The sequence below is a fragment of the Saccopteryx bilineata genome, chromosome 1 (assembly GCF_036850765.1).
Source record: "Saccopteryx bilineata isolate mSacBil1 chromosome 1, mSacBil1_pri_phased_curated, whole genome shotgun sequence".
NCBI classification, from domain to species: Eukaryota; Metazoa; Chordata; class Mammalia; order Chiroptera; family Emballonuridae; genus Saccopteryx; species Saccopteryx bilineata.
This window is the reverse complement of record NC_089490.1, coordinates 186333302-186477480: the sequence shown is the minus strand read 5'-3', so window position 1 is coordinate 186477480 and position 144179 is coordinate 186333302. Positions and strand designations below refer to the sequence as shown.

General features: G+C 38.0%; 1 protein-coding gene across 1 annotated transcript; it reads right to left on the bottom strand.

Moving 5' to 3' along the window:
- Positions 1-23473: 23473 nt before the first annotated feature.
- Positions 23474-140078, bottom strand: TTC29 (tetratricopeptide repeat domain 29). The gene is made up of 10 exons (XM_066253457.1): positions 139999-140078; positions 133519-133616; positions 131574-131657; positions 108525-108748; positions 103094-103279; positions 84665-84877; positions 81225-81310; positions 40285-40376; positions 31349-31472; positions 23474-23989 (listed from the first exon to the last, which is right to left on the bottom strand). The coding sequence occupies exons 2-10, from the start codon at positions 133608-133610 to the stop codon at positions 23732-23734; spliced, it is 1359 nt and encodes a 452-aa protein (XP_066109554.1). The 5' UTR covers positions 133611-133616; positions 139999-140078; the 3' UTR covers positions 23474-23731.
- Positions 140079-144179: the final 4101 nt, after the last annotated feature.

Below are 144179 nucleotides of genomic sequence, written 5' to 3'. Positions count from 1 at the left end.
TATAATGTCATGTGTAGCAGGAGAGAAAGATGAAAAGTGTTTTCTGCTTAATGGGTTGGTATTAAGTAGGTGGGAACAGCTTCTAATTAGCCAACAATTGCTGTGTTTCCCAGTTTCCCTCCTTCCCCTCCTCCTGTCGGTCACCAGCTGCCAATCTGCCCCCATTTTTTTTTTATTTGGAGTTCATTGCTCACTGCAGTGAAAGCCTTTGTTTAAGAAAGAGGGCTCCCAGGGTCTCAGCTGCCTGGGTACAGCTTGCTGCCTACGATGAGGAGCAACTGTCAGTTTATTTTATCTCAACCTTTTCATCATTCTGCTGAAACTGATCGACTGAAACCACCTGAGAGACCTGAGGATTCTGTACCTGCAAGTCATTAGCTAGGACTGCATTCTCTCACCACATAGCAAGTCAACGGAGCACTTCCTGAAATGCCGTCCACTTTAACCCCATGTCTCCGCACCAATGCGTAAGAATTCTGTCCCCTTTTGTTGTTGAAGCTGAGTCGATGGGAGATGATTCCTTTGATGTGCATACATAGAAGTCAGGATATTTTGCTTTGGCTATGGGGTAAGGTTCACATCCCTGTGACAGGTTTTGCTATGGTGATAGCACTGATGTGGGGGACATTGTTCCATCCACAACAAAAGTGAATGTGGAATTGGAAAACATTTTACAAAGTGACTTTATAACATCAGGTCTTAAGCCCCGTTCTTTACACACATCAAATGTGCCAGACTGAAGCCTGATTTTGTATGCATATGATCAATAATAGAGCTGCTTAGAGGGTTCCCTATTTCTTTTCAAAACTGAGTACAGAAAAATTTCCCCCACACTTAAATGACACTCTGAAAACCTCTTTTAGAGAAACAATCTAATCTGGTATATCTAGAATGCATCAACACAGAATGATGTGATTAGAAAATCCGAAGACAATGTTTAGGGAAAATCAGTGATGTGCAAACCTATTGAAATACGATGCTATCATACATCACTTACAATTGTGGAGTTGTGACTATGTGATATTTAACTATGTTTCAACGTGAGTAGTAGTCTTGGTGGGGAAGTGACATTTTGGAACCATTTAGAAGGAGAAAGGAAAGGTAACCGAGCAGATACAAACAATATTTTTGACAAATGATGTGAAGAAACAAACAAGAGTTGGGATTAGGGAGAAAGAGTTCAAGGACTTTGACTTGATTTAAAAACAGGTATCTAAAGGAGGTGAAAGGAACAGAGGTACTAATGTGAACTGCCTTCCATATTCCACATGTGAATTTATACTGTCAATAAGAAATGCTATCTGAAGACCCATTAGATGGGTTTACACCATCTTAGTGAAATATATAATTTATATATTGATAAATACATAATATGTAAATAGACATATATAACAGAAATCTAAAATATGTAGGTATCTAATATATCAATATATAATATATATAATAAAAAAATCTGACCTTGCTTTATTACCTTAGAATATTGAAAAACTTAAAATTTGTTCTCACACATAAGAACCAGCTGGTGAGCTTGTTAAGAGCAAATGCTGGAGATTCTGACTCCATCAGTCTATGGTGATATATCTATTTAACCTCTCTGACCACCACCAATCAGGTCATTGTAATGTAGGTGGTCCTTGAGCAGTACCCCCGAGAAACTGCCTAAAGCTTATTGTGAAGTTTAGTTTTCCACAGGATATCTTAAAATACTTGTATCCTGATAGAAATGAGACAGTATATCTTGAGTCACCAGTGAACAATTCTAATTTCAACTTTCTCCTCATAAGGATCTTATAATTGTTTTAAAATCATTTTTAAAAAATGAAACAGATAAGACCATAATAGACACATACCAGGGTGTTTCACATGTGTTAAGTACTGTTTCCTCAGACCCTTGATCCTTAATCTGTGACCCAGAATTATGTATTCTGCGTCACAAGGTAGAATAGACTTCCTACTGTAGGTTTAATCAGAGCCCATTTACTTTACAACCTGTTCTTCACCCAGCAGCCAAAATGATCTTTCTAAAAAGTCAGAGTCCTGTACTCAAATCTCAATGGCAATTTCCCATCACAACTGGAATATGATCCAGAGTCATCACTATGGCCAGAAGGCCCTAAATGAACAGGCTGAGGCTGAAACCTCAATTCTTCCCTCTTCCCTCACTCTGTTTGCTCCTACCATCTTGGTCTTCTTCTTGCTACTCCAACAAGCTCCACCCTTCTAGATATTCACACAGCTTGTCTGCTCATTTCAATCAGGTTTCTATGCAAACCATGCCTTTTTTTTTCTGGCTTCTCTGAAGCTCCTGTTTAACAGAGCCCTCCCTGAGTGCAATCACTTTTTGGCTTCTTCTCCCTGCTTTATCTTCATAGCACTTAGCACTCTTTCTAGTGGTTGCCTGCCAGCATCTCATTCTCCATGTCCACGCTTCAGAAATTGTAATTCATGTAAGGTACTGAAGCCAGATAATCTCCCAGCTTCCCTTGTGGCTCCGCAGAGTCACGTGAGCCAGGCCCCACCAATCACTGGCATGCACGCCAAACTTTGCATCCAGAGCTGTGAATCGTTAAGCAGGGCTGTGCAGAATCCAACCTGGTGAGGCACAGCAGCAGGCAGGGTTCTATATTGCATAGCTTCCTTAGTAGTTCTCATGACTAGAAATTAACCTGCCAACGTGTGTATGCTGTTTAATTTTTTACTGGCCATATTTTGCTGTTGTATAAACATGTGTTTAGTGTATACAAACCTGAAAGACTTGTCATATATATTGTTATTCAAAGAACAGGGTACTTAATTCTTTTCTATCCCTGCTAACAGGTTTGTGTAAATATTTACATGAATCTAAAAACAGTTATTGAATTACATTTTATGAATCTAGATTATTGCATCTATAGGCATTTAATATTAGCTTTTAGTATATGGCTTGATATTTCTGTTTTATTTCAAATGGATATGCTTTAAAAGAATCAAGAAGAGATCCTGAAGAAAGAGCAATGGATTGGTTTTGCTCTACTTATCTTTTACAAATTATATTTTTCTTGGCATGCACTGAGAAAGCTACCCAGTAGAAAGCTGATTTTTTTAAAAGGAAAACTCCTATGTTAGATATAGAAAGTGACAGTATTATGCATAATTATCTATGCAATTACACTTGCACATGCTTGAAAAATTTTAGCCGGGAATGCTTAATAACATTTGCATGGTTAAATGAGACAGCAGAAACAACTGGAAAGGCCTCAGGGCATGGTCATCTATTTAAGCATCCACTTGGATTTTCAACATAATTAGTCATATAATTCTGTGCCTAAACTGAGTAGATTCATGTAAGTAATTATAAATTATTAAAAAGCCATATGTGTATTTGTTGGATATTTCCTACCAATAAAATTTCTAAGGAATATTCTATATTCATATTTCATCATATAAATCTTCAGGTAAGATTATAATGGAAAGCCCTGTATGATGGTGAATGAACAAGTGAGTCCATTCAGATGAGGGACAGTTAATATAACTATTTGTATATCTATAGTTTTAGGAAGAATTCCTATGATCAAATCATGATATCAGTCTGTTCATCTGTCCCCACTAAGATTTTTATGAAAAATGTTTCATTTGCTTATGCTATATTCAATACAATGAGCGTTTACATTTATTAATTTTGGTTTTAATTTTAATTAATATCTAAAGGTTAGATACAATAGCTTTCTCCTGTGTAGTTTCCTTTTCACACTTCTATTAGCGGTTGTTGGTAAAAATGTGGGCTAAATTAATCTGAACAGTAAAAATATTACCCTCAAAATATTATGATGGTCATTTGGACCCAAATTCTCCTGGTATTTCTCACCCATTATCTTCTTGACTATTGATTTTGAAGCTTCATTTCATTTATTATTTCATTTTATTTCTCCACTGTTATTTTAACAGTTAAGTTAAAAACATATGGAGACTCAAGAAAAACTATGTATTCCTTCCCAGGAGTTTATCTAGTGAGCAAGACTAGAAGACCTTTGAAAGTGTTGAACTAAAATTCCTTTGGTAAAGAACAAAATACATATTATTAGTTGTATTTTGAAAAATACAATTTATTAGTTGATACAATGAAATGTATCATCTTAATTCAGAAAAATCAGACTTAACTCACTAAAGGTTAAAAATTTTGTGTGCCTGATTCCATGTCAGAAGTCAGTAAACGCAATCCCTTATAGGCAGAGCACTTAATGAGCTAACTTTAGTTTTCCCTGTTGGTTTGACAAAGTCCAACTTTGTTTACCTCAAGGGCATGATAGAAAAACATCTATTTGCTCAGATTTTTTGATTGAAGATCAGAATGACATGAAAGGATGAAAAAAACCTGAGTACTTTGTAGTGTTAAAGGATTTGGGGATGATGAATACCGTCGGTGCTTTCCATAGTTATTTCATTGCAAGAGTCGTTCAAGGATTCAGAAAGTAAATGTATTCCGGTGCATTCACAGTATTTCACGGATCTACTTCTGGAAGGTCAAGACACTGGTCAAACGGATAGGCATCAAAATTAAAAAATATTCTAGCATTCCTTCTACTTAGATAGACTCTTGCTCAGTATTTTTCATATGGATACATTGTACCATCCCCCCTACTTCTAGTTGCTGGATATATATTTTACTTCTCATCACCCATAAAAAGTAAAATATATATCCATCAACTGTTAGCCAAGTCTGTCATCATAATAAAGCATTATAAATAATTTCTAAAAGAATATTCATCATAGAAAATATTTATTTTTCTATTAATTATGCTAAATAACCTAGACTGCAAAAACATGCACTCTTGTCTGGGAATTAAAAGACACAGAGTAAAAGAATATAAAAAAAAGTGAATTCTGGGACCATGGATATAATTTTTGATTGATATTGTGGTTAAAACTATAAAAATTTACAATGATGAAAACTTCAAGTGAGAGGTAATTAGAAAGAAAAACTCCCACACAATACCCCAAATCAGGGAAACTTTGGAAAGACTTAGAAGCCAAGAAAAATTGTTTCTTAATTATGATCATGTTTTAAATACAGTATTAATATCACTTCTTTTTTAGAAGAAGTCACATGTATCAAGAATCACTACAAAAAAAAACAACAAAAAAGAACCACTACAATTGCCCTAATAGAACCTTATCAAAAAAGGATTAAATATATACACACAGGAGGAAACTTTTTGCCCCCAAATTGAGGGGCAAAATGGTAAAAAGTGTTTTAGTTAAACTGGCACAGTATTTAGAATCTATGACCAGAACTAAGATGACGCAGTTAGAAGCAGAGGTCAGACCCCTCACTGGGAATGAAATTAATACAAACAGGTGACAATGGGTTCTGCCAGAACTTCACACCCTAGCCTTCTACTGTAATCATGCCAGCATTTACTCTGGTTTTGCTGTGGCTGAACCAACCATCCAACTTTTCAATCAAGCCATTACAGACAAAATTGAAATTAAACCAGATCAGAGAAACTCAGCTACATTTTTTCTTAGAGGTGGTGAGTTCAGTGTATATTGGAAGGTTAAAACTGGTAACACCATCAGCTACCAAGAACTGTGAGCAGAATCTAAAGAAGTATAGTTTTTGTTTGTGCAATCAAGAATTCTCTTTTATTGAACCAAGGCAGCAGATAGAGAAGGAGACTCTCAGAAGGGGGAAAAAAAAGAAAGATCTTTCAACCTGAGGGATCTAGAGCTACATTATTATTTCCCGATGAAGTGAGCATTAGTTTGCTGAAGAAATACTTGATTCCTAAGTAAGCAAACTTGTCACTCATGTTGTAGAAAATATACAGAAATGTGTAAACTGAATCTGAATGAGGACATTTGAAATTCCGGCTCAAATTCTGCTTTTTATTTAAAAATTAGGCTGTATTACTATTGATTTGTCTTTTTCAGCATGTTTCATCTTTAAAATTATTTTTTTACCAGCTGCAGAGGACACCAAATTCTCTAAGCTTTTTACTGAAATTTATTAGAAGTATACTTTGATAACCTGTCGATTTAAATTAGATTAGCAAAAAAGAGATATATCTTTTTTAAGCTGTTTGACAGTAGTAGAGCTGAATGTTTCACCTTCATTTTCTCTTAGCAAACTTGTTTATTGTGACAAGGAATGGAAGGAGAAAACAAAGGCTCTCTGCCTCTAAAAATCCACAGGTAGACTCACAACGTATAAACACACAAGTTGTAAGTTGTCGTACAGAGAAAGGGCTGTCCCAGTTTCCCACTGCAGTTCCCACTGCTGCTATCTAGGGAGCCGTCCCGAAGGATCCTGACACCCGTGGGGTCAGGGCAGCTTAAATGAAACCGTGGTAACAAACAACTACAAACATCTCGGTGGTTTGCCACAGTAAAGGGCTATTGTGTGCTCACAGAAATTCTGCTGCAGATACGAATAGCTTTCCAGGACAAGTGTTCTACAGATGCAGCTTTGGTGATCCAGGTTGCTTTGGTCCGGTGGCCCCAGGTTCATAGGCTTCTCCTGTGATCACTGCAGCCGGGCAAGAATCAGCCGCAGGGTCTCAGGTAGACTCCCCTCTGCTTAAGCCTGGAAGTAACTCTTGCCACTAGGACTGGTCACAGAGCCCTGCCTAGTAGTCAAGGACTGAGAAGAGCCATCTTCCATGTGGCCAGAGAAGTAAAAGATGAGATGCTGGTAAGCTCTTGTAAACTGTACCCCCTTAAGCAATGGTTACTGAGCCCTCTAAAAATTATATGTAATACTTGAATGTTTTTCTGATGAGAGAGGGAGGGACCTTACTTACATCCCTCTCTTCAGGTGAGAGTAATGTCATCTAAAAATGCTAATGAGTTGTTTTTATTTCCCCAAACAAGGTATAGATTTATATAGAAGAAAGAAAAACTTTGACATTCAGGAACAGCTTAGAGAAGTTACATTTTAGGGTAGATTCTCAAACTTTAGAAGATCCACGTGTTGGTCTCACCATTCATACTTATCTTCCTCCACACTGCCTGTATCATGTCAGTTGCATACTATATCGCAACTGTCCTTAGTTTGGGCAATAGGTAGTCTTCAAACATTAAAATATATCCTAATTTCCCTAAATTAAAGCACTTTTAGTCATTCACAGTATAGTGTGAATCAATTCAGTTAGACGGATTTCTTCCTGACACTGGTCAAAATTTCCATCCTCTGAAGGACAGGTGTCCTAATTAGGGAAAGAGTTGTACATTGTGGGAAGGGTAAGTAGATTTAGAACATGGGGCATCTTTAAAATTCAGAGAAAATGTCAGATTCTGAGATACTCCTAATGCTCGACAAAGAAATTAATAGATATTTACCAAGAAGTCCACAGTTTGGGTATTCTTTGAGCACGATCACGTGCTGGGCATTGTGCTAGGTGCTGGGGCGCCACCTGCCACCATGGTTACTACTCCATGCTAGATAATGTGACAGCACTGTGTGGCATTTTACTGTTACTGTACTCTTAGTTGTCAGTGCTTTTACCTGAGTTTTACTGAAGAAACAACAACAATAAAAAATACCAGTTAAAAGTGACTTAAGAAATAGGAAAATTGAGTGACGTCACAGAAATGGCGCCGTGAGCAGCGCGTCCGACAGATCTCCCCAAAATCACAACAAATTTATCAACTAGAAACAGAAAAATTTATCCTCGGAGCATTCTGGAGTTCCACACAAACTGAAAGCAAAAGGACTGTTATCACTTGAATCTGAGAGACGAGGGTGTATTCAAGCTGCGGAGGGAGTGCGCCTGTGGTGAGTCAGCCCACACTCGGGAGCGGTGAGCAGCTGCCGGAGCAAGCCGGGTCGGTTGCAGAGTGAGCACCGCTAACGTTCCCAGTGGCCCGCGCACTGCTAGTGAGAGTCCCCAGCCACCGGTGACCGGAGCACCCCATTCACGCGCGTGCCCTGGGCATTCCACGCGCCCAGAGCGCCCTACTGGCCCGCACACCCAGGGTGCCCCATTATCCTGTGCCCGGTGCGCCCCAGCCGCCAGCGGCGGGGCAAGCGGGAAAGGCGCCAGGGCGGTCTTCCCTACTTGGGAGATTCTCTCCATGGGCGGGGCACCTCACCCAGCCATTCAAGCTAACAATCAAGCTTTGGGGGAGGGGCGCGCAGGCAGCCTGAAATACCTTCGGGAGCACAGCTGCGGACCCAATCACTGAAATTAGCTTAACCCATGAAATCTGCGCACCCATGGGTTCTAATTGATAAGATCTCTCTCAGTTCAGCGATCCAAGACAAGAGGCGTGATATTTTTTAGTGCCTCTCACTAAAGGGGCGGGGGCAACTTCTGATTGATAGAGCCTCCATATTCAGGGATAAATGCTAACAAGAGGGACTTGGCAGATAATAAGATCTACACTACACTAGTCGCAAGCAGAGACTAGTGCCTCTTCTTCCCAGCCAAACAGGCTACAAAGTGTGGAAAGCCTGGGTTGAGTGGTTCAACTGAATGCTAGGCGCTGAACAGTCACCTTGACAACAATTGACTCCCACCCCCGCCTGATTACACTGGAGGCTCTGACTGCCAGAGCCTTTCCCAAAGCCTTGCGCTGAGTGGGGATAGAGTGGGGATTTCCCAGCTCTTTGAGCCTCTTACTCCCCAGGCAGAAGCAGTTGCAGCCTTATAGCTGGATCACCAGGCTGCTAATTCAGGAAGGGGGACTAGGAGAGAGAATCCAGGAAAGCAAACTCTCTCATCGTTGGACCCTGCAAACGCCAACAAGCCTTGACTACCAGCAAGACTAAAGCCAATTATATGATATTACCATAGAATCCCATCAACTGCAAATCCCTACCTAAGTGTGACACAGGGGCAGAGCCTGGGGTACAGAGTCACCGACCAGGAAGAGGGAGAGAAAAGAAAAAGGAAGAAGTTAACCTCTTAAAATCAAGAAAAATCCACAGACTTTACAACTTGTTCCACTAATTTTTTTGTTGTTGTTGTTTGTTTCTTCTATCTTATTGCCTTTATTATTATTATTTCTATTTCCTACACCTCGGTCCTTCTATTCTCTGCCCATCTTATGCTTCCCTTTTCTTGAACTACACTACCCATGAGTGTTACATTTTATTTCTCTTCTTCATCCTCACCCTCCTTTAAGGTTATACTCCAAAACACTTAACTCTCACTCTCTCCTCTTTTGTTTTTTTTTGTTTTGCTTTATTTTGTTTTTTTCTCTTCCTTTTTTTTCCTTCCTTCGTTTTTCTCTTTTTCTTATTTTTACCTTTCTATTCATTTTTTCTTTTCTCGTTTTACTTTTCCTCCCATTTAATCCTCAATCACGAACAAATTAGTTAATTTGGGACTCAAGGGTTTTTTTTTTGTTTTATTTTTCTTTTTCGCTTTTGTTTTTGTTTTTTTGTTTCTTTGTTTATTTTTGTGGCATTTTGGGTACTTTTTACGTTGCTTTTTAACTCACTAGCATTCCTCCCAACCCAAGGTCTCCATTGTATTTAGTCTTCGCTCCACTTAATACAACAGATTTTTACTTATTATTTTTATTTTTTTCTCCTTTATTATTCTTTTTTTTTTCCTCCTTTTTTCTGGTTCCCTCTTATCCCTCTCATTAAATCTCTTAGTTGACCATCACTTACAAGAAAATCATCTTATGCTTGTCTAAGATTTTCTTCCTTATTTTTTTTTTTGCATTTAGTAGGTCCCTACTCCCTTTTTTTGCTCCTTGAACTCTTCACCCCAAATCAAGCCCTCCATTATAGGCAGTTTTTGTTCCATTTAGCATAATATAATTCACAGGTCATCACGATATTTCCCTGAGGAGGGGAGAAGAGGGAAAGAGAAGAAAGAAAAAAGGGGGAAATAATAAATTATTACTTTTTTTTTTTGTGGGGTGTTTTACCTTTTTTTTTTTTTTTTTTACTTTTTACTCTTTATTAATTCTAATTAGTGCTATCAACAAGACCACCCTCAGATGCCAATAAGAAAGAGGAAATCGAATATTATGGATACAAAAGAAAGAGAGGTAATACAAATAGATGTGGAAAAATCTATGGAGAAAAGACTTAACATATTGGAAGCCTTGGAGCTAAATGACAGAGAATTTAAACTAGAAATCTTAAAAATACTCAGAGATATACAAGAAAACACAGAAAGGCAATTTAGGGAGATCAGAAAACAACTCAATGAACACAAAGAATATATTACCAAAGAAATTGAAACTATAAAAAAAAATCAAACAGAAATGAAAAACTCAATTTACAACCTGAAAAATGAGGTAACAAGCTTAGCTAACAGAACAGCCCAGATTGAAGATAGGATTAGTGAAATAGAAGACAAACAACTTGAGGGACAACAGAGAGAAGAAGAAAGAGACTCAAAAATAATAAAAAACGAGAAAGCCCTACAGGAATTGTCTGACTCCATCAGAAAGAATAACATAAGAATAATAGGTATATCAGAGGGAGAAGAGAAAGAAAATGGAATGGAGAATATACTCAAACAAATAATAGACGAGAACTTCCCAAGCCTGTGGAAAGAACTAAAGCCTCAAATTCAAGAAGCAAACAGAACACCGAGTTTTCTTAACCCCAACAAACCCACTCCAAGGCACATCATAATAAAGATGACACAAACCAATGACAAAGAAAAAATTCTCAAGGCAGCCAGGGAAAAGAAGAGTACAACATATAAAGGAAGGCCTATTAGATTATCATCAGATTTCTCAGCAGAAACTCTACAAGCTAGAAGAGAGTGGACCCCAATATTTAAAGCCCTGAAAGAGAGGAACTTTCAGCCAAGAATACTATACCCATCAAAGCTATCCTTCAAGTACGAAGGAGATATAAAAACATTCACAAATACAGAAAAGATGAGAGAATTTATCATCAGAAAACCCCCACTCCAGGAAATACTAAAGGGGGTTTTCCAACCAGATTCAAAGAACAAAAGAAAACAACACCACAAGTAACAGCTCCACCAAGAACACAATAAAACCAAACTTAAACTGTGACAACAAAGGAAAAAAAGGGGGGAGAGGATGGAGATTAACAGTAGCAAAGGACGATGAAGTGCAGAAATACTCATAAGATAGGGTACTACGCCTGACCTGTGGTGGTGCAGTGGATAAAGCATCGACCTGGAAAAGCTGAGGTCGCCGGTTCGAAACCCTGGGCTTGCCTGGTCAAGGCACATATGGGAGTTGATGCTTCCAGCTCCTCCCCACCTTCTCTCTCTGTCTCTCTCTCTCCCTTTCACTCTCTCCTCTCTAAAAAAAAAAAAAAAAAAAAAAAGATAGGGTACTACAATGAATATTTGTACCTTTCATTACTTAATGGTAATGAATACCTTTTCATTACTTAATGGTAACCACCCTTGAAAAAACTACCACAAAAACACTTGACTTAAAAAAGGTAGCAACAGAGGAAAGAAGTATGGAACACAAACAAACAAAAACAAATGATAGAAAAACAAAAGAGAAGAATCAAACTAGATACAAAACTAACAGAAAGCAATTTATAAAATGGCAGTAGGGAACCCACAAGTGTCAATAATTACACTAAATGTAAATGGATTGAACTTACCAATAAAAAGACACAGAGTAGCAGAATGGATTAAAAAAGAAAATCCAACTATATGCTGCCTACAAGAAACACATCTAAGCAACAAGGATAAAAACAAATTCAAAGTGAAAGGCTGGAAAACAATACTCCAAGCAAACAACACCCAAAAAAAAGCAGGTGTAGCAATACTCATATCTAATAATGCTGACTCCAAGACAGAAAAAGTACTCAGAGACAAAAATAGTCATTTTATAATGATTAAGGGGAAGTTGAATCAAGAAGACATAACAATCCTTAATATATATGCACCAAACCAAGGAGCACCAAAATATATAAGACAGCTACTTATTGACCTTAAAACAAAAACTAACAAAAATACAATCATACTTGGAGACCTCAATACACCGCTGACGGCTCTAGATCGGTCATCCAAACAGAGAATCAATAAAGATATAGTGGCCTTAAACGAAATACTAGAACACCTGGATATGATAGACATCTATAGGACACTTCATCCCAAAGCAACAGAGTACACATTTTTCTCTAGTGTACATGGAACATTCTCAAGAATTGACCATATGTTGGGCCACAAAAACAACATCAGCAAATTTAGAAAAATTGAAATTGTACCAAGCATATTTTCTGATCATAAAGCCTTGAAACTAGAATTCAACTGCAAAAAAGAGGGGGACAAAACCCACAAAAATGTGGAAACTAAACAACATACTTCTAAAAAATGAATGGGTCAAAGAAGAAATAAGCGCAGAGATCAAAAGATATATACAGACAAATGAAAATGAAAATACGACATATCAGAATCTCTGGGATGCAGCAAAAGTAGTAATAAGAGGAAAGTTCATATCACTTCAGGCCTTTATGAACAAACAAGAGAGAGCTGAAGTAAACCACTTAACTTCACACCTTAAGGAACTAGAAAAAGAAGAACAAAGACAACCCAAAACCAGCCGAAGAAAGGAGATAATAAAAATCAGAGCAGAAATAAATGAAATAGAGAACAGAAACACTATAGGAAAAATCAATAAAACAAGGAGCTGGTTCTTTGAAAAGATCAACAAAATTGACAAACCCTTGGCAAGATTCACCAAGGAAAAAAGACACAGGACTCAAATAAATAAAATCCAAAATGAAAGAGGAGAGATCACCACAGACATCATAGATATACAAAGAATTATTGTAGAATACTATGAAAAATTATATGCCACCAAATACAACAATCTAGAAGAAATGGATAAATTCCTAGAACAATAAAACCTTCCTAGACTGAGTCATGAAGAAGCAGAAAGCCTAAACAGACCAATCAGCAGGGAGGAAATAGAAAAAACTATTAAAAACCTCCCCAAAAATAAAAGTCCAGGCCCAGACGGTTATACTAGTGAATTCTATCAAACATTCAAAGAAGACTTGGTTCCTATTCTACTCAAAGTCTTCCAAAAAATTGAAGAAGAAGCAATACTTCCAAACACATTTTATGAGGCCAACATAACCCTCATACCAAAACCTGGCAAGGATGGCACAAAGAAAGAAAACTACAGACCAATATCTCTAATGAATACAGATGCTAAAATACTAAACAAAATACTGGCAAACCGAATGCAATAACATATTAAAAAAATAATACATCATGATCAAGTGGGATTCATCCCAGAATCTCAAGGATGGTTCAACATACGCAAAACGGTTAACGTAATACACCATATCAACAAAACAAAGAACAAAAACCACATGATCTTATCAATAGATGCAGAAAAGGCTTTTGATAAAATACAACACAATTTTATGTTTAAGACTCTCAACAAAATGGGTATAGAAGGAAAATATCTCAACATGATAAAGGCCATATATGATAAACCATCAGCCAACATCCTATTAAACGGCATAAAACTGAGGACTTTCTACCTTAAATCAGGAACAAGACAGGGTTGTCCACTCTCTCCACTCTTATTTAACGTGGTGCTAGAAGTTCTGGCCAGAGCAATCAGACAAGACAAAGAAATAAAAGCATCCAGATCGGAAAAGAAGAAGTAAAGGTATCACTTTTTGCTGATGATATGATCATATACATCGAAAACCCGAAGGACTCCACAAAAAGATTATTAGAAACAATAAACCAATACAGTAAGGTCACAGGATACAAAATTAACATACAAAAGTCCATAGCCTTTCTATATGCCAACAATGAAATATTAGAAAACGAACTCAAAAAAATAATCCCCTTCACGATTGCAACAACAAAAAATAAAATACCTAGGAATAAACATAACAAAGAATGTAAAGGACCTATATAATGAAAATTACAAAGCATTGTTAAGGGAAATCGAAAAAGATACAATGAGATGGAAAAATGTTCCTTGTTCTTGGATAGGAAGAATAAATATAATCAAAATGGCCATATTACCCAAAGCAATATACAAATTTAATGCAAGTCCCATCAAAATTCCTATGACATTTTTTAAAGAAATGGAACAAAAAATCATCAGATTTATATGGAACTATAAAAAACCCCAAATAGCCAAAACAATCCTAAGGAAAAAGAATGAAGCTGGGGGCATTACAATACCTGACTTTAAACTATATTATAGGGCCACGATAATCAAAACAGCATGGTATTGGCAAAAAAATAGACACTCAGACCAATGGAACAGAATAGAAAGCCCAGAAATAAAACCACATATATATGGTCAAATAATCTTTGATAAAGGGGCCAACAACACACAATGGAGAAAAGAAAGCCTCTTCAACAAATGGTGTTGGGAAAACTGGAAAGCCACATGCAAAAGAATGAAACTCGACTACAGCCTGTCCCCGTGTACTAAAATTCAAAATGGATCACAGACCTAAATATAAGACCTGAAACAATAAAGTACATAGAAGAAGACATAGGTACTAAAATCATGGACCTGGGTTTTAAAGAACATTTTATGAACTTGACTCCAATGGCAAGAGAAGTGAAGGCAAAGATAAATGAATGGGACTACATCAGAATAAAAAGTTTTTGCTCAGCAAGAGAAACTGATATAAAAATAAACAGACAGCCAACTAAATGGGAACTGATATTTTCAAACGACAGCTCAGATAAGGGCCTAATATCCAAAATATACAAAGAACTCATAAAACTCAACAACAAACAAACAAACAGTCCAATAAAAAAATGGGAAGAGGACATGAACAGACACTTCTCCCAGGAAGAAATACAAATGGCCAACAGATATATGAAAAGATGCTCAGCTTCATTAGTTATTAGAGAAATGCAAATCAAAACTACAATGAGATACCACCTCACCCCTGTTAGATTAGCTATTATCAACGAGACGGATAATAGCAAATGTTGGAGAGGCTGTGGAGAAAAAGGAACCCTCATTCACTGTTGGTGGGACTGTAAAGTAGTACAACCATTATGGAGGAAAGTATGGTGGTTCCTCAAAAAACTGCAAATAGAACTACCTTATGACTCAGCAATACCTCAGAAACATTGATACGTAAAGACACATGTAGCCCCATGTTCATTGCAGCACTGTTCGCAGTGGCCAATACATGGAAACAACCAAAAAGCCCTTCAATAGAAGACTGGATAAAGAAGATGTGGCACATATACACTATGGAATACTACTCAGCCATAAGAAATGATGACATCAGATCATTTACAGCAAAATGGTGGGATCTTGATAACATTATACAGAGTGAAATAAATAAATCAGAAAAAAACAAGAACTACATGATTCCATACATTGGTGGAACATAAAAACGAAACTAAGAGACATGGACAAGAGTGTGGTGGTTACCAGGGGTGGGGGGAGGGAGGACATGGGAGGGAGGGAGGGAGAGAGTTAGGAAGAGGGGGAGGGGCACAGAGAACTAGATAGAGGGTGGCAGAGGACAATCTGACTTTGGGCGAGGGGTATGCAACATAATTTAATGACAAAATAACCTAGACATGTTTTCTTTGAATATATGTACCCTGATTTATTAATGTCATCCCATTACCATTAATAAAAATTTATTAAAAAAAAAAAAGAAATAGGAAAATTTATCTCACGTTAAAAATAGTGGTGGTGGCAATTACAGAATTAGTTACTTTAGCCTGAAGGATGTCCTTAAAGCCCTGGATTCCTGCTATGTTTCTTGCTGTTGTCATCACCTTGGTAGCCTGGTGGAGGTCGGCGACAGCATCTCTAGGCATCACATATTCACGTGACATTTAAAGTCAGGAAAAAGGGAATCACCTCATCTTGTGGACCAATTTAAGAATGAATAAAAACTTCTGAGGAATTCCTCAGATTTTCTTTTCTTATGTCATTAACCAGAATTGTGTCACATTTCCTCCCTAAAGCAATCACTTGGCAAGTATATATAAGTAGATCAGAGTGACTGGCTTATATTAGTTATGCAATACCCAGCCACTGGGGGTGGAGAAAGGCCTAACTGTCCCCTAATGACACATCAATTAGAGGAGAGACAACAACCAGGATTCCCTTAGCAGGAAAGAAGTTGGGCAATGGCCACTGGGTAGGCAATCAAAAAGGCCTTCTATACAGATGTCTTATGTCATTGGACCCTTGAGGCAACCTTGTGAGGTAGAAACTGTTATCTTCCTCAGGAGATAAGGTAACAGAGGTGAAGTTAGCCAGGTCCACCACCTATGACATGCTAGAGCTGGGATTCAAAAAGTGATTGATGCCTGACCTGTGGTGGCGCAGTGAATAAAGAATCGACCTGGTACTCTGAGGTCGCTGGTTGGAAACCCTGGGCTTGCCTGGTCAAGGCATATATGAGAGTTGATGCTTCCTGCTCCTCCTCCCTTCTGTCTCTCTCTCTCTCTAAAAATGAATAAATAAATTCTAAAAAAAAGTGATTGACTTCAAAGCTCAAATCCCTCACTTCATAATGCCTGGTGAGTCTGGTCAAAGAAGACTGCCCATCACTGAAATATGCCTTTTCCAAATTCACAGCCTTGCCCCTTGTGAATTTGCCCTAGTCCTCTAGTTCAGTTTGTCTATAAAAGATTAAAGAAGTGTTATTGATGAGCACAACTAAGTGCTCAAGTAATTGTGCACAAGATCATATAGTAATTCCTCTCATTAACCTTATTTGTTTCTCTTTCCTTGCCACATGTTGATATAATTGTAATATTATGGCAGAAACAATGTAAAGGAGTTTTTATACAAGGTTTACTATAAATAATTTTGATGACATGATGCCTTTAAAACCCATAAAAATTCCTTTGGTTTTCAAGACTTCCTTAAATTTAATTATAGTAAAATAAAATTTAAAAGCATAAGAGCTTCCTCAGAAACTTAAGAATCAGAGATTTATATAACTAAAAAGAAATTTAAAGATCATATAGTCTAATCACCTAAAATTTTTCTGTTTTAAACTATTTCATACATTTCCTTTCTGTGTGATTGTATAACCAACTGGGTACATGTTTAGGATGACTGGTTTTATTTTAAATTTTCAGAGATTGCTTTTGCTTTTTCAAAATTTGCTTTCATTAGGACCCCTTGGAGAAATGAGTGATTCAGATCTGAAGTTGAAGATGTATAATGATGAGCCTGAAACAATTTCTCCTACTAGAGAGCAAGGAACCATCAAAACCCACAAAACTTACACCAGAGGCTATTTGCAGGAGGCTGTAATGATCTGGGACCAAAAGTACCCAAGATGAAAACAAATCACTCACCCTGAGCCAAATTGTTCTTTCAATCTGAAGAAACACAAGACGGAATTTTTAAAAAGACCACCTTTAAAGAAACCCAATTGGTAGGCAATGAGAATATGGCTGCAAAAACAAGGGGTTCTCAAAGAAGAGATTTGCTGGAGTGACACCAAGACATTCAGCCCCGACATGCAGGGATGGTGGTCCCCACAATGGCAGTTGTTGCCTGACTGAAGTTGCAGGTGCCTTTACAGAACCAGATTTCTCCATTTAATTTACCTTTAACTCACCTTTGTTATAAACTCCACAATACTTTGTTAAATTACTTTTGCTTTAAACAGCTGATTAGTTTTTAAAGAAAATTTTAAAAAAGAAAAATGATTTTATTTTTACTGACATATTTCTCATTTTTATGTTCTTTGTTCCTTTGTGTAGCTCCAGATTTCTATCTACATTCATTTTTCTTCTGCCTGGAGAAGTTTCTTTTCATTTCTTTTCTCTCTTCTTCCCTTCCCTTCCTTCCCTTTCTCTTTCCTTTTTTTCCCTTCCCTTCCCTTCCCTTCCCTTCCCTTCCCTTCCCTTCCCTTCCCTTCCCTTCCCTTCCCTTCCTCTTTCCTTCCCTTCCTCTTCCCTTCCCTTCCCTTCCCTTTTCCTTCCCTTCCCTTCCCTTCCCTTCCCTTCCCTTCCCTTCCCTTCCCTTCCCTTCCCTTCCCTTCCCTTCCCTTCCTCTTTCCTTCCCTTCCTCTTCCCTTCCCTTCCCTTCCCTTCCCTTTTCCTTCCCTTCCCTTCCCTTCCCTTCCCTTCCCTTCCCTTCCCTTCCCTTCCCTTCCCTCCCCTCCCCTCCCCTCCTCTTCCCTTCTTTCCTTCCTTCCTTTTTTTTTTGCATAACTTTTCCCCCCCATTACAGTTTACATTCAATATTATTCTGCATTAGTTTCAGATGTGCAGCATGGTCATTAGACAACAATCGTGTACTCTACAGACTGGTCCCCCTGTGATTTCAAGAACCTGCTTGGCCCTATTCATGGGCATTACAATGTTATTGACTATGTTTCCTATGCAATTCATTTCTATCTCTGCGACTATTCTGTAACTACTGATTTGTACTTCTTTTTTTAAACTTAATTTATTGGGGTAACACTGGTTCACAAAATCATACATATGTCAAGTGTGCAAGTAAAAAAAAATCACTTGCACTTGGCATGGTGCATCCATCACCCTAAGCAGTTTTTTCTATCCCCATTTATCCTGCCTTTACTTGACGCACTTTGGCAAAGTTTCTCTAGCATTTCTTGTATTTATGTCTTAGTGATGAATTCTTTCAGATTTTGTAAGCCTGAGAAAATCTCTATTTTGCCCATGTTTTTGAAAGATATTTTCACTGTGTATAGACCTCTAGGTCTGATGGGTTTTTTCTTTTAGTACTTTAAATAAGTTGTTTATTCTATTTGGACTCACACTTTTTTCAGTGATATTTCTGCTTTTGTTTCTTTCTCTCTCTCTCTCCCCCCCCCCCCGCTTCCCCTTGCCCCATCTGCCTCCCTCTCTCTATCTCTCTCAAATCAATGGAAAAAAATTTAATGAAAAGAAAAAGTGTGGACAATTTCTTTGGTTCCACACAACTCAATCATTTCAAGATACCTGAAGATCTTTAACTCATTTCCAGGGGATGGAAAGAGGCTATAGGAGTAGCACCAGATTTAGGAAGGCCGAGACCATCACAACTAAAGTGCATGAGAAGGAATAATGGTGAGTAGTGCATGAGACATGCTCAGAAATTGGAGATCCCAGAAATAGTGGGAAAGGGTGAGGTTTGACGAAATGCTGAGGGGAAATACGACATTGTGTTGGTTGAACAGGAGGATCAACTGAAAGTCTTCAGATTAAATAGTTCATTTGGTTTAGCAACCTCAGCAGTGCTAACTAGGGAAAAGTAAAATTGCATAGGATATCAGATAGCTAAAAACTTCTTTAATATAAACTCTAACAGGAGAACCAAATATTTATACTGGCATTTATATAGTTGTTGAACATATTATAATAGTACTACTACTAATAATAAATTACCTTTTGTGGAAACTTATAGAAACGTGTTTATGGGGAAGAAAACAATAACACATAAATTGCACATAAATTCTAGGTTGTGCTCTTAAGGACTACAAAATACCATATTTATTTAGAAGTTGTTCTTACTGAGGAATTGTGGGTTAGTTCCAGATAAATCTTTTCAATGATCTATTTGAAACCTCAAGTAACAGGCTGAAGAGATAAAATCTTTTGCTAAGAGTCACAAAACTAATTCATGTTCAGTATAATATTGGAACCCAGGCAATCAGGCACTTAATACCCTCTTAATTACACCAAGCTGCTTTGGTGAGCTTTGATTCAGTCACATTGTTCACCAGAATCTTCTTTATATGTGTCATATTTTTGAATACATTATTGGAAATAGTTTTGCTCTCCAAGGATAGAATGATACAGAACCTGCTTGCTGACTTTTGGCTAATTCCATAACTTTCTCCTCATTGCAAGGGTTGTCTACTTTAGACAGAAGTAGCTGGCCAAAGTATAACAGAACATGAAACTCACTCTTGAATGTTGGTTTTTTACTTAGGGTTGAGTTCATGAATGAAAAATACAAGCAAAGAAAAAGATAGAAAGATGTGTCTTGGCATTAAACCAAGGACCCAACATTAAGACAACAAAAACCAAGGACTAAGAGACAAATTACATGATATTTATTGTTTTCCTTTAAAAATTTTAAATGATTCATTAAAGTAGGGTGGTAGTTTTGGCACTCAAGGAAACCTTTACCTGCCACTTTGTAGAAACCTTTACTGACTAGCCAGTGTTTTTACCTATTTCTATACTCAAGATTTGCATCCTATTTCTCTGATATGTTACATTTGACTACAATAGGAATGTGCATTAAAACTGTGCTGATATTACCAGAGAAATGGTTAACAATTTTGGCATTTAAAAGGCCATATTACATTTCTAGGTTAACAGTACGATGAAGTTGAATAAGGAAAGCTTTTGCTTCTGTGTCACTGTCCCACATCTGGGTCTATGATCTCCACAAGACATGATGAATTACCATATTTCCATATGTATAAGACGCTACCATGTATAAGACGCACCTTAATTTTGGGACTCAAAATTTGAAAAAAATATGTATTACATAAAGTTATTGAACTCAAGTTTTATTCATCATAAAATTCATACAACTCCTCATCACTGTCAAAACTCCCATCCACTGGCTTGTCTTCATCTGTGTCTGATGATGAATCACTGTCTTCATATATTGCCTCGTTCTCACTTTCATCTATGGCGTTTGAAATGCCACAACCACTGTATAAGATGCACCCAGATTTTAGACCCCAAATTTTTCGAAAAAGGTTGTGTCTTATACATGGGGAAATATGGTAGCTTTTTATTCAAAACAAATTTCATGAGTGTAGAGAAAATAGTTCTAGTAAGAAAAAGAAACTATATTGTAGAGAAATCAGCAGAAATTCATAGGTCCTTAAGTCTTCCAGAGCTAATTTCTGTTGCTTCAGGCTTGAATAATTTTATTGACTGTGATAGATTTGAATTCCTTCTAAATTCTTAAATTTGGTAGGAAAATCGACTGTTGTCTCACTATTGGAAAGGAAAGGAGGAATGTGAAATCATTTCAACTCTGAGAGTATTAGATGGTATGAAGGCTCCTGTATTTGCTGTGTTTCCTCTGAAGGCTACAAAGATAAGAAAGAGATGATTGCTGGTGAATGACTGTTCTATTTTATCTAGAGACCCGAGTGCTCTCACTGCTCTATTCCCTTAGGGGGTCATGTTCCTCTGCTTAAAAGAATATTGCCTGCTCTGTGAGCTAATGATTTGTTTGGAGGATATAAGTCTCAGAGGTGAAGATAACTGCACAGCTTTTATAATGTATCTTTCAAATCTTTGATCTGCTTTTTTCTGAATACATGGGACCCCTCTACAGCAAGATTAAAGATGTCTTTTCTGACAAGAAGGCAAAATTTGAAAACCTAAAAGCTGCTCAGTTTTCCAAACAATATTTCTGTATTTCTTCATTTTGTCAACATCATACTTGGTGTTGTCCTGCATTCATGTGATAATTGCATGGTAATCCAAATACAGTAGAGGATCACAGGGTTGTTCCCCTCTCATATTTTTCAAGGAGGCAGGAACTATGAGTCTTGTTTTAAAAAAGCGGTTAGTACAAACTGGCTTTTGGCTAGGACAAATATATTCACTTTGAATTCTATTTAACAAATATTTACTTGTTAGTAAGTAGATATTAGACATCATGCCTTTTTTTTTTTGGTAGGGAATGCCAAGAATCAGAACCTGTTTTCAAGAGATTCTTACTCTCAATGGGAAAGTAAGGCAATTAAAGAAATGGCATGATAGGATACAATATATGACAAATAAAAAGTATTTGGGGAGAAATGAATGACATTTGATCCGGGAATAGTGAGAAGAGATAACATTCCAGAGAGAGAGGAATCAGGAAAGATTTCAGCATTTGAGAAGGACCTTGTGAGATCAGTGAGATTTCTCTGGATAGTGTGGGACCTGGAATAAGGTGTAGGGGGAGGTGGTGGGTCCCTGGGGGAGGGAGATGGTCAAGAAAAATTGAGAAGCTTGTACTTAATTTGTAGGCAGTAGGGAGCCATTGAGATTTTTAAGCAGAGCAAAGATAATTAGAAAGGTGGTTTAGGAAATATTTTGGAAACATTTTAAAGTAGACTTTTTTTTTTAATTTTGAGCTAAAATTATGTCTATGTAAACAAGCATGTTTGATAATGTCTCAGGTGTTTTTTAGCATTTCTATAAAAATGTTAAACAGGCCAATAGTATGAGAATTAACTTATTTATATTTGAATCTGAAAGATTATTTTTCACTTTTATAATGATGTAGCTTATCCTTGCATAGATTTCTAATCTCAATCAAATGAATCAGGAAGGGGTATACTTTCTTTCATAACATTCTGGATAACTTAATCTTTTCTACAACATAAATAGCTAAGTTTTACTATCCAAATAATATTTTGAGAAAAAGATTTTGTTTTATTCCTAAATACTTTAGAACATAGCATATCCTTACAAAAATATGAAGATAAAATGTAAAAAGAATAAATATTTTTAAAAGTAAAAAAAGATAAAAAAAACACTAAAAACAGAACCATAGCAAATAATAGACACATGGCTCTGATCAGTGTGTTTTGTTTTTTATGATTATCATGTGATAGCTAAAGTTTATTCAAGATAAATCTGAAAATGTAACAACTTACTCTTTACCAAACCTTTTATCAAGGCAAGTATTCTAATAAGTGGCTCATATTCCTTCTACTTGAGCTCCTGGGAAGAAAAAGAAACTAAAGGGAGAATACTCAAAATTACAGAACTCCCAAATATATATGACAAGACAACATTCTGAAGAGGGCAAAATAGATCTGGAAGTGGTTAGTTAATAGTTAACCACATACACTATTTTGGGGCACTTGAGTACATTGAAATTCAACAAACATCTCTTTTTAAAAGATTTTATATTATTATTTTTTCTGACTGTACATATATTTGGAATGAGACCTTTCTTATTTTATAACTAGAGGACAATCAGTGTAAGTGGTAGTCTGCTAATGTAAGAGTGAATAAAATTCCTTTGTGCCCAATTTACTATTATTTACTATTTATTCTATGGAGGAAATAAATTCCAAAAGAGATTATTGTTTTATCTAAAGGGGAAAAAAAACCCCAAAACTCCCAAGCAGGAAATGTCTCTTCATGTTACAAAATTTTGCCTAATGATTCCATTTGAGTTATCCCAAAACATTTGAAATATTTTACTTTAAAAAAATGGATTTGCAAACAAATAATAACGTAACACAAGATCTACCATAGGCAGCAGTGCTGTTTAAAATTTACAAAAAGACCCTAATCTAAAATTCTTAACTGAGGACTAGAGCGTAGGCAAGTTGACATGCAAAACTGACCTTCACCTACCTCATTTTGTTTGTAATTGACTATTTTGACTAATTATCACAAGAAAACATATATAGAAAAAAGGTGGCATTGACTGAAATTACTATCACATATTATCTAAATTAATATTCAAATTTGAATTGGCAAAAAATAGAAAAATGTACTACCATCAGAAAAGTAAGAATATAATATTAATACTAATTAGCATCTAAGAACACTTGCTCTTGTCAATAAGATATAACACGTAACATTTTTTAAAAACATAAGTGTATTTCACATTCCTTACAATTGGTCAGTACTTCCTGTTGAATTTTGAAGATAATTAAAATAAAAAATAGCATGAGAATGGTGTCTTATCAGGTTGAAGGCATCATTAGCATGGTTTTATGCTTTTCTTACAAATTGAAGGTATAATATAACATGAAAGTACATCCAATATTCAGTAGTAATGAATGAATTAAGATTACCCATACAATTAAAATCACCAATGACTGAGTAAACCTTTACAGTAAAGATGACTTAGATTAAGAATGATACAAAAACTAAACTTTTTCAGAAAACAATGCCTTATCAACAGCTGGATCAGGTTCAATGTCAATTCTGTTCTCTTTCCACGACAGCAGGTAGTCAAGGCTGGTGAGATCGGCAGATTCTATATAGTTGTTAACTGTCAGCATTATCTGATGAGCCTTTGCTATTCCATAATGAACTTTTGTTTCATCCATCAGAGGAATGTTTGTTAGCTGTACTGTTGTGTCAAAAGCTTGCTGAAAGTATTCAGAAGCTTTGCTGTAGTAGCCCTAAGAATATAAGAGAAATAATTTTTTTATTTTCATGTTACCATTCCCCATATCTGCGCATCTTGGCAAATACCACACTGTTCTTTCAAAAGTGATAGCGATTCATTTTTTGTTGTTGCTGTTTTAGAGACAGAGAGAGGGACAGATAGGGACAGACAGACAGGATGGGAGAGAGATGAGAAGCATCGATTCTTTATTGCGGCACCTTAGGTGTTCACTGACTGCTTTCTCTATTTTTAAGAAAAAAGTCATGGCAAGCAGAGTCTCTGTTAGAATAAGGTTCTTTTTAAACATTGTGATTCCTAACTATGCAAATCTTGAAGTTAATTCACTAAGGAAGCTATCTTTATCAGGTTGAACTGTATGAAACTTAAGATTTTTGGATAAAAATTTTAAAATATTAGCATTTTTATATGGTTCAACCTAATACATGATAACAAAAAGAAGTTTGGGAAAGAGTGAACCAATCCACATTGATTTCTCTTACTTGTAGCATTGGACCTACCTAATGAAATCTTGTTACCCAGCTTTAGTCATCTGCCACATCAGGAGACCATTTTCAGCCAACCTGTTCAATCAATCATCAGTGAAAACAGATGTATGTATCTGCGGGTTGAACTTTTAATCTTGTTTTCCCACATGCACATGCCATTCTTGATTGAGAATGTGGGAGCATCCAAGAGTTTAAAAATATATGATCTTGATAGGACTAGCATGACTCAAATGATCATTTAAATGTCTATCTCTTCTCCAAGTTCTTTGAACCATATTAAGTCACAAAATTTCAGGGTGTTTTTTTGTTTGTTTTTGGTTATTCTTACCTCTCCTTTTAAAAGCTATTGCCTACAAATAAATAGTGTTTCCCTAACTTTTATGAAGTGTCAGGCCAATGCTAAATACTTCATATATATTATGTCATTAGATTTCATAAGTCATCCTATGAGAAAATCTTTTTATTTTACAAATAATGAAACTGAGTCTCATTATTTGTAAAATAAGAAGAGTCTCATATAGAAAACAGACTATCTTTTGCTACCCTCAAGTCTTCTGAAAATTCTCATTAAAAACTCTTCCTTAAAGGAGGATATAGCCCTGGCCGGTTGGCTCAGCGGTAGAGCGTCGCCCTAGCGTGCGGAGGACCCGGGTTCGATTGCCGGCCAGGGCACACAGGAGAAGCGCCCATTTGCTTCTCCACCCCTCCGCCGCGCCTTCCTCTCTGTCTCTCTTTTCCCCTCCCGCAGCCAAGGCTCCATTGGAGCAAAGATGGCCTGGGCGCTGGGGATGGCTCTGTGGCCTCTGCCTTAGGTGCTAGAGTGGCTCTGGTCGCAACATGGCGACGCCCAGGATGGGCAGAGCATCGCCCCCTGGTGGGCAGAGCGTCGCCCCCAATGGTGGGCGTGCCGGGTGGATCCCAGTCGGGCGCATGCGGGAGTCTGTCCGACTGTCTCTCCCTGTTTCCAAAAAGGAGGATATAACTTTTAGGATTGAGCTATATTAATACAGACACTAGGGAACAAGATTTCCTTTCATCACTGATTTATAACACCTTGGGTTCCATACTCTGGTCTCTCCTCCTGCCCTTCCCTCTCCCCTCTTACCCTCCTGCCCTCTCCTCCACCCTCCTGCCCTCTCCTCTACCCTCCTACCCTCTCCTCCACCCTCCTACCCTTTCCTCTCCCCTCTTGTCCTCCCCTCTCCCCTCCTGCCCTTTCCTCTAACCTCCTTCCCTCCCCTCTCCCCTCCTGCCCTCCCCTCTCCCCTCCTGCCCTCCCCTCCACCCTCCTGCCCTCCCCTTCACCCTCCTGCCCTCTCCTCCACCCTCCTACCCTTTCCTCTCCCCTCTTGTCCTCCCCTCTCCCCTCCTGCCCTTTCCTCTAACCTCCTGCCCTTCCCTCTTCCCTCCTGCCCTTCCCTCTTCCCTCCTGCCCTCTCCTCTACCCTCCTGCCCTCCCCTCCACCCTCCTGCCCTCTCCTCTACCCTCCTGCCCTCCCCTCCACCCTCCTGCCCTCTCCTCTACCCTCCTGCCCTCCCCTCCACCTTCCTGCCCTCTCCTCCACCCTCCTGCCCTCTCCTCTACCCTCCTACCCTCTCCTCCACCCTCCTACCCTTTCCTCTCCCCTCTTGTACTCCCCTCTCCCCTCCTGCCCTTTCCTCTAACCTCCTGCCCTTCTCTCTCCTCTCCTGCCCTCTCCTCCACCCTCCTGCCCTCTCCTCCACCCTCCTGCCCTCTCCTCCACCCTCCTGCCCTCTCCTCCACCCTCCTGCCCTCCCCTCCACCCTCCTGCCCTCCCCTCCACCCTCCTGCCCTCCCCTCTCCCTTCCTTCCCTCCCCTCTCCCCTCCTGCCCTCCCCTCTCCCCTCCTGCCCTTCCCTCTCCCCTCCTGCCCTTCCCTCTCCCCTCTTGCCCTTTCCTCTCCCCTCTTGCCCTTCCCTCTCTCCTTGTCCCCTGTCCTCTCCTTACTCTCTATCACATACACACAAACAAAAACATACATGCATACTCTTTTGAAAGGAAACCTTTATAAAAGAGAATGCTTTATTATGAATTTTCAAGTCAGTCTCTCAGAACATTTGATAAAGGAATTAGAAATAGAAACACTATAGAGACAATTTTATACCATGTACCAGTTCAGGTAAAATACACCCTCAATTCCACATACATCTGCATAATCATGGAGTTCAGAGAACAGTCAAATTGATTGAATTAAAAGTTGCTAGCAAAGTGAGGAGGGGAGGAAATAGGGCTTATGTGACAATTATGAGCAGCACATATAACACTGTTACATGTCCATAGGGACAGTTTAGGTGAACTGTTTATTCAAATGGTTCATTCCAATTAAATTTGCTAATTTAAACAGAGTCCCTCTGTATTGTATCAATAATAATTTTTTATTTGCTGAGGTGAAAAATTCTTTCTCTTATTTCAATATATAAAACAGAGTTTATATGAGAATAAGATTAAATTAGGAAAAATAAAACTATCAAATATTTATATGCCAATTAGCAAATTATATAGTTGAGAAACTACAGAAATATTGAAAATAAAAATAAAATTTATTGAAATTATAGATTATCTGGTTAGACATCAAAGATATAGGATAAACTAGATAAAAATAAATGACTAGACCAAATATTTCTATGTTTAAAAAGAAAAGTATAAATGTCTAATTATTGTTCTAGTTATAATTCCGAGCTTTATAATTCTGAGCTATTTGTTGTTTTAGGTGAGAGGCTCGGTTAGGAAAAAATTAGGGGCCATGAATAATAAACATATTTAAATTTCCAGAATTGTTTTTATATATTATTTCATTTATGTTTAAACAAACTCATTCATTCATTTATTTATTTACTGGGTATCTACTATATGCCAACCCCATGCCAAGCAGTGTGAATTTAGCAAGTAACCAAGTTTACAGTCAAAGAGGTGAGCTAGCTGCTACTGGAAATATTTATGTGCCTAAAATTTTTATTAGATCTTATTTAGCAAGTGCTTTTTTCCCCTTAAAATAGGAGCATTATAATTAGGTAATAACTCTTCCCTAAAATTGTGCCTAGTATCCAATCTTCACACACACACACGCACACACACACACACATACAACTGCCATAAAACTAGTATCAGTGTAAATTTCTCTAGTTTAAAACACTGTTAATAAAATACAACATTAATTCTCAGATGCAAGGGTTTTTTACACATACCTTTCTGGGATAAGATTTGATTAAGGTGCATTGTATTTCTAGATTTTTAATTCTTAAATTTAATCTCTTCTCTAAAGGTTCTGCCCAACCCTTCATAGTTCATTTCTGTTATCAATTAGTTAATCTCTATCCTATTTTAAATTCAGAAGATTCTAGTAATTAATCCTGGCAATCTTAATCATGAGTCTGAGAATATACAAATGTATTTATGCACTTTATAAATGCATATTACTGGAAGAGACAACTTCATTGATGACATCATAGATCTTGAAACAAAGCTTGTGTTATTACACTATAACAGAATTTTCACGCATAATTCTGATTCTTACTAGACTCTTTCTGGTGTCTAAAGTGTCACTCTATATCCAATAAACAAGCTCAAAATAAATGGGCATTTGCTCAGTACTAAGGAAGAATCATTTCTTATAGTTTTCCTGCTAATTTAGTGTTGAAACTACCATTGTTTTAACTACATGATTATTTTTTTGATCTTATTAAGGAATTAGAAATCCCAAATGGGATTTCTGTTTTCCCTCAAAAGTTCTCAATTGGCCACTTTATATTAATTATATATTTTCAATTAACACTTCATCAAAAGATTACATGAGGAGGGTTGGGAAGGTGCCCATCTTCTGGGACTATGAGGTAAAAAGAATATTTTACTATATAAAATAAGAGAATTTATCCAAGACAAAAATATTTTAAAATGTATTAACTTCAACTATAACAACAGTGTAAATATTAGAGAAAACAATAACTCCAACATTTTTGAAAACAGTTTTGTATTATAATTGTGGTCTTATAATAATATTATTCCTTAGAATTTATTAAGAATATAATTAGAATATATTACATGAATAATATGAAACCAGAAAAGGCATAATAAGGCCTAAAAAGGTATACTGCCAAGTACCATTAGAGTTGCTTTTAAAGATTTAGCACAAGTTTTCAAAATGCAGAGATGATGTACATAAGTAAATAGAAGTTTGGGATTTCAGAAGTGAGAGAATACTACTCTTCAGTTGTACAAAATTAGTTATAAGCTTACTGGTTGATTCAACAAACTCACATATTTTTGCTAACCAAGTCTGTGCCAGGCTTTCTCTGCGAGGCACTGGAATAAAATAATAAACAAAGCAGATAGAATCCTTATCCCTTTCATTAAGATATAAGGAATCACTAAGGTGTATGAGTCAACTTGTACAGTTGAAGGAATGTACATTTGAATATGGCATAAATACATGGAATTCTCCAATTTTATATTAGAAGAGATAAACTGGTACACAATTATCTTTTGGTAGTTGACATAGCCTTTAAATATTATTCACATCTCTAGCCTCTGTATATTAAACTCTTCTTCAACAATTAATAATCAGAGAGTAGAAAATATATTGATGAGATACAAGTTATTGGTAATAATGTTAAGAAAATGCAAATATAAAAATATTACCCTTCAGAAAGGTTTATTTATTTTTTCTTATGCTTTCTGTAATTAGGAGGATACAGGCTGACACTCGACGTTCATGTTATCTGAAAAGGCAGAATTCTGGGTATTGTTTGGTGGTAGGGTAAAGTAGTTGGTGCTTTTGCAGTTTTGTTTTGAAGAACAATCCTTTTAATAAGTAAGACTATACCTTTTTATTTGAAAGGTGAATTCTGCTACTAGAGCATAAGCTCCCCCAGTAGACAACAAGCCTCACAGAACATAGGCCTTGTCTGTTTTTCACCAGTTTCCCGAAGAGTAAACAAAAGCACACACAAGATCAATGAGACAGAAGTCCCGGAGACGGATGGGGCAGTGGGAGCACACAGTGCAGGAAAGACCTGCTGCGATGGGGGCGGCAGATGGGGGAGGGGACAGGGTGGAAAGAACTCAGGGAGAGGGTGGGATGACCAAGGCTGAAAGAGGGGTTCCAGAAAGACAGGGGTGGGAGAAGGGAGCGAGGTGGGCAAGGGAGGAGGGGAGAAGAAGGAAGGTGACATTCGAGGAAAAGGAAGCTTTATGATGGTGAGTGACAGGAGAGGGGAGGCAGATGAGCCAGGGCAAATGCAAGAGAGAGAGTGTACAAAGACACCCCACTAGAAAGCACGCTAAACGAAAGCAGGAACTAAAGATGAGCCATTTCATTCATTCAAGTAAACTTCAAACTCTATTTCCTTAAAAAACATAAGCCCAAATAATCCTGATATCATCAAAATCAATTATATGGAACATGGGACGACAGTGGTTAAGTGTATGGGTTTGAATACCACAGCCACATAGAAAACGTGGAGACCTGGGCAGGTGACTTAAACCCTCTTAGACTCTGGAAAGGCCAATTGCATGATACCACATAAGGGTGGAGAGAATTATAATAGCGACCACTTACTTCCACTGCCAGACTCTATTTGAAATGCTTCATACATATTCACTTAGTACTCACAACGACCTTCGGAGGTGAGAAACCAGAAGTGCTGAGGAGGAAATTAACTTGTCCCAGGCCACAGATTTTGTAAGTGAAAGAGCTTGGATTTTAACCAGGCAGTCTGGTCCAGGGTTGGTGCTTTTAACTACCACATAAATAGTCTCTCAGAAAGATTAAGACAACGAGTATGAACACAATTTGAGAATGTAACTACTCTCAAAAATGATAGGGTCAGCCTGACTAGGCTGTGGCACAGTGAATAGAGTGTTGGACTGGGACCCAGAGGACCCAGGTTCGAAACCCTGAGGTTGCCGGCTTAAGCGCGGGCTCATCGGGCTTGAGTGTGGGCTCACCAGCTTGAGTGTGGGGTCACTGGCTTGAGCCCAAGCTTGCTGGCTTGAGCAAGTGGTCACTTGCTCTACTGGAGCCCCCCAGTAAAGGCACATATGAGAAAGCAATCAGTGAACAACAACTAAGAAGACTAAGGAGCCGCAATGAAGAATTGATGCTTCTCATTTCCCTTCCTGTCTGTCTGTCCCCGTCTGTCCCTCTCTCTGTCTCTGTCACACATACACACACAAAAGGATAGGTTCAACTCAGGACCAAAACAGCAATTATAACTGGAGAACATGCCTCTTTCCTGCCATTTCTAAAGAAGAATCTAGGCAATAAAAGGTAAAGGCAGGAGAAAATGAATCACACGTCCGCTATGGCCAATGCGTTTCACTAGTAATGGCCTCTTGAATGAGATACTTTTATTTTAGACTTTTCTCTCTTCTTTCACATAAGCAATCTCTTGTTAGAATTACATATCTCCTGCAGAATTGCCCTTGGGATTGTCCTGTCTTCTCCCGAGGGACCTAGCAGGGGCATCGCAGCTGGGTTAGTAAAACAAGAATTTGGAGCAAGAGATGACTGTCAGTGTCAGCAGATAAAAGCCAACCGTTATAATGAAGTTCCTTTACATTGAAATATTTTAATTGCTCTTCAAATCTGAAATGACTAAGGACCTGCATTGTCTATGAAGATGTGAATTAGTGTTAGCGGCTTGTGGTGACTGTGCCCAACATGGCACTCTGGTCCTGGAAGAAGAAAAAGAAAGAGACGTTTCTCCAGTCACTTCCCTGTGCATTAACTAAGTCCTGCGGTCTGGGGGCCATTCCGCATAACACACTGGGGGACAGTGAGGTTCAAATAAGAATAGAATTTTAATGCTACAATTTTTCCCCATAAGCCAGAAATACATATACTCACTTTTTCATTGTAGATGTCACCAAGCATTGTACTTGCTTTCACAACATCAAGGCTTTGAAAAGTGTTTCTTGCAATTTTCACAACTTTTTTCAAGTACGTAATTGCTTCTGTCATCTGCCCTTGGCTAGAATAAATAAAGTAGGAAACTATTGGGTTTCATTTCACTTAAGTGTCACAGTAAAGAGAAGAAATTGTGTGTCTCTGCTTTAGAAAGTGCAAGATGGTTACCAGGATAATGAAACTCACAGTGAAAATATAAAATTAAAAATCATGTGGCGTGATTTTGTTGGAGTATATAAGTTAAAATTTAAACTTTCAAGCCACCCATGTATTGTTGAGGAAATGTAAAACTGCTGCAGCTGTTTCAGAAAACAGCTTTTCAGTTCCTCAGAAACTTTAACATAGTTATCACATGACCCAGCTATTCCATTCATGTGTATATACCCAAGAGAAATGAAAATATGTCCACACAAAAACTTATACATGAATGTTCATAGCAACATTATTCTTCAAGAAGTGGAAACAACCCAAATGTCTATCAATTAGTGAATGAATAAGCAAAATGTGGTATATCCATACAATGGAATATTATGTAGCCATAAAAAGGAATGAAGTACTGATACATGCTATAATAAGGATAAACCTGGCACCATGCTAACTTAAAGAAGCCCATCATAAATAATTAAATCTTGTATAATTTCATTTACATGAAATGTCCGGAACAGGCAAATCCATAGAGACAGAAAGTAAGTTAGGGGTGAGAGGGGAATGGGGAGTGATTGCTAAGGGATTTCTTTTCAGGGTGATGAAAATAATCTTGAATTAAATAGTGGTGATGGTCACACAACTTCATAAATGTAGTGAAAACTACTGAACTGTAGACTTTAAAAGGGCAAATTGTATGGTGTATGAGTTATATCTCAATAAAGCTGTTTTTTAAAAAATAAAACCTATTAAAGTTTGTAAAAGATGAATGGTAGCTTGTTTTTGTAAGGGTCCCTCAGCAGTGAAAGGTCAGACATCACTAAAATGACTTACACAAGTGTTATATATACTGGTAAAATGTTCAGAAAGACAGTTTCTAGCAGAGTACTTGGTATTTACTAGGCATTCATATATTTTCCAGTCAAGAAATGGTAGGAAGTTTGAGGTGGGAAATATTTATACAGTTCATATGAAAGGCAAGCTTCCAGGTAAATCATGAGAACCTCAGTCATTGGTTGTTTGAAGTTCATGACTATAAATGTCTGTCTTCTGGATATTTCAGTAACAATAAGAAATCTTTGAGAGACTCTCAAATACCCTAGAATGCTACTTTCTGGGGAATATGGTTCTTACTCTTAAAGAGTTTCACTGTCAATTTGGAGAAATAAATATGTAAATCCATACATGGATTAACAGTGAATGGTACTATGAACTGTATACAAGAGGTCCTTGGGTTATGACAGTCTCAACATATGATGTTTCAAGTTTATGATGCTTACTCCCATAAAAACTTAAAAAAATTGAGACCTGAGTGCTTCAGCTTACACCGATACCATTGTACTTATGGACTACATGGGTGAACTAGTTTGCACACAGCGGAAGAATTCACAATAACCTGGCATATGAGTGAGGGAGGTGGCATCCCCCAGTACACTTACCTGTGCCATTTTGAACTGTCAAAAGGGCAAGTGTTCCCTTTGTGTTAGGCTAGGGCGTGTTTCGACTCACACCTAAATTTGGGTTACATTACTGTTGTAGGAACAGAACTGTGTTGTAACCCGAGGACCCTCTGTAAAGTGCTTTGAAACTTCGAGCACATCCCTTTCAATATTCTCCTCACAAGAACAAGTCTAGAGTTTGTAGGGTAAATTTGATCTTAAAAAGCAGCTGAAGGATTTGGAGCCAAACCTAGGGAATCAATTGGAAACTCAAAACGCCTATATAAGTTTGAAAATTTGTAGTTTGCACTGTGGGAAACATGTTTGAATTTCGAATTTCATCAAATGTTCAGTGTGCTTATAGATTCTTAGGCTACTTGCTCTACTCCCAAGCTCTTCCTCCTGTGCCTTCATCCAGGTCTTCAACACACAGATTGGGAATCCCTGCTGTGAATCATCCCATCTTTCTCCAATGCTTCTCTCTCTCTAGTGTCCAGACTTTCATCTGATCTCTGTGTTCTCAGTTCTCTCATATCTTCACCTTCCCGGATATCTCACTGATATTGGGGTAGGTGCCCACCCAAAGTTGGCTCTTTTCAGAGTTCTGTCCAACGCTGTTCTCTCCCCTCCACTAACTGCTTACTTTAGGCAATTCATATCCTAACTGTACACCCATGTTTCCAATTGGCCAGACTTACTAAGCATGCACAGGAGGAAAGTTTCCTCCACATGATTATCTTCTAAAGGGTCACCTAATGATGAAGCTGATAGCACTTTTGGAATCCTTCTTTAGGAAACATCTGCATAGTATAATGTTATTATAAAGCATTTATAAGTAATTTAATCCATTTTGTCCCCAAAATGGGGTTATCTCTAAAGATTATTATAGTTTTTGTAAATGTGACTCTAAATCCTTAGGCTGTTTGCAAAGATCAAACCCACCCCCCAAACAATGATGTACTTCTATAGGAGTTATTCAGAAGAATATGCCACATGCCCAGAAAGCATTTCACAGGAGTTTAGGGTGGCGGCAGGATTAGAGGTATCAACTTGCATAACCTCCCAAGATCTGGTGAGCACAACATTCATTTTCATGGATAAGCTGTGGTATGTTTGTAAAAAATAAGGTAGATTGCTTTAAAGTTACAGTGTGTTATGGTGGGTATTAGAAAGATCTAGGCTTGGATCCCAGCGTGGATCTTCATTGAATAACTGAATACATCCGCACTCTTTCTCAGCTTCAGCTTCCTCATTTTAAAATGACCAGAAAATGTTGTGAGATGAAAAATTACATATAAGTGTAGCCTGGTTTATAAAAGAGATTCCTTAAATGACAGCTAGTATTATTTATACCTCTCAATGAAGTGAAAAGCTATCATATCCACAGCTCTGTACTTGAAAGATTCTACCACCCTCTGAGAAGCCAAATTAGCTACGCATTTCTTTTTTAAAACCTTTCTTTATGCAATGAACGAAACACCATGATTTGAACAGACACTCTGCAGGACAGGCAAAGTCTTATGATGTCTATTTTCCATGGGGCAGGGTTAAAGAACTAACACTTTATGTTTACTTGAGATCAGGTACTATAAGATGCATTCCTTTTTCCTTTTCTATTTGTAAAAGAATAGTCTATATATATATTTTTTATTCAATGAGAGGAGGGGAGGCAGAGACAGACTTCCACATGCCTCCAACCAGGATCCACCTGGCAAGCCCACTAGGGGGCAATACTCTGCTCATCTGGGGTGTTGCTCAGTTGCTCAGCAACCAAGCTCTCCTTAGCTCCTGAGGTGGAGGCCATAGAGCCATCCTCAGATCCTGGGGCCAACTCACTCCAATCGAGTCATGGCTGCAGCAGGGGGAGAGAAAGAGAGAGAAGGGAGAGAGGGAGGGGTGGAGAGGCAGATGGGCACTTCTCCTATGTGCCCTGACCGAGAATTGGACCCAGGACACCAAACACTAGGCTGATGCTCTACCACTGAGCAAACCAGCCAGGACCAAGAATAATCTACATTTGAGAAAAAGAATAGATTTCACTTTCCCAATGAAACAATGACTTTTGTTATTCTGTTCTTACTTTTTCATAACAAAAGATGAATAATTTTATTCCTTATTTAGGCACAGCCCAATTCTCCAGAAAATAATATGAATTGTTTAAGGGATATTTCACATGCAGACACGAAATAAAATATCATGGTAGGTGCACTCATTACTTTGATTTAAATTCTTGCTTTGTAGAACAACTAAAATGGTATTGAGAGAGCTGAAGAGTATAAAAGTGTTAATAAATAAAATACACCACTTAGAATTTTGAGCAAATTTGTACATTTCTAGGACCAAACATGTTTTATCAAATTGATGTTAACTCTCCAGATTCTTTCTTGGATTGTAATATTCATGAAAAAATTGATAACATGAAAAAAGTAGACTTCTTTGCATATCACTCTAAAACCTTAAGAAAATTATTTTTTTATTTAGCTAAATGGGCTCACTGAAGCTTATTTATGTTCACATTCCTAAAAGCTGATATATTTTCGATGGAAGTACATTTTGAATTAATTTTGGCCAGCTGAGGATTGTTAAATTATAGCATATACAAACAAACAAACAAAAAAACAAGTTCAGTAAGAAACGCAAAATAGTATAAATAAAAACATTGTTGGGTGAATCGAGTTGTTTTTATCTCAAAGGAGCAACAGATCTCCAAAACATCTAAAAGTATCTGGAACTTGTTCTAACAAATAATGCTACAGAAAAAGTCTTCCTGTTATAAATTATATGCTCCATCAATGAATGCAGTTCTATTGCCAGCAGTGCTGCTAATACAACATCTGTATATAAACATTATATATTGCTTAAAGAATTTCTAAATTTAAAAGTTAGCCATAGATTTAGAAGCCAGTCCTTCTTTAGAAAGGATAGAATCAAATATTTTTTTCTTCCAGAAAAGCTGATGATGATTTAAATGAGTTAAAGGACAAGGTTAAAATGTTAGACAAATATTAATTCCAGTTTTCTCTATGCAGTGCACAGGTGCAACTTGAACAGCGTATTATATGGTATAATCATTAAATTCATTCAACCAGACCTTAGAGAGTTAAAAACATATATTCTGAGGAACAGGACTCCTTGGTCCAAAGGATGAGAATGAAACAGTGCAGAATATTTGTGTATCAAGGTGATTCCAGTTTCCAACTGGGAAAACAGGACTGTTAACACCCACATCCCCTGACAACTGTCCAATTATGTATATCACACTTGGCCTACTGTTTGCAGTAGAAGTAATCAATAAAGGATGTGGTTGAGTGAACATAGATTTTGGTTGAACCAATGCATGAAAACTTAATCATTTACTCAGAGAGGAGAAATCAAATAGAGCAGAGATGAAGCGGCCACTAAGGGGTTTGTTGATTGTGCCACCAAGTCTGTGGGTCACAGATGAAAGTAATAAGGCAAATGGAATCAGTGACAGGAGAAAATGTAAAAAGCTATCCTTAATTTCATGAATTAATAGAAATGTTTTGATGTATTTTGGGGGGTCATTTTTAGGAGATTTTGCATCAGAGCCTGGATGTTCCATTTTAAAGGCTATATGAAAATTACTAGGGCATGTCATTTCTCTCAGGTAAGAAAAAATTAATTTTCAGCTATGAGAGAAAGGTAATTTTCACACTTGAAACTTTGAACTTATTGATTTAAAGATGTCCACTGTGGAAAGTTTTCTAGGAAATAATTTAAGCCAAGTTTACAAGAAAATTTACAATTGGTATAGAATACACCTAGGCTAATTGTGACCAAGGTGTCTTGAACAACTGTCATTTTTATAATTTCCCCCCTGTATAAGTTATCCTGATTATGTTGGAGAGTTGTGCCATTTTGTTAAATGAGTGATTTCAGGAAATGAGGCCAAAAAAATGCTATAAATAAACCCCAGAGGCTATTTCCTCCCCTCCCCCAAATTTACCCTGTCTGTCTACATATAATAATAATATTTACTCAGTAATTTTTCAACTCACTTTCTCTTTGTTTTATGGACTCTGGTTCTGGCTTTCATAGCTATGTCAAGGGCAATTGTTACTATTTTAGAATACTGATTCTTTTTTTTTCACTAGTATTCCAAATAGGAAGATGAGACATTTTTATAAATGTTTCTTTTCTGTTATGCTGCTTAATATTAATTTGCAGAACAACATAAAAAATAACAAACCCCGGTGACTATTAAAACCTTCATCAATAACTCAAATGCTAGGGATAGTTCTAGCATTACCAAGTGAGCAACTCTGTATTGCCAAGTCCTCAGTCTTGAGGGAATGTGGTGTGTTTTCAATTGAAGGCAAAGTATAAATTCTTATAACCATTTTAGAAGCTTCCAGCCTTAAAGCTCATTCACCTTTCATGCGTGCTCAGCTGATAGCCTTAGACACACACTTATCCTAGACATGGCTATCCTCTTCCATTTCTTTTAAAGAGATAAAATATGTTTATAGAGATGGGCTTACCATTAGTGAAACTTGTGCAATTGCACGGGTTGAGAAAAAGATTTAGAGGTGACTCTAAGCTTCAGATGCAACTTGATTTATTTCTCAGCTGACACCACCGTAATTTCCTCTGTTTTGGTTGTGCTCCATTTCTGCTAATTTGAGGACAGTTTAGGACTATGAAAGGGATAAACAGATATGTGTGTACATCTGCACACACGTGTGCACATGTATGCATGTGTCAAAAAACGCCAAGCCCTCAAATCAAAAATTTTTTTAAATGACCACAAAATTCATAGCAAAACATTTGTAGGAAATAGTGGACTTGATTGAATAAGGCTTCTCAGATATATTGGGTGCTGCTGTCTGCCTGTATAGAATTTTTGTTTTAAAAATATCTGTCCATCTTTCCAGGTTTTTTCAGAAACAGTGAAAGAATATGTCAAAGCTTACCTTCCACCGAGTGCTCTTCCATAACAGCCACCAATTCTGCAAAATGGCAGCTTTGGATTGGAAAGCTTACTGTGTCCTTGGACCACTTTTCCCCTAAGACCTCATAAGAAGCGTCTCCTGCATTCTTGTACATTGTATAACATTATAAAATTAAAAACCCACATCAACCATATAAATCATTGATGGCTTCATTTGTAATTTAGTAGATGGAAAATCTTAGAAGTAGAATTTGTTTCATTTGGTATAAGAGTGAAGTAGGCATGAATCTTCTTGCCCGTTTTGTTTGCCCGAGGCAGGTTGCTTGACTGGTGAGAATAGTGTAATAGAATTGTCCCTATGACTACCCAAAACACACCTTACTTCATGATATGTCACATATAGCTATATCCTTTCCCACATCTGAACCTCACGTAATACTTAAGTAGCCCAATTAAAACATCAGATTGCCTGTTGTTGTTATTGCCAATATCTACTGGTAATTGTTCAACTCCCCCTTAGTTTTTACTGTATAGATCAGGAGTTCATATCCCGGAGTGGATAATAGGGAAAGCTCAGGCCCGGGTACTTTGGCTAGGACCGCCCACAACCAAGCGCACCAAAAGAAACTTCCCAAGAGCCCTTTGGAAAAGAGCGACACCTTTGTCAGCCAGTGAGATTTCACCACGTCATATTAACTCGACCACCCTAGGAACCCTTTAAATATCTCTCACACGGGTCACCCCTTGCGACTTCCTTGGCCTCCATATTTTCTCGGGGCCAGGGAACCTCATCGGGAAGGATGCGTGCTCTGTACTCAATAAAGCCTTTATTATTCCACACTTTGTGACCCCTTCTTTCTTTCTCGGTGGGGGAAAAAATACCTTACAGAGACAATAAACCATTCCAGCTGAAACACCAGGTCAACAGGTGAGAATTATTTTAAGATAAACTCCAGTCTCCAGAAATTTCAAAAATAATTATATTTTGGTAACCAAAGGGGTGTTCCAACACTTGTGTAAATGTGTGACACAGTTAAGTGCTCAATATGTTTATAAAAGAAAATATTTTCCCCTGGAGTTTTATCTCTTTAGTTAGGTTGGAACACAATGTCATTTTTTAAAAATTATTTTAGAAACATGCTAAGGGTTGCATTCATTTAACAGTATAGGCTCAGGCCAGGTCTGTTACTACAAAGCAAGAAAAATAATCCAACCATTTTTTACTGATTCTGGGCAGGGCTAACAGTACAGTTGGGTAATTTAATAATCAAAATGAGCTGGACAAAAGGGCAGAGTTTGTGTTCCAAATAGATACTACATTGAATACTTATAAATCTCATCTTTATGTTTAAGCATCTGCTTCTTTAAGGTTATTTGTAAAGTAGAAGTTTAAAGGATAGCTAATCTTCCACGGGTGGGTTACCAGTTTTTTGGGAGGGACCACAACACTCATGTGGTTCTGCCTTCCTTGAGTAATCATCCATTCTTTCCTTATAAATATAGTACTTTTAGTTCACTAGTCCTGCAATGTTTTAAATGCCTTTCAAATAACAATTTTACCTTTTAAAAGGCTGCCCTGCATATATTTACAAGTGAAATACAAATGGGAAGAAATGAGACCTTGAACCAATCTGTCCCTATTGTTATTATTACTACTCCTATTATTAAAAAGTATCTTGTATATAAGGTAACATAACAAAAACCAAGGCCTTTACTTTGATAAGTTTTCTTATTCTTAGACTATTTTGGCTTAAATTATAATGCTACTAATGCTGCTATCTAATGCAAAGATAAAATGGGGTATACACCTAACATGATACAAAGAATAAAGAGCCAATCAGACACTTTCCATGGGAAAATTTGTATTGGAAGTTTTTCATGTATACTTTTGTTAAATTTTCTGTTTCACATGAATTTTGGGAATACTGTTTCTGCACCCAATTGTTTCTCCAGATATGCTCAAAGGAGAGACATCTTAACGGAAGAAGGATGACTGGAGCATGAGTGGACAGTTTCCTCCAAGAGGAGATGGGGAAGGTTACAGCGGGCCACAGTCACTGAAGCGCACTCCATCTTTCCGTGCTCTCTGCTTCCTTAACCTGTGAGCTGTGACCTGGTTTCTCCCTTTCCTTCAAGGTCATCGCTAAACTCACAGAAAATCAAAACTAAAATAATGCAAGGGAGGGACAAAGAAGAATTCAGGTGCCTATTTTAAAATACCACATTGGTTCAAAATAACTTACGATGAAAGGGTCACTTAAGAAGGGCACTGCTTAAAATTTAAGCAGGCAGTAATGGAAAGCGACAGACCTCAAACAATTTAAGTCTTTCGCGGCTGAGAGAATTCGCAGTGACAGGAAGACAGGGATGTGCTAACTTACCTCTGCAGGACTTTGGCGATGGCTTCGTAGGCTCTCTCCAGGCTGAGATCATCGTCCAGGTCTGCAGAGATTTTACTGTAAGCATTGAGGACCTATCAGGAGCCGAAATACATAGTAAACACATGGCATGGCCGGATTCACTGATGCTGCATTTCATAACAGAAACGATTAAAATTGAGACTTGTTCTCTCAATGTCTCCATAAAATATTTTTTTGTTTATTAAAAATTCATGTTGGTTTGGTTTATTTTTATCTATAGTGTAACTTATTTCACACCATCTCTTTAAGCCATGACAGTGAGGTCTTACTTTTGTGAAAAGAATTATTTTCCTGCACAAGCCAAAATCTTCCAATTTATATAACTTAGGTGTGAACGAATAATTGAATAGCTTACAACATTATTCTAAAATATGGGACCATTATGTAAGGTAATATAAAGCAGATTATAATATTCTACTATGGTAGCTTAAATATCACTTTTCTTTCTATAAATAGCTGTTTGAAAAGCATGAATTTAGGTGCCAGGCAATTTCTAAATCTATCATTTTATTAGATGCATTTTTCACAGTTTGTACACGTATTCAGTATACACTAAAAATATTTCTTACAAATGTACTTCATTACTGACAATCTCCTTAATAATCAAACGATGGTGGCTGCCACAAACACATGATATAAATTTAATTTCACACGGACATGACCTGCATGATAGAATTTTCCTTTTTATTCTTTTTCCCTTTCAATGGCCAGGAGGAGGAAAATATGGAAAACGAAATCCCCATTCTTTCTTCTTCCTTCATTTTTACTTGATCTGACGTATTACACACATGAGGACACAGGAAATCTCCAAAGACCTCTATGGAAATCCTTTTTGCACATTTTCTAAGAAGGAATTAGTGAAAGTCATTTGACAGCAACGAGAGCGTCAGTGTGAGGGAGGCCTCAGTGTGAGCAGTTGGGCTCCCGCCTGAATTCGGAAGCTCCGAGAATTAAGTATTAGAAGCAGCACTGGAATTCATCTTTACTTTCTAAAAGTTAATACTAGGGAAATAATTTCAAGAAGGCCATGGTGACACCTTATTAAATTTGGGTTTGGTGTGGCTTCCAAGTGAGTGCTTGGGCATGATATTAAAACTAACTGACACATACTGACCCAGCGTTTCAATTCCCACTAAACCTGCAGAGTTCAAATTTTTAATCCCTATTTTTAGGCTTTTAGTAAGCCTTGTGTAAACCTGAGACTATTCTTTTCACTCGGTTTTGCATAATTGACAGCACCTAGATTTAGTCAGATATGACTTGACATAGACCTTTCTGAGGTAAAGGCAGACCCCTGGATTTTGTGAATTTATAAGAGGCCTTTTAAATCCAAACATCAAAATTTGGAAAGAGACATTTTAGTATCTTTTTTGGAAAATATATTTTTATTGAACATTCTAAAACTTTAAGATTGAATATTGTAAAAAAAAAAAAAGAATATTGTATTTTGTGCCAAAATCATTTGTTTTCAGCAAATATTGTTACTGCATTCCAGGGGCTACATTAGACCTTAGGAAATCTGGAACAGAAGAGAACGAGCTTGCAGCCTTCATGGTCACAGTGGTACAGACTATGGACCAGCACCGTTGTGTGTGAATGAGCAGTGACTGCAGACAGGCTTCTCCAGGGCTGAACACTTGCATACACTGCACACTCCCCATGCCCCTGGCCACCATGGGCCCCAGAGCAGTACAGTAATAAATGGGGGTACCCAATGTTATCTTAGAGGCATGGCTCTTCAGCCCAAGGATAAGAGGGTAGGTGTCCAAGTAATTACAAGGTAGATACTTCAGTGTTGATGGCTCCTGTCCCACACCAGTGTATCCAGGGAGCAACATGGCTACAACAACAGCTCAGTCTGGGTTTGGTTTTGGCTTTAGAATTGATTCAATAGACACTTCCTCATTGAGCCAGATATGGAGTAAGAAGACTTGGTTACAAGTCCCAACTTTTTTATTCCCAACATAATTGGGCCTGGAAGGGTCCCTAAGTTTAATTTCCTTAGAAGTAAAACACAAGACCCACTTCTGAGAGCTGTTGTGAGACAACCATAAGATAATATGGGTGCTGTGTAAACCTTAGGACAGGGAGCCTTGGGGAATCTGTTAAGCAGCCATCAGTGGGCACCTCCTGGTGAAAGCTTCCCTCCTCAGGGTAAAGACACCCATTTTATTTGTAACTTCAGGGAATTCCTCTATCTCCTTTATCTACCCACAAGAAATACATAGGCAGTGGGAAGAACGTAGGTCATTACAGGCCCAACAGGGAAACAGTCAGCTGCATGAACTCCACGTTGAGGTCCCCGATGAGGGCAGCAGAGGGGCTCACCTATGTCAGAAAAAGGGCCCGTTCCTCTGGAAAGGGAGATGTGAGCACTACTGTGGACAGTAACCTCAGACAGGCAAAATCGGGAGGAGGATTCAGGGTCAACCCAGCAGACTGGGGAATTATGTGGCTCAACCAGAGGGGAGTAGAAAGGATATTGTTAAAACAAACAAACAAACAAAACCAAACCCTCATAAAAAGCAGTGGAAAAATAACATGAGATTATGAATTCTGTAGAAAATAAAGAGGTCTTATATTGATCTTAGAGTAAGCTACCTTACATTTTTTTTTTAAGTTGGCAAGGTTTAATTTAAATTTTAATAAATTTTGCTCAACCAGAATCCTTTGACAAAGGCTGGAACCTTTTTCCAAAGAATATTTCAAGTGAGGAAGTACAGTATGGGCATCTGAGGTCCACTGGACTTCACGGACTGTCCGGTGGCGTACAGTATGTAGGAAGCAAGTCCAGGGTCTGGCAGGTTAAAGTGCACCATCACACATCAGAGAAGCAAGCGTAAAGAATCTCAGCTACAAAATATGTTGACAAATTAAAAATTCATTATATAACTTTAAATTTTATGAGCAATGAACCTGATCAATCTTTGTCAGGAGACAGAAGAAAACATTGATTAAGCATGCTACTATGTAAATTTCAATGAACACCAAACTGCAGTGATAACAAAGTTACCAAAGTTGGAAAAAGTCAGTTCCTATATACCCAATAAAAATTGAATGCTACATGGCCACTGGACCAAGGTGCTCCAGTGATTTCAGTGAATAATTGAGATAAAAGTTTGAAAATAATTTCACTTGAAGATTTAAAGGCAATGGACTCCATCTTTCTGCTAGAACAAAATTTATTTATTTAGAAAGACATTTTCAAAGAAAATTCAAGTTCTGAAAATGTGATCATTTCTATCAGTCACACCTAAAAACAAAATTAATAGAATACTAAGCATAAAAATGAAAGTGTGCAAAAGAATAATGCTGGCAGTATGCTACACAGCCTTTGAATAATTGTGCATTGTGAAATCAGCTTTTAAGGACTTAATTTCTTTTGTTGCAACAGCCTTCAAAAGAGCATGGGAGTTAAGTCAAAATTATCGCCTATCAATAAAGTGAGTGCGACATACTCACAAGTATTTTACACACACACACACGTATATATCCATCCAATTGTTTTGTTTCTTTTGCATGCTTATGATTTCCATTTATGAGGATTCTTGGAAACAGAAAAAAAAAAAGAACTATTTGATCTTGCCACTCCTCTCTTTCTGACTTCTTCTATTTTCCTGTTCTTTATTCCACTGCAATTCCTCTCAGAAAAAAATCCCAGTCATCATGGCCCTTACATGCGCTTTCACAACTCAAACTTACTTTAAATCCCTCTGCTGACTGTCACTCCTGGTCTCACTTTTCCAAATTAGATGGAATCGTCTCCCCACCCCTCTGCTAAACTGTTATTATACGAAAACACAATCCCAGTTTATTTGTTTTAAAAGGTTTTTAAGACAATTGTTAATTCACATGCAACTATCCTTCACTTAGTTTTCTCTGGTATCATCTTGAGTAATTATAGTACGACATCACAACCAGGGACTTGATGTAGAAGCCACCCACGCACCTAATTCAGATTTCACCAGTTTTACATATACTTGTGTGTATGTGTGTATGTGTTACTTCCACTCCATTTTATCACATGTAAATAGCCATGTAACCATCAACACAGTTAAGATACAGAAAAGCTGTCACCGCATGATCCCTCATGCTACCCTCTTGGGTTCATTTTTAGTGTGTTGCTAAAATAGAAAGAACAGAATGATAGAGAAAAAAAAATTTTTTTTTTCTTTTCTTTGCTTGAAAAGTCTGTCTTATGAAAAATTCTGAGCAATTTTGGCATCTGATCTCTTCCCTTTTGGAACACCTCTCTTAACCGTGTGTGTGCATCTGCTCAGGGAAATTTCTTCAGCTTTTTTGGTCCTTTTGTGTTCTTTTGGGGGGGTCTAATTCTGGGGGGAGGAATACCTTCTAGTATTCTAGACGCTCCATATACTCTTCCACAATGTTCCTTATTACAGTAGCACAGAAGAGATGGGAAAGGTAGGGTGGGAAGGTGGAGCAGCAGATGCAAAAGTCAGGCATTTGCCCATCACAGATACCTGAAAAAGTAACTATTTCTAGTTCCTCTCATTATCACTTTCTTAATAATGCTCAACCTTCAGGACTAATATACTATGCAAAGAACTCTTCTGGTACATTCCATTAGCTAATTAGATATAACTTGAAGGTAAAATTATAGATTTATATATATGTACTATATATATAATTTCAGTTCAAATATAATACATGTATGTTCATTTCAATGTACATACGTGTATATAATAGATTCAATCCTGCTATTAAAGATCTTACTATTTAAGTCAATGACACTTACAGACATTGAAATGATATAGTGCTTTAAGTCTGCATAAAGGGCTAAAAATTTAGTCCAAAGACATTGCGTACTTTATTAACTACTGAGTGTCTTCTCTGGGCTAAGCCTCGATTTTGGTGCGAGGAATATAGCAGCAAATAATGCAAAATCCTTGCCCCCCACAGTCTACACTGTATTTAAGTAATGGGGAGATAATTTATAATGAAATAAATAACTGAATTTCAGCTAGTCATAGGAACAGTGAGGGTTAGAATGGCTGGAAAGGCTTTATGTAGAAAGAGAAACTCGATCTGCATTTTAAAGAAATGATAGGAATTTGGTCAGTAGTGAGGAGGGCAGCTCACATAAAGGATGGGAGATGGGAGTGGTATGTGCTATCATAAGGAAGACAGCTTCTCCAGGGTATAGAGAAGCCACAATGTCCAACAGAGAAGTTTGTTTAAAAGTCCATACACAGAAAGTACTGTCCAGAAACATAGACTACAGAATCAAAGGTCTAATTGAAGGTATTAAGTGACAAACTCTCAAGCCGCAATTTATGTTTTCTTTTTGTGTGTGTGTGACAGAGACAGAGAAAGACAGAGAGAGACAGAGAGAGGGACAAATAGGGACAGACAGACAGGAAGGGAGATGAGAAGCATCAGTTCTTCATTGCACCTTAGTTTTTCATTGATTGCTTTCTTTTTTTTTAAGACCATGTTTTATTTTTATTTATTTATTCATTTTTATTTATTTATTCATTTAGAGAGGAGAGAGAGAAACAGAGAGAGAGAGGAGAGACAGAGAGAGAGAGGAGAGACAGAGAGAGAGAAGGGGAGAGGAGCTGGAAGCATCAACTCCCATATGTGCCTTAACCAGGCAAGCCCAGGGTTTTGAACCCGCGACCTCAGCATTTCCAGGTCGACGTTTTATCCACTGCGCCACCACAGGTCAGGCTCATTGATTGCTTTTTCACATGTGCCTTGACTGGGGTGGTGTGCGGAGGGGGCTACAGTAGAATGAGTGACCCCTTGCTCAAGCCAGCTACGTTGGACTCAAGCTGGTCAGCCCTGCTCAAACCAGATGAGCCCGTGCTCAAGCTGGCAACATCTGGGTTTTGAACCTGGCTTCTCTGAGTCCCAGTCAAATGCTCTATCCACTGCGCCACCAGTGGGTCAGGCTGCAATTTATCTTTTTGCTTACAAAGAAAAAATTTGATTATTGTCTAAAAGTAAGGCATGTTATTCTCTGCATCTATTTATTCTACATGCACATAAAAGTAGCCTTTTATAAAAGTGGCAAAAGCAGGACTTTTTCAATTCATAGTTTCTCTCTTTCTCCTCTCTGGGCAGTTCAGTGTCATGGTGCATTTGGCTGCCTTGTTTCCCATTATTTCAAGTTCAAACTTTTATACAGAGTTGTTGCCTAGAAAAAGGAGAAGAAATATATTTTTCTTCTTCTGGAACACTGCAGAGTATGCACAATCCAAGCTAATACTGATCAGTGACATGAAATTTAAATGGGCCGCTGTGCTATGGCTGGTGACCCTATCTAATCACTGCTTTTGTAGGAAAATAATCCAATCCACAGAAATACCATAAAAATAAGTTCTAACATCTAGCCCATTTGACATGAAAATTTTGTAATTTTGCAAAAATTTTAATGAACTCTAATCTTCCTCTTACATCAGGTTTTTGCTATTGTTTTCCCTATATAGTACATTCTTTTTCCAATCATCACCTTCACCCCACTGTTCTTAGTCATTTCAATACTTAAAATCAGTTGGGACTTTTATTCTGGGGGCATAGACCAGGCTAAGGAAGGGCCTTATGGGATAATTAATTAAATCTCCCTCTGGGTATTCAAATTTTCTCCAAATATCATAGGTTTTCAAGTCAGGCAGGTCTACTACCGAGCTGAGTGACATGTATCAAGTGACTTAACACCTCTGAGTTTATTTCCTCGGGTATAAAATGGAAATTAATAAAGACTACCTTGAAGAGTTGGTATAAAGTTCCAATAAGATGAAGTATTTAAAAGTACAGAACCTACTAAGGTCCTGCTAAACATACAGTCCTCTGTGATTGTACAGTTCACATGTTCATGAACGCATCCCTGATTCAAAGCTATCTGCCCTAACTGCAGAAATTATTTCTTACAAATTAACTAAAAATGGCAAGATAAAGAATAATAAGCCTGAAACTTATATTAATATGTACACATCTTCATCTATTCTTCCTCCCACCATCCCTACAACAGTTTGAGACACAGTTCTGTCTAGAACACTTTTACTGGCTAACGAAGGGTACAAATGGAAAGCACATGTGCTAAAAATAAAAATATTTTTCATTTCAATAAAATAAATAACAACCTGACCAGGTGGTTGCGCAGTGGGTAGAGCATTGAACTGGGATGCAGGACCCAGGTTCAAAACCCCGAGGTCGATGGCTTGAGCGCGGGCTCCTCTGGCTTGACACGGGCTCACCAGCTTGAGCGTGAGGTTGCTGGCTTGAGTGTGGGATCATAGACATGACCCCATGGTCTCTGGCTCAAGCCCAAAGGTCACAGGCTTGAAGCCCTAGGTCGCTGGCTTGAGCCTAAGGTTGCTGGCTTGAGCGGGGGGTCACTTGTTGCACCAAAGCCCCCTGGTCAAGACACATATAAGAAAGCAATCAATGAACAACTAAGGTACTGCAACAAAGAATTGATGCTTCTCATCTCTCTCCCCTCTTGTCTCTCTGTCCTTATCTGTTCCTCTCTCTGTCTCTGTCTCTGTCAAAAACAAAAACAAACATACAAAAAAACTGATAACTACACTATAGATTTGAATGAAGCAACTACTCAACTTTCCCAAGTACACTGACCTATCAGTTCTCAAATGGGGCCGATTTTGCCCCCTGGGGAGACATTTGCCCCCTGGAGGTTGTCATCATTGGGAGAGATGCTCGTGGCCTCTAGCGAGTAAAAGCCAGGGACATTGCTTAATACCTCACAATTCCCATCAGAGCTCCTACAGCTAAGATTACCCAGCTCCAAGTGTGAATAGTGCTTTTATTGAGAAACCTTCATCAGCCTTCAATTTAAAAACAGTTCTGACTGGAAACTAGCCCCTCATGTGGCTGGCCACTCAATCACTGTCGAGTTACATGAGAATACTGCTGGTTAAGTTGAAGCAAAATCTCTAACTTCTGCCTGCTAGCCAAAGCTGTGTTTAGTGGGACAACCCAAGTTGGTCCCCCTACCATGTGACAGTTCTCCCAGTCCTGAAAGATGGCAGCTCCCCCCCCACAAGACCTACAGAGGCATCTAGGGCAGTGGTCCTCAACCCCTGGGCCGTGGACCAATACCAGTCCATGGGCCATTTGGTACTGGTCCGCAGAGAAAGAATAAATAACTTACATTATTTCCGTTTTATTTATATTTAAGTCTGAACGATGTTTTATTTTTTAAAAATTACCAGATTACCTCTGTTACGTCCGTCTAAGACTCAATCTTGATGCTTGTCTCGGTCACATGATACATTTATCCGTCCCACCCTAAAGGCCGGGCCGTGAAAATATTTTCTGACATTAAACCTGTCTGTGGCCCAAAAAAGGTTGGGGACCACTGATCTAGGATGTTCAGAAAGAAGTGAGAATAAAATGCAGCAGTTAAGCTGCATTTGAACATTTTATTTCTAGTTTCATCTACAAGTCTAAACATTCTAGAAGAGTTAAAATAAACCCACTTGGACAAAAAAATATGTCTGTAAAACCATAAAGGGGCATCCATCAGATTTGTCTGTAAATAAAAAGTTATGAGTTCATTGCCTAGGGTGCATTTTTTTTCTAAAAGTCTTTCTTTCTTGCCTACTATAAAAAGGCAGCACAACTAAAATTTTGTTTACGCACTTACAGCAAACTCTGAATTGTGCCTCTTCCTAACGAGAGCTCAGCACTGGGCTTGATCCAGTGCATTACTCTGAGGAGAAGAGGACACTGATACAGATTTATTCTTGTGTTATGAGAAATGTAGACGTAAAAAAAAACTAAGTTGCCATCTTGAGCTTGAAATCATTGTCAAATCTTATCGGAAATACATTTATTCTGATTTCTGGCAATCTAACCCCCTTTAGCCATTTCACAGTTGGTGAGCAGAAAGGATGTTTCTGCCTCATTTACAGTGTCTGAACATGATTCAGACAATCAACTGCAACATTAGTCAAAGAAATCAATGGCTAATGATTTCTGACAAGCACTGCAGTAGCAGGCTGAGGACCAGACCAGGCGGCAGTAGCAGTCAGAACTCGCAATGGGCAATGGTGGGAGGCCATAAAAACAGGGTCAACAGAATTGGTCTCACATCACTTACAGACTCATACACTTTCTCCAAGGACACAGTATCTGTCATGCAATAAATACATAATCCTTTCCTGCAAATGTTATATTGGGTGAGCACTAAGGACATCAAGCCTGCTGCTCTGTAACCATAATATGCAAAAGTAGTTCAATTTTTCACATTCTGCTAAAATCTTTCTTAAGTAGGAGTAGTCTAGCCTACTATTTATATTGATCATTTGGAGTACATACTCCTTCTCCCTGAGAAGCACTGCTTGTCATTGGAACTATCTGTTCCACTCTGTTCACATTGCCCAGCACATGAACTGAAGGCCGTCTGGTCCACTGCAGGAAGGAGTGAGTGGGAAAAGAAATGAGTTCTAGTTCCTCTGCTGCCATGAGCTCAGGGCTGATCTTGGATATGTCACTTGGTTATCTTGAGCTTCAGTTTCAAAGTCTGAAAGATAATGAGGTGGGACAAAATGATCTAGAATTCTCTCTTTCAAAAATATGGCACAAAGAAAACCAGTTAGAAGGTGACGGAAGACAACTGGACTTTGGGTGATGGGAATGCAGCATAATCAAATGTCAAAATAAACTGGAGATGTTTTCTCTGAACATATGTACCCTGATTTATCAATGTCACCCCATTAAAATTAATAATAAAAATAAATTTAAAAATATTAAAAAAATATGACTTTGATTTTAGGACTCTACATTGACATATGTAGTAATTCAAGATGTGCCCTAATTGTTTTCATTTATCTTTGGCTTTAAAATCCTGATACATTTAATATATGTTTAAAATTTTTTTTAAGATGACTCATTTCATTCCAAATTGCATTTTCATGCTTCCCCTTCATTTGAATAAGCTTATATCATCTTAATATAAACTGCTTTTTTAAAAAAGTCTTGGTGATAGCAAAGAGCCAAATCTACAATGCTTTCAGTTCATATTGTTACAAATGCAATGTCGTGCTCTTCAGAATTAGCAAATTTTTCTTTTACAGTCAGAAATATTTAATAATTTCATAAAAATGTAAGATTCTCCTTAAACTTCATAAACTGAATTAGAGTTGCTAGTCTCTCACATGTTAGAAGTTTACATTGTATTTTTTATTATTGATTTAAATTTGTGTTTACACAGATTCAAGTGTCCCACTGAATATATCCCCCCACCCGTGTTTCCCTCAACATCCCCCCTCCCCCCTTCCCTCCAGGATTTGCATTCCATCCTGTCATCCCCTTTCCCTTTGTCTGCTTTCCCTCTGGTCCCTTTGATCCCACCTCTGCCTCTGTTCCGTTGCTCAGTTCACATTTTTTATTGGATTCCTCAAATGAATGAGGTCATATGATATTTTTCTTTCTCTGCCTGGCTTATTTCACTTAGCGTAATAGTTTCCAGGTCCATCCATGTTGTCGCAAAAGGTAAGATTTCGTTCTTTTTCATGGCCACGTAGTATTCCATTGTGTATATGTACCCTTGCTTTTTAATCCACTCATCCACTGACAGAGACTTGGGCTGTTTCCAGATCTTGGTTATTGTGAACAATGCTGCAATAAACATAGGGTGTATTTCTTCTTTTGAATCAGTGATTTGGTACTCTTAGGATTTATTCCTAAAAGTGGGATAGCTGGGTCAAAAGGTAGTTCCATTTTTAATTTTTTGAGGAATCTCCATACTGTTTTCCACAGTGGCTGCACCAGTCTGCATTCCCACCAGCAGTGCAGGAGGGTTCCCTTTTCCCCACACCCTTGCCAGCACTTATTCTGTGTTTTTTTTGTTGTTGTTGATGAGCGCCATTCTGACTGGTGTGAGATGATATCTCATTGTGGTTTTAATTTGAATTTCTTTAATGATTAGTGATGTTGAACATTTTTTTATCTGCCTATTGGCCATCGGTATGTCCTCTTTGGAGAAGTGTCTATTCATTTCTTTTGCCCATTTTTTGATTGGATTTTTATCTCCCTGATGTTGAGTTTTACAAGTTCTTTATAAATTTTGGTTATTAACCCCTTATCAGACATATTGTTGAATATGTTCTCCCATTGTGTGGTTTGTCTTTTTATTCTGTTCCTATTGTCTTTAGCTGTGCAAAAGCTTTTTAGTTTGATATAGTACAATTTGTTCATCCTGTCCTTTATTTCACTTGCCCGTGGAGATAAATCAGCAAATATATTGCTTCAAGAGCTTTCGGAGAGCTTACTGCCTGTTTTCTTCTAAGATGATTATGGTTTCATGACTTACTTTTAAGTCTTTTATCCATTTTGAGTTTATTTTTGTGAATGGTGTAACTTAATGGTCTAGTTTCATATTTTTGCAGGTAGCTGTCCAATTTTCCCATCATCATTTGTTAAAGAGACTATCTTTTCTCCATTGTATGCTCTTACCTCCTTTATCAAATATCAATTGTCCATAAAGGTATGGGTTTATTTCTCGGTTCTCTGTTCTGTTCCATCGAACTATATGCCTGTTCTTATGCCAGTCCCAAGCTATTTTGAGTACAATGGCCTTGTAGTATAACTTGATATCAGGAAGTGTGATACCTCCCACTTTATTCTTCTTTTTTAAGATTGCTGAGGCTATTCGTGTTCTTTTTTGGTTCCATATAAAATTTTGGAATATGTGTTCTATATCTTTGAAGTATGTCATTGGTATTTTAATAGGAATTGCATTGAATTTATAAATTGCTTTGGGTAATATAGACATTTTAATGATGTTTACTCTTTCTACCCATGAACATGGTATATGCTTCCACTTGTTTGTATCTTCCTTGATTTCTTTTATGAATGTTTTATGATTTTCCAAGTACAAGTCTTTAACCTCCTTGGTTAAATTTTACTCCTAGGTACTTTATTTTTTTGTTGTTGCAATAGTGAAGGGGATTGTTTTCTTAATTTCTCTTTCAGACAGTTCATTGTTGGTGTATAAAAATGCCTCTGACTTCTGGGTATTAATTTTATATCCTGCCATCTTGCTGAATTCATTTATCAGGTCCAGTAGTTTTTTTTACTGAGACGTTACAGTTTTCTATGTACAGTATCATACCATCAGCAAATAATGATAGTTTTACTTCTTCTTTTACAATTTGGATGCCTTTTATTTCTTTTTCTTGTCTGACTGCTGTGGCTAGGACTTCCAGAACTATGTTGAATGAGAGTGGTGAAAAGGGGCACCCCTGCCTTGTTCCTGATCTTAAGGGGATTGCTTTTAATTTTTGCCCATTGAGTATGATGTTGGCTGTGGGTCTGTCATAGATGGCCTTTATCACATTGAGGTATGTTCCCTGTATTCCAACTTTTCTGGGAGTTTTGATCATAAATGGGTGCTGGATTTTATCAAATGCTTTTTCTGCATCTATTGATATTATCGGGTGATTTTTCTCCTTCCTTTTGTTAATATGAGGAATCACATTGATTGCAGCAAATATTGTGCCAGCCTTGCCTCCTCAGAATAAATTCCACTTGATCATGATGTATGATTTTTTTCATATATTGCTGGATCTAGTTTGCTAATATTTTGTTGAGGATTTTAGCATCTAAATTCATCAGGGATATAGGCCTATAATTTTCTTTGTATTGTCTTTGTCTGGTTTTAGAATGAGAATTATGCTCGCCTCATAAAAGGAGCTTGGAAGTCTTCTCTCCTTTTCAATTTTTTGAAATAGCTTGAGACGAACAGGAGTTAGTTCTTTGTATATTTGGTAGAATTCACCTGTGAAGCCATCTGGCCAGGGATTTTGTTTGTTGGGAGTTTTTTGATAACTTTTTTGATCTCGTTTGTTATAATTGGTCTGTTTAGGTTTTCTGATTCTTCCAGATTGATTTTTGAAAGATTATATGTTTCAAGAAATTTGTCCATTCCACCTAGGTTGTCTAATTTTGGGGCATACAGTTCTTCATAATATTTTCTTACAATCTTTTGTATTTCTGCTGTGTCAGTTGTTACTTCTCCACTCTCACTTCTAATTTTATTTATTTGAGTCCTCTCTCTTTTTTTCTTGATGAGTCTGGTTAAAGGTTCATCAATCTTGTTTACCTTTTCAAAGAACCAGCTCTTGGTTTCATTGATCCTCTGTATTGTTTTATTAGCCTTTATGTCATTTATTTCCACTCTGATCTTTATTATTTCCTTCCTTCTACTACCTCTGGGCTTTATTTGCTGTTTTTTTCTAGTTCTTTTAGATGCAGAGTTAAGTTGTTTATGTGACCATTTTCTAGCTTCTTAAGGTATGCCTGTAGTGCTATGAACTTCCCTCTGAGGACTGCTTTTGCTGTGTCTCATAAATTTTGAGTTGTTGTATGTTCATTTTTATTCATTTTAAGGAAATTTTTTATTTCCTCCTTGATTTCACTGTTAACCTATTCATTATTTAATAACATGCTATTTAGTTTCCAAGTGTTGGAATGTTTTTCAGTTTTTCTATTGTAGTTGATTTCTAGTTTCATGCCATTGTGATTAGAGAAAATCCTTGATATTATTACAATCTTCTTAAATTTATTGAGACTCACTTTGTGTCCTAACATGTGGTCTATCCTGGAGAATGTACCATGAGCACTTGAAAAGAATGTATATTTTGCTGCTTTAGGGTGAAAGGTTCTGAAGATATCTATTAAATCCATTTGATCTAGTGTGTCCTTTAAGGCTGCTGTTTCTTTGTTAACTTTCTTTCTTGAGGATCTATCCAGTTTTGTTAGTGGGGTATTGAAATCCCCTACGATTATGCTATTGCTGTTGCTCTCGTCCTTTAATCTGTCAAAATCTGCTTTATATATTTAGGTGCTTCTATATTAGATGCACAGATATTTATAATGGTTATATCTTCCTATTGGAGTGCTCACTTTATCATTATGTAGTGACCTTTATCTCTTTAAAGTCTATATTGTCAGATGTAAGTATTACAACCCCAGCTTTTTTTTCATTTCCATTTGCATGAAATATTTTTTTCCATTCCTTTACTTTCAGTCTATGTCTATATTTTGTTTTAAGTGTGTCTCTTGTAGACAGCATATGTATGGGTCCCGTTTTCTTAACCACGCAGCTACTCTATGTCTTTTTATTTGAGCATTTAACCCATTTACATTTTAGGTTATTTTTGATATTTAGTTGTTTATTGCCATTTTATTCTTTAAATCTACATTCCTCTTTTACTAGATTTTTCCCCCTTTGTTCTGTTTACAACAGACCCCTTAACATTTCTTGCAGCATTGGTTTGGTTGTTATGAATTTCTTGAGTTTTGTTGTGTTTTTTTGTCTGAGAAACTTTTTATTTCTCATTCAATTTTAAATGATTGGCTTGCTGGATAAAGAAGTCTTGGCTGTAGGCTCTTGTTTTCTTCCCATTCCCTTCTGGCCTCAAGTGTTTTTGTTGAAAAGTTGAATATCATCCTTTTGGGGCCTCCTTTGTAGGTGATTAACTGCTTTTCTCTTGCAGCTTTTAGTATTCTTTCTTTATCCCTTAGCTTTGGTATTTTAATTATGATGTGTCTTGGTGTAGGTCTCTTTGGGTTCCTCTTTAATGGGATTCTCTGTGCTTCTTGAACTTGTATAACTTTTCCTTCATCAATTTAGGGAAGTTTTCAGCTTTGATTTCTTCAACCAGGTTCTCTATCCCTTCTTCTTTCTCTTGTCCTTTACAAACCCCTATTATGCAGATGTTGTTTCTCTTCATGTTGTCACAGAGCTCTCTTAGAGTTTCCTCAGGCTTTTTGATCCTCTTTTCTTTTTGCTGTTCTGCTTCCATGCTTTTGCTTATTTTGTCCTCTAAATATATGATTCAATCTTCTGCTTCATCTAGCCTGCTTTTAATTTCTTCTAGTGTAGTCTTCATTTCTGATATTGTGTTTGTCATTTCTAAATCTTTTTTATGATTTCAATGTCCTTTTTGATGCTTGTTATCTCTTTGTTTAGGTGCTCATTATGTCCATCTATTGTTGCTCTAAGATCCTTGAGCATCCTAACAATCATTGTTCTAAACTCTGCATCCAGTATCTTGGTCATTTCCATCTTATTCAGCTCTTTTTCTGGGGATTTCTCTTGTTGATTCATTTGAATCGCATTTCTCTGTCTTCCCATTTTTTCTCTGTATAGACTGCTCCTTTGGATGTGTTGTTTGTATAGGTAGCTGAGTGTAGGGTTGATGTTGTCTGTCTTCAGTTTTCAGTTGTGTTGTTTCTAGATTTTCTTGGGTTGGCTCAGCTGTTGTTTGTAATTCATTGTGGGCTACTTGTCTACTGCTACTGCTCTTTTTTTGCTATTTGTGTCAGTGTTTTCTATGCCTTAGCTGGGTCAGGTATGAGGAGACTTTCCTTAAGATACCACTCTAACTGGGGTTGTTAAATCCTGAGCTGATGCTCTCTGTATATAGCCAATGGGTGTACTAGCCCTAGACCTCCCTGGTCAGAACCTGGGTCAGTCCAGTGGGGGTCACTGCTTATGACTGGCCCTTAACAACCATTTTGGAGCTACAGGCAATCCAGAATTTGTGGCTGCCTTTGCTAGACTCTGATGCCATTGTAAATATCAGCTGCGCTCCTAGGCTGGTTTTTATCTACTCTTGGCCCATGTGTGTGGCCTCTCTATTCCCGAGGTGTGGTCTTTCTGCCCCCCCCCCGTTACCCCCTCCTTGGGCACTTGGGCACTGGCACTGCCTGGCATGTGGGCTTGCAGGCTGCAGCTCAGGCTGCCCTGTGGGCATGGGGGACTCCTCACCTTGCTGGGCTCCACCCCCGTGGGTGCAGGGGCTGCCTCTCTGGGTTCCGCCCCTCACTGCTGCTGCTGCTGCTGTGTGGGCTGTAAGGCTCCATCCCCCACCACACTGGCTGCCTCACTGGGCTCTGCCCCATGATGTCCTGTGGGCCTTCCTGCCCTTCAGAGGGTACTGAGCAGTTTGGGGGAGTGTAGCCCAGACTTCAGCCCTCAAAACCTGTGTCTCAATGTGTCCCAAGCTTCTAAGCATTTCTTTGCACTGACTGGAGCAAGAGAGCCTCTGGTGTGTGTGTGTGTGTGGGGGGGTAATTGCTTCCCTTTGCTGGCTTGGTTCTTCCAGGAAAAATTGTCACTTTAGATTTGGGGAGTGACCCTGTACAGGGCTCAGGGTGGTTGTCCCCCACAGTCTCTCCCTGTGCTCCCGAAACTACACTCTCCTTCTGTTATTCCAGTTCCTCTTGGCACTCCCCACTCCTGGAGCCCTGGGTAAATGGCTGTGAGCGAGGTTTTCTGTGGGGTCCCTTTAAGATGGAGCCTGAGTCTGAAAGTTCTGTCTCCCTCTTGCAAACAGTAATCCAGCTCTTCTCTTGGCTAAATACTGTCCATACGCCTCCTCTAGTCTCTGGAGCTCCAGGCTGGGGTTCTGGTCCTGGGGCTGAGGACTCACAACTCTCCAGGCAACCCATCCCACCATGAGAGACCCTCTGGGCTGCCTCTCGCTCCTGGGAATGGAGCAGCCCTTTCCACATCTCTGCCCTTCCTACCAGCTCACTGTGGTTTCTTTGGTGATGCTTGGTTATAGATCCCCTTAGTTTAGTCCAACGTTGGTTTTTCAAGATGACTGTTCCTAAGTTAAGTTGTAATCCACTTTGGTTCTGGGAAGTGGGAGTTGTAATGTCTGCCTACTCAGTCGCCATTTTCCCTCCTCCTACATTGTATTTTCAAAAGCTGTAAGGGTAGCAATATATCTCAAAAACTTTCCAAGAATCTTCTCTCACCTAAAAATCTCTATCTATACATCCATGAACAGGTGTTTCTCAAACTCCAAAGTAACAAGGTAAAATTCCACTTACAGTTAAAAATAAAAGTTTCCTAAATAATAAATTGGAGTATATTGCTCAAAACTGCCATTTCCTAAATTGGTCATTATAGTTTTGTGCTGAGGGACATATTAATGAAGAATTTTTATTCTAATTCTCAACCATTATTTTCTGTACTATAAATCTAAAAGCATGAAAACATTTATCCTATACAGTCCAATCACAGTGTGAGTTATATTTTATAGCACTTTGTAAAGAAAATTTTCCTTCCTTCAAACTCCTGCTAGAGAAAGCCATTGGAGACTTTGTTTTATAAATTGCTAGGGGGCCCTAGACCAGGGTCAGTCCAGTAATCTGTGAGATGGCCTCAAATAAAATGTTGTGCTTAATGGAAGATTATAGTGATCATTTAGTCCAATCATGTTATCTTAGGTAATCTGAACCCACTGAGCAGTTACAATGGCGGAAGTGAGAAGGTGTGCAAAGAAAAGTGAACACCAGGACAGTGACCAAGTCACACCAACAGTGACTCAAACCGACTGCTGCTGCTGAGGGTATAGTAACAAAGCTCAGCCCCTCATTCCCCAGGAGTCCCCAGTTCCCAAGAATCTTTCAGTCTGTGAGGCCCAGCCATCCACTGATCCTGGATGTTCCTGGGATAGGGCCTCTCTCATTGCCACAGGAATCTTGACGATCACTTCCCTTACTTAACATAATCTGAATGAATTTCTTTCTTACACTCAAAGAATAAAACTGAGAAGTACTGAGAGAGAAAAGGGCTCTCTAGAGTGCACGAGGCAAGCAAATAACCTCCAGCCTTCCCTCCTCTGTGTTTCTCAGTGAGACACTGCTGGCTCATTCTGTCCATGACAATCGGCCAGTGGACACAGGTGATATAAAATGACAAAAGATTCCATTGTCAGAAAAGATTTGAAGGGAAACAAAGCTATGTGTACTTTTTTAAAATGAGAAATTCTCAATCTCCACTTGGCTATGTTTATACGAGGATGAAAAGTGAGTGTGACAAATAATTCCATTATACCGATGATAACATTGCTAGTAATTTCAGCTCTCTCTTATTTATGGAGACCAAAGACAGTGGCACCAAAATGAATCAGATGAAGTGCCAGTCAAAACTAATTTTGACCAACCACGTATTGTCACTCACTTTGCCAGGGCAGAGATGTCAACATCGATGTCTTGCTGGACTGTGCAGAACCCTGGGAACCTCACTCCAGCCATACGGACCTTCCACCATCAGGAGTGAGCTCAGTTCTCTCCCCCTCCCCCTGCCTGCACTGCTCTTTCTGGTTCCACACACGACTCTTCCAGTGCTTGTACACACGCACATGCATATGTACACGTGCACATGCAATACCCACTGCTGGTACACACATACACGTGCATGCACATATGCACATGTGCACCCCCCCGCCACATCACTTCTTTGTGCTACCCTAGCACTTACCACATCATTATATGTATCTATGTATTAATATTTGACTCTCTCCAACTTTAAAGTGCCCTGAAGACAAGAACTGTATCTATTTGTTCTCCGTCGTATCCCTAGCTCCTAGTCTCATGTTAATGTTGAATATTGTTGAATAAATATGGTAGCGCCCATGGAATTACTGGTAGTAGAGTACCTGCAGAAACACTAATGTAGATATAATGATGTCTTGTGTGATATAATATAACATAATATAATCATTATATTATATATAGCTATTTAACTGGTTTAAAAATAATCTCATATAAATTATTATACATATTAACACATTTATATAATATATTATACCTTACAATATATTTATAACATATCACATAATGTTTATCATTATACCTCACCTGATAAAGAAGAAAATGCAATTTATAACTATGGTAAAGGGAAAGCATGTGAACATTTTCAGTTACTAGCCAGTCTTAGAGAGTTCAAGTATCGGAAAACAAGCCAGATTCTGAAAGGAGGACTTAGATGACATTTCTTTTTTTCCCCTTTTTAAAAGATTTTATTTATTTACGTTAGACAGGAGAGAGAGAGAAGGGGAGAAGGAGCAGGAAGCTTCAACTGCCATATGTGCCTTGACCAGGCAAGCCCAGGGTTTCAAACTGGCGACCTCAGCATTCTAGGTTAACGCTTTATCCACTGCACCACCACAGATCAGGCTTAAATGACATTCCAAATGACATTTCAAAATGACACAAGAACCCCTATCTAAATGTGTGTGGTTTTATCTAGTGACTTTCTCAAATAAGTAAGTTTTCTCCAATACGAGTGCATGTGGTCCTTATGCTCAGGGAGGACAGACAGATCAGAGGCTGAAAATTATGTTAATTAGTTATGGTATCTTGAGGAATAAATCCCCCCAATCTGTGGGGGGAATATAAAATATCTCTTTCTCTTTCTTTTAATCTAGGATGATGAAAGACTGACACAGTTTCTACTTTTGTAAGAAACGAGTTAAGACAGAAAAGTAAGCAGTGAGGTCACTGGATTGGTGACAAACCAAGTTCCTCAGCTTCCCCCGAAGTGGCCACTTGTCAACCTTATTCCATTTCACCTCTTTGGACAAAATGGCTCCTGTTTCCACAGGAAAAAATCAAGGAGCTTTTACATTGGTGAAACTTCCCAGGTGGTTTTAATAAACGGAGACTGTGAAAATCTCTATATTTCTTCATGAACAAATTATCACTAGGAGATCTGTCTTTCCCCTGGCAGGAAAGACATCACCTACTCCTAATCCCTTTTAATAGATTTCTTCCTCATTTAAGGCAGGCTTCCATACAATTTCATTTTGTTTCCCCTTCTCAGAAAGCCGTGAAAGCCCTGAAAGACATCTGGAGCATACTCACTCTGCACCATCTGATATAGCTTCCCACCACTGGCCATTATTCTGGTCAACTTGGTAAACCCTAATTTAGATCCACGATGTGATGCTTTCTATATCAGGCTCTGTGAATGCGTTTCATTAAAATAAAACACGGTAGGGAAGCCTTTCTCTAAATGCTTGCACACGGAGGAAGCTTCATCTGTTCCCCTTTCACCATGATGAAAGAGACAAGCAAACAATTTCTGAGTCATTTCCATTCTGACAGGTGAGACGATGAGTGGCAACGTGATGTCTGCCAAGAGCTTTTATCAAGTCGGTTATAACAAATAGTAATAAGTGTAAATAATAAATGGCTGGAATCTTGGGGGAAACGGTGGCAATATGAAACGGTTTTTGATACTTCTGTTGGGGCTCTGCTACTCTTGGAATTCCCTGCCTTCCCAGTAGAGTTTTGGCCTGACAATAAACAACAGTTTAGTACTTTATCTAATCCCAGCCAGGAGGCGAGTTCAACAGCAAGCTTTTGCAGATGTTCACATCCAATAATCTATTCATAATTGATGAAACAGGGAGGTCAGATGTAATGGCTGCGACTGTTCCAGCAACAGATAAATGGTTATTGACAAAACAAGCCAGTGTGGCACAGAGCGCTGAGCAGTGACAGGCAAGGGATGGGCTCCTTAGTGAGCGATGTGGCAGGCGGGCCACACAACACATGAGCAGATGGAGGTGAATGGGAAAGGAGAAGGGAGTTTGCTGAAGGACGGGAAAAGATGGAGACAGGCTTAGGAGGAGAGAATGAAGAGCAAAACCCGGGCGAGGCTGGGGACCTGGGTACACGCGAATGTGCGCGCAGTTCAGAACTGCCTTTGGATACCTGCGCTGTGATCCGGTGTCCGCTTGCTTTCGTGGGCGTGTCTTCGCTCATACAGCAGGCTGTAACACTGGCAGCCTGGGTGATTCTCACACCAAAGTGGATGCAGGGGACGCTGTGGTGGCCCCATCCTCCCACCGGGGAACATTCATTGATACTCCATTTTACATTGTGGAGTCCTTCCTCTCCCCTCCCTCCCACCCATGTTTAAAAAAGAAATCTAGGAGATTCATATATGCAATTTTAAAAATATTTTAAGATAAGCCAAAGATACAAACTTGTGAAGCTAGGAAATTTTTCAAGATGGACTAATCCAGAAACACATGCAGGTTCAAATCAGATTTACTGCAAAGAAATGTGAGTAAACGGTAGTTTTCTTTAATAATAAATAGTAAACGATGCATTCTATTCACCTCAACCTCAGCAAAGACTATAACAAATGCATTAATCCAGGATATATATTTTTTTAATTTTATAAATATTTATTTTAATGGGGTGACATCAATAAATCAGGGTACATATATTCAAAGAAAACATTTCCAGGTTATCTTGTCATTTAGTTCTGTTGCATACCCATCACCAAAAGAGAGATCGTCCTCCGTCACCCTCTATCCAGTTTTCTTTGTACCCCTCCCCCTCCCCCTCCCCCTCTCCCTCCTTTTCTCCCCCCACCCCCCGTAACCACCACACTCCTGTCCATGTCTCTTAGTCTCGCTTTTATGTCCCACCAATGTATGGAATCCTGCAGTTCTTGTTTTTTCTGATTCTCTTATTTCACTCAGCATAATGTTATCAAGATTCCACCATTCTGCTGTAAGTAATCCGATGTCATCATTTCTTCTAGCTGAATAGTATACCATGGTGTATATGTGTCCCATCTTCTTTATCCAGTCTTCTATTTTTTTTTTACAGTGATTAAAAGCCTTTAAGCAAACTCTTGGCCAATACAGCAAGAATCCATAAAAGAGTAGTGTCCTTAACATATTCACCAAGTCCAAGTTGGCCCCATCACCATGTCAAATCCCTGAAAAATGCAACCCAACCACAGTTCAGTCTGTTAGGAGCTGTCACAGGGAGCAGGAGTCCAGGAAAAGTCCACATCCAGGCAAAGTCCGTATGGCACTGGAATTGTTGTCACCATTCCAGTGACAACAAAGTATAGACTTTGCAGCTCATGTCCAAGTCCCAATGACCACTGCTTCTAGCTGGTAATGGTTCAGGTAGACTGGAAAAGCCATTTGCAGCATGCATGGATATGGAGTTTCTGTTCTCCTCTGCCTGGAGAGATGAGACCAGGTTGCTTTTCCCTGGAGCTCTGCAACTGTGGCATGGTAAAGAGAACCTTGGGATACACTAAGCTGGGTGGCAAAGGTAGATTTATAATAGAAGTTGGCAAAAGGGGGAAAGAGAGCTCTAAATTAGGAGTAGGTCCCAGCCTGAAATATGAGTGGGGCATTGAGGTAGGAGGGATAAAGGAAACACTATATATTAAGCAAAGCAGCAGAAAATAGGACTTTCAACACCCACAACAGAGATCTTTGAGGGAAGAATAAAAAACCTGACTATTCAGGCAAAACATAGTTAAGTGGCCCTTGTGCAAATGAGATCAGTTTACCTGCTTCTTGGAAGAAATAACCCTAGGCTCGTCCACAGTGTCGTAGATGGGGCCGACGGCCCTGGGCACCTTCAGCCTTCAGTGGCAAACCCCAGCATTCTGGGCAAGGTTAGGTCATAGGTGGCTGGAGCAGGGCTGGAAGAGACTGAACCCTCCCTTAGAGGAGCGAGGGGGAAGCCTACCTTCCAGTGTCCCTGTTTCCTCACAGCAGAGGCATGTAAGCCTGGCAGGCTTTAGCTCAATGACCTTCCTTTCCACTATTGAAGCAAGACCCATATGGCATCCTATGAGACCCCTTTGGAGCGTTGGAGCCTTTAAGGGTGTATCCTAAAAGCTGGTAGTTCCCCTGATCTCTATTGGGCTTTTTCTGCCTCTAGGTATCTTAAAAGCCATGCTCAGAAGATCTCGCTGAGGTGTTTGAGGATCCCCATCCGCCTATATAAATCTTTTCCATATATCTGGAGCTATTTGGAAAAAGACAAAACAGTGTTATTAGCTGGATCTAATAAAGAAGGTAGTAGTTTGCAGGCGAAAAAGATTTGGTGTCTCCTGTTCATCAGCATTCCAAAGAAATGTAACTTTTTTTTAAGTAAAAAACATGATATGGTAGACCCGTAGGAGTTCCAGGATATGACTACCCCCTCTTAAATTTTTTTTAATTGACTTTAAAATGTTTGCTGAGTACACTTTAATAATACCTTAACTTTAAAGATTGTAAGCATGACAAAATACAGTAAATGCTTTTGCTCCATATGCAGGAGCATTTTCAGTTTAGCCAGTTTAGGAAATCCAATAATAGAACAATGCATACAGACAATGAGCTATAACATGCTTAGCAGCCTCTCCTGTTCTGACAGAGGTTATTAGAGATCCGGAATATGTATCCACTATAATGTGGACATACGACTGTTTGCCAAATAAAGGTATAAGAGTAACATCCATCTGCCAAAGTTGTCCCCGTAGGGGTCCTTGAGAGTTAACTCCAAATGAAGGGGCAGTATAGGACCCCTTGGACAGGATTTCCCAATCTGCCGTGCTGCTTCCTGAGAAAGTTGAAACTGTTTACACCGGGCTGCAGCATTCTGGTGATGAATAGTATGAGACTGACTTGCTCGGTCTGTCATGGTTGCTCCATATAATTTTCTTTTGGGTAGCTTAATCAACAAGGGCATTCCTAGGCCCTGGCCGGTTGGCTCAGTGGTAGAGCATTGGCCTGGTGTGCAGGATTCCTGGGTTCGATTCCCAGTCAGAGCACACAGAAGAAGTGCCCATCTACCTCTCCACCCCTCCCACTCTCCTTCCTCTCTGTCTCTCTCCTCCCCTCTCGCAGCCAAGGCTCCACCGGAGCAAAGCCACCCCAGGCACTAAGGATGGCCCCATGGCCTCTGCCTCAGTCGCTAGAATGGCTCTTGTTGCAACAGAGCAACACCCCAGATGGGCAGAGCATTCCCCCCTGGTAGGCATGCCAGGTGGATCCTGGTTCAGGCGCATGTGGGAGTCTGTCTGACTGCCTCCCCATTTCCATCTTCAGAAAAATACAAAAAATAAGTAAATAAAAGAAAAAATACAACAAAAAAAGAAAAGAAATCCAGGATATTTTTATTGACTGAATAAAATTCAAGATATTTTAACTTAAATAAACAACCAAAATCTTAACATTTCTGTTCCAGAGCTAAGAAATAATGTTTTTCCACAGTTTACTATGTAATATAATAAAATGAAGAATGGTAGAATGAAATGGTAGTTATTATTGCTATTGGTAGTCATAAAGAGGCTTGGGACAGAGATGTTTTAAATATTAATATTGCTAAAATCACTTAAATAAATTTAACACTCTTCAGTGGTTTATTTAGAAGTGTGATTTATTCTCTACTTTGCAACCAATGCCTTTGATCAGTTCTGAAATAACATATGATCCAAAAATAAATGGGCGAAACAAATTGCTGCCACCATTAGTATACTGAACTTTAGTTTTATAGCATAAAGTAGAATATCACCATTAGGTCTGGCATTGTCAAATTACTTATCAACACTAAGAAATGGAGAATTATCGAGCCCAGGAGGACTGGTGGAGATCATGTCCGGAATTGCTTGTTAGGGGCTCAGCTTTCTGAGCTCAGCCATCCCCCCAGCGGGGGTCCCCTTATTTAGCAATTGTGCCCCAGGACTGTCTCTGTGTCTCTGTCCTTGGTCTACCAGGGCAGAAGCTTGTCATCATGTCAGTTTGTATGGACCATATTCTGATCTCCACTTTTGTTTAAGTGACCAGGCTCTTACCATATCTCTTGAGACCAAGTCCCTACCATGTGACCTAGCCCTTGGAACTGTGTCATAGTCTAATTCTTCTTGATTGAATTTCTTCTTGGTACCTGGTTGAGTCCTTACTTATTGAAAGTCTGGAGACCTACCTTGCTGTCATCAATATGCCCATATCAGCAATTCCACTCCTGAAGCCCAGCCCCGTGGCTTAGTGCTTGACACTTACCAATGGTGGTTGCTACCATTCATTTGAGCAGAAACTACATATGCAAGCATTTTATATTTATGGTACATTTAATCTTCACAGGACCTTTAAGATAAATATTAATATTTCCATTGTACAAATGAGAAAAATGAAGTGCAGAGAGGTTGAGTAACTTGCTCTAGAACACACAGTCCTAGAGTTGGAAGAGGAGAAAGGATTTGAACTGGGTTTATTGGATTTTGAATCGTGTTTATTTTGTTCTTAAGCTCAGTGATAGGCCTGATGCTGGATCACCCTGAACAAAGTGCTGACCTAGACCTTCATTTACAGTATGATACCCACAGTTCATGGTTCCCAGAACCCAGTCTCCACTCATCCATAGCAGTACCGGACCCACTGCAGACCCACACGGATAATCTAGATGTTAACTTCCTGTTTGCCCGGTTACAGCTTTGCCTATTATCAGTTGCTATTTTTTCATCATGTGGCCTAATTATAATAGTTAATAATAATTTATAATAGTTAATACAGAGTATTTATTCTGCCATTCTTCAGCCTGCAAAGACCCCTCTTTCCAAGCAGGAATAAATACCTGGCTTTATTTACAACGGCCAACATTCCTTTAGGATCCCAGCCCTTCCCTCTCTGACTTGGAATCCTACTGCTCTGCAGCCCTTTGCTGTTCCTCAGTCTCCTGGCCCCAGGCCTGCCAGTTCCATTGCTGCCTTAGGGCTTTGGCCTCGACCATGACCTCTGCTTGGAACGTGCTTCCCTTAAACACGCTTGGCTAACTCTCTCATCTGCTTCCAGTCTTTCTTCAAATGTCAACTCTCAACCAGGCCTTCTCTGATCACCTATCTAAAATTCCCTTCACCCCATCACTTGCACTGGCCTTCCCAAATCATCCCTCTGTTGCAGCTTTTTCTTTTTTTCTATTGTGTTCATTATCATCAAACATGCCATCCAATTCACTTGCTTATTATGTTTAACCTTCACTAACATCTTTTCCCTAGGGCATGGAACCCCCACAATAATAAATAAGTCTGTCTCTTTTGCTATTGATGATATTTTAAGTGTCTAGACAGAGGCAGATTTAATGGCGGTGCACCAGGCACACGCCCTGGGCCCTGACTTCTGAAGGGCCCTGCAAAACCCCAACTTGATACTTTTTCTAATGTAAGGGGCCCAATATTTTCTTCTGTGCCTGGGGTCTCAACTGATCTCAAATCCGCCTCTGTGTCTAGAACAGGGCACGGCAATTATGTGTTCCCAAACTACATGCTGGATAAATAAATCACAGATTATCCTTAAGACTACAGATATTAACTAGTGTAAGCTTCCCAACACCCCATGAGTAGACATTGATATTTATTGTTATCTCTTTTTTAAAGGTAAGGAAAAAACACATACAGATGAAGCCACTCGGCCAAGGTCCTACAAGAGCTAAGTGATCAGGGAAGGACTTGAACCCAGGCCATCTGATTTCAGAGACAACACTCTTACTGGCCCTCTCTCCCACCTAAGGACCAAGATGGTGTCTAACAATGCTTGATGCCCACATAGGCTGGGCTCAAGTTCTAGCTCCTTTTGATACCACCTGTCCTACTGTCGACCAATATTACAGCAATGGTGTCCTGTCTTTAAGGAAACTGAACTAAGCTTAATGAGTTGTCCAAGGCCAAAGAACTTGGTGACAAACCAGAAACAGAACCCAAGATATCTAACTCCCAATTTGGTGCTCTTTCAAAACCAATTTTGAAGATCAAAGTATTTGCTTGCGTAGTACTTTTCCATCCCCATATAATCTATTAAAATAAACAATTAAAAAGTAATTTTGGCTTTGCACAGTCGTAACAAATATTAATGTTTATTTATATAATATTTTAAAAGGAAATGTTTATTTTTGTAATATCTATGATATTATGAACATATAAAATGAACATAAAAAACAGTCACTCTGCTTTAAGCAAATATAAGCTCATAGGGAAAATGAATATGTTTAATTAAATTTAGGGAAAATGTACAGTTAAATCATTTGCAGTACAATAATAAGGACCAATAAACCATTATCTCTTTACTATTCTATTGGAGTTTTTATCAACATGCTATATTAATAAACAGCATCTTAGTTTTACAAAGCGGGATGCCTGTGATCTAGTAAATCATAGTGGTAGCAGGAATAGCATAATCCTTGCACTAACCCAGCAAGTTATACCTTTATGATTTTATAATACCAACCTTTATTGAGACAGTACAGTATGCCAGATATAGTTCTAAATACTTTCTTTGTATTAATCCATTTAATCCTCAAAACCTCCTATGAGTTAGGAACCAGTGTAATCCTTATAATTCTGTTGATGAGAAAACCAAGGCACAAGGGAGATTAAGTATCTCACACAGGATGAGAAATAGCAGGACCAGAATCTGGAGGCAGGTGAGGTGACTCAGGGGCCATGCTCTTAACCAGTATATTAAACCATGATAAGTTTAAGATGTTAACAGAAAGAATTGAAACCTATAGGAAGGGCCCTATCTCCCTCCCCCTATTTCATTCTATCCAAAAATTATAAACATTCTGCCCTATCAGATTTTTCCACTTACAATCTAACTAACAGTACTATTTATGCATGCACCCTTGCATTTACCAGAAGTTGCTGGCAGACAGTAAATTGGGAGCAAGAGGGGACTGGGGATTGGAGGGAGAACACATTGAACACACCAATTTTGAAAACAAGAACTCTATTATTTTTTCTTTCTACAGTTGTATTAACTCTGGAGCTGCGCACATTTTATTGTCAGCAAGACATCCAGAGAAAACAAGGTAAATTCAACGAAGCAGTTAAGTCATAATTAATGAAGAATCCATGGTACCCTATTATCTGTGCCAATGGCCAAAGAGAGAGAGAGAGAGAGAGAGAGAGGAGATAGAAATGAGAGGTGAGAATTCCTGACATTACTTTCTCTGGGGGACATCCCTAACCTGACCCCACTGCTATCTCCTGTGTTCTCTTACCCCCTGCCTCAAACTGTCCTGACTCTGAACTGGCCCAGCAGCAGTGAGGTGATTTGTCTTTTGTACATTTCATATTATTCAATAATAATTTCTACTGGACAGGAAAGACAAAATGTCATTTATGCCAATTGGTAGTTCTCTGAGCAGAACAGATGAGAATGTTATAAAAAATTGATAAGGGAGATTTGTGATGAGACTCAACAAATGAGCTTACTAACAATACCAGTTGTGTTAGCCATTAGATTCCAGTCTTGGCTCTGCATGCGCTAGCTTTGTGACTGTGGATAGGTTATTTAATCTATGCCTCAGCCTTCTTCATCTGTGAAATGGCAGTAAGGGTACATAGAAAATACTAATAATATCTGCCTGTAAGGGTTCTTGTGAATATTAAATGGGATACATCATGTAAATAATAAAGTTGGTTCAGTTCCAGGCACATTGCACACACAGACACGTTAGTTGTCACTGTTGTTCATGGTGATGCTACTCTATCAGTAGGGCTCAGCTGATTTCATGGGATAAAAACCACCACAATCTAGCTGAGGCAAGAGGGTACATCAGGGACTCAGTGCCACTAGGAATTGCTCTCTCCAGTTCTCATCTCAGTTCCTGTATGCAAGCTTCCCTTCTCAGCCCACCGCCCTCTATGGCTCCGGAGGATCCCAGGTTCACCTTTCATGACAAAGAGCTGGCTCTGATTAGAGAAGACAAAGTTGTCAGGTAAGCAATCTGTTGCCTCAGCTTGTTTAGGGAATCTCTTCTAGAGATTCGCTGGGGTGAGAAGTTGTGGTGGTGGGGACACCTGTAACCCCAAGATCCTAGGACAGGACCATGGCCAGCAGAGGTGACAGTGTAAATGGTGCAACATTTTGGGAAGACTAAGACAATAATGTCCTCCAAATTTCTATTAAAAATGGGCTGTTTTTCTGCATAGCTGCTACTCCTACTGTGGCTCTCTCTTTTAACAATACCATCATACTTTGGATTACTTGAATAATAAACTTCTGATTCATCTTTGTCTCTATCCTGTCTTATACTTTCATCTAGCCAGCCAGAAAAGTTGTAAAATTGTAAAATGTCTGTCAAATGCGTGAGCTACCCCCCCACCACCTGAGCTCATGCCTCCTTTGGAATACTTCAGAAGAGCCTTATAATTGGTCTTCCTTCCTCCAGCCTCTCTTTTCACTTTGTCCTACACACAACTGCCAAGCTGTCTTCTAAAACAAGGCTAGAGAAGAGACCATAGCCAGCAGAAAGGTGACAGCAGGAGCCCTTCCCAGGCCCTTGAAGATCTGAACCCACCATCCTGTCTTTCCAGCCTCTCCCATTTATCTTGAAAAGATCAAGTGCCATCACCTCAATCTTGAAGTAAGAGGAAGCTTTCCTGTGGCTTCTCTAGCTCTTGGTCCCTGTCACAGGTGTGGCATAAGTATGGGTCAGATGTCTATTTCCGTATGGACAATGTGGTCTTGCAGCACAGTAGGTGGGAACCCACTTGAGCATAAAGAAATTGCCCAGACCTGTTATTCAACAATGTGTACCAAACTGAAGTTTAAAGCAGATGACAGTCCATCATCAACACAGTTATTGCCATGCTTGCTCATATGGACTTTGGCCAGATTTACTCCGGATCCAAAAACAATAGGGTTGTATTTTTCTCCCTATTTTGTTGTTTTTTGCTTTATAATTTAAATGCGTATCTTTTCACTTTATCAGTCATCTTTAAAAGCCCTTTATTACTTGTTAAGCATTTAATAACTTTAACATTTTGGGTTGAAATGAACTGCAGAAATGACTAACCACTATTATCAGTCCTGAAGATTTTTACTACGAACAGCCTACTTAAAACATTAATTAAGATCTGTACATTTTAATGGAATGGAAAGAAATCATAGTTTACTTTTTTCCTATTACAAAATCAATATACTGCAGGTCCTCGAATAATGTCATTCCATTTAACATCATTTTATTATACCATTGATGAGATGCTGTGGACGCTGAACTCTGTTTCTATCAATGAGCCAGTGCAAAATTGGTTTTGTAATAGTATGTTGTTTCACTTAAAGTCCTAGAGCCTATTGATGTTATCTGAGGACTTACTGTAGGCAAACTGTAGAAAATTTTGGAAATACAGCTCCATCACTCTCCCCAAATAGAAAATTAAAGTCACTAATAATAACTTTCACAGATAACCACTGAAAACAATCTGGTGTTTCTAGTACTTTCATTTATATGTATATTATATATGCAAGCATATGTATGTATGTATACATATGCAAGCATGGTCATAATGTACACTGTTTTCTACCTTGATTTATTTATTTTTTTGTGACAGAGAGAGAGAGAGAGAGAGAGAGAGAGAGAGAGATACGGGCAGACAGACAGGAAGGGAGAGAGATGAGAAGCATCAATTCTTTGTTGTGGAACCTTAGTTGTTCATTTGTACCATGATTTTTTGCTTAATATTTTGGTAATAGTTTTGTTGCTATAAGATATTTACTCATTGTGTCCTTTTATTGGAGGCATTGTATTATATTATAGGATGCTTAGCAATGTTTAATCAAATTGAACATTAATTTTGTTTCTGGAATTTTCACCATTATAAACTCCACTTGTAACATTGTATATTAAAGTTACAGCTAACTCTCTCCATATTAATAATTATGCAAATAATATCATAGCTAATTGTGTATACACACTAAAAATTATTTGTCGTATATACTCTGAAATTAGTAATTTCTGAGTCAAAAATACGCAAAATTATGAGTCTTTTTAAAATAGAACAAAGTCACCGTTTATTGAATGTTTACTAAATGTCAGGTACATTACTATTTTATCTCATTCAATCCTCACAGCAACTCTGTCACCCCCATTTTACAGATATGTAAAGGGACTCTTACAGAAGTCAGGTGATTGGTCCAGCGAGGTCAGCTGTCAGTGCCCCTCCTGTAAACTCTGCAGCCCAAAGCTGCCGACCCCAGGAGCTGGAACTATCTGTCCAGTGGCTGGGCTCCTGGTACTCTAGAACTGCTGGAGAATTAGTGTCCCCGGAAGCAGCTCTCAAGAAACAAATGATGGGACTCCCTTGTCCCCTTACTGGGATAACTGATCAGTTTCTACAGTTTTTCAGAGTGTTCTAGTAGAACTGAGCTCCATTTGTCCACAGCGGTAACTCGCTGGTGGAACCTCTCCCAAATGGATTATTTGTGCTCAAAGTCACGTCTTGAAGTCTGCTCCTAGAGAAGCCTGAACCGAGACATCCAAGCTGTTCGTCTAAGAGTCCACCACTGTTCACTTACCATGGCACACACTTTTACAGACACTCAAAGAATGCCCTGTAAGCACTGCAAAAAAATTCTGAAAATGCAGTTTTGAGTAAAAATTGTAAGACACATTCAGACTGCAATAAAAAGTATTTTGTAATTAAGTTATTCTGTGTTATTTTTTTGTTCTGAAACTCTTAACACATAGAATTGAGTGACGCGCACCAGCCAGACACACTTTTACCATTGGTCTTAACACATTTTTTATCAATTGTTCCCAATAAATTTGTCTCTTCCCCCCCTCCCCACTCCACCCCCACAGGCCCTCTGCTAATGTGGAGTAGGGCTGGCTCACCACGCGTGGACACAGCCTGGACCTCGCCCCCTCCACGCTCCCCACCAGCCTCCGCTTCTCACCGCAACGCCACTGTCTCAGCCTTGCCAACCTGCCACACTATTTGACTTTCTAATTTTTTGCCTCTAAGTCATTCCTTTATGTAAAAGAATATTAACATTCTCCCTTGAAATGTTCACAAATGGAAATTGTTATGCACACTTGGATAATCAGCGCTTGATTATTCAGGAACTGAACATCATTTTGTGGATTGCTAGGTTTCTTCATTACCTTCCTTATCTTTCTCTATAATTGGCCATCAACATTATCATTTAGGAAAAAGAGAGGGTCAACAGAGAACATTCATGGGAAAAATGCAGATTACTTATGAACTAAACTTATATGCTTATTAAGAAAGGTGGTGGAAATTACTGGGTAAAATAGTGTTTTAGGTATATGATTGAATATGCATGTTATTTTAAAAGTATATTATATGCTATTTTTATTGAGCACTAATTATATTTCATAAGCTCTAATGTCAACATAGCTGTTAATTCAAGATGAAATAATTGTCTATACTACAAATACATTTGAGAATATTTTGGATACGTTTTAAGAGGTTGCATTACATTTTTCTTTCTGAAGTTCCCCCTTTTGTGCGGTAGAGGAAAAATATACAATTTGGCTCAGTCTGGAATGATGAGGTTTGAGCCACACACTATTGCTGCTTAGCAAGTCAAACCCTGTGATCGTCTCCGGATTCTTGCAGGTGTGACGCCTCCTCTTTTCTTGCGGCCTCAAGATCAATGTAAGCTAACAGCTGTGCTGCTGCCTCCAGGTCTGTCGTACAATTAGTCTTCTGATGAACTGTGCAGGTTGCTTTATTGCTCCAGAGAACATTTTCATATGCAAGGCCTTGAACTTTAAGGAGTATACATACATTATGTTCCATATGTCACTATTGTGCCATATAGCTGATTGGAGTACTTCATTTTCAGAGTGTCAAAGTTCATCCTCTTTAGGATGAACTAAATGAAAAAAAAAACTATCTTTTTCTTTATTTTTCTGTCAAAGTGAATAGTGACATTTTTGCACTGTTTCTTAAAATTTGAATGATTTGAAACAAAACTGTAGTAGCTTTGCAAAGTACTATTCTAGCAGCACTTTTTGCAATGAATAATAACAACAATAGTGAAGTTTCGGTGCAAGTGGTATTCCTGATCTCAGAGGGAGCAAGATTAGCTTTCACCTTTCCAAAGAATCAATACTTTTTATTACTACAATATCAGTGTTTATTTTAATTTGGGCAATGGACTTTCTTTTCCTGACATAACACATCTCTATTTCCATGAAAGTCTACATCTTGTAAGTTTTGCCTTATGTATTACTATTTTTAAAAGTATAGATTATTATTTTTTCTTTTTCTGTAACTTTTTGCCATTTAAATCACAAATACTATAATTTATCAGACAAATACCATTATGAATTCCTTATTTAAAAAGGAAAAACCACACGTGCTATTTTCTAAGCTGTAACATTGAGAAGAAAGAGAATGATCAGTAAAGTTTAACAGAAGAAAAGTGTTTAAAGAGAGTTAAACTTATTAATGAAGAAATTAAAAAAAAACATTCAATTTACCAAGATTCTGGTCTGCAAACAATCTCTGCTCCAAAATTTTATATATAGTTGTTATGGAAGGTTATCTGTTTTAATGTTTTAGAAAGATTATGACTTTAAATACAAAGATAATACATAGCGGCAAAATCATTAGTAAAACATTTTAGACTTTCATAATCTCCGAAATATTAAAACACATTTTATGAACTACTTAAAGTGCTGCTTTTCAAGTAAGATTAACTGTTCAAAAAGGTATTAAATAATATCAGATATGGAATCCATGCATATACCATGATTGCTTTATAATTACGAGTAACATAATTTTATGCAGTTTGAAAATAAATCCATTTTTAAAAATAAAGAAATATGACTATTTTTATATATAATTTTATTTTTTAATGGGGTGACATCAATAAATCAGGATACATATATTCAAAGAAAACATGTCCAGGTTATCTTGTTGTTGAATTATGTTGCATACCCATCACCCAAAGTCAGATTGTCCTCTGTCACCTTCTATCTAGTAAGAAATATGACTATTTTCTGCTCATGTCAGTGTGTTTTCTAGTCCTACCACCTGTCTTCTGCTTGTCAGATAGTGGGTATTTTGAACAATTTTCTACTTAGTAAATGTTCTGAATGAAAGGGAAGTCAGCGCTACTCGTGCCCTGGTGGGAGGGAGTGTGGAGGGAGGAGGAAGCTAAACAGAGGTCGGAGTGGCAATAATTGGGGAAAACGGGGTCACTCACAGCAGCTCCTTTCAGAGTCTCAAGGAGACTGTCTGAGGTGGGTCACGGGACAAAAGGATAAAGTGGATAAAAACTCGGATGCAAAGCAGAAAACGATTGCTGAGCCCTGCGCTTACACCTGAGGTCTCCGGGGGCGGTGAGCCCTCCTTAGCACAGGTCGCAAGCCGAGCAGAACCACACAGCACCGGGAGGTGGTTGGCTGCAAGCAGTACTGTCTGCGTGCTTCCTGTAAGGACACAACCAGTACCTCCTGCGAGAAGGCAGCCATGATTTCCTCCGTTTAAGTGTCTGAGCTCCCCTGGGACACTGTGGCCATTAAATGAGAACAAAAGGCTCTATTTTAGGTACTGATTCCTAAAGCACAGGTAGAGACAACCTCTATTTAATGAGTAGTGAATAACTCATCCTTTTATAAACCAATAAATACTCAAATTCCTCTTTTTTATGCATACATCCTTTTTTTAACTGAAGGAAAGATTATTAATAAGCCAATAATAAAAAGTTTTCCACAAAATGTTGGCTTATCATATTTCCATTATAAAAATATGTGCCAACACAAAGATAAATTTCAGCACTATATAATCCACATACGTTAAATTTAGTAAATTACAGTTAAGAAAAATATAAGTATAAAGCAGACACTTTGAAAACATACTCAATAAAAGTTATTTACTGGAGTATCATTGTTATCACTATTCAGTGCTAAGGATATCATAGCCTGTAGTAATAACAATATCTTACAGTTGAAAACTGTTTATAATTTAAAGGGTAAACAGACATTTTTTTTTTCATTTGATCTTCACAAAGGTGCAGGGAAGCTGCCATTGTCATTCTTACTCGAATGTCCGAGAAGTTATATGACTAACCTAAGGTTTACAGTTTGGACATGGCCGACGGGACTGAGATCCACACCCTTCAGCTCACAGTGTCGCATGTTTTTCTACACCTCACTTACCTCCCACAGAAAGACCATACCGCAAAACATACTGTCAGCCTGACCTGTGGTGGCACAGAGGATAGAGTGTCGACCTGGAAATGCTGAGGTTGCTGGTTCGAAACCCTGGGCTTGCCTGGTCAAGGCACATATGGGAGTTGATGCTTCCAGCTCCTCCCCCCTTCTCTCTCTCTGTCTCTCCTCTCTCTCTGTCTCTGTCTCTGTCTCTCTCTCTGTCCTCTCTAAATGAATAAATTTAAAAAAAATTTTAAAAAACGTACTGTCAGTTCAAACATTTGACATTCAACAATTGGAGAGCTAGATGCAGTTGAACTATATTAGAGAAAGTAAAGATGCTTTTTTTAAAAACATTTAAAAACAATTTTTAAAATTTACTCATTTCAGAGAGTGGGGAGAGAGAGAGACAGAGACAGAGAGAGAGGATGGAGGAGGAGCAGGAAGCATCAACTCCCATATGCTCCTTGACCAGGTAAACCAGACGTTTTGAACTGGTGACCTCAGCATTCCAGGTCAACGCTTTATCCACCGCACCACCACAGGTCAGGCAGTAAAGATGCTCTTTAACATGTGATCTAGTTCCTAAATACCTGCTCCCAATACCTTTGACTGTAGAGACATCTTCCTACAACATTTAACATTTTCTCCTATGCTATCGTTTTGGTAATGGTTGAGCTTAAAATGAAAAGCATAAATCACGATTTTGTAAAAGTAAAAGGCGAAAGATTTATGCAGTCTGAAGAGAAACGAGAGTATACGATTTTGTAGACATATGACCATCTAGCACTCTGGAAAATAATTCTTCTATATACATTATACAGTATTTAGGGTTTTCTATATACATATTAGACCATATGCCACAAACTCTGCACACATTTTCTTAATTCTCACAAAGCTGTGCCAAGTTAGGGGGTAGTATTATCCTCATTTTATAGATGAAGAAACTAATGCTCAGGAAGGTTAAGTCGCTTGTGCAATGTCACATGAGGAGGTGGCATTCCATCCTTCAACAGTTGGATTTTAAAGCTCATCACCATAATCATTTTGTGTCTTTTCACTACAAAGACTTAAGTATATACCCTAAAGGTCATGCTGAGAGTTCCTTATTTGAGAAATATTAGTATTTACCGCCTTTACTCCATGCAGACTTGTTTTGTGTGTGTGTGTGACAGAGAGAGAGAGAGACAGAGAGAGGGACAGATAGGGACAAACAGACAGGATGGGAGAGAGATGAGAAGCATCAGTTCTCTGTTTCAGCTCCTTAGTTGTTCATTGATCGCTTTCTCATTTGTGCCTTGACCAGAGGCTACAGCAGAGATAGTGACTCCTTGCTCAAGCCAGTGACCTTGGGCTTAAGCCAGTGACTTTGGGCTCAAGCCGGCAATCATGGGGTCATGTCTATGATCCCACGCTCAAGCCAGCAACCCAGCAGTCAAGCTGCTGAGCCTGTGCTCAAGTCAGTGACCTCGGGGTTTCAAACCTGGGTCCTCTGCAGCCCAGTCTGATGCTTCACCCACTGCGCCACTGCCTGGTCAGGCTCCGTGTAGACTTCTAATAATCACAGATCTGACTGCAGATGTGAGCGTTTGTATCCATCCCAGGTAACTAGCCAAATACCATGATACCCGATAAAGTGGCTCCAAGCTGTCTTGTGTGTTTCCACAAAGCCAAAGAAGACAGGAAAGGGTGAAAGTGCAGCTACAAAGAAGTGACTGTTCTACAGACAGATCGATCCAGACCATATATGTTAGAAGGTATGGCCCATCAGAAAGATTTATCACATCATCATACACAGCAGATGGACAGAACTTTGTAGAGCTGAAGTATTTGAAATAATGCACAAAGGACCTAAATACAAACAGAGCCTCAGAGAACCACTTTCTTGGTTTCTCCTTTGCTTTCGCTTCTTTACTTTCTTTCCCTCTCTCTCCTTTCATTATTTTTTCTTTACATTTTTTTCCCTTCTGACATGTACTTTTCAAGAGTCTGTCATACATAGTGCAAGAGAATAAATGATGATTAAAGCAAGAGTATTTGCCTGTCTTCACTTAGCCTACTAATTCTGGCACGGCTCTCCCTTACCAATCTCACCCACAGTCTCACCCCTACTGGGTTTAATTATGCAAAGCCGAGTTATACATTTGGGGGGAGAGTCAGGATATACAAGTACAAATAAGCCTGCTGAAAGAGGCACAATTTCTAGACCTGAGAGAAGGTGAAGGAGAGAGGGCAGGAAGAGGAGTGATTAACCCGTGTGTGGAATACACGGGAAACTTTGGGGTTTAGGGAGAGACATGAAGATTCTGGCTTCAGAATATCTAGAGACAGACAACCTGGAAGCTTCTTTAAACAGAAGAAGAGAGGATTTAAAAGAAATGTTGCTTTGAGTTAAGAATTTTATCTCTCTCACTGCTCTTTGAGGACAAGGAAGTAGAAATTGAAGCCACTTTTCTTTGGCTTGCTGGATTTTTATTTTAATATGATTCTTCTTTTCGTATTTTATTCTGGTTGCATAATGGTTTCAGTGGTAGGTAAAAGTCTTCACTTGTAAAAGTGACCAAGAAGAAAACCCGCTTTATGAAAGTTCCTGTGGACTCTGCCCAGGCATTGGGAAGAAGGCAGGATCGTCATTTGGACGAAGAGTCCACCACCACCAAGAACAGACGACTCTAAGGGAGAAGGTAATGTACTAAAGGAGAAAGGAGCTGAACAGGAATAACTACAAGCATCATCTCCCCTCACAGTTTCTGTTAGCTAAACATTACAAGTCAAGTAAATCATTTGTGGGCTGGGGGTGGGGTGGAGGGACTGAGCAAAAATGAAAAAAAAAGAGAACAATCTGGACAAGGACAGCTGTGTGGTGATTGCTGGGGGTGGGGGCGCTCAGGGGAGGTGGAGAGGGTCAAGGGGGCAAACGGTGATGGAAGGAGACTTGACTCGGGCAGGTGAATACAATACAATACACACATGATGGGTTGTGGAATTGTGCACCTGAAACCTGTATAATTTTGCTCATCAGTGTTACCCCAAATAAATTCAATAAAATAAATAAATCATTCTATGTTATAAATGCCCTCCTATATAATGATTTTATCTTTGTTTACATCTATTGAGTTGAAAGAATAAATAAAATTTAATTACATTTACTTAGTGAGACTCTAGGAATATCATTTTATAAAAATTATATATATTTATATCCACTTTATGAATAATCCATGAGTTATTAGAATTAATTAATGTCAACTATTTTTTCTGACATATTATTCAGTACAATCTCTATGGGATGCTACTGATGAGACTAGAGGTTTAGGGTAACCTTGTACATACAATAACACCAATGTTAGATGCGTTCTAAGCTATTATAAAGATGTCATGTACACAACTCCAGCTACTGTTTTATATATGAAATAATTACATAATAGTGCACGTGAGCAATCTCATACTATAATATATGAAACATCGATAGGATGAACTTTGCTTTCACAGGATAATTTTTGGTAGTCTGCATTATTGCTACATAAATAGGAAGTAAACACCTCAATGAATGTCCTAAAGCTTGAGTAAAGGCAGCATCCCTAAGATTTTTAAGTGGATTAAAGGATTAGAGAGGAAGAAAATTCACACATAAAAACAGAGTGCTAAGGGAGGCCCTTCCTTTTCCTTCAAACAACTTCATAGTTGCAATATTTGATTGTGGAAGCTTGTCCAACTTTGCACAGGTATTAAATGTGATTTTTAGTCAAATACAGGGCTGGGCAAAAGTAGGTTTGCAGTTGTGAGTACATGAAACAGAGTTTGTTCTTCTACTATTTATTTATTCATCATTGTATTCTTTATTATTATTACTATTAACCTACTTTTGCCCACCCCTGTATTTTTTTTTCTCTGAAACCTTAGGTCTTCACAAAATACATTTAACTTCTAAAATTCAGAATTTACTCTACTTGAACATTTACAGGTCTAAATTGATGATGGCCAAAGGGAATGACTATTGCTTTTCCCAGCACCTGACATATGCAGGTAACATTCTCCTCTTCAAATGTCAGGGTCTCCATAACCTCTCACTCAGGTTTACTAGAGTCACTCTCACATCTCTTCACCAAACACCTTTCCTCATTAGGACAGGTATTTCAGCCCTAAATAAATCCATTATTTGATTTTAATAAATTAATTTATTAAACATCTCTGTTCTATCATCGAGTAAAGAACTTTATATCAGCAAGGAATGGATGATCAAACTACATTCATGTACTTGCTAACATATTCTTCTATAGCATGCAGTAATCATGTATTAATAAGTTAAAGCCTTTAAGTAAAGATACATTAGAAAAGTTTCAAAATCTCTTCCGTTTCTGACCTGTCACCAGCCTCACCAAAGGTCATCAAAAACTCCATGTTGCTTAAAAAATTAGCTTCATATTCCTCAACAAAGCATTCCATATTCTCCAACCCACAATAAGATTATAAAAAGGAATCTTAGAATGAGACAATCCCTTAAGGAATGTTTAGAAGTCATGCAGGAAGAGATCAATAAACTTGATCACATATATATCTCAATGTTCAGCATGGAAAAATTTCAAAAACAAAGTGAAAAACAACAACAATGACCTGCAATGTATTCATAATACATATAACACATATGCCTAATTTCCTCAAGATAGAAATAGCTCCTGAGGAAGCAGGCATCTTCATTTATTGTTGTAGGAATGTAAACTGGAGAAGCTTCCTTGAAAGAAAGTTTATATATAGAAATATAAATTCATCTCCTCTCAACATTTCTACCTCTAGGAGTTCATTCTATAGATCATCCCCCACTTTGGCACAAAGTGATTCACTGCTACACCCTTTACTATAAAAACAGATTGGACATAACCTAAATTTAACCATAGGAAATGATTAAATCCATTATGGTTTAATGGTATCAAGGGATATTACGAGGTTCTTTTAAAAATGAGGCATGTCTATATGCATTAGTATGGAAGACGATTCATTTTGTAAACAGCATAGGACAGACAGATGAATACGCACTTATATTCTGTCTACATATGAATATTTTTGGAAGGATAAACCAGAAACTTTTAACTGTATTTCAGAAAACAACGGTGACACTGAGTATAGGGGTGGAAGGAAAATTCACTTTTCACTGTAATTTCTTGTGTTGATTGCATTTTCCACTACAGAGAGTGAGAGAACATGCAAGCTATTTTTTTCTCCTAATTTTCCAACTTGCTCTCATACTGTACCTTATCTTGCATCAGACAACTCACTGCCTCCCAAACACACTGGCTATATGCATGGTGAGTGTGTGAGTGTGTGAGCGGCTAATGTCCCATCATCCTCGACTCTCACGTTCTGCCTGTAAAAGTCCTGCTCTTCAAAAGCTCTTCCCTGCAACTTTCCTGATCTACAGTGTTGGAACCAACCACTCTTACTGGCACTCAGAGAACCCCTGTCCACTGAATTGTGGTTATGTTACAGGTTGTCACCCTCATTACATTAGCTCCTAAAGGGGAGTGTACATCTTGTTGGCCTATGTGCTCCCTATGGTACCCGGATCTTGGCTTTACTGAATGCATACCATTAACTGAGAAACATTAAGCAGAAGTCATCTAGAAAAACCTGTTTTCTATGATGATCCAATTTTAAGAGTAATAGAGAAAAACAGCTAGCCCAAATATAGGAATTCTCCTTAGTATGAATGTCTAAATAGTAAACAAGAAATCCTCAAAGCTGAAAATAAAGACAATTCTGCACAGCAAATAGGATTATTACAAGATGTATGTGAAATGAAATAGGGAGCTATGCTTTAAATATATTAGTGGTTAAGAGGAGGATGGAAAAATATTTCATTTATAATATAGAAAAGATAGCTCTTGACATGTACTTTTAGCCAAACTTACCCAGCCTGTATATAAAATCGGCTGCTTCTCACACCTCACACCTCACACCCACCCCTACACTACATACAGGTCCACGGCAACGCAATTCACTCTACTGCTTAATAGCCACAATCTTTCCTAAACAAACTTTTATCAATCAAATAAGGTCACAGTAACTTTTTTTCCCCTATTTATGTTTTGCTGTTATTTCCACCCGCTTCCTCTTGTCTTTGGTCATATGAAAGTATAGACTCCATATGCAGTCACATGACTCTATAGATTTAATTTTCATAGCATCTAAAGCACTTCATGGTAATTGACTATGCACTACCTTCTCTAAACAATAAATCTAATATTTTTGTGCCTCTAGAATATTGCTATTGTGCTTTCAGTCTCTATAAATAGGCACACTGACAGCAGGTCTAGTTCTTTTGGCCTCATAACAATATACAATGAAATGAAATGAAAATCTAAAGGGGCAACAACGAAAAGTTTACTTTCACTTACAGTCAATGCCGTTTCATACTCTCCAGCAGCCAAGTGTGCTAAGCCCAAGTAATAGCAAGCTTCTCCCTCCATCTTCTTGTCATTTCCTAACGTGAAAATGCAGAAAAACTATCATGGCGTTCAAGAATTTATTACATAATGTTTGCTTTTTAAGACAGTATATAACAAAGTATATACAAAGTATACTCATTTATCCCCAATTCCTGAAATCTAATTGTATGCTGTTAAAAAAAAAAAAAAAGTCTGATGTTAATACAATGCGCCTGGATCACAGATGTCGAAGTGCATCAGCGATATAATTATGAGCAGTTATCATACACAGACCTGCATTACCACTTTGAGGTTCAGATACAATTTCTATACTGGTCCAGCATGCAAAGACCTAAGTGTCCAGCATAGCTGTCACTACATACATCAAATAACTGGTAAAGAGAACCAATGTTACAAGGCGCACAAACACACATACACAAAACTGACATTTGGATAATTCTCTAGCAGGGCAGATAATTTGAAAATTAAGGAACTGTTTTCTTGATTAGGTTCGATTTCAAAGCTATTGGTTAAAACTTGAGTGAGAATGACTGACAGCTTGGCTTGTTGGTACAAAATTCCATGCACGTTTTAAATTCCAAACTCATTTTCTTTGCTAATAACTGGTGATACCTTTTATCATCTTTCCACAAGGAATTTAGCCTTTCCAATTTCTGTGAAATGTGTTTTATTTCAGGAACTATAAAATTCTTCTTTCCAAAAGCAGAATGTGCAAAAACATGTAGTCCAATAAGACCTACATCATACCATCTCATTAACACACCACTTATTTATATTTAATATACTAAATTTATACCATGTAAATCTAATATATATACTTACAAAAACCATTAAAGATTCTTTTATCTAAAATATTTCACCTATTGATTTTTAAAGAGAGGAGCGAAAGAGAGAGAGGTTGGGTGGGGAGAGGAGCAGGAAGCACCAACTCACTGTAGTTGCTTCCCATATGCGCCTTCACCAGGCAAGCCCAGGGTTTTGAACCGGTGACCTCAGCGTTCCAGGTCAACACTTTATCCACTGCACCACCACAGGTGTCCTGGATGGGCAGAGCATCGCCCCCTGGTGGGCATATCAGGTGGATCCCAGTCGGGCGCATGCGGGAGTCTGTCTCTCTGCCTCCCTGCTTCTCACTTCAAAAAAATTAAAAAATTAAAAAAAAAAAAAAAAAAGATTTTACTCCAGCAGCATGGATGGTACCAGTGATCCAGTCTAGGTAATTTTAACTCTAAACATTCAGCTGGGCATTGACTTTTCCTCTGGTAGAGGCTCTGGGGTGAGACTAGGGAAGAGAACGATGGGGTGGAAGGGAGAGCCAGGAAGGAAAGCTGCCCTTTGACAAAAGGTCGGTTCGATGTGACTTGTACTTGCTGTGGTAAATGGCGGCTGTGTGGGGCACCCACAGCAGCATGTGCTGGCGTGTCATTGTCACTGCATCTCGTTGGGTGAAGGACATCACAGCAGAGAGGAGGAGAGAAAGAAAATCTGCCCTTGTGGATAAAAAGACTTTGAGGTGGCTAATTTAAACAGCTGGATCACATCAAATGCTTTTTCCTTTTTTTGTTTTTTTGTGACAGAGACAGAGAGAGGGACAGATAGGGACAGACAGATAGGAATGGAGAAGGAGGAGAAACATCAATTCTTCATTGCAGCACCTTAGTTGTTCATTGATTGCTTTCTCGTTTGTGCCTTGATGGGGGGCTACAGCAGACAGAGTGAGTGATCCCTTGCTCAAGCCAGCAACCTTGGGCTCAAGCTGGTGTGCCTTGCTCAAACCAGATGAGCCTGTGCTCAAGCCAGCAACTTCAGTTTCTTGAAGCTGGTTCCTCTGCATCCCAGTCTGACGCTCTACCCACTCACTGCACCACCTCCTGGTCAGGCTCAAATACTATTTTTAAAATAGGATTTCAGCATGAGAACTTTTGCTGCTTATTAGCAGAGACAAAGTTAAGATAAAGTGAAAGCAATAAAATAAGGGAGAAAAATGTCAGCACTATTAAAGCTAAGTGACACATAAAGCAAAAAGAAAAATGGTAAAATACTCTTTATAATGTGTAGTTTGAGTGGGTTGAATTAATATGGGCTTTGCTCTCTAAATCAATAAACATTTATTTTTTAAAAACATGCTTTTATTTTGAAGACTCTACGAACCATCCTTTCTTTGTGAACTACCTTCCAATTTTGTAAATGTGAACCCAAAGTAAAATACCTTTTCCTAATTGATAGGACACATTGAAATGCCACATAACTTTCCAGGTAACCAAAGTGAGCTGCTGAACTGGATCCGTGTTTACCCCTTTGGGGAAGGTACTAGATCATCATTTATTCAAAAGCAGTTCATGCAATGAGATGCATCTTTCAGTGTGTGTGTGTGGGGGGGGGTATCCTATAGGTATTCCAGCCAATATTATTCTCTAGAGAGAATAAGCTGTTTCTTTTACTATTTAGAAAATTAAAATTCTGCCCCCCGAAATCAGTCTTGCTTATTTCAAATAAGCCATCTATAACTCCAGTAGAGCAAATATATCCACAAGCCAGTAAACTTCAGGTCAAGAGCATAACTTCTATCGTTTTTCCTTAATGAAAAGGCTACTCTATTAATAAATTACTATATGGTAATAACATATCCTTCCATTGCACGAAATGACAGCTTATGAGTAAATGCTCCACATTTTAAAAATATTTTATATATACACAAATAATGCAGAATATCAAGGATCAGCTTTCACAAAAGTGTTTTCACTATTGTGAACCCACAGACGCTAATCACCCGGGGGGCTTTTGCTAACCTGCAGATTCGGATGCTCCAGGTCCCAGGAGGGGTCTGAGCTGCTGCTTTTCTTACAAGCTTCCTGGCAATTTTGATGCTGCCCCCCCATCCCCCGCCCAAAGCCACATTGCGATAGGCAAGCAGCTAAACTATGATGGAGTTCTATTCTCTTGTTACTCCTAACCCAGTATTTACCATATCTTCCCTTTTACCTGACAATGGGGAATTTACAAACAATAAAAGATCTCTCAGACTGTAACATAATAAGACCTTAAACACACAAACACACACACTCACCCCCACCCCCACCCCCAAAATACACACACTTAATTTTTGCAAATGACCTTACTTTCTCATTACAGGCTCACTGTTCTATAACACCACTCCCAGAAGGTTGTAATTTTGGAGACAGAACTTTCAAGAAAATAATGTACTTCTTGCTGTCAGCACGAAGGCACCTCCGTTTCACAATGAAATCTGCAAGTTTATTGACAGCATTTGTCTTCACATTTCATAGGAACTAATCACCCAAACACTTGATGATTTTTATGTCCCCCGTGGGAGAAGCGGTGTCTGCCCCATTAGAGGAAGTGACATGGGAGTGTTCCTTTCCACTTACCTTCTTTGGCGATTTCAGAAGCTTTTCTTAGAATTCTGATGGCCTGTTTGTAGTCTTTATTTTTCAGCATTTGGTCTGAGAGTAATCTGTAAATCCTCAGGAGACTCTCGCAGGACAACAAGGTGAGAAGGCGGCCCATCTCGTCCTTCCAGACCCGCCCTTGCGTCAGCTGATGGAAGGCTTCATATTGTTCGGCAGCTTCCAGAAGCTGACCTGAGGAACAAAGGCCACTCATAAATATAAACCACAGGCTAGAATGTTTTCTTGAAAACTTTGCACACATCTTATGTTTTACTATTGGAGATGGGCGGTGGGGTGGGTGGGTGGGTGGGGGTACTACCATGAAATACAGTCAAAGATTTCTAAGGCTGAAGACTTAAGCTGGAAGAGGAGCTATCTTTATGTGGACCTCAGATTCAGCATTGGTTTTAGACTGACATCTGCTAGAGGGGTCCACAGGGTCTAGTAGAAATCGACTAGGGGCCCTGGTTGGTGGCTCAGTGGATAGAGCATTGGCCTGGTATATGCATGTCCTGGGTTCAATCCCTGGTCAGGGCATACAGGAGAAGAGACCTTCTGCTTCTCCCCCCTCTCCCTTCTCTCCCATTTCCCCTCCCACATGCTTGGTTCAAGCATGGCCCCGGGCACTGTGAATAGCTAGGTTGGTCATCAGCCTCAGGTGCTAAAAATAGCTTGGTACTTGAGCATCAGCCCCCAGTGAGGTTGCCAGGTGGATCCTGGTCTGGGCGCATATGGGAGTCTGCCTCATTATCTCCCCTCCTCTCATTTAAAAATAAAATAAAAGAAGAAATCAACTATAATGACGGATGTTTAGTGAGAGTGGGAAAGACCATTCATAATGATTAAGGACAATCATATTAGCTAACATTCATTTAAGATTATAGATGCAAAGCACTGTGTTATGTGCTTGATATGCATTTCCCATTTAATCTTCACAGCAGTCCTGTGGAATAGCTTCATGATCCCATTCTACAGAAGGGAAGGTGAGGCTCGCATGTCCAGTGCGTGAGCAGATCCAGGCAGTCTGAATCCAGGGTCTGTGCTCTCCGTCACCGTCCTGCCCGCTTTTTCAACAGACAGCAATCTTCCTTCACAAGAAGAGTCTAGGTGTCTTGGGAACAGGCGCATCTGTTACAGATTTCAAGTTCAAGTTTCATGGGTTCTTCAACTACTTCTCAGAGTGTGACCTTTCCAAGCAGGCATTTGTATACAGTGTTCTTTTTAATGATGAATAACTGAAATGCAACTTAACTGCCTTCTTGAATTACATTGCATAACATAGTTCAAATATAGTTTCCAAAAGCCAAAGCTTTAGGTTAGCTTTGAGTCATTCCATTCCTCGAAATCCGGGCAAGCCCATTTCTGGAAGGGTAATTTGCAGCCCCATGCTGTGGACTGTATTTCACTTGTGAACGGCCTTGTGGAAATGCTCACGATATCCAGGAATGTAAATACCCTTTTCTGGTACTGGGGTTTGCTAATTGGAATCAACTGGAAAAGCATTTGTATCTAGGCATTCAAACAGTAGTGGTCAAGGATGAGTGCAAGCTACAGACAGCCTGAGTTCCTGTCTGAACTTTCATATTTTTGCTGTTTAGCCTCAGGCTACTTACTACCCTCCTTGTGCCTGATTTAATTCTTCTGCAAAATAGGATTATAGGATTTTACCATAATTACTATTCAAGTTGTTAATGTGAGCCATTAACACCTGATGTAGAGTATGTGCTCAATAAACATAGCTGCTGTTATCAGTTGACAGTGATAATATCTCAAAAAAATGGAAATAGAGCCACTCATTTGTTTTTAAGTGCAACTTACTCTTTCCGTAAAAAACACAGTCGAGTCTATATAAAAATATTCTCTTGACTGATTGAATTATCTCTCTTTTAAACATAAAAACGAGACTAAGAGACATGGACAAAAGTGCGGTGGGTACGAGGGCGGGGGGGGGGGAGGAGTGGGGTGAGGGGAGGGGCACAAAGAAAACCAGATAGAAGGTGATGGAAGACAATTTGACTTTGGGTGATGGGTATGCAACATAATTAAATGTCAAAATAACCGGGAGATGTTTTCTCTGAACATATGTACCCTGATTTATTAATGTCACCCCATTAAAATTAAAAAAAGAAGAATTACCCCTCTTTAGGTCAGCTCCGGCTCAATGCATTTCCTCGGAGAGGATCACTGGATAGTCCAGGACGGACAGGACAGGATGGCGGAGCCACTACCGAGACGTTGCATACAATTTCCCCCTACTTTGTGCACTGAATTTGTTATCAACATGATCAATATTAAAGTATTACAGAATGTACACATAAAGAAGAATAGCAGTCACACAGAAACACAAAAGAGACGGATAATAATCAAATAATCTGTACAAAAATTCAATAAAGGTGTGGCCTGTAAGAGGTGTGGCCAGGCCATGCAGAACGGGGTGTATCAGCAGCGATGCAGTCAGATGGGGGGGGGGGGTATATGTCAGAGATGTTTATAGATTTCTATTATTAAATTTTCACATGGTAAAAAATGACAATGCTATACTAACTACAGTATTATATAGGGATATTTTATTACATGGACTGGTGTTTATAAGGGAAAGTATTTAAAAAATCAGAAAATATTTACAAATCATTATCAGTGGTATATGGTGATGAATGTATTTTTGCCTGCTTTTATTTTTTTTTCTCTCTGATCACTGGTATTTCTAACATTTCTATCATCACAATATGTTCATTTGTAATAAGAAATATACAATAGGAGCTATTTAAAAAATCACTTTCAATCCTTTTCCATTTTGATACAAACACTCGAGGTTGAAGTTCACTGCTCTAATCTATCTTTACATTTAACTGACAATTTTCCTCCCCCCCCCCCACAAACAGGCATCGTTTGTCATTGCTCTCCAGTAGCACCTCTCACCAGTAACACCTTTCTCCAAATACCCATGACCCTCATTTTTTTAAAAAACTCGAATGAGGCATTGACATATATGTGTGTTATGTTTCCTCTGTTAACCATATTTCTGCCTGTAAAGTATAGCTCCACAACCCCGGGAAGGTGTACGCGAGAGTTCTTTTTTCCTATCCAGCATCCATCTATTCATAAAGTCCAGACACCTATTTCTCTATGGCCATGTGAACAGGAAAGGATGGAAACAGGGAACTGTGCGTAAACCCAACGGTCCCAGAAAACACTGTGAATATGAGGAAACCAGGAAGGATCTGACAGCACTGATGGTCAGACACAGTGTCCACATGGAAAGAGGGTCCAAAGTTGTGCTGGAAAAGAAAAGATTTACAAAGAATCCTAGGAGGAGAGCCAGGAGATAGCCCAACACGCAAAGAGGCGTAGTGAGCTAAATAAAATATGAGAGTTGATGGTCATGTTCAAGATTTGATTTACGTGGGGAGGCAGGGAAAGTGGGGGAGGAAAGGGGAAGGGAGAACGTGGGGGATGGAGAGACGGAGGGACAGGGGAGGGGGAGGGTTGGGAAGAGTGAGCAAAGGTGGGATTGTGACCTGGTACTCCAGGTAAGCCAACTCCTTCTGTGTTACTGATGCCATAGGCACCCTGGTCAGGCCATCCAATCAGGAGAGAAGGGACATTGCTGTTGGTTGGTTACCATGGAAGGAGACCTTGGAATGACTGCGAATAGTTGTTTTCTGTCGAATCTGATTTTTGCTAGAGCTTTGGGGCTAGTAGTGCTTACTTAGTTCATGATTACTGGCCAAGGTTCAGCTCTCAGAGAGTCTACTTGAGATCTCCCACAGGGAGGATCATGGTCCAAGGTGCTGAGGTAAAAAGAGAACAGGGGACTATTCTTTCCTGAAGACCTACTAGGTCAGCAGTTCTCAACCAGTGGGTCGCAACCCCGGCGGGGGTAGAACAACCAAAACACAGGGGTCACCTAAAGCCATCAGAAATACATATTTTATTTAAAAATGTATGGTATAATAAATATGTATTTTCTTATGGCTTTAGGTGACCCCTGTGTTTTGGTCGTTCGACCCCCGCCGGGGTCGCGACCCACTGGTTGTGAACTGCTGTGCTAGGTAGTGGTCAAAATGGAAGGCTCCTCGGCCTTATACATTATCTTATTTAACCTTCAAAGAACTGGTGAGGTAAATAGGACTTTTACAGTAAAGAGAAAGCTTGAGGCTCACAAAGGTTAAGTGACTCAAATGGCTAAAAAGTGGTGTTTAGGATTTAAAGCCAGGATCACATAAAACACATACAGCTTTGTTCCATCACATCCAGCACTAGTCAACCAACCCAGAGTCAGGAATCTTGTATTGTCTGGACATAAATCTCTCAAGTCAAAAGTAATGCTTAAATTAGGTGACTTCTAGTCTCTTCCTATTCTAATACTCTGTGACTCTGCTCAGGCGATCACAGGTAACCTCTATCATATTAGACGTTAGCCCCTTGTATGCTTCTGATGGGTCTTTCTGAAGGAGTCGGATGGACAACCAGTTACCTGGCCTGCATCCAAATTTCCTATTCCCCTGAACCATGCAATGACATCTGTGGGACACCTGGAGTTCCTTGGGGCCCTCAGACTTAGTCACCTGTGGCCATAGCTAGCTGGTCATGGTTTCACTTCCCCTTCTTTAACCACTTGGCCACAGACAAGGTCACTGGGGATTCTGATTGGCACTATTCACACCACGGAACCTACACAGAGGAAGCAGAGTTATCCGGTCTTTCTTGAATGTAGGGATTCATTTCTAAAATCATTTGGAGGCAAACAGGTCAGTAATAAGCCAGCAGGGATTTGATCCAAATGACCACAAGCATGCAAATGACTTGGCTAAACTGCTAAAGGCTGGTCAGAATTTGAAAGTACATATAAAAATGGCATTATATTTTATTTAAAATATTAAAACATATGTCTGTACTATACAGGGAGCATCATAATTTACACATGCAAGCATTTCCCTTTAAGCATGATTAACAATGATATGATTTCCATCCAATTTATATTTCCAACTGTGAATAAGATTTTAAAGAGTTTATTACTTTTTTAATAACAACTCTGATATTGAGACTAGATATTTATTAGGACATAATATATCTTGTTTTTAAATTTAAATTTAATATACCTAAAATACCATAAATGGTCATCAACAGAGTGATTGTTTTGACAAAGCTAAATGGAAATATAAATGAAGATCATGGACTAGATTTTCCAACTTGGCTCAGAGCATCCTTTTGTAACTTCTTCAGAATGTTCACATACAGTCTACCTTTTGTTAGCAAATAAACTTAAATATGTTAGAACCAGGCCAGATTTCCAGGTTCTACCATCAGTCTTGTTGAAGGACAAATGCCCAGATAACTGTCCTCTTCTGGAATTACCCAACGCCAACACTATTTCCTATTGAGGAAGAGGTCAGAGAGAAGAACGAGGGTCGCACCCAGGTATCACAAAAATAAAAGTTAACTGAAGTCACGACAGAAAAGAGAAGTCCTCAGAAATGTGCTTCTTTGTAAAAGTCTCATGAGGGGGCAGGAATTCTATCATATTGTTCCTGGAATTACTACCAAATCTTCATCATTCGTGTGAGTAACAAGGATTCCAAGAGCGGCCACGATGTGGCAGGCATACTAACTACAGCTCACCTTAAGTGCCTGGCAAAAATACAGAGAGTCCACTGACATTTCAAGTGACTCAGGGGAGAAAATGGAGCCAAAATGTGTTTGCTGGACAGACTGGAGATGGCCTTCCACCAATACCACCAGTAATCAATCTATCTCAAAAAAGTGAGGTAGTATCAGAAAGCACACCTTAGGAGACACTTCCTGAGCCATCGCATAGAACAAGAGAATCCAGAACTGAAGAGAAGCAGCCTCAGCCCCAAGGTTTTGTTTTTGTTTTTTAAAAACAATTATATGACGTTAACATAGATAATAAAAAGGTTGACACATGAGGAAATACATTTTGTTTGTCACATAAAAGAAAGTGCACCTGCAAAATAAAACTACTAGGAAGGAGTTTCACTTTGCCTGAAGCTCACACAAACAAGAAATCCATCCACTATTTAAAAATACAAACAAAACCCAGACAATGTGGTAAACTGCAAAATTGCTTTGGTAGGATGCTAAGACAAACACGATGTAGAGAAAATAAGACTTTATCTATTTGGGTATTATCCAAATTGTTGTTCGCCCCTCTTCCCTGCACAACATCTCGGGAAGTTTATAGATATTTGTTGTATCACAGCAGATGTCTAGAACAAATATTAAGCAAAGGAGAATGTATATGATCTCTCCCATTTTAGTTTTTTTTTTAAAGTAGGAAGATTGACTAGATATTAACACAAATGGGTTTAAATGTGAAGCTGCCATAAAAGCAGGAACATAAATGTAATTCTCCCAGCCGCTATTTTGATGCACATTTTTGATTCCATGAATATTTTATGAAATGGCCCAAACTAAAGCCATATAACATTCCTGCATTACTGATGCTTGCGCCCGTAAGCTACGAACATTAGAGGCATGATTGAGTGCATTAAAATGAACTCATTCAGCAGTGCATTGATTACTTGAAGGGGGAGGGAAAAGAAAAAAGAAAAAAAAAAGAAGTTGCTCCACTTAAGAAAACAGCACACAAATCCAAAGTTTGCAATATAATAAGGGTGACTGCAAGTTTGAATAAAATAGGATTTCATAAATAAAGTGTGACTCTGTCTAGAATTGACATTTATTAGGCAAGATGTTAATTATGTGTAAAGATGGCTCCTCGTTTTTTTTGTTTTTGTTTTTGTTTGGGTAATTTAAAATGTCACAATCTCTAAGATGCTCAGACTGGCCTGTTTTAGCTCCATGTATCAGCAGTTCTGAAGGTAGCAAATTATTTCCTTTTCTACCAACTTGTACATTTGCCAGTAAAAATAATGCCACAGAAACAATTGCATGAAAATAATCTGACAGGTCCATAGACCTATTTTTTCAGCAGTACTTGTGTAAGTCTTCAGCATATTTAGTTCTAAATTGTGCACATTTGTAGAGGAATTTAGGGAAACATTTCACTTTAGTTTAAAACAGCAAACTAAGGGAACAATAAAGCTTTATGTATATTATATTACATTTTAATATGGAGCTACTGGACATCTTTGGTGCTAAGTTACTATTCCGTACAACGTAGACATAAAATCTGCTAGAAGCAATATTGAATAGTAGCAGAAGGAGAAAAATGTTATGGCCTTTTTGTAAAAACAAAAGACTGCTTTCCATGACAGTGTAGCTGCATGAACATTTTATATTATCTTTAGGTTTATCCATTCAATTGTGATTACTATAATGACACTGTACATGCCAAAATAGATAAGGATCTGTCACACTTCCCAGTGTAAACTATTCCTTTCAAGGGTTTCTCTCTGGTCAGAGTAGATGTGTTCTGTAGTATAACTTCCTGCATCCTGCTGCCAAATGGAACCCTGGTAAACAAAGATTTTGTTCTGTAACTCAATAGCATCCCTAATAAATCAAGAAGAATATGTGCCCATAACTTTTGTAGCTACTTTGGGATACTTAGAAGAAATTTAAGATGCTATTTAGAAAATGAAATTCTTTCCTTATCATCTTCAGCAAAGACTTCCAATGGACATTATAGAAACATTACCACACCTCTGATGAAGAGTATGGGCCACTAAACCAGACAATGAAAAGGACCCAAGAAAGACTGGTATTGAAGAAAGTCACCAAGGGCTTTAAAACTGATGTTGGCGATGCTTGGAAGTTGATTTTTAAAATCCAGAAGATTTGTGGACTGGTGGGGAGTTGGGGGACTGGGTGAAAGAGGCGAAGAGATTAAGAAGTGCAGGTTGGTAGTTACAAAATAGTCATGGGGTTGAAAATTTGGCATAGGGGATATAGCCTATAATACTGTTATAACGATATATGGTGCCAGGCTGGTGCTGGAAATACTGAGGAGAATATTTTGTAAAATATGTGACTGTCCAACCACTATGCTGTCCATCTGAAGCCAATACAAAAATAAACAAAAAGAAACAAAGTCCAGAAGACTTGTCTGGATCCCTAAAATATTCCAGAAGCATTGTTATTAATGTCGTTTCTGATTTTAGACAGCTGAATTGTGGGCAGCGATGGAAACAGTGAGCAGGCTTGTCTGCTCTATGTTCTAATAAACTTTATATAGTGGTTTCTATCCAAGTTCTGTTATTTCTAAGGATTAAGCATTAGATAGCTTCGCTCTTAATATTTGTAATTGGAAGTATTGAGATTATTTAATTTTTAAAAGTGGGAAACATTTGTGTAATGTATAAATAGGAAATTAACACTAGCCATTACAAACCTCGTAGAGCACATAGAGTTTACTATTTTCCTCAAATAGTAGTTTTATTTTAATGGTTTCCACCTCATCTTAAAATACTAAGTTGAAGGTGTTGGCAACCATTACAGTCTGAGGAGAAATAAAGTCAATCTTGACATTAGATCAACTAATGAATTATACTGCTCTGGCCTTAATCGATAATGCAATTCTTACTTGAGTTACATATGGCTCAGGATTTTAAAAAAACCACATACCGATTATGTGTATATGTTTATATGAGCAAAGAGAGAGGCATGGAAGCATATATACCAAAGTATCAGTATTGGTTGACTTACAGAAGTTGGAGGTGAGTGAGGAGAGTGTTAACTTTTCCCTACGCATCGTGGTTTCGATCGAAAATAAGCCTGTGCTATTTTGGCCATCACAGAAAAAACTAATGAACTGACAACAATCTATTAAGGTGAGTGTGGAGGGAAAAAGCAATGTTAGTTGTGCACTTATCATGTGCCATGCATGATGGTGGCTGCTACATATATTTGTTAGTATCTGCATTTTTGAGATAAGGAAAATAAGCCTTAGGGCTTCTCTTGTCTAAATTCCCATAACAAGTAGGTGGCAGACCTGACCACCAAAGACCAGGGGGCTTTTCTTCCTTAACGTGACCCTTTTTGAGAAACTGTGTCCCATGTCTGACTTACAGGCAGAGATCACGGTTTGAACCTCGGCCTCGTGATATCACTGGACCAGTCATACCATTTTCTGAAGGGCTCTGAAATGAGGACAACGCCACCTTGGGGGCGTGGCTATGAGGGGCATTACAACAATTGTGCTGGCACCCCGCAGAGTGCCTGCTGATTTGCTCACATTCAGTAACTCTTCCTGCCCTGTGATTAGTTTTCCAGGTTTGCCTTATAAATTTGGGTGGGCCTGTGAGAGGGATGCTTCAAAAAACAGCATAGAACAGAGTCACTTCCCCAGATTAAGAGCCCGCTGAGACACTAGTTGGCAACAGTTCACTTCACCCAACTCCCGACTTTCCCTCTAGGTCAGGTTGGTCCAGTCCTGGGACCATCTGCTGGGCCGGGCCTCTTCTAAGGGGAGCGGGGGAAACACCACCCGGACTAGTTACCCAGGGTGTCAGGAACGGCAGGCTCCGTGCAGGTGCTCCAGACCTCCTTGCAAAGCTTTGAGAAAGAGAACCCTGCCTCAGAGCAGGCGCTCCGAATGAGCTTCCTCTCCGCACTGCTCGTTAAGCAGTAAATAATTAAAACACCCCGAAAAAGACAGGTAAAATACAAGCCGCTCTGCCAGCAACACAGACATGAAAGGGAAGGGGAAGAAAATGAATTAAAAAAAAAAGGCAATGAAATAATTCATTTGAAGCTCTAATAAAGTTTCATTTGCAGTCTTGTTTAAAGATATATCAGACTTTAGGGATGTAACCTAATTACATTTTTATTCTAAGTTCCATTCAAAGATCTTGGACTTTGATTCTTTAACACAGATCAAACATCGAATAATTTTCTGGTGGCTATCAATACTTTAAAAGGATCTCTTGATTAAATGCTAAAAGGTCTTATGAACAAGTTCACACAGTAGATAGAGAGTAAACTGACAGGCCCCAAAAAGTGACAATTAATTTATATCGGAAAAGCAATGCTAATTTACTTATGAAAAAACTTTGCAATATTAAGTTCACTTTTATTCTGATATAAAGTGACCAGTTTCCACCATGGATCTAGGCAGAGGGGCCTTAAAAAACGTACCCGAGTGCCCACTTTCTAAACCCAATCCTGGAATTCCACCGGGATGAGACGCGCTGGTGGCGTTGAGCCTTGTGATGACATAGCCAGGGAAGGGGAGGTGCTTCCAGCAGGCCCGCGCCAGCCCGAGCGCCCAAGGTCCATGCTTACACACTACCTGGACTGGCTTTATTTCATATTGTTTACAGGACACCTGAATGGAATAGCATGTTTACAAGAGAATCTTTTTGCAAAGTTACTTCCTAAGGGACTTTTAAAAATGTTAATTTAGAAGCAGTTTCAAGTGAGGGGAAAGAAACAAATAGAACTTACTTTTTAACTATGAAGAGGAATAAAATGTTCCCAGTGAGCTTGGGCGGTTGTCCTCGCGGTGTGAGCGGGCAGGGGATGGACACCAGGACATAGGGACTCCAGCAGGAAAGCCCGCCAACTTCTGGTCACAATTCGACAGGAACCACCGGGCAATTGGTTCTGTTGGGAGTGGTTATTGTTTGTAGCCCCCGCCCCCTCCTCAATATGCCACCAGTGAACCCATAAACATCAAATGAGGTGCCCTTTATCCGTTCAAGTACTGTTCTCTCTTGCGACATTCTGTATGCCCTCATTGTTACAAAATTGAAAACATGACAGCAGCAACTTAAACAGAAAATGAGTCATCGCATAGATACAGAGAACAGACTGACAGCTGTCAGAGGGGTGGGGGTTGAGGAGCTGGGTGAAAAGGTGAAGGGATCAAGCAAAAAAAACAACAAAACCCTCCCAAACACAGACAACAGAGTGGTGATGACAAGAGGGGGGGGGGGCGGGTAGAAGAGGGCAAAGGGGTCTAACAGAAAAGGAGAGACTTGACTTTGGATAATGAAGAGTGGTACCCAGAGGTGAACTTGAGGCTCCATCTGCTTTTTATAAACTGGCATTATTTTCTTTCCCTAGTTGGTAAAGGAGTTGACAGAGTTTTTAAAGACTGATCTTTCAATAGCCATGGAAGCAGCAAGGAAGCCAGGGCTGGCAATGAACCAAAAGCAAAGAGCCTGTGCTCACACCCCCTCCCCTTAGAGACGAGGAAAGCAGGGTCCCCGTGATGCCACAGCCTATCCAGACTCACACAGGGAACCGGCTCAATGTCCAGAGAGCTGAGTTCACTGCCCAACCCAATCGTCTTTCCTCTGCTAGACCGCACCCATGGCCGCAGCACCCATGGCCTCCGCTCCAATGCTGTGTTAACTATCTAAACAAAGAGAGTCATTCAGCTTCTCAGCTACCACTAATTGAATCCCTGCGTTTCAGTTTGCAGGTTTCCAATTTATATCTTTACTGAAAGCATCTGTCCTGTATTTCTAATACTCCTGTAGATTTGGGCTTCCCTTGCTATCTAAAGTCCAACCAATAGTTCACACACACACCCCTTTTCTACATCATTAATAATGGGATTGATTGCATCTGTGATCGCTCTTTAATGGTCACTATTCTTTCTTACCAACTGCAAAAATCTTCTGTTCTTAGCTACACTTTTTAATTCAATGGATTTTTTAAAATTGGCTAGTTTTTTCCCCCAATTAAAAAATAGTATATACACAAGGTAAGCAGCTCCAGCGGTGCTACAGGGCACACCACGCCAAACACACCTCCCTCCATTCCGCACCGTCAGCGTTTCTCCAGAGGCTGCGCGGTTGGGATGAGACGTGCCACGTATGATGGGTTTTAAATCCTCTCAACAGCGCTTACGTCTCTATTAAATTTTAATAGAATGAAAGAGAAAATAAAATACCACACTAAAAACTGTTATATCCTTTGCATTTCTTTTAGTTATTCAAGCTGTTTTTCTAATAAACGGGCAAACATTATTCCATGACAAATAAGAAATTATCAGGAAATTCCTATCAATTTTGTTGCAGCATCTTTGATGATATTAAAATCTTTGATGATATTATTGTGTTTTAATCTTTTTTTTCCTTTGGAGAACTGAATACCGTGATGATAAACTTCATTTAAAATGCCAAAGAATAAAAATATTCACCAAATGAAGTGATGTTTATAATGGAATAGAGAATAAGGTAAAAAGCCAAAGCTCTAGGAAAGGATTGTTGATATGAGATTTTAAGAATCTTTAAAAATGTTACTTTAGATAGTATTCAGTTGCTCACCATTCTATCACAGATATTTTATCTGTCAGACTTCTTCACATGTCAAGTCCTAGCTCTCTACCATTATTGTACTTCTCCTTTGTCCCTGAAATAACAACTCTTTTTTTTTTTTTTTTTTAGTAAAGAAAAATTACTGACACCATATTGAATAGTGTGTTAGTTTCCTGGGGCTGCCATTATAAAGAACCACAAACTGTGTGTTTTAAATAGCAGAATTTGTTCTCAGTTCTAGAGGCTGGGATTCCCTGGCCTGGGTGGGTCCCTTTCTGAGGGCTGCGAGGGGGAATCTGTTTGGTGGTCCCCTCATTTTTGGTAGCCTCAGGTGCTCCTCGGCTTGTAGATAGTGCTCTCCCTACGCCTTTACACCATTTCCCGTCTGTACATGTCTGTCTCGCTGCCTAACGAGGTGGACAGCCATTAAGAGTGTATCAGAACCCACCCTAATGACGATGTCTCATCTTGATCATTTACAAAGACCCTGTGTCATTAAGGTCACATGTACATGTACGGGAGGTTAAGAATTCAGCATCTTTTTGGAGTTCACGAATCAACTGATAACAAATACAATTGGAAATTCTCTCTCACATGAGCAAACAGAAAGAACCAGCAATGTATACAACAGTTGTCCTGTTTTGGCAGCGTGGTTACTAAGAGCTCTCGGCACCAATGGGAGAAGCGAAGCGAAGCAAAACAGGGCTGCACGTGGGAGCCCACGACAAGGGTCTGTGGGATGGCTGGAAAAGTCTTACTCCACCAAGCAAACAGAGAACTAGAATCACAGACACGGTCACAGTGAGGTGCACGTGGGAGCCCAAGCCCACGGCAAATCTGAGGTCAAGGCAGAGAGAGGATGGGGCACAAGGATCAGACTGTGTATGAGGACCATCCTGAGAGGCTGCCCTGCAGGAGGCCTTTGTTTGAAAAAATAAGTGGTCTTCATGGCTGTGCCTCCAACCAGCCTAATGCCCAGACTGCTGAACAGGGGAGACGTCATTCCCTTACACATATATATAGAAAGGGTTTGGGCTTGGAGGAGTCAAATCAGTTACTCAGGAAGCTGTTCTGAGATGAATGCTTTGTTTTCCTTGCATTTCCCACACCCTTCAATTGGAAATAGTCCATTCAGTTCTGAAAGCAGAGTAAACAGTCTGCCCTGGCTCCTTTCACTGGCCACGTGCCGCTGGTGGAAGGCTCTGCTTCCTCCTATGCTCGTGGGACAGGTGTAGCGACAGCCCCTCACTCAATTTCAGGGTCTAGCAGGAGCTCTTCCAGGACTGCGGTTTGATCCTCTTACTTTAACTCACTGGCTCTCTTCTACTTTGATCATTTCTTAAAAAGAAAACATCTAGTCTTTGGGGAAAGAGCACATTTGGAAGCTTAGAGTCTTGTTCATGGTCCTAGCTTTATCCTAGTTCTTAAAGGACAAGACTTTGGTGTCCATAATCTCTTTATGTTAATAGCCTTCTTTATGCAGAACTTAAAGATGTAAGGGGGGAGGGTTAACCTGTTCGGCACTGATCCCCGTGGGCTGGTCTCCTAGAAAGTAAGATGGATTCCAAAAAGGTTCCAAGGAAACCAGTTAGGCTTTGTGATTTTAAGGGAATAAATCCTGACCTATTGCAAAGGCTTGGTCCCCAGTCTGTCTCTCCTGACAGGGGAGAGGCTGGTGCTCCCCAAACTATGAAAGCTTGTGTGGTGACTCTTGCTATTTGTATGCTGTATCGCATGGCACATCATACACATATCCACAGGCACAGCTCAGTCCCCACACTCTCCCCCTCTGCTGATCACGCACGGGAGGGGCTGGGTGACCTCAAAGCATGAATGCTAAGCTGACAGACTTCAGCCTGTACCAAGGCTCTGCTGCACTTCCTATTGTTGTTCTGTCCGGCCCCATCACACCAGGAGTTGGATGATACTTCCCTAAACATATAATACAACGACAGAGCAGTGGGGGACCAGTCTACCTGCAACCACTCTTGTGTTTGGGGGTCATCTCAGAGCAGTGCTGCTCCAGCAGGCCTGCTGTGAGTGCTACTGACCAATTACCCTGTTAGCATGGCACTGTCCCAGCAGACTGGGCCTATGCATGGCCTTCTGGAAGCAAGTCAGGGGACTGGAGATAAAGACCACCATTTGGGTGGAGAGTTTGCTGGTGGTGTCATGGTCAGCCGTCAGGATAGCCAGTTAGTGACTGAGCGTCATCTCAGCGTGTCTGCACAACACCACCCTATTGCCCTCTGGGTCCCGGCAAACCACACTGAGATACACTATTTGGAGACTGTCCCCATCAACAATAACTCTAAGACCTAAACGGAACAAGCTAAACAGGTTAACTCTGCCTTCCTCTAGCCACTGGGAGAACCTGGGATCAATGCTGTGGATCCCAGTTAGCTTGTAATCAATCCCTGCGCTCACGTCACAGAATGGCTTCTGACCTGAATGCTGTGTGCTTCCTAAGCTGTTCCTACAATGGTCTTCCCCTGCCTGTCTTCAGTGAACATGGCCAGTGCCCGGGGCCGTCTCCCGGCATCTGGTTCTAGTTAATCATCCTCCTGATCTCCCACAGGCAATCCAGACTCAAAGCCCATGGAGTGGGAGTAGTGTAGTCTGCTACAAAGGTGAGAAAGGATACTTAGAAACCATCCATTGGAATTGGATGGTATTTGCTCAGTGGGAACTGCTGATGTGGGCCACACCGCTCTAGTTTACCAGCTCCCAATAGAACTGCAAGGCTTAGACCCCAGTCCCCTGATCACACCAGGGGATCACCCACTGCTAATGCTGACCTGGAGGGAAGGACTAAAGTCTGGGTTCTGCCACATCACCATGTTATTATTGCCCTGGCCCCAAATCATACTGGGGAGAAGCCGGTGCTCCCCTACTCATGTCTGTTCTTTAACAAGCTCTCTCTCCCTGAAGGTCTGACAGCTGGCTCTGCTGGAGTCTGAATGGGCATGTCTCTTATTAACCTGGTGTTTTCAGACACTGCTTCACAGACATGGCATGAATGCTCTTTGACCATTCGTCCTGTTTGCATGATAAAAATGCTTACAAACAGGTCACAATTCTGACCGAAGATACAGCCACTGATTTGCACAAACGTTTGTCAGTCCATGACTACTTCAAGTGTGTCACCCCAGCTAAAGTAAATTCTGACTTGAAGAATAAGATGGCCAGCCCTGAGTCAGTGCTAGCTGGGCCACACTGCATAGGAGGGCCCCATCTTTCGGGCAGTGGGGGTGAGAACCTGTCTGCTGCGCCTGGTTCTGGTCACATATGTGCCAGTGGGCTGAACGTGGCTCTGAGCGCACTCAGGTGCCCTGTCCCTGTGACTATGGCTTCTGCTCAAGTTCATTTGCTCTATAGTTCCCTGAGGGTGCTGGAGCCATGCCCTGGACCATAGCCTGCTCGGTTGGGCCTTGACAACCTGGCTTTTGCCATCTGCCTGCTGGTATCCTGCTTTAACCTGAATGGGCACCCCTGGATTCAGGATGCTGCCACCTGCCCCTGAACACAGCTGCTGCCTAGCTGTTGCTGCGGGGTCTCCATTAGCTTGTCCAGACCAATCAGATCAGATGTGCGGAAGCTACACCCCTGTCACCTCGGGGGGAACCCTACAGCCAGGTGAGTCCCCATTCCACTCTAGCCACATATTCTTGATAGTCCTAGTTTACCCTGCTCATGAAAATTCTACCCCCGATTATAAAAGCCACATGGATACTTTTCACCACTGCTAGGGACAACAAACACTCCAGGACAATCTCTAGAATTTTCATCAACACTAACGCAGTCACTTGATCCATCAGGCAATAAAGGCATGGTTCTCAGGGCCTGTGAATGGATTAAAGCCATAGGAAAATAATTTAGATCTGACAAAAAGAAGTTGCAAAACAAAACAGTGTAACTTAACTTTAACGTAATTTCAAAGTCAAAACACTCTATATATCACTGTTGTACAACCAATCTTCAGAAAGTTTTCATCTTGCATAATTGAAAGTCAATACCTATTAAACAATAACTCCTGATTTCTTTGTTCTGACGTTTAAAAGAAATATCTCAGTGTATTTCTATCACAGGATTTATTCATTGATTGATTGATGCATTCATTCATTCATCTATTTACTCACTTAACAAATATTGGAGTACCTACTAATCTTATGACCAGTAACCATAGTAGCACGGTTGCTACATCATTTCAGTGGCTGAGTGTGGGGTAAGTTTGGGTAATGTGATCAGGGTGGGGCTGCACTCACTTAGATGTCCTACTGTAAAGCATAATAAAATACACCCTTATTCCATGAGCATTATTGCAAATAAATATGTGGGGTTTCCTATCACTTTAGAATAAAATCCAAAGTCTCCACCTCGTCTTAAAAGTGCCAGTGTGATCCCAAGTCTCCTGGTCTAACCTTGACTCCCCTCCTTCCCCCTTCTACTTTGCTTACTCAGCTCCAGACAGATACTCTGACCCTCTTGCTGGTCATTGGACATGCTCAGTCTGCACCTGCCTCAGGCCCTAAGGCTCACGCCATACTTCACCCATATCTCACTTTCTAACAGGTGAACCCATACAACAAGTATCAACCGCTGTCTGTCCCTTTGCCTTATCTTAGTTTTCATCATCTTACTTAATACTACTTAATATACTATTAGTGATTAAGGCTTATTTTTTCCAGTAGAATGTAGGTGCCAGTAGGGCAAAGATTTATCTGGCTTGTTTACTATTTTATCCCTTGGCACCAGGTTCTAAACAAATATTTGTTGAATGAACATTGAATGGATTTTTTTCTAACCTGTAATTCTTTTTTTTTTTTTAAATAAATTTTTATTAATGGTAATGGGATGACATTAATAAATCAGGGTACATATATTCAAAGAAAACATGTCTAGGTTATTTTGTCATCAAATTATGTTGCATACCCCTCACCCAAAGTCAGATTGTCCTCTGCCACCCTCTATCTAGTTCTCTGTGCCCCTCCCCCTCCTCCTAACTCTCTCCCTCCCTCCCTCCCATGTCCTCCCTCCCCCCACCCCTGGTAACCACCACACTCTTGTCCATGTCTCTTAGTCTCGTTTTTATGTTCCACCAATGTATGGAATCATGTAGTTCTTGTTTTTTTCTGATTTACTTATTTCACTTCGTATAATGTTATCAAGATCCCACCATTTTGCTGTAAATGATCTGATGTCATCATTTCTTATGGCTGAGTAGTATTCCATAGTGTATATGTGCCACATCTTCTTTATCCAGTCTTCTATTGAAGGGCTTTTTGGTTGTTTCCATGTCTTGGCCACTGTGAACAGTGCTGCAATCTAACCTGTAATTCTATGACTGCACAGAACTCTGTTGCAAAGACATGTCTTTTTTTTTTTTTTTTTTGACAGAGATAGAGAGAGTCAGAAAGAGAGACAGATAGGGACAGACAGACAGGAAGAGACAGAGATGAGAATCATCAATTCTTTATTGCAGCTCCTTAGTTGTTCATCGATAGCTTTCTCATATGTGCCTTGACTGGGGGGCTACAATAGACCGAGTTACCCCTTACTAAAGCCAGCGACCTTGGGCTCAAGCCAGTGATCATGGAGTCATGTCTACGATGGATCCCACGCTCAAGCCAGCAACCCTGTGCTCAAGCCGGATGAGCCCACGCTCAAGCTGGCAACCTCAAGGTTTTAAAGCTGGTCCTCCGCATCCCAGTCCAATGCTCTATCCACTGTGCCACCTCCTAGTCAGGCCATAAAGTAACTTTTAAGGCTACATTTCCTTCCGAAATTCTTATAGAACCAGGATGGGGCAGTATCTGAGTTATGTAGTTGGTTTGGTTTTTATATAGGGGACATGGGGCACTTGGAAAATCACAAAGTGTGCTTTTCCTTTTCCCTATTTTCTTACATGAGAAATCAAGTTAAAAATGAACACCGAGGGCTCTAAGAAAGGAAAACCAAATCGAAAGAGTGCCACATGTCTGTGGGTAAAGGACATGGACATGTGAGGGGAGGGAGGCGCTCTCTCTCTCTGTCCCGCTGGGGAAACTCGAGGTCGAGCGCTCTGCCAGAGGCAGGACGCAGGCAACACTAAAGGTGAGTCCTCAAGTCACACACCTTTGCTTTTTCATTTCAATAAATCATATTCTTATACTAAAGCCTTGGGTCTTCTACTCGACCTCCACGTGCCAAGGCATCCAGGCAAGTGGCCACTCACCGTCCTCCTCGAAGAGCAGTCCCATGTGCCAGTGTGACTCGGCTTCTTTCTTCCCGCCGTCGATTTTGATCAGCTGGGCGATCTGAAAACATCGTTCATAGAAGTGGTTCCTTACCCACTTGTCTTCAGAATTATCGAAGTGACAGGCCAGAGCATACAAGTTATTATAGACATCTTCGAAGTATTCTTCAGAGAGAGAAAAACATTATGAATAGCATTAGGAAAACGTCTTGTGACATTTCCTTTCAAATGGCAAACCAGTAGAGCAACATTTATTTTTCTATTTTTTCTCTAAAATATGATTAACTATTTTAAAAAATCAAAATTCAAAACGTAATATATATTAACTATCAAAATAGTTTTAGTAATTAAAGAATGTGCATAAAAGAAAAGCAACAAAGAGTCTTTCTGGAAACCTAGAATATGTTAGAAATGGACATACTCTTTGGTTGAAGCACTAGACTGTCTGTTAGACAAAAGAGAATAATAACTACTAGCAGTATGCTCAGTAGTTTTGGGAGAAATGAGTATGTGGTTATCATCTAATACCTTTCCCACTGAAGGATTAAAAAGTATTCAAAGATTTCAGAGCAAGCAATGGTTCATAACTATAGCAAAAAGATAATGTAAGAGAGGAAGGCAGATAGAATATGAAAATAGCAAGGTTTTTTCACTCAGAAGAAAAACAATCATGAGGCTGATAGGATTGGATGATCAGGATGACCCCATAAGCTCCACACACTTTCTACCAATGTCTCTAGCAACATAAGTTACTAGCAATGTTAAGAAAGAACGAGTGTTATGCTTTTGTTTTCTATGAGTACCTTTTTCTGCTGAAAATGCATTAATACCAGTCATCCCTCTCACTCAGACAGATTATTAGTTTATTAGTTGTTAGTGTATTAAAGATCCCCTTTTCCCCTGAAGTGGTATCTGACCTATTTGTATTTAAAAACTGTACTAATACATTGTGAATCGGTCTTATAAATCCCACCACCATCAATCATAAACTTGTACAAAACCATCGTGTTACTAAATTGTCTCAGTCCCGTAAACTCCCCTCTATTGGTGAATATGAACAAATTCCTAATCCTCAGGCCTTTCTGCATCCATGCTGAAAGCACCGTGGTGACTATGTGGGGGCCTCCGGATTACCTTTCCAAGGATTTTTTTAAAATAATAATCATTATTATTATTCACTGATATACTCCTGAAAGGATTACAATTATGAAAAATACTTATACTTTGCCCACTAGCATTTTTATAAGATTAAAATTAAAACGCTTATAAAAATTGGAACCAGGCTGGCTATAGCAAAGGGTAACTTTCAAGACCATATATAAGTCACACCAGTGTTTTGAAAGAAATTTCTCTCTCTTTTTTTTTTTTTTAAATTTTTCTGTGGTGAGAAGCAGGGAGGCAGAGAGACAGACTCCCGCATGTGCCCGACAGGGACCTACCTGGCATGCCCACCAGGGGGCGATGGTCTGCCAATCTGGGGCATTGTTTCATTGCAATGGGAGCTATTCTAGCGCCTGAGGTGGAGGCCATGGAGCCATTCTTAGTGCCAGAGCCAACTTTGCTCCAATGGAGCCTTGGCTGTGGGAGAGGAAGAGTGAGACAGAGAGAAAGAAGAGGGGGAAGGATGGAGAAACAGATGGGTTCTCTCCTGTGTGCCCTGACTGGGAATTGAACCCAGGACTTACACATGCCGAGCTGATGCTCTATCACTGAGCCAACCGGCCAGGGCTCAAAAGAAATTTCTAAAACCTAAGATATTACTTTACATACATTGCTTCATTAGTTCTATAGAAAATTAAGATTTATCTCAAAATAGGCTTTATACCTAAAAATAAAGTAAAATAAAAACCATTCTCCCTGGCACCTTATTTTTGAAGGAGCTGGGTCCTAGAGAGTCATTCTGCAACAGACAGGGGAATGTGGAGACTAACCTGAGCCATTCACTTAATAAACAATTCTCTCCTCTCAGAACTGACTTCTATGTTCAATCTTTCCTTTCTGCATCTCTACCTACTGTGAGTACAGCGCTAAAATCTTTTTGTAATATTTTATATTCTTTGCCATATTTAGTGATTAGAAAGTTATTTTTTAAAGCCTGTAAGTAAAATACTTATTTCCCATTTAAAAAGTTATATAAAGAGCTTTTTAAAAATACATGTAATGCTGAAATATTTTTTTCTGTTGTACAGTAATTAAACCTTAATAGAAAAACATTTCTAACATTTCATAAATGAAGTTTTATTTTTATTTTTGATTTTGTTTCAGTATGAGTTATATGAGCTATCAAGGTTCCACACTGAAAGACAACTTGTCAGCTAAGCTATTTTTCTATGAAAAAATGGAGAGGTTTGTTGATGTTGTTGGTAGAGGAATAAGTATAAAAGAACATAATCAAATTTTTAATCTTTGTTCAATCCAAATATATGACCAATACCTTTTACATTATAAGTATTTTTTAATTCCTCCTTGAGTTGACTGTTAGCAAGTATATTTATAAGGTGAAATAAATTTTACTGTTGTTTATTATTTAGATCAATATTTATTATGCCCCCTAGGAAGGAGATTCCATGATAAAATAAATTTGGTAAATGCTCTTACTAATTCCCTCTTTCAGTGAACCACACAAAATACATTGGCATGTTAAAGATTCTGCTAAGTCCTGCAGTAAACCAACCTGCTTAACATTAATTTTAATTCACATGTTGTTTCTCAAACTTATTTCACCAATTATTTTTGTTTTGCTTTATATAAAACCCATAAACATCCTTTGGGATTTGGCTTATGTAGTCTATTCCACCATAGAGTATCTTAAATAAATGTTACAAAAAATAATTGTTGCTTAACCCTTGACAATAATTTAAAATCAAGTGCGAATATGTTTGAATTATCTATTGATTCAGTTGCCCATTACCATTATTGTCATCTCTTCTCCAGCCCCTTGGGGTACAAGGCCCTAATCACAAAGTTACAGACGGTATAAAGGTGATTCATAACAATAGGCAACATAAAAAACATTATCAAGGACAAAGAACACTTCAACAAATAAAAAATTATCCAAAAAAAAATCATTGACTTATTTAAACACTTCTTTGCTATAAAACAAAAAATGATGTTTTGTAAAATAATTTAAATAAGTCTGGGTTCTTGCTCTGTAAGTCTTGAGAGAGAGAACTGACTTGAGATGACTCTTGTTAGTGCCATAGCTTTGATAAAATGAACTTCAGTGACTCTAGCAGTGGTCGGCAAACTCATTAGTCAACAGAGCCAAATATCAACAGTACAACGATTGAAATTTCTTTTGAGAGCCAAAATTTTTAAACTTAAACTATATAGGTAGGTACTTTCCTTATCGAGGTAGCGCCCGCACGTGATATTTTGAGGAAGAGCCATACACTCAAAGAGCCTCATGTGGCTCCTGAGCATCAGTTTGCCAACCAGGGTTCTAGGGTGACGATCTTTCCAATGAGAAGAAATGAGAATGCTGAGGTTGCTGCTTCAGGATGATGGTCCCAGGTCCCACAGCCGCATGCAATGGAATCTCGAGATACTATTAACAGATCTCTATATACTAGATATGTGTGCGGTATTGTTTGTATGTGTGTGTTTTAAGATTTAGGATTAATTCAAGTTCTTAAGAGTGAATGTGCATATTCCTTATCCATTTCCTGGGACAGTCTTAACTTAAGTAACAATTTTTCCCCAAACAAAATTCCTATGTTAAATGTCTTGAAGTATACAAATTGTTTTTAAAGTCTGTCCTACAGTTAAATACTTTTCATAATACAAATAAATCATCATCTCCTACACACACACACACACACACATACACACCCTAGTTCACTTATGGTGGTGCTGTTAGGATTTTTGTGTATCTCATACTTGTAAGTGATGATGAGAAATACATACTGACTCTACTATAGAGGCTGAAAGACTTCTGCTACCCTTCCGATGCTGTTTCCATGATTCCATTAATTTTCCCCATTGTAGCATTAGGTGACAAAAAAATTGCCTAACATCTTCTAACAGAAAGACCTGAAATAAAATGTAGACATTGGCCCTGGCCAGTTCAGCAGTAAAGCGTCAGCCAGCATATGAAAATCCTGGTTTGATTCCCAGTCAAGGCACACAGGAGAAGCAACCATCTGCTTCTTCAACCCTCCCCATCCCCTTTTCTCTTTCTCTTCTCCTCTCCAAGCCATGGCTCCAATGGTTGGAGTATGGAGGTCCCAAGCACTAAGGATGGTTCCATGGCCTTGCCTCAGGCATTAAAATAGCTCAGTTGCCTAGCAATGGAGCAGCAGCCCAGATAGGCAGAGCATTGCTTGATAGGGGGCTTGCCAAGAGAATCCTGGTCAGGGTGCATGCGGAAGTCTGTCTCTTTGCCTACCTGTCTCTCATTTAATTAAAAAAAAGAAAGAAAGAAATGTAGATATCATCATGCTGGGGCCTGAGTCTCTCTTTTTGAGTCCTCTGGTATTTTCACACAAAAAGGTGAAGAAAAGAATAATTTAGAATACCAAATTTATGTCAAATTCTAGGATTTCCTGTCTTTGATTATATAAAGGGACTAATTCTAATATATGACTAAGAAATACTTATGACAACAGTATCAGTATTATAGTATGGATTAGAAAATTGTCTTCAATACTTGAAACATAGTGACTTTCTAGAAAATTTTAGGATACAGAGAAAGGAATTTGTTAGACATGATGTGATGAAATATATAAAATTAACAATTGCATTCACAATTGTGAATTGCAGCTTTTTATGTCATCTCACTATTTACTAATAAAAATTCTCTGATTGAAATCTGTAGGATTTGTGTGACCTGTGGAGGTGCAGTAGATAAAGTATCGACCTGAAACACTGAGGTCTCCAGTTCAAAACCCTGGGTTTGCCTGGTCAAGGCACATATGAGAAATTACTACTACGAGTTGATGAGTTAATACCTCTTGGTCCTGTCCCCACTTATTTTCATTCTCTCTCTCTCTCTCTCTCTCTCTCTTTCTCTCTCCTCTCACTAAACTCAATAAATAAAATCTTTTTTTTTAAAGAAATCTGTAGGACTTATTGATGAAGCCTTCAAGTTCTATTATTGATACTAGAAGATCAATATAATTTTCAAATTATAGTCCTCAGTGAAAGTCAATATTCAGATCAAACAAAAGAAAAAAATGTGGAAAGATTGATAATGATACAGAAGATTTTAATACATTAGAAAGTTCTACTCCTTGTCTCCCTGGCTTAGAAGGACATCACTAGAATGCCCCTGTGTCTGGGGCAGCCTTGTGATTTAGGGTTCCCTGTCATTTACTCCATCAAGATGTTTAATTAACTAGGTTGAACTGTTCTAAGTTGTCTTAGTTTCAAATTCACACATGAAACAATTTGGGATCTTCCCTCCACTCACCATTCCTTTCAGCCTCCTCGGCCCTGGTCAGGTAGCAGTAGAAGTGATCCAACTTATCAGGCTGCTCCTCTAGGGGTCTCTGCAACCAGAAGAGGGACCGAACCCTCGCAGCCTCCCTCAGGGCGTCCCACTTCTCCATCAGAGCGAAGAGCTCGCTGAAGGACTTGTGATACCCATCTCGCAGCATGTCCACACAGACGCTCTTCTTGTACGAGTTCCGGTAACTGGGAATAAGAATGAGGACACTAAAAGCGTTATTTTAAGTCTTGAAATCTGGGCAGTGTTTTATCCTATAACAATTAAAGGTTGAGCCTGACCGGGTGGTGGCGCAGTGGATAGAGCATCGGACTGGGATGCGGAAGACCCAGGTTCGAGACCCTGAGGTCGCCGGCTTGAGCGTGGGCTCATCTGGTTTGAGCAAAAAGCTCACCAGCTTGGACCCAAGGTCGCTGGCTCTGGCAAGGGGTTACTTGGTCTGCTGAAGGCCTGCGGTCAAGACACATATGAGAGAGCAATCAATGAACAACTAAGGTGTTGCAACACAATTAATGAACAATTAAGGTGTTGCAATGCGCAATGAAAAACTAATGATTGATGCTTCTCATCTCTCTGTTCCTGTCTGTCTATCCCTCTCTCTGACTCTGTCTCTGTAAAAAAAAAAAAAAAAAAAAAAAAATCTTAAAAAAAAAAAGGTTGAGTCATGCTGCCTTTTTTATCCTCAGTGAAAGCACTGAAAACTATCTTTGCCTCAAACATTTACAATTGAAAGACTTCAGTTTAATGAGAGATGCCAGGAGCTATCTAAATACAGCAGTTTTAACAAAATTACATTAAAAATACTGTATCAGTTCTACAGCTGAGCTCCCTCTGATAAGGACAAATAAGCTAGTTGACTGATGTCTTAGTCTGTTTAAGCTGCTAAAACAAAATACTACCGAGTAGCTTATAAACAAAGGACATTTATAGCTGGAGGCTAGACGTTCAAGATCAAGGCATCAGTGCAGTTGCCTTCTAGTGAGGGTCCTCTTCCTGGTTTGTAGCTGGTGCCCTCTAGCTGTGTTGTGTCCTCACATAGTGGAAGGGGCTAGGGATCTCTCTGGAGCCTGTTTTATAAGGTACTAATCCCATTCATGAGCGCTCTACTCATGACCTAAGCCCCACTTACGAATGCTTTTGGGGATTAGAATTTCAACATACGATATTTGGGGACATGAATATTCAGACCATAGTAATTGATGACATCCAAAATTACTTGATATACTAGTCTTTCATCAAAATAAAACAACTAATAAGCCAAGTAAAAATTTAACATGGCATTTAACATCAAAGCAATACACTCTATAGTAAATGGCTTTACTATACATTATAGAGAATCATTCATTCATTCATTCATTCATTCATTCTTTTGTAAATTCATTAAGAATATGTTTATTGAAATTTACCACTATATTTTTTAAATTGTCTTAAGTTAGAATTACATTAACAACTTGTTAGATTATATTTCACTTCTAACTTAATAATAAATAATATATAAGGAGATTCAGTAACAAATGAATATTCTATTTGTGAATTCAAAAATAGCTATTGAGTTTCCTGCTAACTTCCAGGCACTGTTCTAGATCAAATAAATTCAATGCCCCAGGGTAAGCTTGTATTCTCATGGGAGAACACACCCCAAAATAAATAAACAAATAATAAATAATTACAGGTGATAAAAACTTCCACACAGCAACATAGACAGGGTTATGGGACAACAATTGTGTGGTGGCTATTATTCCACTCAACAAGAAATTAGAGCCTAAATTATATAGCTTTATAATAATTATTTTACCTTCTTTTTAAAAAAAATAGGAGACAATTAAATATCTAGAACAACTGACTTGATGCGATACTACAAAAATTTCAATGTGGAGTGAACATAGCATAGAGTGAGGCAAAACATCAGAGTTCTGAGTCAGAACACCTACTTCTTCAAAATCTCCCTAGACCTCATTTCTTCTCACCTGTGAAATGTGTATATTAATGTATGCCCTACCTACATCACAGGATTCTTCTAAGAACCAAATGAATCTGTGTATGCGAAAATGATCTGTGCAGTGTGAAGTCCTGCTCCATTGGTTCTCAATTCCTGATCATAGCATAGAGTCACCCACAGAGTTTAAACATCACACACACACACAAAGGCCCGGGCTCCAGTTGCCAAGAATTTCTTACTTCAGTGGACTAGCTCAGGTGTCAAACAAAATACATAAAGAGTGGAGAGAGTAAAGTGGTTAAAGAGAAAAATTCCCAGATTTTTCTGCAGTTCCCAGATCATGAAGAGTCCTCAAAGTCATGGTAAGACGTTTGGACTCCATGCTAAGAGTCTCCTAGTTAAAATTTATAGTTAATGCAACAAATGTCTTTAAACTGCAATGATTTTCACTTATTACAACAAACTGGGTATCTAAAAATAAATAAATATGCGTTAATTTCCACCATTATATTATATGTGGATTTCTCAGGTTTTATATCTGTGAACCAGAGCCAAAGTTCACTCGCTTTATGGAATGGAATTTTTTAACAAGTACAAATAGAAATATAAACAGAATACAAATTCAGTGTTTTATTTATTTCATTTGGACACAAAGGATTAGCCTCTGGCTTTATTTACATATTAAAATATTAGTCTAAATTAAAATGTGTTCTCCTACATAGCAGGAGAAAAAAAATTTCCACGACCTGAAGTCACTATACTGGGTGAAAATTGAGAATTCCTCAAAAATGTATGGAGAGATTGGATAAATGTGGAATTAGAGAAGAGCTGTCCTGACAGATAGCATGCCATTCACAGATGCGAAAGTTGTGACCTTCCCGGATATGCCGACGTCTATAAATCTATATCATACGGAAGACCTTGCACTGCAGACACCTGAGGCTCTCCAGGCCAGGGGATGTGGCTGGAGGAGACTGGATTTAAGAAAAGGATCAAACAGTCATGCATTTCATGTGGATTATATTACTATTCAAAGGCATTATTCAATAAAGAATATATGTCAGCATTCTGAATTTACATCAAAATGTCCCTAAAAAATTCTAAGATTAAGAAAAATCTGTAGACTGACAGAAAGTAAAATTGCACAATCTGACCTACGTCCAGAGCAGCTACATGTGAGGGGATGCTGGGAACTGGGGGGCTTTCTATTAAACAGCCACAAAAATATTATATCATTGCAAAATTCTGCCTTAAACCATTTTGAATAGCCCGTATTTATAGAGTACTGACAATGTGTCAGATGCTGTAGAGACATTATTTCTAACTTACATAATAACTCTACAAAGTACTACTTCTATTTTTACAGGTTAAAAAGAAAAAGCCATCAGTGAGGTTGTGACTTGTCAAAGCAATACAAAGTAATAAGCAGCAGAGTTAGAATTCACACCCTGATTTCTCAGACTGGATATTCTGACTTTTTCCACTTTGTCACTTTACTTCCTATTATTATATTCAACATTGTTGGTTTTTCTTCTCTTCCCTCTCCACACGATTTTCTGTTTATTTGCATTGCTTGCTTAGGAATTTGATATAACTGGACAATTACAATGTAACTCCAACTTGAAAGCCATTGTTTGATCCCCACTTGATTGGGAAGAAATGATAGATGTCATTCTGTGCCTCTCCCCGAGAATCTCCTTTCTCAAAATGAGGGAGCAGATGACCAACAGCATCTGTGCAAAGCCAGTTAAATAGATGTGAATCCCTCTCAAGACTGTCAAGTCTATCAGGGAAAAATACTCAGAGAGACAGACATATAAAAAGGACAAAAAGAACACAATTCTACAAATATGAAAAACATGAATAAATTGAATAGATACGACAACTTATTCTCTCTGCACTTACAGGCTATTTATACTAGTTAATAGAATTCCAAAATCAAAATGCATTATCAACTATTCTATTATGTTAAAATGGTTAACAAATGTTTTCATAGCACAGACTGAAACACTTTATCAAGATGAAGCTTCACATTTAGTAAAATATTTCAAAAGCAATTCAATAAAAACTATACTTTAAAAAAGATAACATTTTTATTTAATCTGAAAAAGATAAACTCAAAAGATATGTAATATCTAATCAACAGTCAAGATAATACTTTTATTTCATTAAATTAATATTTATAAGTAACTGGTGGGTTATCTTTGTGTCAGTTAGAATAACCTTACATTCATATTATAGAGATAAATGTTATTAGAATCACCTACGGGATAATTACATTGACTCTTATATTAATACTTAAATTGCTTCAGTTAATATAATTTCCCTGGAATAAAGTGAATCACTATTCTTAGCCATACTTTTCAGTGTAGGTAGATATTATGTATAAATATAATTAGAAAAAAATCTATATTTTTACATACACACAGATAAACATCAGATAAGTTGTTTGGATATGTTTTATAGGTTTTTTGAAAAGGACATTTGCCCCCCAAAAAGCTAAAGCAAAGATATAGCATTTTCCAGCATGCAGAGAGAAGATAGAAAGAAAAAATGATAACTGTGTTTAAAATGACTTGAAAGCATATAGAATGATTTTGCAATAAAAACTGAAAGCATTTTTCTTAATTTTACACATTTAGATCTTTAATAATGATTAGTAATATTGTTGATTAATACTGATTAAGAATTACACTATCACTACTCATATGTATTTTTGTATAATAACCGTCAGAGAGTTGAGATTTTTAGGACCTTTATTTTATTTAACATGTACTTCAAAATATAGCAAGAAAAAAAAGTTTCAATGTAAAAAAAATCTCTTTACAAATTCAAGGATTTCCAATGAGTTGACTGGTCTCTGGGGGCATCTACTGGAAATTTAGCAAACTGCAGTCACATCATGTAAATTTGATAACTTTCATTATCCATCTTAATACAGATATTATTTTAATTGATATGCAAATAAGGTGACACTCAAAGAAGATAAATGTAAAGTTATGCATGGCATTCTATCTCATCCATCTGGTAACAGCAAAACATGTAGCTGTCTATGAGATCAGTTAACAAATACTGAACTCTTAAAAATGGAAATAGGGCAGATGGCATATCACAGATGAACAGTTTTCAAGCCATTCAATTCTCATGTTTGGAAAAATTAGAAATATATTTTAGAGATAACCATTCATACAGTTAATGAGGCATTTTATTAATCCAAATTAAATATATATAAAAAGCACTTTTAAAATTATGATGGTTTCTCTAAAACAAATTCATTTCACACCTCGGTATACCTACAAATCATAAATAACCTGACAATCACTGCTTATTTCCTTTATAACTTCATTTAACTAGTTAGAGGTTAATATCTCAAAAAGTAGAATTTGTTATACTTGGAACCAAGGAATCTATTCTTTACTATAATAAGTCATTACAATTATAATTAGTCATCAAAATAAACTTATTAATTTCCCCTAAACATTTTAGCAGACCATCCTTAAAAATGAACATATAATGAACATAATATAATCACTGCAGTATGGTTTTAATATATATTTCAATAAACAAAATAACTCATAATAATATTATTGGAGTTATAAGTAGCCATGTAATAGAAATTTTACTATCACAGCCTTTATAGCAATTTTTATTTTCTTTTGTGAAATTTTAATCATATTTTCTTTAAGAGAAAATAAAAAATAATTCAAAGGTATATCTATTGTGCTATACTTATATTATACCCACAATATACTTCATATATTGCTATAATTTAATCTATTATTCTCCTAATGAAGATTTAAATATCTTTAACTTCATTCCAAAAAAAACAAAAAAAAAGAAAAACCACCACTAATGTATTAGTTTATATTGTTTCAAGAAATTTTACAAAGCTCACCATCAAAATAAATGGTAAAGTGAAAAAACTAATCAACATAAAAATATTATCAGTAAATCAGAACATGAGTATTAATACAGTAGGATATTTTTTTAGTTTAGATTTTAGGTAGCTGAATATATTTGTTATTAAAAAATAAATAAGTAAAGTCCACCTTCCACGAGTTTATGGAATAGAATGCTTTGTGATTTTTCTAAACAATTAGAAGTTTACTTATTTGAATCTTTAGAGGAAGTTGTTACATATTCAAGTTTTACTTTATATATTTTGGAAAATACAAATTTTCACCTATTGATAATTAAAGTTAGAAAGTATAATCAGGCTTTTAACATTTTAAAAGTAAATACACCAATTTTTAAATGCTATTTGGAAAAAACTATTTAATCTAAGTCAACCTTTAATTTTTTTTAAATTTGATAATAATAATAATACCTAAGAAAATTTAACCCATAATACTTTGTAAATGGAACTGTCAGTAATATAATTCTGTCAACAAAAAATAAAATGTTAAAAAATTTGATCAGCAAAGAATTCTCTAAATGGCACAATAAGAATTCACTTCAACATGGGTGAATTCACTTTAGGATATATGGAATAGTCAGGTGAAATGGAACAAAGATTATTTCTAAGATTCAATTATGTTATACTGATATTTAGCGAAAAAGCAGTGACTTTTGGGAGATCAATAAATGTTATTAATCAATCAAATAGACTCTTTGCTGGTGATTGTTACCTGATATTAGAGGAAATCCGTGTTATTTAGTAAATTGCAATACTTAAAATAGCTTTAAATAATTCTCTTAACAGAAAGGTATTTTTGAGGTAGATATCCTATTAAAAATGATCTACTCAAGTGATTACTATTCAATCAAATATCTGAACAACAGCAATTGCAATCAATCAGAAATGAGTCAACTATTGATCAGTCAATAGAAATCATCAAAATATTTACCCAGGTAGCTGTTCCACTCATTTCTGGAACTGATTTTCTTTACTAAATATCTCAAACTTAATCACATTTAAAAGTTTTTCTTTAGAAGTTTGTAAAAGAGTACTGGAATAATGCTCCTTATGGAGCTAATTATACATAAAATCTTTAAAAACAGTCTTATTACTTATAAATATGCTGAAAAAAATTCAAATATATATATTTTTTCTTTCTTTCTTTCTTTCTTTCTTTCTTTCTTTCTTTCTTTCTTTTTTTTTTTACCAAAGATGTTTTAAGCCAAAGATAATGAATGTCATTGTTTAAAAATAATTTTTAGTGGATATATTTTCAAGCCAGAAATACCACACTTGAGTCCAAACACCTTTGGCTAAATGAGGCAATTATATTAGTTCCTGTTTTTTTGTTTGTTTTTTTCCCCAATTTACACTATAATTCTTCACTATAAGAAAGTATAATTATATAACCAATTTATATTGTCACCTAACCAATTAAAGACAAGGTGAAAAATAAAGCTTGGAAATAATCTTAATTTTTATATTCAGTCATAATTATTGTAAAAATCTGAATAAGTAACAATTTTGTTATGGTCTGCAACCTAATGTAATAAGAATAAACATAAGAAAAAGAAAAAAAACAAAAACTAAGCTTTATACTACATGGCTGCAAACAATGGACTACAAATATGTTTAAACATGACCATGCTAGTTCATCACCTCTATATTTTTGTCTAAATTAGTATTTATAATTTTATTTTACAAAATGATTATTTTATTTACTTTAGAGAGAGAAAGGGAGAGAGCAGGAGAGTGACAGGAACATCTGTTCCTGTATTTGCCCTGACCAGGGATTGAACCAGCAACCTCTGCACTTTAGGACAATACTTTAACCAACCAAGCTATCTGTCCAGGGCAAAACTCCATACAATATGTCACTGTTTTATTTTATTTTATTTATTTATTTTTAAATATAATTCAGTGATTGATCTCCAAATTTTAAAAAATCTTTTAGGACAATTTGTCTGAAATAGTATTTTTTTTTCATTTAGTTCTTCATCTTTACATCTTTATAAATAAAAGAACTATCAATTTTCTATATAAATTGACTAAAGCATCAAACTTTTAATAAAAATGTAAAGCTGGATAATATAAAGACAAAACTTAGTAAAAACAACAAGTTGCATTAAAAAGAAAACTTCAGCTCACTGTGCTCTTTTTTTACTAAAGTATGTCATACATTTTATCTTTGCAAGAGTTTGATGAGTTTTGCAAGTAAAATTCTGTTTCCTCTACACTTGCTAATAGACATGAGAATCTGTAGTTTGCACCTTCCCATTAAAAATGTATTGTATTTTTTGAAATTATTCACCCCGCCTTTTATCCAGATCATGTCTTTGAAAGGAGGAAGTAGATAATAAATGGAATAATTCATGATTTCCCATTAAATATGAAACTTTCTTTTGCAGAGTTTAGAAAATGAAGTTCTACATAATGTACAAAAGTTGATGAGAACTTTTTTAACCTTTTCAAGAAAAACCTTTCCTGTTAAACAACCACATGAAGAGCTTTCTTTGGAGAAAAACTGATAAATTCTTTACATCTATAGCTTTATCACATACATTCTAATTCTGCTCCTTCCAAACATATTTCCTTGTAATACTTTCCTTATTCAAATGATGGCAAGAAAAATAGCATGCATGAGGCCATACACGTGACAAGTATCTAATAAAAATAAAACTGGCTTAAATTACAAAGTGAAAATTATGTAAATTAAAAATAAAAACAAAACATTATTTATGCTCTTTTCAGGAACATAATGGATCATCATATATGAGTAAATAACAAAACCTGCAGTTATAGTTCTCTTATTATGATGTTTCTTTTGCTATGGTGATGATATTGTCATGAGAAAAAATATACACCTTTATAAACTTATCTTTACAAACTATCCATTGGTACTCTATTAAACTTTCATGGATAAAATAAAATAAAAACTAAATCAAATAATTTTAGGCTCATTCCAGCTCTATCATTTTATATTTCTTGGAAAAGAAATCTGTAGTAAATTTAACTGAAGAGAAATGTCAAGTTCTGACTATTTTAGGGCAATAAGTGACTCTTATCTTTGGATTTTTAAGTTTATATTTTATTTTACATTTAGTAAAAATTAAACTAATAAACACAAAAACAACTCAATAATTCTGATGCTTTGGTTAAACAGTCTTTGTATATAAATATCTTATTTTCCTGAATGTTGTATTAAATTTATTGTAGCTATCTCAAACATTTAGAAAATGCCTACTTGTAACTAAGAGCATACAGTACATCAGATCAAATATGTGCATCAGTAGGAATATTGTAAGAAGTACAGGAAATATTTGTGAGAAGATAAAAGAGCCTCACATTCTAAATTTTAGGAAATAGTGAAAAATAGGTATATGTAGGATTATAACTATCTTGAGACAAAGAACATGTCATTTGTTTCTTTCGTATTTTCATATAATAGTGCAAATGTCAACAAAAAGGAAGCTTGTAAACATGATTAATACAAAATAAAATAGAATTCATAAAAAAATTAAAGGGGCATATGAATATCAGTGATTCATAAATATATTAATTTTCTGAGAAATATAGCAGTTAGAAAACAATACACTTAATCACATAGCTTCAAGATAAACATTTCAGGATAAAGAGAAATTTATTGTAATGCTTTTCTCTTCCAGAAGACTACAAATAAAGTAGAGGTTAAAAGTTTTGAGTAACAATTGTCAAGCTTGACTGAAATAACAGGGTCAATCTAATTACTAGATCCTGATAAATATAGAACCGTCTACCAAGTTAATAGAGAATATATATTTATTTTACAAAAATACAAGAAATATTTGTAAAGACTGACCATGTACTGGACACACTAGAAATTTCATTAACTGATATCATATTTGGCACATTTACTGAGCACAAAAAAATTCACCTCTTTTTTTTTTTTTTTAAAAAAAGGCCACAAAAAAGTATTTACCTGAAAATTTACAAATGTATTGCTATTTTAATCTTTGACTAAAGAGAAAACCACCATAGTAATGTTCATGTATTTACAGCAGAAAATATAAAAACTAAATATCAATTCTGGGGGAAGAAGTCATCATGGTACTCAAAATTTGTAATTTAAATGTGTTAGAAAACAAGAACTGGGACAAGTGAAAGAAGCTAGCTTTCAATTCAGGAAGCTGGAAAAAAAATTCTAAGGAAATAAACAAAGATGTGAAGTCAAATAAAGCACAGGGAAGAATATATAAAGGTAAATGAATAATGAATAAACAAGAACTGAAAAGTTGACCCATAAAACTGAAGAACTGGTTATGTGAAAAGACAAACCTTTGTATAATCAAGAAAAGAACAGGCAAGCTACCAAAATATATAGTACCAGGTATGAAAAAGCAAATATAGTTTCTAAGTACAATAATAGTAATGGCTAATTTTTATTGTATGTTTACAATGTGTTCTCAATATTTCACATGTATTATTTCATTTAAACTTTACAACATTTTTTATGATAGGAATTATTTTTATTTTACATATGAGGAAAATGGCACAAAAAGTTTAACAAATCAAAGATCATACCCCTTGTGAACTGTGGAGCTGAAATTTCAATGTCAGCAGTCTAATTCTAGAGTCTATGTTATTAGCCACCACCATCTTCATGCTAACTCCAAGACACAGAATATTTCTATAGATATAGAAGAGATTTAAACGTTAGAAAATATCATGCTAACCTTCATCATAACAAATATAAAAGTCTAAATTAAATTAGTACTAACTAAAAAAAATCAAATTATTAATCATCAAGATAGGCTAGAAAAGATTTAGAAGACCAATTATAATATAAAATCTCTCTTTCCTCTCATCCTTCTCTCACCAAAGGAGCAAAACTTTGGTTTTACAATGGAGTATTAACCAAACTTTCAATAAGTAAGAAATCCTTATCTTATTCAAAATGTTCTGCAACATATAAAAAAATGAAAAATTCTTTAGTTCATCTTACAAAACCCCAGAAGTACTACAGCAAAAGAACAGAAAATTATGGATCAACGCTATTATAGTTTAGATGCAAAAATCCCCCCATACCCACCAACCATTAAAATAATTCATAGCAAACTAAAATTATACTGAAGAAATAAGGTTTATCCCAAAATTCTAAAATGGTTCAAAATTAGAAAATTTAGTAACTTTATGATTTTCTCAGTAGATGCTTAGAATTATTTAGTAAAGTTTCAAATTAATTCATAATTAGGATAAGTAGAAACTAAAAAATGAATTATCTTGTAAATGTATTATTTATTAAAAACCTATGGCACAAGCTTGATTTTTTTGTGTGATATATCAGAATTATTACATTAAAGCCAAGGATATGAAGGGATCCCTACTCCCACTGCTATTACTTAACACCATTAACTGTTAACTGGAGGTTCTTGTTAATGCAGGACTCAATATTTTGATTCCAATTCTCCTAAAATAACATTAATACAAGGCAATCTCATTAAAACCTTATTATTTTTTTGCCTCTTCACAAGATAATTCTAAAATTCATATGAAACAATTAATGAACAAGAAAAATCCAATTGTTTGGAACAAAAAAACTGTCTGCCATATAGATAAATATATTTTAACTATAGTAATAAAATGAATTGTGACATTGATAGAAGAAAAGGCAAATAATCAATAAAACATACACACACAAAAAAAAATTTGGCATTTAATAAAAGTAGCATCCCAAGGAGAAAGTCTTGGGACAATTGACCTATTTGCAAATATAGGTGGTTTTAGTTTTTAATAGTGTTTATATTACTATTTTATATAACATATATAGATTGATAATTTGTTACATCACCTATCTACATTTAATAGAACATTTAAATTAAACACTTGAATTTCAATTTCCTGATCATCTCCTTAACCTTTACACAGTGTATGTGATATGTATATATTACTAAGATTTTTCACTAAGATATTTCAGGTGCTTAATCACATTATTTGTTCAAGCAACTTTGTAGACATTTATTTTGGACTTCTGAGTTAGGTACTTTCTTTGATCCCATAGCCTCCTCTTTCTTGAATTCTGTTTTCTTCCTTCTAGAGTCTAACAATTTGGGGAAGGGATGAAAGGTCCAGAAATACTGTGCAGGAAGAGATGTTCCTCAGTCCTCATATTATCAGAAAGTATTTTTAATTCTGCTCTCAGTTTTGATTAATAGTTTATCTGGGAGTAGAATTCTAAGTTAAAATAATAGTTTTTGTATATTTTGAATACATTCATCTTTTTTCTTCTACAACCCAGTACTGTTACTGCTACCATTGATGGTAATCTGATCTTGATTTCTTAAATCTTTTTTTTTTTTTTTGTGGCAGAGAGACAGAGTCAGAGAGAGGGACAGATAGGGACAGACAGACAGGAAGGGAGAGAGATGAGAAGCATCAATCATCAGTTTTTTGTTGCGACACTGTAGTTGTTCATTGATTGCTTTCTTATATGTGCCTTGACCGCAGGCCTACAGCAGACCGAGTAACCCCTTGCTCAAGCCAGCGACCTTGGGTCCAAGCTGGTGAGCTTTGCTCAAACCAGATGAGCCTGCGCTCAAGCTGGCGACCTCAGGGTCTCGAACCTGGATCCTTCCACTTCCCAGTCCAATACTCTATCTACTGCACCACCACCTGGTCAGGCTGATCTTTATTTCTTGATGATAACCTTGCACCTAAGTGGATTTTCAGGGTATTTGGGGGGGGGAGGTGCCTTTCCTTTCTGGTTATTTTGGTAGTCTTTTCCCAGCCCAAATATCTGTGGTTTCTTTCTAAGATATCTATGTTTATATCTATGTTCATAGCTATCACTATAGCAATCTAGCTATTATCATTCATTCTCTCTATTTTCTCTTCATTTTTTTTCTTGGGTAAACACTGAGCCCTGGACTGATGATGTTCTGTAGCTCAGACCTTTTCAAATATTTTCTCTTCCTTCTTGTTTTTATTCCATGTATTGAGAGATATCCTTGTTTTTCTCTTCCATCCCTTCTTCTGAATTTAAAGAAGTGGAATTATTCAAAAATAAGACAAATATTGCAGAATTTTTAAAATTCCATTTCTTTAAATTATTCATAGCATCAGGTACATCTTGGAAGATTTTCTATAACATCTGTAAAAAACTAAGTGGAAATCTTAAAAGTTCTTTCCCTATAGAAACTATATTTTAGCTAGGTTGAGGGTTCTCTTTGTTCCTATTATTTTTCTTTTGTATTGTGATATATTCTTAAATATCAGGGGAGGATATTTGGGGGCTTTTTCATCATAATAAAGTTCTAGATTTCTTATCATAGGTCGTGTTCCTGGATTTCCTCTGTCAGCTCCATTCTGAGGAGTGTGGATCCCTTGCTGCCTAATGGAAAGAACGTTGCATGGTTACACCAGCTTCCCTGACAGGAGCTCGGGCCAATTGTTACTATTCTTTAACATTTTTCTTTAAAGTGATCTTCAGAATATATTCATTCTAAGAGCAAGGAAGAGATAGTGTACATAATGTTCTTTTTGTGTGTTTAGAAAAAGACATTTTGTGTACTATTTTTGCAGACCTACACATTATATAATATTTTGTGTTTACAAAAGATTGAGGCTTCTTGAAACAGAGGTTTTCCTACTTGCTCTCTCTTTTTTTATTTAGTTTTATTTATTTATTCTCTAAGATTTTTTGCATCACTGTTCATGAGAGATATTATTCCATGGTTTTCCTTTTATGTAACTGCTACCAGGTAATTATAGTCTCATAGAATAAGTCTGAACCAAATTGAAACTATTTCTTCCTCATTTGTTAGGCGGAATTCACCAATTTAGCCATAAGGACCTGGAATTTTCTTTGTGTGAAGTTTTCAAACTACTACTTCAATGTTTTCAACAAATGTAACCTACTGTTTATCTATTTTTACTTAAGTGAACTTGGCAGTGTCTTCCAATAAATTTAGCCATTTCACATAAGTTGTTTATCAGCATTATGCTTTCCCCCTAATTAGCATTATTATATTTGTATAATCTATACTGATGTGTCTTTTCATTTCTGAAATTGGTATATTGTTCTCTCTCTTTCTCCTTTTGATCAGTCTGGCTCAACATTGATCAACTTCATTGATCTTTTAGAGGACCAGTTTTTGTTTCATTGATTTTCTCCATTGTTTTTCTGTTCTCAGCTCTCACATCATGACTCCTCTCTCTCTGCTATCCTGCAGTTTAAATAGTTTTCATTTTCTAGTTTTTTTTTATGAAAGCATAGTGCACTGATTTTAGACATTTCTATTTTTCTAATATAAACCTTTTAATGATATAAACTTCCCTTCAGCACTACTTTAGCTGTATCCCATAAATTTTGATATACCATATTTATTCTTTCATTCAGTTTATAATGTTTTCTAATTTGCCTTGTGATTTTTTTTCTCTCATTCATGGTTTATTTAGAAGTATGTTGTCTATTGATAGTTTCCAAATCTGTGAGAGTTTTCCAGAGATCCTCCTGCTATTATTTGCAATTTAATTTCATTGATGTACGAGAAAATAATTTGTAGAGTCTAAATCCTTTTATGTATATTGAAGTCCATTTTATGGCTCAGTCTATCATCTCCTTTGACAAATGTTCCACATACACTTAAAAATAATGTATGTTCGGATGTTGTGGAATGTTGGTGGAATGTTCTGCAAGTGCCAATTATTTGAGTTGATCAATGATATTGATCAAGTCTTCAATAGTTTTATTGATTTTTCTGTAATTTATTGAGAGCGGTATTAGAATCTCCAATTATATAATTATGGACTTCCTTATTTCTACTTTTATATCAGTTTTTGATTTATGTGTTTTGAAGTTCTGTCATTAGGAACACAAACCTTTAGGAGTTTGTCTCTCTGAGGAACCAATTCCTTTTATCATCATGAAATGTCACTTTTTCCAACTGCTTTTAATATTCCAACTACTTTCTGAAAACGTATGTCTGAAAATCTTGGAATTTTTCTTCTCTTTTTTCTCATAATGTTAAAACTTTATTATCTTTTGTACTTCTATGTAGTCATTTCAAATATAGGAAGAAAATGTACTTGGTCATTCATTTTTATCTTTATCTTAAAGTGAAAAAACCCTTCAACTAAACTTTAAGACAACTCCCTGTTCAGTAATATATTTTTGAGTTCTCTGATTATAGGATAAGAGATTGTTCCAGAGATTGTTCATCAGGGATTTTATGGAAGTCTGAATCAGGATTATAGAATGCTGGGTCTTCATGAGGTGAACCCAGAGGGTTCCCACTGTAGTAATGGGAATTACAGAGGAGTCTGAAAATCTGATCTCTGATGCATATCTGATCCATTTTCTGTCTGGCTTATGTATTCCTTCCTCTCTATGAATAATTTTTTTCCTATCTCATTGCTTCTGCTTATTTATAACATTAGGTTGCCCTGGTCAAATTACTTAATCTCTCTATGTCTTGGTCTCAGGGAGTAATAACTCTTCACAGGATCATTATAAGGATCTCTTAAAACAGACCAGCTCACAGTATTCATTTAATATGCATATATTACCAGTTCTTATCTTGTCTGAAATAAAATTTTGCTAAGAGATGTAATATGTATGAAGATAAATATCTATTTTATTGTTCATTAGGTATGCAAAGCTGGATTATTTTGCTCCATTTTTCTTCTATAATGTCATGTGATAATTTTCTTTTGGAATTTATTGTCAGGAAAAAGCTTGTTTCTCTTGAGGAACTGAGGTTTCCTTTCATCAAGCAATGAGAAATGTCTAGTCCATTACATCTCCCTTTTTGCCCCATCTGCCCAGAAGTTCAGAGTGAAACATCATGTTTCTTCAGCAGAACTATATTAACTTTAGTGGGAAGTGTATTTATATACCCCTCCTCTATTTGCCTTTCATTTTCTGTTCATAATCTGACAGCTGTGGAATATCAAACCTCAACTTTAAGTCTCTTCAATCCTTCCTCAAAAGAAAGGAAGCAAGCAATACTCCGTTATTTTCTGTAAGTCAGCAGAATCTTAAAAGAGAATCAAGCACAATCTCTGCTCACAAGGGACTCTTAAGTCTTGAGCAGAATCCTTGCCTTATGGCAATTCATGTTAAGAAAAACATTTTACATTTCAAGTCAGTAAATGTACACATATAGTTCACATCAGTATATATGAAACAAAGGTTCAAAACCACTAATCCTCAAAATGTTCTCATCTCTTGATAAATATTAACTCAATTAACCCTCAAAACAATGAGTCAAGCCCGACTATTATTATCCCTATTATTTTTTCAGATAGGAAAAGTGAGACACAGAAAGGTTAAGTAACTTGCCCTCAATCAGCCAGCACTGGTAAGTGTGAAGTGGAAGTGCAGGGGGTCTGGTTTTAGAACTCAGGCTACATTTCATTACAACTGGCAGCCTTCCAGCATTTAGCCTTACCCTGTGCAAAGCACTCTTTTCTGTTCTATTTTGCTAGTCTCCTTTTCAATTTTAAAATTCTGATCGTGATCCCCAAACAGATGGATCATAAGCACTACCCACTAAATGGGTCACATTTTATAGTTTGTTAAATGTAAATTAAGAAGGAAAAAAACCCCACACAAACATGATTGTCAGGGGCTATTAAGATTGTTCAAGCAGGAGCTCTGAACTCTACCATGTGGCCGAGGATGAATCCAAGGAGACCTCTCAGAGCAAGAAACAGGCTGAGGCTGTAAGATAGAAGTGTATCAAGTACACAGGAGTGGGGGAAGGAGAAGGGCATTTCACAGGGCATACATACTAGGTTATGAAGGGATAAATGCTCACCACTCATTGATCTCAACACCTGTTGTTGTAAAGTACCTTAATTGCATGAGTTATATAGAGACACCAAGGCAGGATACAGAAGAATTTTTAAGAGGAGATTTATTAATAAGCTGGATGCATATGACTTACACGGGGTATAGCTGACCCAAATCTTGTAGCCTTGAATATAGCTCTGAGGCTAGTTATATACACTTGATCACATACAGGTTGGGGGAGAAAGAAGGGGGCTTACATGATGTCAGAGGATAAGTGTTTGTAAATCACCCATAAAGGAGAAAGAAAGGGAAGAGGAAAGGGCTACTTAAATCTTTCTTCCTTCTCCTGCATTCCTGGCTGTTTACCTCCTTCCTCACAGGTGTGGGAAGAGGGGGATCCAAGTCTCCTTCCTCCTTCCATTCAAAGCCTAGTACAAAAACCTCTCCATTTACAATATCACAGCCCTTCCTAAGCATGAATGCGATCAGCCACCTTGAGCTGGTGTAAATCATACACAAGTATAAAAATCATATTTACAAAATCTCTCTGAATGCTTGGCCTAAATCATAAAATGCCTTTTAAGCCTCTAGTAAAAAGGGGTTTCTTATCTCAGAACATAGTACATCCTTGTAAGCCAGGAAGTTCCCACTTTCTTCTCCCTCCATTCTCCACAGAAAGGAGGGGGCAAGAAACCTAACCCTTCCTTCTAAAATATTAATATTAGTTTTGCAATTCTTCGGTACCTTATCACACTGTGAAACAAGTATGAGTACTAAAGACGCACACGTGAGCAAAGCCACCATGGCTCCATCCCGCTTGATGCTGAGAATCTAGTAGAGGATGTAAAGTAGCAATGACGATACAATGCTGTCAGTGCCATGATGGGGGCATTCTGGGTGTCACAGATCTCTGAGAAGGTTTTATTACAGGTATAATGCTAGCCTTTTCAGGTATAATACTTTTCTCTTTTCCTGCCTTTATCCTGAATAAATATCTTCACCTTGCTACATATACTTTGAGTGCCTGGCTATTGTGAAAATCCGGGTGTTAAAATTGCTTATAACAAGTACATCTATAGTCTGTAAAAGCACCTTTGGAAGACAATTTTGAAACAAATTCAAGATAGAAACTTAAGACTGGCAAAAGGCTAATTTACTTTGAGTACATACAATACAATTCCAAGTGAGGCAGTAGAAAAAGGGTTTAAAAGATATAAAAATAAATGGTTCTTTGTTTCTTTACAACCCAAATTCTTTGATGTGGGAACTGATGGTTCTATCTGCCACTGTAGTGACAAAGTGACACTCAGCGAACATCAACTGATGATGCTGAAAGCTATTCTGAAAAAATTTGAACCAACTCTATCCTTCCATGTAACAGAACTTGATATCTGAAGCAGAAAACAATATTGAGCAGATTAGCATTCCTTCTCCCTTGATGATTTTGTTCATTTGGATCCTCATTACGTCGCTAAAGCTGAAAAAACTGCCCCCCAGAAATTTTTATTTGAATCTATAAATAACACTTTTATTACTTAGCTACTCAAAGCAATTATGGTAATAAGTAATACTGTAGGTCCTTTAAATAAAAAACAATAATGCATTCTGATAATACAGAATTTTTAAGAAGTAGAGAAACATAAAGTGTCCTTTGGTTAAAGATCAGTTAAATACTATTAATGAACTTATTTGAAAACATTATCTAAGAAAAGTCAAATTATCAGTGTCAAATATACACACAATATGTTTGAAAAACGTACCTATTAGGTGTAGCAATAATCAGGTCACTTAAAAGTAATAAAGTGTACTGAAACTGCTCGGGTAAATGTGGATGATAAAAAACCCAGAAACCCTTTGTTTTTTAACGAGTTTATCCATTTTAAAGTAAACTAAACCCCCATTAGGTGGATATGGCCTTTCCAGGAAAAACTACTTTAGCTTGCCCTGCTCAGTAACTCGTTTATATATTATTATACTCCTACTTGGATACATAAAAGACTTTTGAGAAGTTAAACTTTCTTATTTTGACAGTCAAACCTGCTTACATGTAACACTGAACTGAAAATGTTATAACCAAAGAATATTCATAGCAGGATACCTGCTATTGTTAATCTCCCATTTATTCTTTCACTCATTCATTTATTTAACGTCGCATTCCTGAGGTCTGACCATGTGCCAGGCCCTGTTTAGGCCCTGGGTATAGAGCAGCATGCACAGCCAGACCCACTCCTGTTCCTTGAGAGTATCCATTCTTCTAGGGATGAGACAGTTGACATATAACTCCCCATGCAAAATGGGGACCACGTTCTATCAGAAATAGGTCCAGTTAATTTGAGTGGGAGAACACATGAGTGGAGAAAAGGCTACTAGATTACAAAGTCAGGGAATGGCAGACAAGGAGCGTCAGCAGCAACACATGAGAGTAGTGAGTAGTGGGAGGAATGGGAGCTAAGCTCAGGGAGGCCAGCCAAGTTCGAACCGTGCACAGCTTTAGCCATGATGAAGAGTGGAGAGATTATTGTAAGAACAATGGGAAGCTCGAGAGTTTTACACAGGGGAGTGTCATGATCTATTTTTTTCTTTCCAAAAGATCACCCAGAAGGCCTAATCTCAGCAGAGTTAAAGGGGATAGAAGAAGAGAAATTAGGAGACTATTTTAGTGACCTGGGCAAGAGATTATGGTGGCTATACAATGAAGAGAAGTAGATTAAGACAGGCCATATTTTGGAGTTACAGCTGCTAAAACATACTGATGGATTAGACAGGGGAGGGTAATAAAGGCAAAGTGAAACTCAAAGCTGTCTTGATGTCACTTACTGGATTGGGGACAGATTGTGGGAGAATTATTTGGTGGGGAGTGAAGGGCAGTAGGAATAAAGCAAAAGTCCAGTTTGGGGCCACATCAACCTTGAAATGTCTATTGAAAATCCAAATAAATACGTCAAGGAGGCAGTTGAATATAAAAATTTGGAGCTCCTTGGAGTTGTGAGGGCTGGATTTATAAATCTGATAGTTTTCAGGTTACTGCTAATAATGGAAGTTATAGGAGTGGATCTGGGTAGAGAGTGTAGCCAGATAAAAGGCCCTGAGACCCAGCCTTAGGACACCCCACCACTAAGAGTTTGAAAAGAGGAAGCCAGCCAGCAAAGGGGACTGAAGCAGCACAGTCAGTGTGGAGCAAAACCATAGACTATGGCATCCTGGAAACCACAAATGGAGAATGTTGAACTCCATTAAATGCTGTAAAGATATCAAGCAAGATGAGGACAAAAACGCGACCATCAGGTGTGGTAAGAATGGAGGATATTGGTTACCCTAAACAGAATGATTTTAGTGAGCTCTGGGGTTGGAGTTCTATTAGGAGTCACTTGAGACAAGAACAGGATGTGACAATACTGAGATAGTGCTTCTGGCTGCTGGGAAGGGTAGAGAAAAATGGGGTAGAATCTGGAGGTGGATAAGAAGTAAAGGGAAATAGCAGCGTAGATATAAATGTGAATAAGATTGATCCGATGAAAAAGGAGAAATTGATGATATATATCGTATTCCCCCATGTATAAGACACACTCTTTTTTGAAAATTTTAGAGTCTAAAAACTGAGTGTGTCTTATATAGTGGTTGTAGATTTTTTTTTTACTTACATTTAAGAAGAGTGGTATTTCCAATGCCATAGATGGAACTGAGGATGAGGCACTATATGAAGACAATGATTCGTCATCAGACACAGATGAGGACAAACTAATGGATGGGAGTTTTGAAAGTGATGAAGAATTATATGAATCTTATGATGAATAAAGTTTGAGTTCAATAACATTAAGTAATACATTTTTTTTTCAGATTTCAGGCCCCTAAATTAAGGTGCTTCTTATATTTGGGAGCGTCTTACACATGAGGAAATATGGTAGAAGAAAAACATGTTTAACTATAGGAGAAAGTTTTAGAACAAGAAGGATGCTTAGAACAAGTATCCAGCACACAAGTAGAGACATCATCCTTGGACAGGAACAGGAACCCTACCCACTGCACTAGGGTGAAAATCACAGAGCGTGAGCTTACATAAAAGTGAGCTATCACACTTTAAGTAGACAATGAGAGGTTATTTTGGGATGAGACAAAGAGTACATATACATTATGCAATACCAAAGCTAGTGTACATCAATTTTACGAGTAATAATGGTAACATCTATTACCATCTTAGAGAAGATTAAGGCAGTATAAAGAGAAATTTGAGGGTATGTCTTAGATATTGCTTCTGCCTGATTGAAAATTTGATTCATCAATTTCTTCCCATTACATCCTTGTACACTGAAGATCTGTAATATACCAGTTTGAGCATTTTATAATGCTACCAGGCAGGGAGCCAAACTCAAAAGTCAGTCTGCCTTGGCAAGCTCCATCCTATGGCCTTAGTCCTCTCTGATTTCCTCTAGATGTCTAGGCTGCACCTCACAGTATAATCAGCACTCACTAATTCTGAATTTGTTTCCTGCTCGTAGAGTTTACTGTCTCAAATAGAGACAAAGATTGGGTTGTGTATTTTACAATAAAATATCATTGCTGCTCTCAATGTGAAAAAACTAGTATTAGATGTAAAGTAGTACTTAATAAATGCTTGTTGACCAACGTATCTTTTCAGAGTTGAATGGCTAGTAAAAAGTTTTATTCAGCAATTCCTTGGCTAAAGGAATATGCATAATTCCTCATGGTACCTGTTGTGTATTGCTGGAAGATGCTGAAAACATTCATCAATTTTCTTCTTTACAATGCTATTCAATCAGTTTGTCTAGGGTAAAGTCTAGAATGTGTATCAATGAAAAGCATACTACTGAGCTAAATACATGCTATCTTCCTACTACAGTTTTCATCCACTTTCTCAGAGAAAAGATTTTGGTCTAAAAAAGTATTCAAGTGCAGGAAGCTGTGAGAATAATGCAGTACTAAGGACTGAGATTACCCAGGGCTATTTGTTTTCTGTAATATAACATGAATTTGAAATCAATTTGAAAAGCTCCTTAGTGAAAAAAATATTAAGAGAATACTCATCAGTATAGCCTATTTTGCATTGTCTTATATCAAAGTTTTCCTTAGTACAGACTGAAAGCTTAGCAGATTTTAAGTATATGGATTTCTAGCTTGTTCAATTATATGAAGAATAAGTTTAATTCCAAATTCAAGTCCTAATTTTTAATCCAGTTACAACTCTTCCAATGTTCTTATATTTAAATCAGAATGCAAGTATCACTTATATGTATTTTTCTTTTAAGCAGTGAATTGTATCATCAGATATTATTGACCTTTAATGTTATCCAACAGGTTACCAGGGAGAGTTAACAAATGAACAATCAGACTCACATTTAACCACAGGTCTCCCATACTGCAGGTGGCCCTGATACAGCCCCAAGGAAGGCGGTGATTACAGTTACTGTAAAATTGTGTCACTCTATGGAATAAAGTGTCTACGGACCAAATGAACTATTCCCTTTTCCTGTGGTATATGCAAATTGACAAAATAATATCTGATAAAATAAAATATATCAAGAGACTTAGAATTTCAGACTGTGAAAACTTATACAAAAAATACCATTAGGAATACTTTTTCAACGGGATGCTATGGTAGGAGATGATACTAATAGAATCTTTTAAAAGCATTTTTTCATAAAACATGTTAATCTAATCATTTAATGAACTCCATAGGATGTGTATGCATGTATAAGATTTCCATTTTTCAATGCTTACATCTGAAGATCCAATATCAAGGTCACCAAATCTATAGGTAAGACACATATACCTGTTCAGCTATTATTTTAGTTTCCTATTTATTTCTCACTAACCTACATGAATTTTTATACTGTTCTTCTCGTACCACAAATTAGGTTCTAACTAGTGGTAAAATAGCAAAGTTTACATTGTTGATTTGAAAAATAAATCCAGACAATTTTGAATTATTTTAAAATTAACCAATAGGCTATCATTCATTAATACTTTTTTTGTGGGTTCCTGGTAGGGTTAGGGAAAGATATATTAGTAAGGGATTTTTTAAAAATGAGCAAGAAAAAAAAGATATATAAATCTTTCTCTTAAATGTTTTTTCTCCTGCATGGAAGCAACACAACTTAAAATGGGGGTCAAGAAGCAATGAATGGCACAGGCTTAACCAAAATCCCCTACAAATGCGATAGTATAATATCTTGGTAAATATGAGAATTCTGAGAGCCATAAAATTAAAGACTTTGATATGAGTAAGATCAATAGATATGACTTATCACTATTTAATATGAGCTTTAATTTTTAAATGCCATGTTCCAATGAAAAGGTGTGCCGCACAGGAAAATTGAAATTTCAATAAAGAATCAAGACAAAAGAAACAAACTTTATATTAAAGTACCTTTAAGAGGTTATACTTACGCAGCAACCTCCTCTTTTGACAATCCTTTGAAATTCACCTCCATGTAATGATCTATGTCATCTTTTTCTTTGATCAATTGAGACCTGAATGAAATGGAAAGCAATAATAAAGCACTGCCTTATTAAGTAGGAAAGCTACCAAATATAAATGCCACCACGAGAACAGAAATATTCAGGGCATATTACCATACATAATAAACGTTCTGCACTAGCTGTAGAGTTGGGAGTATTGATTGATAATTTCTAAATTTTAATTTTCTCGAATGGAAAAAGACAGGGAAGAATATTAAACCTAAACCCAGTGTGTAAACAAATAAAACACCAAACACATTAAAATAATCTGCATTTTTTAGTAAATGGAGTTTTTTTCTCAAATCTCATAAAGCTTCCATTTTACTCATGCGGTTTCACACTACAGAAGTCTCATCCTGCTTGGCACATAATCTTGAACAAATACCTATTTGGAAACAAATGTGTAAACTTTGATTTATTCTAAACATTAATATAAATTTGCTTTGAATTGCTGTTTGAATGTGTTTAAATCATACATAAAACTCAAATTATTATTAAAAGTTCAAGGTGTAAAGTGATTTTAAGAAGACTACTGATAACGTTAATAAAAATTTATAAAAAAAAAAAGACTACTGAGAAATATATTACACGTGAAGTGTGTTTATTCTTTACACTGCCTGGCACCTTTGAAAATAAGCAGCTTATTAATATCCAAAAACCATGGCATATGCAACAGAACAAGTATATATTTTTATGCAGAAATAATAGAGAATGTTGATACAAAACTTTGCCATCAATGCTTATTATAGAAGTGTTTTTCTTCAACATGAAGACAAAGTTTTCTTTAAAATACATTTTATTTTAGAGGTCTGAGATTGGCTGAGTTATTGCTCATATTAGAAAGACAATGTAATCTCAATCATTAAAAAAAGCTAGAAAGAATAATCTTGTGCAGACTTTGTTAATATTTCACATTGTTCAAATGTAAAATATGTATGTCAGTGGTAATATATCGTTATACCTCAATTAAAAATACTTATCCAGGAATTATGCATCTATTGAAAAATTAAGTTTTTGAAAAGAAAAATTTGATGTGCTATTACTTAAAAAAATGTTTATGTAGTCTAGCTAAATGTATTTATTTGGTCCATGGGCTTTGGTATTTCCCAGAAATACTAAAAATGAGGTATGATTTTTCTTTTTTCAGAACAAAGTAGTCTCATAATACTTTGATCATTATCCCTGGCAGGAATTGAAAAGTATCTATATAAAGCAAATAATCAAACCAAAGTTTGCAAATTATTTGTATTGATAAATATTACGTGCATTACTAAACATCAATAGAGTTACATATGCAATTATTAAATAATGCAATCTTGGTTAATATTCATAATCATGACAAAATGCACCAAGCTCTGTCCTGCAGTTTCTCGGCCACAACTCCAGGAGCTCGGCCGCCCCACAGAAGCATTAAGATGGTGCATCTGCGGCCCCGCGGCCATTTCAGGAGCTGAACCGTGCCTGCCAGTCTACCTGACAGTGAGACCACGTCCTCTTTCTTCCGGAACACAATTCCGCCCTGGGGACCTTGTGGATTCAAGGCCACACGCTGTTCATGCCTACAGCTTCTGCTTCCTGCTCTCCATACGTTTGTTTTTTAAGTGTATCTCCAAAGCTTTATGGGAACCATGATCTAATTGGAGTAAGATATAAAATGATCAAATAAGCACTAGTGTGCTAAATAAATATATTCTTAATATTTAAACGAAGTTCAGCAAGCCTGTTGAACTTTTGAAACCCCAAATTTGAATATTCTGAATATAATAATATACTTTTGCCTTGAAACCATTTGTTTCCTGAGACTCACTGCTAACATTTCTTACTGTAACAAACTTATCTGTAGAAAAAGAAATGAAAAGCAGGGGTCACGTACCTTGGGATTGTTCTGGAGGAGCATGGCAGCTTCTGTCGGGCTAAGGCTATGAGCTTTGAGCGTGCCATGGGCAGGGGGGGCAGGGTCGTCATTTCGGACTACAAAAAAGAAACAACCCAGAAATGACATTTTAAAGAATAAATCTTTCGAAGAATATTTTAACACATTGTTAGATCCACAGTCTGTCATCTGAGCAGAGAACGCCTGTGTGAGCAGAGCTCTCGCTCTGTTATTCAGGACTGATACTCAGTGAGTGAATTCCTCACATTGTTTCTCTCATTATTTTTTCTACTAGCTGCCTTTTGGGCAATTTATTACTTGTCTGCATCTCCACCAGGAAGGAGAAAATATGATAAATGAATTGAAAATTCAGTCAATCAGGAGTGCTGGTATGAGTTTTGTTAAGAGACATGATTGCAATTAAAAAGTAAAAGATTGTTAGGACAGTTACAGATTTTGAATGTTCATGCTTTGCTTTCCTGTTATAATCAATAATTGAAAATTGCTCATAGTTTGCCATTTTCCAAAAAACATTATCATTCACAAATAAAGGCTTTCCCTTAGAAGTGATAGATGCCAAGAATAATTCTCACCGAGGAGACAGCTGCCATGAGAGATGCACTGCGACGACAGTGTAACAAATCACTTCAAAACGCAGTGGTTTAGAAAAGATGAACTCAAACAGCAATCATGTTATCATCTTTCACACTTTTTGTGGGTCATAAATTAGGATAGGGCACAATGGATTGGCTTTTCTCTATACAATGGCAGGAGCCTCTGGTCGGAAGACTTGGAAGGTTGGGGGTAACTTAATGGGGGGAAGCAGGAATCATCTGTCAGTGACTTCACTCAGATATCTGATAGTTGACGCTAACTACTAGCTGGGACCTCAACTGGGGTCTCTGCTAGAATACACACATGTGGCCTCCTCCTGGGGCTTGGGCTTCCTCACAGCATGGTAGCCCTAGACTTCCTACTTGGCAGTTTAAGGATCCAAAGGCAAGTATCCCAAAGAAAAGCCCGGTGGAAGCTGTATCCCTTTTAAGGGCCTGGCCTTGGAAGTGACATAGTATCATTTCTGCTGTCCAGATTCAAAACTAGTGAACAAATATCCTAAGCTAGTGATCCACCTATTGATGAGAGAGCATCAGAGTCTCATTGAAAGAAAGGGTATGAGACGGAAGATCTTTCCAGGGCCATCTTTGGGAAGCGCAGCGTGTCACAGTGAAGAGGGAACGTGCGTAATAATAGAGGGTCTATAAAACCAAGTTATTGAAACTTGACTCCAAAAAGCAAGAAGTGCGGAGATATGTCAGTGGACACTGAATGGAAAAATTGTCACATGTTGTAAGGGCTTTAAGTTGCAAAAGACCCAGCAGTACTACTGCTGAATAGAAAGACAGCCAAAGGCCAGGGCCTCCATCCACCAGCATTATGTCATTAGTTTTTCCCTCTACCCTCAGCCCCACCAAGCGACAGGAAGGTTTGTTTTTGGTTTTAAATTATTTACCACCAGCATTTACTACCTGTGTGACTGACGGTAAGTCACCAGCAATCTAGGTCTTGAATATATTCAACATATTGCTACTACTTGGTGCCAGATACTGTTCTAGGCAGTGAACAAAATGACAAAGATCTCTGACCTCAAGAACTTAACATTATAGGAGTGGATGTGAGAGAAAAGCAGGCAATACACAAATAAACAAAATATATAGGGGATGTCGAACTAAAAATAAAACAAGGAACTAAAAGGAACCCAAATGTTCACCAGTAGCAAAGAGACAAACTTGTGTTCAGACGTTACAGGGTCTTGAAAGTTACTGTGAAAACTGACTTTCACTCTGACTGAGGTGAGAATCCATTGGGAGATTTTGAGCAGAGGAGTGACATGATCTGACTTCCTCCTTTTAAGATGGCCCTGGCAGGTTGGCTCAGTGGTAGAGCGTCGGCCTGGTGTGCAGGAGTCCCGGGTTCAATTCCCAGCCAGGGCACACAGGAGAAGCACCCATCTGCTTCTCCACCCCTCCCCCTCTCCTTCCTCTCTGTCTCTTTCTTTCCCTCTCACAGCCAAGGCTCCACTGGAGCAAAGTTTGCTCGGGCGCTGGGGATGGCTCTGTGGCCTCTGCCTCAGGCGCTAGAATGGCTCTAATTGCGGCAGAGCTATGCCCCAAGATGGGCAGAGCATCGCCCCCTGGTGGGCATGCCGGGTGGATCCCGGTCGGGCGCATGCGGGAGTCTGTCTGATTGCCTCCCCGTTTCCAGCTTCGGAAAAATACAAAAACAAACAAACAAACAAAAACAATAAACTTGGATTGTGGGGGGAAAGGGGCAGACAGTAGAGAGGCCAACTGATGGCTGGCTGCAGAATCTGGGTGACAGAGGATGGGTGTTTAGAAAAGGACCTGGGATAGAGTCACCTGTGGATGGCCGAGACACAGTATTTTAATATTGCTCTGTGCTACAAAGCCATAGCAAGAGTAGGAGTGTGTGTGTGTGGGGGGGGGGGGGGGGGGGGGGGAGGGGCAAAAAGACAAGAAAAAATCTTTTGAAATTCAATGTAGCAATACATAGTCTTACGTTCTGAAGATGGATTACTACCCTGGCCTGAAAATAATTTTTCACATAACTAAGAAAATTCTCATGCAGATCACTGTCTTATTTTAGATATACTACTATACTAATAAAAAAAAAAGAATCCTAAATTATCCAGATTATCAGGGCATGAAATGATCCATGAAAATTAATGAACAGCCATTTTTATATAGTTGTAGTTTTAAAGCACACAGTTTGAACAGCAAATGTTAGTCCTTTTCCCCAGAACAAACATTAGAAGCATATTATATTATACTTCAAAAATTCATAATATAGTGACCTGATTCTTTTACAATTAAAAAAAAATCATTTTTCTGATTAGAGATTACATTAACTAATTGAGTTACTTGGATAACCAGAACTTACTAAATGGCAACGTTAGGGAGAACATGTGGTAAGAAATTATGACCAACATAGGGTTAGACCTCATGTACAGCTTTGAAGGGACATCCAAGGCTCCCTGGACCCACCTCCAATGTGCCCATTTCATAGAAACTGTGAAGACTCTATGTTCAGAGTCTACTAAAGTTACAGAGCAATCCTGGACCGTCTCAGTTTCTTCACCCTGATCTGTCTGTCCCTAGTGGATTCTGAAAGGGAAAGAAGAAAACAAGGATTGTTCTTGCTTCAGTTGGGGCATTCCATCCTCTACGAATTAAGACTGTTCTGAGAGCCTCGTTTCATTACCAAGGGCTTTGGGGCAGCAGTGACCACTGCATAACTGTTGCTTTAAAATGAGGAAATAGCACTTGTCTTTTCCCCAGATACTAGGAAGACAAGGCTACTTATAAACAGTGGCACCAGGCCCCAGAAGCTCTGATCCAGCCAGTGCATCCCATCATGATGTCTATCTGCGTCCCCTCCCCAAATTGGGCTACCAGTGTGTGATATAAATTGATCCTTTTTGATGTTTACTTGGGTTCGGTTATTTTTGCTAAGAAATAGGAACATTGGATGAAATCAAATGCAAATGTTATACACAGGGAGGAACATGTCTTCTTTGTCACACAGATCAACTGTGATTTTTTATCCTCCTCCAAACTTGAGTCAAGGTTTTCTACCATTAAAGTTTCAGCTGCCAGTTCCTTCATTTTGCTCTCCTCTGATCTGAGAACATTAGCAGCAGGAGCGCCTTTACTCTTAAATTTAGTTTAATGTAAGTATTGCAAGCCCTGCTGGCAAGCCTCAAGGCACAAACTCTGAATGGGGGGTGATCAGAGCTGAATGATAAAGTGGAAAAAAGTTATTAACTGCATATTGGGAAAAATATCCCTCAAGCAATCTATGCTGGAAAGTTTAAGGTAAGAGTTCGGCTGGAAGTTAAGCAGGCTCCCTCTCTCGTCTAAACCCCACATCCTACCTTGCCTATGCCTGTTGGAAAAGGGTTTTTTTTTCATAATACATGGCTACATAAAGGGTAATTTGTATTCCACAATAGACAATGTGTGTGCTGAAAATTTGCATATTTAATATTTGAAATGCATCAAATGTTTTAAAGGGATCTTGTAACTAATTATTTTCTCATCTAAGTAATTACTATCTCTTTTATAAGTTCAGTCTTGCCCAGCCTGCGGTGGCGCAGTGGATAAAGCAGCAGTCTGGAATGCTGAGGTCGCTGGTTTGAAATCCTGGGCTTGCCCGGTTAGGACACACACAAGAAGAAACTACTACAAGTTGATGCTTCCTGCTTCTCTCCCTTCTTTCTCTCTCTCTCTCTCCTCTCCCTAAAATCAATAAATAAAATCTTCAAAAAAAAATAAGTTCAGCCTTATTCATGCTGAATTAGAAAGCAGTTGTACTCTAGCATATCAAAGCACTCAAAGAAAAAATAAGTGAGAAAAAAAAAAAACGCAAGCATGCTTTGGAGCCTGTTATTTCAGGATTAAATTATACCTGTAGAATGAAGAAAGCCTTCTGTTCTTTGTCAAAATGAATTGTATCATTTTCCTAGTGTTGGCTAGTGTTCCCAACTCCTAGGTGATCTCTCATAAAGGATGGGACTAACCAAGGCCTGAAGCAGAAATGGAACATGTCCTTTAACAACGGTACTTCATCAGGGTTCTCCGAGCTCCAGACCAGAACGAATCACACAAGATGAGGGCAAAGGCAGGAAGGGCAATGGTTCCGATTCAGGTGAGTAAGGGAGAAGGAGAATGAGAGGTGTTTCTCTGGCTGGTCCAGAGCAAGCTTAGTCCTAGGAGCAGAGGGTGAAGTGTCTGTTAGGAGGACCTGGGGGCAGCCCCCCAGTGTCAGCAAGCAGGCAGTGCCGCATGTGGCACCATGGGGGGGGGGGGCGCTGAGACAAAGATCAAAAGGCTGCCTGAAGCCATTCCACTGTTGGTATTCAGAAGAGATTTGGTGGATTCTTTGATCTGCTGGTTGGTTCTTGTATCTGTTGTATTTAGTCTCTAAATTTGGCCCCCAAATGCAAAGACAAATGAGAATGGAGAAACACGGGATGAAAGGGTTGAGAGTGCTGGGTCAGGCTGAATGTGTCCCACGGTGTGAGTTTAAATCTCTGGCCCCCAAGTAAAATTCTTCAAAGAGTAACCCTCTTGCCCACTATCCCAGGAGATACCCTCATCAGCAAACACAAAGGAAGGGGAGGCCTAGCGTTGTGTAGGCAGTCCACTTGGGAGTGACTATGTCTGAGGCTGACCACTGTCTCCAGAATTCAGTTACTTTGGCGTAAAAGCTGAGATGATAAAGCCAACAAACCATAACAAGCAAATGTATTATCTGTCATCAAGAGAATTCAAAATAAATATGATTTTACTATGAACAAAATCATCTATAAGAATTAGAATTTTTCAGACTACCATTACAAGCTCTTTTACTACAAAAGTTAAAACTACAAAAGATATATAATTAAGCTCCTGAAAAAGAATTTTTTAAAAATTCACATAAATATGTTTAAAGAGTCACTAAATGTTTATCCTGCATATCATAATTTTTGAATATTTCTAGCACTTCATAGTATGTAATTGAGCAAGTTGTTAAATAAAATAGATTTCCTATACATTTTCTACCAACTGATATTTATTGATAGTTAAATCAAAATATAAATCAGAAAAAGTTTTTGAGGACAGGCCATGATTCACTTGACTTGCATTTGTAGATTACTGCTTAAGGTCTTTCCAAATTTACAAATCGTAGACTGAAAATCAGAAGGTAAAGAACAACAACAAAAGAGAGAAGAAAGTTTAAAATTAGTTGGTAGAATAACTTCTTTCCCCGCCACATATCATGGAGTAAGAGTTATTCAGACAACAAATACGAAAAATCACTATGTGTTTGGAGGAACTTAAAAAAAAAAAAATATATATATATATATAGACACTATGGGAAAAATTAATCACTAACTCAATGAATGAATGCCAATACACCTGAAATATGTATACGTATTGATATACAGGGTGGGGCAAAGATAGGTTTACAGTTGTTTTATGGAAAACAATACAATAATTAATAAGTAACAATACAAGAATAAACTCTGTGTTTTGCGTATTCATAACTGTAAACCTACTTTCTCCCTAGCCTGTATTCTAACACAAATGTGGCATTAGGGATAATTTGATCTTTTAAATTTAGGAGAGATTAAGTTATCTTTACCCAAACCAGGGCATCTCAGTTCCCTTTCTGCTCCCGCCTTGTTGTAAACAAGTCTAAGAATGTACTCCTACGTCAGTTTATTTTTCTACTGCCCTCCCAAGGTCAGGTGCAGTGGGGAGCGAGGGCCTCAGCCAAGGCAGCTCGAGACCGGACGAGTGCACAGACTGACGAGGAAGGTCTGCGGGGGTCAGGAAAGCCACTGCCCGAAGGACAGCAGCCCGCCCCGCCTCGGAGCTGTGCCAAGTCCTGCCTCAGCCACGTCCCTGCGTCACGAACCTCTGAGGCCTGGCCCTGGGGAACAACTCTGGTTTTCCGTTCCTCCGAAGTTATGTGCCCCACCGGTGGCAGGTGCTGGCAGCCTTGCTTGGCTGCTCCCACTTCTCGCGGGGTTGCCAAGACCTGGGACAGCCTGCGCTTCGGGCAGTAGATGCGGGAGAGTCTCCAGGGATACAGAGGGGGCGGGGCGAGGCGGGTGGGGGTGGGATTAGGTTGAATGAGGCTCCGGATTGGGGCAGCTTGCAGACCCATTGGGCACGGGGGCGGGGCCTGGTGGGGGCGGGGCCTACTGAGAACTGAGTGGGACCTCTCTAGACCTAGCAGGTTTTTCAAACAAGACTGCTTTTAAAAGACCGCTTTCCGAAATCAGTTCACCTAACCCAAGGGCCTGGAATTTGCCGCCCTGAATAATTTCCTTCATGGCACTGTATTCTCAATATTTCGTGACATTTCTCTGTTATCCACAGGATGGGAAAACACTCAACTTTGCATTCGTGACCCCCATGACCTGATGCCACTTTATCCAGCTAGATAGCTCATTCATTCTCCTCATGCTCAGCCTCTGTTGCAGTCAGAACCATATTTCCCTTTCTGTCTTCAGAAAGACAATCTAATTTTGAGTTTTGTGGCTAGCTAAAAACTAGTTTTCTTTATAGAATCTCATGCGTCATATGGATATATGTGTGTGTATGTATATGTATATATGTATATATCTATATATATATAAATTTTTTACTTGATACTCAGGATTTTATATTTACACTAATTAATGTTACTCTTCTAGTCTCAGCCATCATTCCAGCCCATCTCTCACATGCAAGTGTAAGGAAGCACACTTTCTTGCTCATTCTCTAATATATGCAGAGGACAAGAGAGAGAGGTTTGTTGCTTTTTCTAAAATATAGATGTGCTAAGAGGCGAATGAGGCTTCTATTCCTTGCCTACTGTCACAAGAGGCAGGGAAACCAGCATACTATTGCTCATACAAATCATTCTATTAGTTGATTCTATTTGGAGTAAAAGCATAACTATAACCACGTCTTCATTCCAACATCTACTTTGCTGTTTAGCAAATTACTAAATTGTTTCCACCAGGTAGGTTTACATCATACATTCAATGGATCACTGTGACTACCCATACCTGGGCATCCACTAGATTCCCCACATAAGTAAGGTTCAGCTATTCTCATGAATTCATCTCTCAGTTTTTAGCATCCCCTGAACACAATGGCACCGGGACTTGTGTGAATTCTGTTTCCATCCTTGCTGCCTTTCCTACTTGGAAGGAGGGGCAAGAAGGCATGAGACAACTTCTGATTGGTTCTGAATGCCCAGAGACAATGACTTTGGTCCTCTCAGTGGCACAGGGTACACTTCCTTCCTAGAACAAAAGATTACCAAACAATCTTTTATTAATTTTTAGACCTAAGACAATATACACTTTATTTTTTCTAATTTTATTTTCCCAGTTTTGTTGAGAAATACTTGAAAAATATAATTGTATATACTATATTTAAAGAATACAATGTGATAATTTGATATAGATATACATTGTGGGATAATTACCAAGATTAAGATAATCAACACATTAATCATCTCACATGATTAACTGTGTGTGTGTGTGCGTGTGTGTGTGTGTGGTGTGTGGTGAGATCACTTAGGACTTACTCTCAGCACATTCCAAGTATGCAATATTATATTAACTCTAGTCACCAGGCTGTACATTAGCTCCTTAGACTTATTCATCTTACAACTGTTTGTACCTTTGACCTACATCTCCCCATTTCTTCCTCCCCTCAGCTCTGATAGCTGCCACTTTATTCTCTGCTTCTATTAAATCAGTTTGGTGGTGTTTTTTTTTTAATATTCCACATATACATGATACCATACAGTATTTGTCTTTTTCTGTCAGCCTTATCTTACTTGGCATAATGTCCTCCAATTTCACCCATATTGTTGCAAATGACAGTGTATCTTTCTTTTTTACAAGTGAACAATATTGCTATATATATATGTGTGTATGTGTGTGTGTGTGTGTGTATATATATATATATATATATATATATATATATATATATATCACATTTTCTTTTCCAGTCATCCATTAAAGAGCACTTTGGCTATACCCAGGAGTGAGAATGGTAGTCATATGATAGTTCTGCTTTTTAATATTCCATAATGATTATGTCAGTTTACATTCCCACCAACGGTGTATAAGGATTTCATTTTTACCAAGGGATCTTTTATATACCACTGCTCACACAGCCAAACCAGGCTATGTAACCAGGTAAAACAGAAGCAGATTACAAGAAAGAAAGAGGAAAGAAGAAAGAAAGAAAGAAAGAAAGAAAGAAAGAAAGAAAGAAAGAAGAAGAAAGAAAGAAAGAAAGAAAGAAAGAAAGAGGAAGAAAGAAAGAAAGAAAGAAAGAAAGAAAGAAAGAAAGAGAAAGGAAGAAAGAAAGAGGGAGGGAGAGGTAAGAAAAGAAAGATAGATGATAGATAATATATATTATTTTTAATTTATTTTATTGATTTGAGAGAGAGAGAGAGAGAGAGACATCGAGCTATTTCTGTATGTGCTATGACTGGAGATCAAACCTGCAACTTTTGTGTCCTGGTAGGTGTGGCTCTCTAAGCAGCTGAGCTATCTGGCCAGGGTTGAATCTATATACTTTAAATAATCAAGATAGACAAGGCAGTACAGGGTATATTAAGGGGTGCTTCAAACATCAAATAGAAAATTCTATACCACTAATACATTTGATTCCTATCTTGGCCAAAGGAGAGCGGCACGGCTCCAGGCATCCCTGGACATAAACAAAAGCCACCACAGATTGGCTGCCAGCTAACCCACACGTTCCTACCAAAATAGCAAATCAAAAGTAATACTGCATCTCTGGGGGAATTTCAGAATGGAAAGTTTTAGGAGTGATAATTCCTTGAACATCCCCTTTCAATTCTCTGTGTGAGCTGGATAAAATAGATGTATAACTTAAAGAATAAAAGGTTAATCAGATGGTAACTCAAATTGAGCTGCTGTTTCTACTAGAGCCTCCTTGCTGGTATGTACCTTCAACTGCCCCCACCCCATATTCTGTTTAATTAAAAAAAGAGAGAGAGAGAAAGAGAGACAGAGACAGAGAGAAGTAATTTGCTGTTACCTAGCAGGGATAGTAGTGAACTTTTATTTTCCAATTTAGTAATCTGTCAACTCTGGCTCTTGGCTGCAATTCAGTTCTCAGGGACCTTAATTATCCTTCCATCTCGCAGAATATCATGCTGGATCACTGCACTGATAGGACTTCTAATAGATCATGAAGAGCAAGAAATGGCAGGCACCCTCCATGCCTTGGTACTATAAATACTTGCCAAAAGGAACAATACATATCTTGTGAAAATACAGAAGTCTTTCACATCAGTAAGGTTTTGGGGTGGCTTAGATGGATAGATACTCCAACATAAAAGCTAATTTGTTGAAATTTGCACTTTCAAGCAAAAAGCTTATATGTATATCTTTGAATTTTAGAGGCTGATCTGAGTTTTAGCCTCTGATCTTGTCTGAAGCTGTGTCCTGTCCTAAAACAACAGTGGCAGCTATTAGGTTCCAGCCCCGGGATCTTCCCAGACACCAGCCGGTCCCAAGTCACGTTCACTGCTTCACAGCAGAGCGATTCTGTGGGCTTCTGATATCATTCTGTTAAATTAATTCTTCTAAAGTTAGCCAGAGTTTGTTTTCATTACTTTCAATTATAGAATATCAACTTACGCAATAATTAAGAAAGTATCAGGTGATAAAAAGATGATAAAATTTGTCTAAATAAACATATATTAGCAGACGTTAGTTAAAGATAATATCAATTTTCCACACTGAACATTTTAGCATTTTCTAAAGTAATAGCTCAAACTCTAAAACTAATTAAGAAATTGCATTAAAGAGCATGTACAATTACATTTATTTTTCTGTTGTTACACAATGATTTGATAAAATTCACTTAAAATTGAGGCAAAATATTCTGTTTGTGTAGTGTTAAATGCTGATGTGTTTTGACTTGCTGAAAATATAAAATATTTTTGAGGTTTAACTATTTTCTACTTGTAAAATAAATCAGGTGGAGAAATCTAGTCGATATTTATCGATCTCACATAAACAGTGTACACTGCACTAGATATTCTAAGGTAAA

Excerpts from the sequence above, each read along its gene's own strand:
- TTC29 (XM_066253457.1), bottom strand. The coding sequence starts at position 133,610 with ATGACGACCCTGCCCCCCCTGCCCATGGCACGCTCAAAGCTCATAGCC. Across the intron at positions 131,658-133,518 it reads TCCTCCAGAACAATCCCAAG|GTCTCAATTGATCAAAGAAA; the intron begins GTACGTGACCCC and ends CATTTCATTCAG. Across the intron at positions 103,280-108,524 it reads CGAGGAGGCTGAAAGGAATG|AATACTTCGAAGATGTCTAT; the intron begins GTGAGTGGAGGG and ends CTCTCTCTGAAG.